We start from the raw sequence: 127,486 nt of genomic DNA, 5'->3' as shown, positions 1-127,486 counted from the left end.
CTCTGTGTACTCTGTATGGGTGCATTCACACTGAGGAATCCGCACGGAGAAGTTGCCGCAGATTCCGCCGCTCGCTTCTGCTTGCATCTCTGCCCATCCCATAGACTCCATTTTGTGGTCAGGCAGATTCCAGCAAGAGGCGGAATCCGCGGGAACTTCTCCACACAGATTCCTCAATGTGTACCCTAAATGAGTCCTGCAGCTCTGGCAAACAGCTTATCAGCAGAGATCTAAAATTATTGACCTATTCCGAGGATAGGCTATCAAAGAAAAAGTCCTGGAAAGCAGTTTAAATATTTTTGTCCTTGTTTGGTCTACTATGGGCAGGCATCGATTAGCTCTACGGTATTCACCATTTGCTGGCTTTACAATTAAAGGAAATTTGTAAACTGCTGGTTGCCTGCGAGCTGGTAGCACTGCTGGATACATATTAATAAGAACATTCTCAACATACTATTGTTGTCTGTGTCTTTTATTTATATTTATATAGCTGTGCCTCACTGTGCTGTATCCAGCCACCTTGCATAATCAGCGACACACACTGTGCATTCAGCACACCAAGGTGTGTAGGTGCTACGGCCCAGGGAACTTAAAGTGTCACTGTCGTGAAATTTTTTTTTGCAGAAATCAATAGTCCAGGCGATTTTAAGAAACTTTGTAATTGGGTTTATTATCCGAAAAATGCATTTTTATCATGAAAAAGCAGTTTGAAGCTCTCCCCCCTGTCTTCATTGTTCTCCTATGGAGAGAGCTAAAGAAAAGACCAAAACAGGACAACAAAGAGTTAATCTACAAATCCCTCACGGGATATCTCCTGTGACAGTCACCAGTGACCTGTCTGAGCTCGGATTACAGCTGTCACCCAGCTGTGCCTGTAATCCTCTGTTATCTGCTTTCTGCTGCTGGCTAACTCCCTCCTTCCTCCTCCCCCCTCCCCTCTCCCTAGAGCAGACAGAGTGTGACTCCTGCAACAAGTCACAATTTTCAGATTTTTCAGAGTGGATGAAAAAGAGGAAGGAGGGGGGGGACCTGGGAAAAGGCTTTTTACATGCAGATAATGGCAGATTTGGCTAATAAACCCAATTACAAAGTTTCTTAAAATCGCCTGGACTATTGATTTCTGCAAAAAAAAAAAAATACGACAGTGACTCTTTAAGGTCCCGCATGCTTGACACTTTTGACGGCCCAAATAAAGACTTTTTTTAATGAAAATATAGACATAGACAACAAAGGTATTTTCTGAATGCTTTTATTGATATCTATCCAGTAGTGCTGCTGGCTTGGTAAGTGGTCAGGGGGGTGACATTCATTTGAACCCCTTAACGACAGATGACGTTTAATTACGTCATCGCGCCCCTAGCGGGGTTCAGATGGGGGGGTTGCACCGTGACCCCACTCTGAACCACCACAATCCCAACTGCTATCTGCAGCCCAGGACCGCGGCTATTAGTGGGCGTGGCTGATCACTGGTCCCGCTAATTAAGACAAACATGACAGGAAACGTGACAACTGCATTAAAAGTCCTCCATTTGCCTTTCCTTGGGGTCTAGTGGATAGATCCCTTTATCTCATTGGCCCGGGACTCAGCATCGGAAAGACGCTGATCCCGGCTCGGTATTCTATTGATCTGGTCTGCAGCAGACCAGACCGATAGAGTACCGATCTCATTGATCGGTGCTGTATAATGCTTACTACACTGATCTCTATGAGAGATCAGTTTAGTTGTATTAAAAGTCCCCCAAGCAATCAAATAATATAATAGTTATAAAAGTTGCCTATCGTTGTAATCGTACCAACTTGAGGAACATAGATAACATGTCAGTTTTACCATAGAACGAATGACGTAAAGATAAAAACCACCCCACCACCCCAAATAAAATAAAAAAAATAGTGTTTTTTCTTTTCAATTTCACTGTGCATATAATTTTTTCTGTTTTTGCAGGGTATTTTATGCAAAAAATTAAGTCTGCTATTGCAAAGTAAAATTAATGGCGCAAAAAATAAGGACTAATGCGGGTCTGTAGGGGAAAAAATACAAGCGCTATGGCCTTTTAAACACTGGGAGAAAAAAACGAAAATTGGCTCTGTCATTAAGGAGTTAATAATTGTGTCTGGAAGTTGTTGGCCACTTGTTGTGCCATGTAGAATACCGATGTGGCAAAGGGGTCTTTCGCATTCACCATTGCCGGGTTGCAGCTGTTCCCACTACACTCCTAAATAGTAATTTGTTACAGTAGTGAAGACAGAATGATCAAGCTGCAGTCATTATATCCAATAACTTTCTCATTTACTAAAAATACTGGCTCCCTCTGTTTTTCTTAACTAACTCACAATATCCTGTAAATTATAATGAATTAAACGTGACACTTTCCCTTTAAACGTAATTACAGCCCAATGCTATTACCAGCTCAGACATTAGTGAGAGGATATTTTATTACTTACAAACTTTTCCAGGGCCTATCTGTCTTTCCCAGCTGGCGAGGTCCCAGGGGGAAGATTTATAGAGACAGAATTGTGAAATGATGGCGCAGACTACAAGCATGGGTGTAAATAGCAGGTGTGCAACTCATTAAATCCACCACTATACAGCTCATCAATTTATAGCAAAGCGCATTGTGCTGTACCGTGGGTGAAATGCCAGCTCCTCCGCGTGTGGGTGTTTGTTCCAACTCTAAATTGGTGTTGATGAACGACCGTTAATGAACACAAATTCATTTATAGACCCTTATGATACAGAAGCTCGGACACCCTTTCCTGACTGCAGAATAGTTGCATGTAGTATAAAGTGTGCCTCCCATTGCACTCTGATATACTAACTCCCATTTACAGTAGGCACCACAACTTTAGGAAGTGTTCCTGACGCTCACACAAAGCAGAGGCTACAGTCTGTATCTGTAAGAATATGAGTATCTTTATTCAGAGTACTGAGGAACAGGGGGTTTCAAGGGCTCATTCAGGTGGAGCTAGAAATGTCTGCCCTTTGATTCCTGCTACAATTGTCTCATGTATTTAGTTTTAATGTCATTAACTAGGGTCCTATTTGATAAAGCCATTTTCGTCAATTACCGATTAACGATAAATTATTGCAAATTAGAGCTGTGGGGAACGACCTGAAATTGTTCACCATAACACGCAGAACCATAGTCGCTTTTTTTTTTTTTTATTTCATAAATTTTTATTGATTTTACAAAAGTCAACACACCCGATAAAAAAACAATCCACAATTACTCTCTTAACCTAATCCCACCCAAGAACCTCTCCCAACTAAATCCCCAGACCCTTTTACAACAACTAAACAACCTGTGGAGTCACCCCACAGGCCAACTTAGCATTAACCCAAATCATGGGGTAACCTTCCTAGCACTCCATTAAACCACACCCTAACAAACAATAGTTACCCTAATCTATCTGCGTGAAGATGCCCCCCATACCCCCCCTCAACCCTGACCTGCCCCCCGAGCCAGGCCATCCGGACCATATCTTCACAAACTTATACCATAATTACTAACAACTTTAATAACCACTTAACAGTTTGGAACACCCTAGAGGACCCGCCCATCACGCTTTTTTCCCCCCACCCGCACCTGCCACCCCCCACCAACTAGGGGAGGGGTGACCAGCGCCCGCGAGAGGCACACTTCACGTCATAAACATTCCAGTGCCAGCACTCCACAGTACTACTGCGGAATACCACACTTTCTCCCAGCCAACCGTCCAACCATTAATTATGATCAGTACGATTAGCCAGGGCAATCAGTATGCCAACCACTCTTGCAGGTGTCACGCCAGGTCCAGGTCCACCCGGGGTCCATAAAGTAGAAGAAAAAAAAATCACATTCATCTCCCCATACAGTATATACATATACAAACGAACAAACGAATATATACCACAAATTCGGCTCAGCCCAAGCCCAGGAAGCACTCCGAGCAGGGACGAGCACGGGCAACCCCCTCACGCAGCCTCTTCAAAACGTTATCTCCATGTCGTTAGTTCTGATCGTTAGTACAGTCGCTCACTCCCAGAAAAAAATGAACAATGTGTACACTTAGCGAATATTTGGCGTATGATTAACAATGATTTTATGGTTAGCTTAAAAGATTCAATCAACAACACTTGAATGATGTTACAGGAGCTGTGACCACATATACTATATACCTGGTACAGGTATATAGTATATACTGATAGCAGGCATTCACTGAGCTCTCAGTGTGTCCAAAGGCCATTTGGACATTAGCATTTCAAAGGCCCAGAGTCCAGGAAGAAGCTAATTTACCAGTTGGTCACCATTCTCCATTCCCCCACTGTAAGGTATATGAGTGGTCTTAGGGTGGAGTCCATGGGATGGATTGGGACAAATCCTAGGGGATATAAACTATGTAACCCTCTAGGTCTCTCTCTCTTTCCTGCGGCCCTGGACGAACAAGCACTTAGGAACAGGTATAATATATGTGGGCCTTCTGTGTGTGTATATAGCAATATAAGTATAATAGCATCACAGTAGACTGTATATGTGTACATATAGATATTCTAGGTATAAGTGTGTGTTGCTATAGATATATATGCTGTTTATGCATGAGTTTCTATATGTACATGTACTAGTGGTCGGCTGCTGGATGTGGCTTTGTTAGTAAGTACAGATCCAGGATACGGTGTAGGATCTGGATATATGTTATACTGTATATACATACACAGCATTGGTCACATGGTGCTTGGTATCCAGGGGGGTAGGAAAGGAGGCAGCTGTGTGTGGTTGTGTTCTCTATGTAATGTATTGTATTTGTATATAATGTATAATGTCCTTGTCATCTTTATGTTATTAGTAAAGTAGTTTTATACATATCTGCGAGGGTTGTATGTTACTCCAGTGGTGAGAGAAGGACCGATGGGTGTGTGTATATACTATATATAATACAGAGTAAGCGGCCTATACAGGAAACAAAGGTACCAGACTAGGAGCGGACCAAAGGGACATACCAGAACCAGAATTAACCCTTTATCAAATGATATTTGGATCGTTGCCTGCATACACAGAAAACGATTAGTGCTTAAATTCAAATATTATAAAAAAAATTTGCACGATGATTGGCCCGTGTATCTAAGTCCACAGAGTGGTTTCTTATAGGTTTTAATGCAATAGTTATTTAGGGGGAGATTTATCAAAGTGGTGTAAAGTAGAATTGGCTAGGTTGCCCCTAGCAGCCATTTAGAATCCACCTTTAATTTTCCAAAGAATCAGTGAGGAAAGAAAAATGGAATCTGATTGGTTGCTAGGGGCAACCAAGACAATTCTATTTTGCACCAGTTTGATAAATCTCCACTGTGTTTTGGGATTCACAACCAAGGCTCCACTGACTCCTTTTTTGCATATTTAAATTTCTAGGGGGAATCAATGGAGACTCTTAATTGAGTACTTCATTGAATTTTTTTCTTGATCTCCCTGAGCTCAGTGATTGCTGTGTTTTGTTGGTCTATTTTTCATTGCCCCTGCTAGCCAGAATCCTGCTCCACACTGATGAGGGGCAAATACCTCAAAACAGCTGCCTGTGGATGGATGCCTAGCCTTGGTAAACCCTTGTCATGTTGCAGTGCTCGCAACAGAGTTAGACTTTGACACAAAAGGGGCCACCCTGGTGTTTTCCTATTTATGTTCCAGTACACGCAACTGAGTGGGACTTAAGAAGCTATCTATCAGGGTGGTTTGGTGATCTCCCCATCTGGAGGCACCCCTTGGCAACAGGCTTCCTTCTTGGGAGAGAGGGATATCTGGCTATTTCCGTGTTTTAAGACTTGCAACCGAGGCTCCACAGACTCCTTGTAGGGGGCATCAATGGAGACTCTTAATTGAGTACTTCATTGGAATTTTTTCACTGATCTCCCTGAGCTCAGTGATTGCTGTGTTTTGTTCCCCCTTAATTTTTATTGTTAAAAATTTCTCTGCAAGCGGCCATATTAGAGACACATACTCGCTTCCTGTATTGTCTATACAGACAGACTAGCAGGAGGGAATGCTTTATGGCAGCTGCAATTGTACAATTTCTACCATATCCTGATGGTTACAGCTGACTGTTCCAGTGTACACAGCAAAGGTGGCAAGTAATGGTGTGTTTACACAGAGAGATTTATCTGACATGCCTCGCTATGGACCTCATTTCAAGTCAATAGGGTCTATTGGGTTTTTATAGTATTTGTAATTAAACATATCAGGTTGTGTGTCATAGTGTTCATACAAATGCAAACAAAGCCTTAGCTCGATAAACATAGGGGGAAATTTATTCAGGGTTTTGCGCCTATTTTTAGGTGAATAATTGGATATTTCACCCGTTTTTTGTCTAAGTTCATTTTATGAACCAGTATTCGATGGGTGAATATTTTTTAGATGAGACCTTTTTTTTTAAATCTACCTGTTTTGAGTACTCAAAAGTACCCAAAGTACTTCTGAGTACCCAAAAGTTCATATAATTCGGGATTAGCGCCCAATTTATCATTTGCGACTCTTTTAGCATTTTTGCGACTTAGATACATTCACTATGGCAGTGCCACATTTTAATAAATTGGTCATAAGATATTGGAACAAAATATACACCAATCCCTATTAGAATAGTCACACACATTAGACTCCTTAGTAAATGTCTCCCATAGTTTTTTTTATAGATATCATTTTGTTAGCAATAGGTCCACAAATTTTTGTCATGTCATGCAGAGCCTTTTAGGGTATGTGACCTATACACTACACTACACTAGACGGCCCTGTGCCGTTTGTTTTGGCATTGCTCACATATATAGGATGGTATGCAGATTGTATGAAGATGAGTTATTAATTTCTATTGTAATTTTGTCTTTTATTGGAACTTTAGACTTTTTGTTTTAGGCCTCCAGGAGTTGCCCGTCATGGTTTAATATTCTAATATCAGGGTAGATCAGGGATGGAAACCCTGCAGCAATTGCAAAACTACAATTCCCATCTTGCAACAGCTGGAGGGATGCACATTCTCCTTACCTGCTTTTTCTTGAGATAGCTGCAGTGTCATTGCCACCCTAAAAAGCAGACTTGAGGGGTCTATCATGCTGGCTCCCTCCAGAAGGTAGAAAGCTAGTTCTCTAGTGCCACCTGGTGAAATTTAGCTATCCAGTAAGCCAATGCTTAAGGGAACCTTCACACATACAGTATTAGGCCATGTTCACACAACGTAAGTAAATTATTATTCATGGCTGTTATTGCCAATTTGCAACACGGCCGTGATTAATCCTTTACCCACATTGTGCTGCAGGCCACGGGAATCCCGTCTGGAGTGTATACACATAGTATACACTCCAGCTGGCATCTCTAGTGGCGCCACAAAAAACATGACATGTCAGTTTTCTGCAGCCGCAATTTAATGAATAGCGGCCGCAGAAGACCCGTTAGAGCACACAATGGAGCATGTGGCTCCAGCCGCACGCTCCATTGTTTGCAGCGGGGAATTCGGATACGTCCAGCAGCACCAGTGATACAATATGTGGGTCAGAGTGCTTGTCTTACCGGAGCGGACCTAGGTCCGTGTTAGGATATCCAAAAATGTAGAGGAGACAGCACATCCAAAGAAAATCTTCACTTTTAATCACACAAGTGCGCTTGTGTGATTAAAAGTGAAGATTTTCTTTGGATGTGCTGTCTCCTCTACATTTTTGGACAACTACAGTGAAGATCATCCAGATGGTACTGCAGTATCGGCCGGAATGATCTTCTCTGACACCGGTCGTTCAGTGACCCGGCCAGGTCACGGAACGGCCAGTGTCTTATGCTATGTGAACATGGCCTTACAGCAGATTTCACGCTGCGAGTTGCGGCTCAAAATCAGCTGCAATATGCTGTACTGTTAGCCGCCACCTACTTGTCTCACCACTGCAGGGCAAATACATTAACTGTCCGCTCTCCCGACTCCCAGACCTCCCGCTCAGCCAGTCAGTGGCTGTGGTGAAACAGCTCATTGATTGGCTGAACGGGACGTCAGGAAACCGAAGAAGTATCCGGGAGCACAGGCAGGTAATGTATTAACCCGGCAGCGGTGGGTTAAGTAGGCAGGGGCTACATTTTCACAGCGGAATGAAAATCTGCAGCGAGAATGTGGAGCCATAGAAAATTACAGTACAGAGTACCACAGCATCATATCTGCTGCAATACTGTACATGTAAAGGCATCCTAAAGGGGAACTCCAGGCAGCCTTGTTAAATAAAAACTACCCATGTTATTCCTGATAATCTTCATTTGGTTTTACTGTAGTCCTGCTCCTTTGATGCATTTTTCTGCCCTGTCCCCCTTACTGTTTCTCTTTCCGTGCACTACAGACTACGTTTCCCAGTAGTCTTTGCGGTGCACGCTCACAACATCCTGTTGGTGCCAACATTGCAAGAAGGTAGCTGTGATTTTCTAGTCCCGAAGAAGCCTTTTAATACAGTGGTTATCCAGGTTTTTTTTTCATTGTCTGTTTTCTTCCAAATACAGCTCCACTATGGGTATTGCAGCGTATTTTCATTAAAGTGAATAGAGCTGAGTTATAATACCACACAAAAGACAGATGTGGCGCTATGGATGTTTCTCCTTAGGAAGGCTGCCAAGCTGACGTAGTTAATGTAGTTTTAGCAACCAGACTGGCAAGCAGGACTCATCTCACTTATTTGGACAGGGATATCAGATGCCACATGGTTATACTCGGTACTGTAAAATCCAAAATATCATTATGCGTTACCTACGCTCCATTACAGTGTAGACAGTAACATATACCATGTGGGTGGATTAAGTGGCTGTCTGCTATCAAAGAAATTCAGGCACACAGAACAGGCCGCATCCTCATTCATCATAATAAGCACATGCACCCGCTGACTTCTGACTTCTCCTACATACCAGATCTCAGCCAATGGGAATTTCTGCAGCAGCTCCAGGTATCGCTCCAGGGCTGAGGGGCCCAATGCGCTGAATTCAGGAGATTGGAACATTTACAGATTTGCTTTTAGCTACCAGCAACATAACCATTTCATATGACAGATTGATTTTCACATTTTTAACAGTGACAACTTGTCACTACATAACAAATAAAATTGTAGAGTCAGGAAAAGCAGGTGTAAGTCAGGGATCAAGTGTAATAGGAAGTGTGTCAGAAAGGGAACAGGAGCAGTGCAATATGTCAGCTGTGGATCTAAGCATATATATTTAACAGAAATCGAATAAAAATAGGTCACTTTACTGACCTTATTTAACCCCTTAAGGACAGAGCCTGAAATGGCCTTAATGACAGAGACAAATTTTATGAATATGACCAGTGTCACTTTAGTCATTAATACCTTCGGGATGCTTTTACCTATCCGGCTGATTCTGAGATTGTTTTCTCGTGACATATTGTACTTTACATTTCTGGTAAATTGGAGTCGATACTCATAACAAATCTTTATGAAAAAAACCCAAATAATGTGAAAAAATGTGAAAAAATGCATTTTTCCAACTTTGAAACTTTTTTGCGTATACAGAAAGTGGTTATACCACATAAATTATATATTAAATAGCATTAGCAACATGTCTACTTTATGTTGGCGGCATTTATTAAACTATTTTTCATTTTTTTTACACAATAGGGAGCTTAAAACATTAGCAGCAAATTTCCAAATTTTCAGTCAAATTTCAAAATCAGATATTTTTAGGGACCTGTTCAGGTTTAAAGTGTATTTGAGGGGCCTGTATGTTAGAAAGCCCCACAAAGCACCCCATTTCAGAAACTGCACCCCCCAAACTCTGCAAAAGCACATCCAGAAAGTGTTTTAACCCTTTAGGGGAGTCACAGAAATAAAAGCTAAGTGTGTAAGGAATTTGAAAATTTTAATTTTCTGTGCAGAAATTTTATTGTAATCCAATATTTTTCATAATTATAAACCTATTACCAGAGAAATGCACCCCAATAATTATTGCCCCGTTTCTGCAGTTTATAGAAATACTCCATATGTGGCCCTATTGCGCTATTTGACGCAACCACAAGCCTCAGATATAAGGGAGCGCCTAGTGAATTTCAACGCCTCCGTTATATTTGGTCATTTTTAACTGTACCACTTCAGGTTGGCAGAGGCTCTGGGGTGTCAAAACCTAAAAAACACCCCTAAAGGGACACCATTCAGAAAACTACACCCCTCAAGGAATGTAACAAGGGGTGCGGTGAGCATCTGGACCCCACAGGTGCTTCACAGATTTTCCGAACAATATGGCGTGAAAAAAGAAAAATTTATTTTTTACACTAAAACGTTGTTCTAGCCTTCAATTTTTCATTTTCTTAAAGGGATAAGAGGCAAAAAAAGACAAAAAATGTGTAGCGCAGTTTCTCCCGAGTACAGAAATACCCCACATGTGGCGATAAAGTGCCAAGGGGCGCAGGACGAGCCTCCAAAGGGAAGGAGCGCCAATTGGCTTTTGGAAGCTGAATTTCACTGAAAAGGATTTCAAGGGCCATGTCGCATTTACAGAGCCCTCGTGCTGCCAAGACACTGGAAACCCCCCACAAGTGATTCCATTCTGGAAACTACACCCCTCAAGGAATCTAACAAGGGGGGCAGTGAGCATATGGACCCCACTGGTGACGGGCACAAATGTGGAACAATGTGACGTGAAAGGGAAAAATTTCATTTTTTCACTTTCATGGCACAAATGTGCCCGTCATCAAGGGGTCCATATCCTCTTTTCCCCCCCTGTTAGATTCCTTGAGGGGTGCAGTTTCCAGAATGGGGTCACTTGTGGGGGGTTTCCAGAGTTTTGGCACCATGAGGGCTCTGTAAATGCGACATGGCGTTCATCATCCATTCTAGCCAAATCCAACCTCCAAAATCCAAATGGCGCTCCTTCCCTTCGGAGGCTTGCCCTGCGCCCACATGGTGCTTTATGTCCACATGTGGGGTATTTACGGACTCGGGGGAAATTTCTCTACACATATTGTGTGTTTTTTTCTCTTTTAACCCCTTGTGAAAATGATAAATTCAAGGCTAAACCAACATTATAGTGTAAAAAATGTAATATTTCATTTTCACGCCACATTGTTCCACATTTGTGCCCGTCACCAGTGGGGTCCATATGCTCACTACACCCCTTGTTACATTCCTTGAGGGGTGTAGTTTCCATAATGGGGTCACTTGTGGGGGGTTTCAACTGTCTTGGCAACACAGAGGCCTTTTGAATGCAACATGGCCCCTCAAAATCCATTCCATCCAAATCCAGCCTTCAAAAACGAAATGGTGCTCCTTCCCTTCGGAGGCTTGCCCTGCACCCGCATGGTGCTTTATGTCCACATGTGGGGTATTTACGGACTCGGGGGAAATTGCGCTACACATTTTGTTTTTTTTCTCCTCTTTTAACCCCTTGTGAAAATGATATATTCAAGGCTAAACCAACATTATAGTGTAAAAAATGTAATATTTCATTTTCACGCCACATTGTTCCACATTTGTGTCCGTCACCAGTGGGGTCCATATGCTCACTACACGCCTTGTTACATTCCTTGAGGGGTGCAGTTTCCATAATGGGGTCACTTGTGGGGGGTTTCAACTGTCTTGGCAACACAGAGGCCTTTTGAATGCAACATGGCCCCTCAAAATCCATTCCATCCAAATCCAGCCTTCAAAAACGAAATGGTGCTCCTTCCCTTCGGAGGCTTACCCTGCACCAGCATGGTGCTTTATGTCCACATGTGGGGTATTTACGGACTCGGGGGAAATTGCGCTACACATTTTGTTTTTTTTCTCCTCTTTTAACCCCTTGTGAAAATGATATATTCAAGGCTAAACCAACATTATAGTGTAAAAAATGTAATATTTCATTTTCACGCCACATTGTTCCACATTTGTGTCCGTCACCAGTGGGGTCCATATGCTCACTACACCCCTTGTTACATTCCTTGAGGGGTGCAGTTTCCATAATGGGGTCACTTGTGGGGGGTTTCAACTGTCTTGGCAACACAGGGGCCTTTTGAATGCAACATGGCCCCTCGAAATCCATTCCATCCAAATCCAGCCTTCAAAAACCAAATGGCGCTTCTTCCCTTCGGAGGCTTACCCTGCACCCGCATGGCGCTTTATGTCCACATGTGGGGTATTTCCGTACTCAGGGGAAATTGCTCTACACATTAAATGTTTTTTTTTATCTTTTAACCCCTTGTGAAAATGAAAAAACATGACAAGATTAATAATTTAGAGTAAAAATTTTACAAAAATTACACTAAATGTTGGTCTAGCCTTGATTTTTTTCCATTTCCACAAGGGGTTAAAAAAGAAAATGAACACAAAACGTGTAGGGTAGTGTCCCCTGAGTACGAAAATACCCCACATGTGGGCATAATGTGCCATATGGGCACAGGGCAAGTCACCAAAGGGACAGAGCGCCATTTAGAGGCTGGAATGGAGGATGGAGGCCATATCGCAATTACAAAGCTCCTGTGCTGCCAGGACAGTAGAAACCCCCCACAAGTGACCACATTCTGGAAACTACACCCCATAAGGAATCTAACAAGGGGTGCAGTGAGCATATGGACCCCCCTGGTGACGGGCACTTACGTAGAACATGTGCCGAGAAAATAAAAAATACAATTTTTTTCACTTTCACGTCCCAAATGTGGCCGTCACCAGGGGGCCATATCCCCGCTGCCCCCCTTATTAGATTCCTTATGGGGTGTAGTTTCCAGAATGGGGTCACTTGTGGGGGGTTTCTACTGTCCTGGCCGCACAGAGGCTTTGTAATTGCATCATGGCATCCTCTAATGGGAATGGCGGCCATACCTACTTAGCTGGGGAAAAGGGACAATTCTAATTTATTTGGGGGTATTAGGCCAATTATTGGTTTATAAGGTTGGAAATGACAGGTGTCCATCAAACTCAACCTGTGTTGATCCAGAGGAAGGCAAAAAATCCTCGTGAGGCAGACGACAGTAGCCTCATCACAGGGGAAAAATTCCTTCCCGACTCCATAATAGCGACCAGAATAATCCCTGGATCAACGTGACCCCTGAAATAGGAATAAGGGACAGAATTTAGATAATGTAGAACCCCAGTGACGTGTGGTGCGCCTTGGAGCGATCCAGTATGTAGAGGCCGGGGTGATCAGGACAGGCGTCACACTGGAAAATGGTGTCCTTCCTGATCCCCCTGTTACCCCACACTCTGCACTTCTTCTGGCGTCTCCTGTTCTCCAGTGTGGGGGACGTCACCTGGAAAATGTTGTCCTGGTGCGATACGGGGTCCTTCATATCCAGAAGCGCTGGGTCCGCTCCATGGCTGCTAAATATTAGGGCGCTATTACTACTTCTGATATGTTCGGATCGTGCCGCAAGCTACAGGGCAGCGAGGGACCGGAAGAGGGGGTGCTGGTATAAAAGTTATCCCCGTACAGGTGGTGACCTTTATCCAGCAGTGGGAAGATCAGTTCCCGGACGATCTTCCCACTAACTTCGAGGATGGGGGGGGGAGGGGGCATCTGGGGGCTGGATTCGGGTGTCCCTTCCTACATACACTCTAAGGGTACATGCACACTGCGGAATCGCGACAGATAACCCTTCATGCATTCCACAGCTGGCACCCGCCGGCGGACTGATGCAGGCGCACGTCTCCGTCCGTGTCATAGACTCCATTCTATGCACGGGCGGATTCCGCTCTCCGTCCAACGTGTTCATTCTTTGGATGGACGACGGATTCCGCCCGTGCATAGATTGGAGTCTATGACACGGGTAGAGACATGCGCCCGCATTAGTCCGCCGGCGGGTGCCAGCTGCGGAATGCACAAAGGGTTATCCTTCGCCATTCCGCAGTTTGCACGTACCCGAAATCTTTAAGTGTACCCTGAGGTACGCTCACAGAGTGTGTAGAATTTCACACCATACCGTCATCTCTTATTGGGACGGTACTGGCGGAAAAGACGTGTCTGGGGGGCAGCGTACGCTACGCTACCCCCAGACACGTCACTGGATGATGAGGATGAATGGCGGAAAGAAGGATCCCCCCCATTCATCCTCACTGGCTGTTTCGGTGTCGGAGGTAATAATAACGTATCCCTCTGACGCCGAAAACACCCTGGGGGCCATCTTTATACGGGGATTGGTATATGGGGTATGTAGTGGTGTAGTGTCAAACTTTATTCAATGTAGTGTGGTGTAATGTAGTGTTTTTTACGTGTTTTTTTACAGTAAGTATAAAAAAAAAACCTACGCCAACAAAGGAGTTGCTGATAAATGCCGCACTTATGTGCGGCACTTATAAGCAGACCGTGGCAGTAGGATATAGAAAAAAAACACCCTACGCCAAAAAGGAGGAGTTGCTGATTAGCAGCGCACTTTCGTGCGATGCTGATCAACACTCAGCGGCGATAGGGTGCGGAAAATAGAAAAAAAAAAATTTGGAAAAAAAAAAAAACCTTTTTCTACATTCTGAATATCCCTGTAGCTGCTGATAAGTGTATTACACATATCAGCCGCTAGGGGGCAGCAGAGCGCAAAATCCGGAAAATGACGAGGCTGGAGCCGAAAATAGCCGAGAGAAGACGACGGGGACCGCCGGAAAGACCCGAAGACCGAACGGAATGACGGAGGATGCCGCGAACCCGGAAGACGCCGATCAGGAGCCCGGGACAGGTGAGTAATGTACAAATACCTGCTCTGGACCCCTCGGCTACCTAGCTGAGGGGTCCAGGGCAGGTATTTACTATATTGTGGGACTCTGATCGCCGTGCCACCGGCCCGATCGCCGTGAACGGCCGGCCATTCACGGCGATCGGGCCGGTGGCACGGCGATCACCATTACTTTTTACAGTAATGGCGGTCGGTGCCGTCCTCGGACAGCACCGACCGCCATTTTTTTCCGGGTCATCGGGTCACCGATGACCCGGAAAGGTTCCGATCGCCGCTATTGGCTGATCTGAATTGATCAGCCTATAGCGGCGATCGTAAGCACGGGGGGTGTTAACCACCCCCCGTGCCGTGAAGCTATGATGGCCTGCTATGATTTATAGCAGGCCATCTTCCCCGACCGCTGTGTGTGAACACGCAGCGATCGGGGAAACATCGGGCGTACCCATACGCCCGTTTGCGTTAAAGCCCAGGCAACGGGGGCGTATGGGTACGCCCGATGTCGTTAAGGGGTTAATTTCAACTGAATAATTATGTTAAAACTGATTATATAGAACACAATATTTAAAGGGCTAGTCCATATATAACATTTCCCGGAGGAAGACAAAAGTGTTTATAGTAGAGATGAGCGAACTGGGCTCGGGTTCGAGTCGATCCGAACCCGATCGTTCAACATTTGATTAGCAGTGGCTGCTGAACTTGGATAAAGCTCTAAGGTTGTCTGGAAAACATGGATACAGCCAATGACTATATCCATGTTTTCCACATAGCCTTAGGGCTTTATCCAACTTCAGCAGCCACCCCTCAGGTTCGCTCATCTCTAGTTTATAGCTTTTTTTTCTTCCTTTTTTTACTACCAGAAATAACACCACCATATTCTATATATACTTGTGGAATAGTGTTGGCAGCGAGCAGGAAATGAGCGCTAATAGCGCTCGTTTGCCCCTCATAGTCGCCTCATGGATTTTGAATCTGTAGCAGATCCACAGCAGATTTGATTTGCTTTAAATCTGTAACTGTACAAACCTGGGCCATCAAATCTGCTGCAGGTTTGATTTGATGGCGCAGATTAAACTGCAGCAGATTTGATGGCCTAGAATTGATTTGCTTTGAATCTGTAGCTTCAAATCTGCGCCATCAAATCTACTGCAGATCCTGTACGTGTGAACGCACCCTCAAAAGAATCTTTCAACCTGATTATGTTGTGCCCTACGAAAGCAGCATATGGGTGGTTTCACACGTAAAGGATCCACAGCGAGTTTGCAACAAAATCTGCTGCAGATCCTTCCCTGTCACTTTAAAAGAAAATCCATACTTGCAGCAGAATAGTCATCCCACTGCGAGTATGTAAAAGTCACCCCCCTTGTAGAGGATGTACCACCAGGTACATCCTCTTGATTAAATTCACCGATTCACCGATAGAAAGGCGCCCGTTTTTCAAACCGCGGCCTGGTTCCCGTGTACAGCGCCGTTCTACCCTCCCCTCTATGACACGGCTCCATTGATTCTAAAGGATCCGCGTCATAGAGGGGAGGGAATTCCCTGCCACTGAGGGCGGGCTGCCCGACCTCCAACGCTTCAGCACGGCCCAGTACCGCTGAATAGAACGGCGCCATCATGGAAAAGCCGGTGCAGCGGTCCATTTTTCGAACCGTGGCCCGGTTCCCGTGTACGGCGCTGTTCTATCGGTGTGTTAAATTCAAGAGGGTGTACCTAATGGTACATCCTCTTTAACCACCATGGTCCATTGCATACATTATAGGGTCAGTTGCTTTGGGGGCTCCTGACGATCAGCCAATCAGTGCGCTGCCCCACCGTAAGCACAATGATTGGCTGAAAGGGACGCCAGGAGCCCCTGAAGCAATCCAGAGCGGTAATGTATGCACCGAGCTGCGGGGGTTAAGGGGGCTGACTTTTACATACTCGCAGCGAGATGACCTCGCAGTGTGAAATCTGCTGCGGATCCGTTATGTGTGACAGGCACCATTTACAGCAGCCTGTCGCTTGTGCAGATACATTAAGTAATTTAGAAAATAACTTGATAAAGCAAGCAGCATGTGCCCAAATCTATCAGACCTGTATGCATCTACACAAGCAAGACTTCTGGACTGTATATCAATATTATGCTTCCCTGACACCATGGAACTCCCCATCTTTCCAGTGCCACTGCTACTCCAGTGTGCATGTACATGTACTGCTGCATCTAGTCAGTGGCTGTGTGTGTATAGTCAGGAGCAGACTGCTATAGCCAGTGACTGTCTGCAGTGCCACATGCACAGATTATGAGATAGTCACTGCAGCCCTTCGTAGGGGGCACCAGAGTGATAGGGTGCTAAAATTGTGGTAATTCAAAAGCGAGTACAGGTTTCTTTAAAGGGGTTATCCAGTGCTACAAAAACATGGCCACTTTCTTTCAGAGACAACACGACTCTTGTCTCAAGTTCAGGTGCGGTTTGCAATTAAGCTCCATTCATTTCAATGGAACTGAGCAGCAAAACCCCGGCCAAGCTGGAGACAAGAGTGGGGCTGTTTGTGGAACAAAGAAGACATGTTTTTGTAGCGCTTAAATACTTAAATACTTTTATTTCAACCCCTTATGGCATTCCTTGACTGTATAGTTTTCCAAGTATTGGAAACTCCCATTTTGATGCAGTCAGATGACTTTCCCTGCCACATGTAGTGCACTAACTAGATATTCCAGCTATATACATTTATACTGGAAACAAATATATTATAATGGTTTGAACTGCAACTGTGAGGCTACAGAACAGAATAGAAGCCTTGTAATCCATGTTAAATCCAACAAAATTAGAACTGGCATTACAGCGCCAGGTAGGAAGTAATAACACAGTTGTGTCCCGCTGGGTGCATGTAAGTTCAGCGCATTTAGATCAGCACAATGATATTTGCTTGAGACGCGAATCTGAAAAAAAAAATAGACAAATAACTTGACGTCCTTTTCATAGGAACAAGCTCTAAATAGACAAGATGACCTTTTCTAGTGTGCCAGATGTCCTGTCCATCCAGCTGTACATGCCCAGTGTGAATGCTGACATTTCTAAGATGTTGTCCAACTCATAAGAAACTGCATTTTCAAGACTTTATCTTCTCACTGCTCCTCTAATCCATAGAACTGTGAGGGTTTTTTTCACATAGGGTAATTATTTTTTTTTTTTTCTGAGGAAAACCATGTCATTTTTTATATTTCTCCATAAAAGTAGGAAAGCAATGAATGCTTGTGAAGATGCATGCAAATGATGCTCAACATTCAACTATAAAAAAAAATTAAATAAATAAAGGTGGGAAATTTATCAAGGACTTTGCACTTTTTTTAGGTAAATAATTCACCTATTTTAAGTTCTATTTATGAACCAGTATTTGACAGGCGAATAGTTTTAGATCCAATTTTTTTCTTATCTGCCTGTTTTGAATATTCACCCAGGCTTATGTCTGGTCAGTACCAGGTGAATACTTTTTCTGTGACTTTTTACTTAGATGCGTTCACTATGGCAGTGCTACAGTATTATAAATCAGACCCAAGATATTGAAACAAAATATACACCAATCCTCATTAGAAAAGTCACACACATTGGACTCCTTACTAAATGCCCATCTTAGTTCCTCTATGTCAAAGTAAAAGGAACTCAAACCTAGATAAAACTGCTAGGCTTACACTATTTTTGGGGGTCAACATATAGGAAAAACTAACTAATTCCTTACATTAAAGTATACTGCAGGAAACTCCCCCAAAGTACATGTGTAACATGTCCAAAAATATGCCACTGAACGACCAACCAACTAGTATTAACATCACTTTACATCACTTAACAGTAAAGCTTCCCTTATACCTTCAACAGCTGTCAAATATTCAGCTGACAGCTATTCCTCCTCAAATGTAAGTGTAGTGAATGCTCAGTCCGGCTCTCCTTCTATACTGGATGAGAGACCAGTGGGCCTTAGTGCTGCCCACTCATGAAAATCTATTCACACTGGGCAGAAATGATGGCCGACAACAATGTTGGAGACGTCAGAGGGAGTACTATGCATCAGCCATTGTTGCCTTCGGTGGTGGTGTTACAGTATGGGCAGGTCTGTCTAGTCAATACAAAACTGCCCTACACTATGTGAATGGTTCAGTCAGGGGCGTTGCTAGGGTCCTATAACATCCGGGGCAGGGGCCTTCTGAGTACCGTCATATGCGGATAGTGAAGGAGCCCAGTGCAGAGGCTAGTAACCCCAATGACCGCTCTATTAGCCCAGCTCTATTGCCTCCACTCACAATAACTGTGGCTAAGCAGCCACAGGCAGCCACCCGCCCTGAGCTCCTGTCAGGGTCACTGTCATCAGTAGTGATGCACACCACTGCTCCAGGCAGCTCCTTCATAGCTCCCCCTGTACACACAGCCTCTGGGAGGTCTGCCCTAACTCCTATCCTCTAGGCCAGTGTTTCCCAATCGTTTCAGCCTCGGGGAACTCCTACCAGATAACGTTCTACAAAATGCAAAAACCTCATTCAGTGACTCACAAGTGACATCTTCTTTGATCTGAGTTGTTCTCTTTCCCTTTTCCTCTCCATCCGGCCCAGACCACCATGATGATTTCTTCTAACTGCAATTCATCTCTTCAGAACCTGCCAGACAAACATATTAGGCTCCTTACTTTTTCTTCAACCCCCTTCCCTTTTCCTCTCCTATAGGCTCCCATACTGTAGTAATTCCACTGCTTGGTGTCAGTGAATAGGTAGGTAAGTGTGTTTCCCCCTGTATGTAGGATCCCCTAATGTGCCCCCATATAGTAGTAATGCCCAGTGTTGCACCCCATAGTAATAATGCTCCCTGCTGTGTTACCCCACATTGTAAAATGTCCTCTACTGTGTACCCTCATATAGTAATAATGCCCTCTGCTGTACACCCCCATAGTAATAATGTCTCCTGCTGTGCCCCCTATATAGTAATAATGCCTCCTGCTGTGTTACCCCACATTGTGAAATGTCCCCTACTGTGCACCCTTATATAGTAATAATGCTCCCAGCTGTGCACCCCTATAGTAATAATGCTCCCTGCTGTGCCCCCTATATATAGTAATTACAGTGGGGGGAAAAAAGTATTTACTCAGTCACCAATAGTGCAAGTTCTCCCACTTAAAAAGATGAGAGGCGTCTGTAATTTACATCATAGGTAGACCTCAACTATGAGAGACAAAATGAGAAAACAAATCCCGAAAATCACATTGTCTGATTTTGTAAGAATTTATTTGCAAATTATGGTGGAAAATAAATATTTGGTCACCTACAAACAATCAAGATTTCTGGCTCTCACAGACCTGTAACTTCTTCTTTAAGAGTCTCATCTTTCCTCCACTCATTACCTGTAGTAATGGCACCTGTTTAAACTTGTTATCAGTATATAAAGACACCTGTGCACACCCTCAAACGGTCAGACTCCAAACTCCACTATGGTGAAGACCAAAGAGCTGTCAAAGGACACCAGAAACAAAATTGTAGCCCTGCACCAGTCTGGGAAGACTGAATCTGCAAGAAGCAACCAGCTTGGAGTGAAGAAATCAACTGTGGGATCAATAATTAGAAAATGGAAGACATACAAGACCACTTATAATCTCCCTCGATCTGGGGCTCCACGCAAAATCTCACACCGTGGGGTCAAAATGATCACAAGAACGGTGAGCTAAAATCCCAGAACCACACGGGGGGACCTAGTGAATGAACTGCAGAGAGCTGGGACCAAGAGACTCAGATCCTGCAGTGCCAGACGTGTCCCACTGCTTAAGCCAGTACATGTCCGGGCCCGTCTGAAGTTTGCTAGAGAGCATTTGGATGATCCAGAAGAGTATTGGGAGAATGTCCTATGGTCTGATAAAAAGTGGAACTGTTTGGTAGAAACACAACTTGTCTTGTTTGGAGGAAAAAGAATACTGAGTTGCATCCATCAAACACCATAACTACTGTAAAGCATGGGGGTGGAAACATCATGCTTTGGGGCTGTTTCTCTGCAAAGGGGCCAGGACGACTGATCCGGGTACATGAACGAATGAATGGGGCCATGTATCGTGAGATTTTGAGTGCAAACCTCCTTCCATCAGCAAGGGCATTGAAGATGAAACGTGGCTGGGTCTTTCAACATGACAATGATCCAAAGCACACCGCCAGGGCAACGAAGGAGTGGCTTCGTAAGAAGCGTTTCAAGGTCCTGGAGTGGCCTAGCCAGTCTCCAGATCTCAACCCTATAGAAAACCTTTGGAGGGAGTTGAAAGTCCGTGTTGCCAAGCGACAGCCCGAAAACATCACTGCTCTAGAGGAGATCTGCATGGAGGAATGGGCCAACATACCAACAACAGTGTGTGCCAACCTTGTAAAAACTTACAGAAAACGTTTGACCTCTGTCATTGCCAACAAAGGATATATAACGAAGTATTGAGATGAAATTTTGTTACTGACCAAATACTTATTTTCCACCATAATTTGCAAATAAATTCTTACAAAATCAGACAATGTGATTTTCTGCATTTGTTTTCTCATTTTGTCTCCCATAGTTGAGGTCTACATATGGTGTCAATTACAGGCCTCTCTCATCTTTAAGTGGTGGAACTTGCACTATTGGTGACTGACTAATTACTTTTTTTCCCCACTGTATGCTTCCTGCTGTGTCCTCCATATAGTAATAATGCCTCCTGCTTTGCCCCATATAGTAATAATGCCTCCTGATGTGCCCCCTATATAGTAATAATGTGCCTGCTGTACCCTCCATATAGTAACAATGCCCCTTCTGCTGTGCCCCCTATATAGTAATGCACCTGTGCCATAGTAAAAGTCCCCCTCCTGCCTGTAATTAACTTGACTCGCTCCCTTGCCTCCCCTCCAGCCTCCCCCTTGTCTCCCCTTAAGCCTCCCCTCCAGTTTCCTCCTTGTCTCCCCTCCAGCCTCTCTCTTGTGCCTCCCCTCCAGTTTCCCCCTTGTCTCTACTCAAGCCTCCCCTCCGGTTTCCCCCTTGTCTCCCCTCCAGCCTCTCCCTTGTGCCTTCCGTCCGGTTTCCCCCTTGTGTCTCCCCTCCAGCCTTCCCCTTGTCTCCCCTCTGGTCTCCTCACCTCCACCTTGGACGCCGCTCCAGTAGCAGAGGCAGCCTCACATTCTGCCCACCCGACATAGCGCCTATACGTGATCCTCCAATCAAATCAGGGCAGAGCTGGAGCGTGGAGCCACTGCGCACGGCCGTGCTCCACGCATCCAATCAACGCGTGTGCTGTGACCGGCCACAGCGGCTCCACGCTCCCGCTCTGCCCTAATTTGATTGGAGGATCACGTATGGGCGCTATGTCGGGTGGGCAGAATGTGAGGCGGAGGGGCAGCCCCGGCAACCTGCGAGCCAGATGCGGCCATCAAAAGAGCCACATATGGCTCGCAAGATGCCGGGTCAAAAAAGATCCGAGGCGGCAGGCATTTTATTCAGGGCATGAGCCCCGAATAAAACTGCCTAGCGACGCCACTGAGTACAGTGACAAGCCTATACTACTTGCATAGCATCATTAATCAAGTCATTGGGCCTCTGCATGAACAGCACAGGCCTAATTTCATCTTCATTGGCAACAATGCTCCAGCTCATAGAGGTCACATCATTAAGGAACGGCAACTGGAGACCCCGAATGGAGGGGCCTGCACTTTCTCCAGACCTGATTCCCACAGAAAACCTATGGAATTAGCTGCCACATAGAGGCTCATAACTCTATACCCCAGAACCTCAATGACCTAAGGGCCGCCCTTCAAGAAAAGTGGGGTGCCATGCCTCAGCAGACAAGTGACAACCAGTACCCACCACTGTTGTTGGCTTTTCCTTCAATAACCTGTCTGAGATGATGAAATCACCATTGCATGCCTCTTCTTAAAGGTCCTACTTTCAAGACGTATTATAACTGGAACATGAGCTTTTTACATTTTACATAAAATTCACCTGAAATCCAAACATCCCTAACATTTTGTGAGTAGAGTATAATCAGTCCTCCGCACTGCATCGAGGAAAATCATTACATTGTGTCTAAAATTCCCCCAACCCACCATTTCGTAACATCAATGGAGACTTGAGGACAGGCATCAATGGGATATATGCCCTTGGGGTATTTTCTAGTATTATGGGTTGTACGCTGCTTTTATGAGTGAGGGTTAACCACTTCAAGACTGAGCCCATTGATGCACGGATGTCCGGGTTAATGCAATGTTCCTCCCCACCTTCTAAGAGCCATAGCACTTTTATTTATCCACCTACAGGGCAGGTTGGGGTGTCATTTTTTGCGCCATGATCTCTAGCTTTTATTAATATCATATTGGTGTAGCAGAAAAATTTTGATCGCTTTTTAATCATTTTTTTCTCTATATAATTTTTTTTTTATATCAGCAATCTTGGTGTTTCTTTTTTTTTTTCACCGTGCAGGAACAATAATGTAATATTTTAATAGATCGGACAATTCCACATGCTACGATATATTTATTTTTAAATATTTTTATTTTTATAATGGGCAAGGAGCCAAAGCATAGCATAGATCAGTGTTAACGGCGATGTATGCATACAGCCTGCCTGAGAGCTCGGGATCGCAGCTGCCTGTCATTAGGCTGGGCTCCCGGTACACTGATGTGCGCGGGGCCGCTCTCACTGCAGCGATCCCGCACACATCAAACCCCTCTCACGGTCAGGAAGTACATATATCTTCCTGCTGCACTGGGTGTGTGCAGCAGGATTGTATATCTACATATTGCTGACGTGAAGGTGTTAAGTAATGCATTCACTTTTATTGCTTTTTTTTCCTGGACATGGAAAGGCTACAAGGTGAGCTAAAGCTTGTGTGTCTGCTTGGAACCTGCTTAAATTAAAATTTATAGCATTGTCTACCTTGAATGATAGCAGCACAAATCCAGACACTTATAAGGGGGATATGCTTTAACAAGCTTTTACTGTTTAGGTAGTAAAAAAAAAAAGGATTCACGGGCCCCATAGCAAAAAATTACGCACAACACAAAGCACTGCACATCTATCTATCTGCTTTACTGCTGGTGCACTGATAACCCCTGACCTCTGCAAGGAGCTCTGCACATTTTCCTACTTGATTGCAGCTGGAGAACACAGGTCAGAGGTTATCAATAAAGATAAGCGAACCGGGTTCGGGTTCGAGTCGATCCGAACGTTCGGTATTTGATTAGCGGGGGCTGCTGAACTTGGATAAAGCTCTAAGGTTGTCTAGAAAACATGGATACAGCCAATAACTATATCCATGATTTCCACAAAGCCTTAGGGCTTTATCCAAGTTCAGCAGCCACCGCTAATCAAATGCCGAAAGTTCGGGTTCGGATCGACTCGCAGTTAAGAAGAGATCTCGGTCTTCTGCATGTTAACCCTTTTTTGTGTTGCAGCATGTAAACAAACATTGGGACACTTACACACTGCAGTACATAAGGGGTTGCTCTTACCTTCTCCCCCAGACCCCCCTCCTGTACGGGCCCATAGCAACTGCCTACCCTGCCTCTATGGTAGCTACGTCACTGCTAGCTACATTTGAGTATGCAGATCGCTGCCTAAAAAAAAACAGGCTAGGTATTGGCAGGCTGTCAGATTTACTATGTACACCAGGGGCCCGGTATAAGTTATAGGACAAAAGGAGAAGCTCGGGGCTGCAGTACATTTCCCTGTGCATGGGGTGTCAAAATCTGACAAAAACTGGTGTCATTTTCAACAAAAAACTTACATGACTATCCCCACCTTTTCAATATGGTTTGGACACTTTTTCACCTCCACCTAATGAATTTTGCTGGTGCAGCATGATACATTCAAAAACTCCTGCAGGTAAGCTGCCTCTTCTAAAGCAGGTGGTCGATAGAACTCCTGGGGGCACCATTGACTGCACTGTAATACACTTAAAATGCTGTCTACAGTGCTTCCTGGAATTTCGTAGACCACCCACTTGAGAAGAGGACAGTTTACCTGCAAGAGTTTTTCCATGTTTACTGCTGTGCTGTGAAAATCATACTTTAACCCTTAGACGACCCAGGGCGTATAGTTACGCCATGGAAGTCTGTCCCCAGACGACCTAGGGCGTAACTGTACGCCCTGGGTGTTTCTCACGCTATGAAGCGTGCTCCGGAGCGGAGCGCGCTTCATAGCAGGTGGGGGTCGGCTGCAATCAGCAGCCGGGACCTCACCGGCAATGACACGCTGCAGCGATCGCGCTGCCGCGTGTCATTAACTCCTTAAACGCCGCGATCGCGGCGCGACCGCGGCGTTTAAGTGTGAGTGACAGGGGGAGTCCCCTGTCACTTACCGATCGGGACCCCCGCAGTGTGACTGCGGGGGTCCCGATCGGTAAAACGGGCCGCCGGAGCTCTCTCACCTGCCTCCGTGCGGTCCGATCGGCGCTCTGGTCACTGAGCCTGCACAGGCAGGCTCAATGAGCAGAGCGCCGATAACACTGATCAATGCTATGCCTATGGCATAGCATTCATCAGTGTAAAAATCCAAGTACTGTATGTACAAGTCCCCCAAAGGGACTTCAAATGTGTAAAAAAAAAAAGTTAAAAACACTAACACACTACCCCAAAACCCCTCCCCCAATAAAAGTCTAAATCACCCCCCTTTCCCATTATATAAATAAAACATATAAAAATAAATAAATAGATAAACATATAATATACCGTAGCGTGCGTAATTGTCCGATCTATTAAAATATAACAAGCGTCATTGTGACCGGTAAACGGCGTACACGAAAAGAGGGAAAAAAGTGCGCGGATTACCGATTTTATGTTACATTAAATATATAAAAAAATTAATAAAAAGTGATCAAAACGTCCGATCTTCACAAATATGGTATTAATAAAAACTAGAGATCATGGCGGAAAAAATGACACCCCATACAGCCCCGTAGGTGAAAAAATAAAACCTTTATAAGCGTCACAATAGTCCCATTTTATTTATAATTAATTGCCAAAAAAAAGGATTTCATTTAAAAAAATATATATAACATTAGAGAATCTGTGTAACCTGCATATGGTTGTGTTCTGACTGACCTATAGAATAATAGTATCATGTCGCTTTTACCATATAGTGCATTACGTAGACACAGGAACCCCCCAAACGTTACCATATTGCATTCTTTTTTGCGATTTCACCAATTTATATCTTCATAAATAATATATTTGGAATTCCATCATACATGTTATGGTAAAATGAATGACGCCATTACAAAGTACAACTATTCCTGTAACAAATAAGCCCTTACATGGCTTGTAGATAGAAAACTGAGAGTGCTAGAGCTCTTAGAAGGGGAGGAGGGAAAAACGGAAACACTAAGATCAAAATTTGCGCGGTCCACTGGGTCATTTTGGGCCTGGTCCTCAAAGGGTTAAAAGTAAGCCAAGTTAAAAATGGTGTAAACGTAGACTAAACAGTACATGGAAATGTTCATAAGTTTTTAGAAGTATAGGGCAAAAGCAAAATGCAGCTAAAAAATAAAAAAGTTGAACATAAAAATAGCAGAAAATAAGGTTCAAACAACGGCATGTGAACACAGCCTAAAAAGAGGAGTCAGATTTTTAAATAGCCTATGTAACTCTAATACATCTAGCGCATTTAAAGCCCAGATTTTTCAATCAATTTTATCAATGTATATGATTATACTGATACTTTGTGTAGTTTAGGTTGAATTAATAATATTGGGGACCACAAACAGAAAATGTTTTCCAACACAGATGATAACTTAAAAGTGCACCTTAAGGGCCCTATTACATGGGACGATTATCGTGCGAAAAATTGCTATATCGTTTGTATTTAAATGAACGTTCTGTGTAATTGCAGTAATCGAAAAATCGTTCGTATGTAATTGATTTAGTTGTAGTTGATTTAGATCTGAACCTCAAATTATTGTTAATCGTTCGCTGTAATTCCACATTAGTGAAAAAATGCGGAACTTGAGTGAACTAATCGTTCAGTGTAATTGCACATTGTTCATTGTTTTGCTGGGAACAAAAGGAATAAACGATCATAGTAACGATCGCAATAACGATCGTAGTGTCAATCATAACTAACGACCATCGTTCTGTGTAATATCGTGAACGACTTCAGGTTAACGATAACCAATCTCGTTTGCGATCGTTTATTGTGTAATAGGACCCTAAGAGTCATGAAAATACATTTTTACATGTGAAAAGTTTTATCGATCAGGGTCTGAGTGTTCAGGGCCTGACCAGTCAGAGGGTGGGCAGGTGACCTCTCCCTGCTCTATGTCAGTGTGGAGAGAAGTGCCCCATAGACTTCCATTATGTGACAGTCTCCTTACATGACACAAAGCCGGGAAAGGACTGCGCTAAGCATGACTTCTCTAAGCTCATTCTACCAATCGGTCACAGTCTGAACACCCTCTCACCGGTCAAAAGGGTTTTTTGGTTTTTTTTGTGCCTCTTTCAAAGCAAAGGCCCCAATGCAAAAAAAAAAAAAAAAATACACAGGTGCCCTCTACTGCCAACAGATTCAACGTAGAGCACCTGTTTTATGTTTCTATAGTAATCCTCCAGTAGCCATGATCCTCCAGAGCCATGAAATGCAGTCTCTTCCCTTATCATATGCTGCTACACACAGGGTATATTGCAACCCCCAAAAATAATATGAAGACACTTTCATGGAGGATATGACAATGCATTCCAGTTGTAAAAGCCTAAGGGATGTTCAGCTCAGTGCTGCATAACAGAAGATAAGTACCTGACCCGAAAGACTGGGTGACAACAGGCCTATCAGTTATAGTATGCATGTACCATGGCCCCCTACGAATGGGTCCCAGTATAATATGTTTCTTTGGGTCGAGCTGCACTATAGAAAGGTTGGAAGCCGGTGACAAGGATACTGATAACTTACCACATACACTTTTTAAGGACAGAATTTTAGGTGTTGCTCTTATTTGACTGTCAAAAGTATGGAAGTAATGGGAGGAAGACATGACCATGAAAAGTAGAGGGAATGAATCATCAAATGATTAAACACTTGATATAGAAGCACAGATTCAACTGGGAAAGCAGGATGTAGACTTAAAGAGGTCTGGTTTATTTCTTCCTGTAACATAAGTAAACAGTCCTGACACAACAAACAGTGGGACTCGCCACTGATCTCCCCATGTCGGGGTAAAGGGACATCTACGCATAGTACTGCAAATTGGCTTTCTTCTTAGCTTGGACTTCCAAGATCCCTTCCATGTAATCTTCATGCGTCAGTTCAGTGGCTCCTCTGCGCAGAGCAATCATACCCTACAACAGAAGAGCACAGGTCAGAGACATGTAAGAGACAGAACCAAATCATCCAGAAACTGCTTCTCTTTTATTCCCAGACCATAACTGGTATCACAGCTTTATGTGAATGGGAAAGGGATGCAATACAAGAAACAGTCCATGAAAACAGGCAATGTTTCTGGGGAAAATAAATCAGACCCTATTTTCTTAACTCAGATGATTAAAAAGAAACTTGTATATACAGGAATATGTATATATCTGATTTTCTAATGTCTTTAGTTAAAATTTACCCTTCAGAGACAACATGCTTAAGGTGTGACCGTATTATCTGATAGAATTGACATAAGGATCTATTAACATTTCCTGTCCACAGGAACACAAAAAAGCTTTGCATGAGAGGTTTTGAATCAAGCACCATCATCTTCTGACATCCTGACTGCGACTTCCGCCCTCTCAGTGAAGGTGCAGCAGTGCTTGTAATGAGCTGCTCCTTCATACATTTTTCCTGTACAGCCATGGTCCCAGTCACCTACTGTGGGATGAACTACAGCACAGCCCCATTCATTTCAGTGCAACAGCGTTACAGTTCTCTGCATAGCAGCTGTTCAAAGAATAGGTCAAAGGGACTTGATTTTTTTTTGTTCTTGTAATCGGCAATCAAAGACACAGATCACAAGACAATGTTATGGCACATCCCTGCAAAATGCCATAACATTCTACATTGAGAATACTCTTTACAAGTGCCAGAACCATTGCATATAGCTCAATAATAATCTCAATTATTTAAAAACATACATTTGTAGCCTGTGTCCTTAATTGGTCTGAGAATAGTGTCAAGGAGATGTGGCCTATCACTTCCTGAGTCATAGCACAGATACATGTGCTGTGAGCAGTCCTGCCAGAGTGACAGATTCACTTAAACATCTGTCAGGAAATACTACAGGAGCAACATCTGTGGTTCTGAAGTGACAAGAAACCATATTGGCAAAGGAGTAACAGTCTACTAATCTACTACTAATTCTCCCAGGCAGACACCTCTCCAGATCCCTGTCAGTAGGTCCTTCCTTTCTGTCCTAGAGATGAAACAATGAGTGACCTCTGCAGCAAGGGTACTATAACAGGAAAATAGAATAAATAATAATATGCTGCAGAAGCATTAAGCATTGCTTACCCAGTTCTGAAACTACCAAACATCTATTTGTTTTGGGCTTAGTTCTGTATTTGGTGGTTGTACTTCCTGGTTGAGCAGATGCTCAATACTACAATTCCCAGAATGCTTTGTTTCCCCCTCAGGTCTTCATCACAGTCCTCCCACTATGCCTACTGCCCTTTCCAGCTATGGATTTTAGTGTAGAAATGCTATAAGATTTCCTGTCAAAAATACACAGCATTTGTACTGTGTGTGTGGCCATAACCCTAATTTCACCTTTTAACACCATGGCTAAATGCATATGGGATAACATCTAAGGCAAAGCTGTATAAAACTGATGCTAATATTACTCACGGGTGTGTAACAGTTTCTGACGGTTCTTAGTACAGAATATAAAGTACTATTTGGCACTAAGACACTTCCCTGTACTTCACTTCCCATCAGTGAATCCATTTAAACCTTTCCACCCTATAATGGCTGGGTACAGAGACCAATACGTTATCCTGAACTACACAGCAAATGCTGACACATTGCTTTTTATGTAAAGAGGTGGTAAATAAGAGTCTTTTTCCTAGCTGAAGTTATATGTTACAATACTCACTGCCTCCACACACACAGCTTTACATTGTGCCCCATTGAAGTCATCAGTACAGCGTGCAAGTTCCTCATAGTTTACATCAGTGCTGCAAGAGAAACAAAAGGTTTTAATGTCATTATTTAACCTGTTTTTAGATGTTATGGGCCAGAGCGTCACCAGTCGGCCCAAAAGGAAAAAAAAAAATCATATTTCAATTACTACTGTTCTACACAACCACTGAAATTCTGATCTATACCTAACGTTCATTTTGCGGGAATGAATTTGCATGATTCGGGCACGGGCTTCTTCATTGGGCATTGGGAATTCAATTTTCCTGTCGAGACGTCCTGAACGAAGGAGAGCAGGATCCAAGATGTCTACACGGTTTGTAGCAGCAATCACCTGTGCAACAATACATGAAACATTAAAATTCTGTAAACATGAGGACAGATATAAAGATGTAATATAGGAAGTACAAGCACAAGAGATGAATTTGTACCTTAACTTGGGTGTTGGGCTGAAAACCATCCAGCTGGTTTAAAAGCTCCAACATAGTCCTCTGCACTTCTCTGTCTCCAGCCTTTTCACTGTCGAACCTATAACACAAAGGGACAGAGTTCATCATATCACCAGCTTTGATTGGTATGAGGACAAGGTATAGGTATTCAAGGTACCAGATATATGTTACATGGGATTGTTTACTAAGGGCAGTACTAGTCTATATGTCCTTTTAGGATGTAGCCACCATAGCTTCCTCTATGATGTCCATTAGCACAAATAATGGGCCATGACTGTGCTAATTCTCTAGGCTATCTATTTATGGTTGGCATGGGCCTAAATTTCACCAATCTAAAGAATGAAGGGGCCAAAAGTGCTCATGTAGCTTCTGCACAGCAGCACCGCAGTTGGTGCCATTTGCTTGAATAGAGCAGAATACAGTTTCTTGCACAGCTGAAATACCAGGATGCCATTGTGCAGAAACAAAGTATTAAATCAGTGCTGTGGCCCCTTTATTATTAGAAACAGTGGGGTTCCCAGAGGTTGGATCCCTAATAATCATGAAATGATGGCATATTCTAACAAAATATGCCATAATTTTATACAATGGGAATACTTCTCTAACACAATGCTAAATACTACAACCAACCTTTTTGTACCAATGGCATCCAGTTCATCAATAAAAATAATAGATGGAGCTTTCTCCTTGGCCAAGGCAAAAGCATCCCGGACTAGCTTGGCTCCATCTCCGATAAACATCTGAACTAACTGGGGACCAGCTAGTTTCAAGAAAGTTGCCTGAAAAAAATTGCAAATGTCAATGACAACCCGCTTCTATCTTTCCACATTTTCAGACCATGTCCATGTGCTACCTACCTTAGTCTGGGCAGCACAAGCTCTTGCTAAGAGGGTCTTTCCTGTCCCTGGGGGTCCATACATGAGCACACCTTTAGGGGGCTGGATTCCTAAATTCTCGAACTTCTCCTTGTGGTTCATGGGTAAAACAATGGCCTCTACCAGCTGTGTCAGAAATATTTGGTGGTCATTACAGTGTTTGCATAACCACAAGCACCAATAAAGTCAATTGCTACTATCAATACCTCTTGAATTTGCTTGTCAAGACCACCAATATCACTGTATTGCTCGGTCGGCCTTTCATCCACCTCCATTGCCTTAACTCGTGAATCATATTCTGTAGGCAAGGTCTCCAGGATGAGATAGGAATCCTTATTCACCCCCTGAAAGAACAGAGAAAGCCTTGGTTATACCTATGTTGCCGCTCATCCTGCAAGAATATCAAAAGAAAAGAGAAGATGTTTCCTTCACTCACATGAGTTTCCAGGTGTCCACTTTACTACATACAGTAATATAAAGCCCCTTTTACCCCATTACTGCCTTGTATAGTCTCCAAATATGCAAAGTTTCCAGTATATACTATACACTTACACTAAGGTCCATTTCATTTCATTACCAAAGTACTGAACTCACCACAAGATCTCCAGGTTTTAGCTTTTCAGCATCCACCAAACCAATCACTGGCAAGAAGTACGTCTGGTGGAGAGAGAAAAACATAGTCAATAACTACTTTAAGGCCTATCGTATAGTGCTAAAATGTATTTGTGGCACAGCATGTTGTTGTTTCTTCCCCCCACAGGGCTTTAGGTAACACTAATGGACTATATCTATAACGAGGGGACATCCTCCATTTCTACAGGAAATTAAGGTTTCCACACCAGCATAGAAAGGGATTCTTTATTGTAAGAGCAGTGGGACTTGCTATGGTGAACTCCAGACAAGAGCTCAAAAGTGGCCTGGATGCATTGAAAAATATAATATTAGAAGTTCAAGGTACAAGTTTGACCGGGACCTAACATGACAGATGTGGAGTCAAAAAGGATTTTTTTCCCTTAAGATAAGGAAAATTGCCTTCTTCTGGATCAACACACAACTGCATGGATGTATGTTTTCTCAACCTTACAAACTATGTTACTATGCAACCAAGTTATAGATATGTTCCACATTTCTATGTTGTCTTTGTCACATTTTAACCTGCGTAACTATACTTAAAGAGGACCTGTCACCCCCGTGCCGGGGTGACAGCTCCCGACCCCTTGCTAGAGCCCCCTATACTTACCTGATCAGGCCGGGTCCCGCTTCTTGATCCAATCCGGTGACGGAGACTTCAGCGCCCGAGGCACGGCGCGCGCGCTCCTGAGATGAGTCTGACGCTCCATTCATTCTCTATGAGCGTCGGACTCATCTCAGAAGCGCGCGTCACCGGACCGAATCAAGAAGCGGGACCTGGCGCGATCAGGTAAGTATAGGGGGCTCTAGCAGGGGGTCAGGAGCCTGTCATCCCGACACAGGGGGGTGACAGGTTCCCTTTAAATGGGGTTTCCATGCAAAACTGATTGATGGCCTGTCTTCAGGATAAGTCATTATCGATTATAAGATTATCGATGTGTTGCAGACACAAGACATCCCTGCCTATCAGCTGTTTGGGTTAGCTGCAGTAAATATAGTGTATTAAGCAAACAGCCTAAGCTCAATACGTTCTGCAGTGTGCTTGCTGGGTTACTGCAACTTGATTTGTAGTAAATGAGAGTTCAGCTGTGGTAATAGCCACTAAATAATCTACAGATTGAGAACTCCAGCTCCGTACACTGTGTTTACATCTAGTTTCCATGGATTGTCCAAACAGCTTATTTGGACAATCTTAAATAATTTAAATAATTTAACTAGTACCACACCAAACGTCGATGTATATAGGCTCAACCTGACCATCCTTTTTTATAAACACCATCTTAAAATACAAAGATTATTATACTGTGCTGCCTAATGTCACACTATAGATACGACACCTGTCCAAAAACAGCAGCAAAAATTAAGATCTGATAACATTCAGGTACAGATGGAAGATAAGAGAAACTCTTCCTTTCCTTGCATTTTGCCAGAACATTTTCTGTGGGTCCCCCCTCTGCTGCAGGTACAGTGCTGATACCCTCTACCTTATCCTGCCCTAGATTAGGCTAGATCGCTGCTAGATCCCTAGTGTTTGCCTACCTTTAATCCAAATAATCTGCAGTGAAACAGCTGTACTCCTCTCTACCAAAGTGCATATTTATGGAATAAAGCTTTGATGAAAACTACTGGTAAGTGCCACAGTTTTTCATTCTTAGTACTGAGCTTGAGTGATGACAGCAGTGCCTGCTCTAATCCGCTGACTGTGTTTCTGATCAGTGGAGGTTGGGACTCCCCTCCAAACCTGATCATCAAAATGCATGGTCACAAATTGATACTGGTGAAATTATCATCACAACACTTTCCGATTCTAGTAGCGAGAGTCATCGGGCTAGGGCCATGTGATGTCTGAGAGGGTATAATTGTACAACCTGAGCAAACCAGCTACAGAGTGTCTAATACACAGATGAAGTGCCTGTCTTCTATGTTGTTACCTGTCGGGTAGATGTTTTTATTACTGCGCATTTTCCCTTTCTCTGTGAATCAAGATCAATGTTGGCTCCATCTTCTTCTTGGTCATTAGGATCCACATCTAGCAGCTGAGAAAAAAAAATCACTGTATTAGATTCACACAAAGCTGGCACATTGCAGCTTAATAAGCAGGGGTTACTAGTTCATTAACATCATACCTCAATAACATTGGACACCAGATAAGGGAGAGTCTTATTCACTTTGATTTTCTCACTGTTTTCTTTAATTTTGTCTTTCATGGCTTGTAACTCGTGTGTCACGCGCAGAACCTCGCTCTTCATGATCTGTAAAAGTAAACCAGTAGCAGGTCATATAGGGAGGAAGTGCCAGATTGCATAGTTAAGTCCACTAAAGAGGCTAAGAATGTAATTTAAAATAAACTCCAAGCAGGTGACTAACATACATTATAAAGTTATATAACTTTGTAACGTGTGTTAGTTAAGGGGGGAAAAAAAACGCCAGCGTTGCCCTTTAACACCACTGCTATCGCCATGTATAGGAATGTCTGAATTAGTAATATATTGCTATAATGCTATTGAGGCCAAATCGTGGACATCGATTACAAAAACAAAGTCCAAATTGCCTTCTTCAGTCATCTTGCATCCAACAAAAATACAGAAAGTGATCAAAAAGTCTGCTCACACAAAAACTATATAATAATAACTACAGATCACTGACAAGAAAAAAAACAAGCATCATACAGTTCTGAAGACTAAAATTACTATTTAATCACAGCTCATACTAAACAATATAAACTATCATTCCACTATAAGATATAGAGTATGGTAAGTGTAGGCCTTACCTTGATCTCGCTGTCCAGAAGTCGTGTTCTCTGGATAATCTCTTCTGTGGACATCTTGAGGACTTCTTGTCCCACCCCATCCTGCTGTAATGTAACAGATGGAAAGGGAACATCAGTCCTACAGCACAGCGTTACCTTATATACTAGAAACTTTCAGCTAAAGAAGAAATCTATGTAATAAATAGAGATGAGTGAACCGGGTTCGGGTTCGAGTCCATCCGAACCCGAACGTTCGTCATTTGATTAGCTGGGGCTGCTGAACTTGGATAAAGCTCTAAGGTTGTCTGGAAAACATGGATACAGCCAATGACTATATCCATGTTTTCCACATAGCCTTAGGGCTTTATCCAACTTCAGCAGCCACCTCTAATCAAATGCTGAACGCTCGGGTTCGGATCGACTCGAGCATGCTAGAGGTTCGCTCATCTCTAGTAATAAACTGTAGAATGCATCTCGGCTATTTCTGGTCAGGTTTGGAAGATTAACAAAAGTGAAAGGTGTTCCTGCAGCCCTGTTCATATGCTTAAAGCATTGTTGTGATTCGTAGTAACTATTCATATGTTATCAGACATTTCAAAAGTTCTCGAACACAGCTGAGACCCGCTGCCATCCTGAGATACAGCGGCATGCATCTCTCTCCGGCTCTCCAAATCAGCACGTCAAAAGTTACTACATACAACAGAGATATACACATTGCATTATAATGTACCTGCCCTGAGGCAGTACGCCCCAACCTGTTGGTTTCTACTACATATGTGCACCTTGTTTTGCCGCAGATCCAAGCAGTGACTGGCCTTCTATGCCACAGACTATAACCTGCGTGGAAATATTTGATGTGTGTGAACAGGGCTGCACGAACACCATTTACTTGCACCTAATCTGTCTAAAAACAGGGTTAAGCCCAACCCCGGGTCCTTTCATTCTGATTAAAGATATCCAGTGTAACAGGACAACTAGCTGTGGGACCCCCACCATTCATTAGAAGGGACGTCCTGTGTCCACAGAAGAGGTGCAGGTGCACCTGGCCGACCACTGCTTCATTCATTCTCTATGGGTCTGGCAATGATCCTAGGTCAAGCATGTGTTCATTCCAACTGGGGGACACTGAACCGCCTTTCTAATAATCAATGCTTGGATGCACACTGATCAATTACGTATCAGACAAGCCCTTTAACCTTCACATTAGGAAACATATTGGCACTCTCATATACTTGATCCATTGGCTGATGGTAAATAAATATATATTGGTTTACACCTACAGACTCTTCACACAGAAGCAAGGGCATTACAGTGTCTCTCTAGTAAAGAGCAGTGAGTGCACGTTGATTCCATTCACTGACAGCAAGCAGAGATCTGTGATTCTTTCATACTAACAGGTGACACTCATGGCGGCAGTCACTTATATTATATCACTATGGAGGGGACATGAGAGGTTACAACAAAGGGCTGATGGTGGTCTGCCAAGCAGAACACAGAAAATCCCCCACAATAAAGACAATACTGGACAAGCACAGGCAGCCTGAATGCGATCAGTGACTATGGGATCGGTCACTGTGGATCAGTGTAACTGTAGCAGCATGACTGCAGGCTGCCTGTGACTATCACACACTGGGCACAGGGCTGGCACTTATAGGAAGCCGCTCACCCAGTCCCAGAGCCGAAGAGAAGGGCGCACCAGTCATGGCGGCCCCTCTCACCCTTATACTCTCCTTCTTACCTCGGTTTCATCCCACACAGACGACATGTTTACTTCCCTTCACAGGCCGGGTGATTTCGCACTATCACCGCCGGAAGTAGAGGGATAGACGGTACTGAACACTCGACTTCCGGTGTAACCTGCAAAGTCCTCCACCGCCGTTCTGCTGTTGTGAGTGCCGTACAACGCCGGAAGTCACATGACCAGGCAGACAAATTGCTGACTGTTGTCTGCGGTGCCGCCATTTTGGGTAGTGGCAAAAGTGATTGATTGTGAAATAATGCGATTGTAGCCGCAGATGTATGAACAATGGCTCTGTGATAACGACACTCGGTTTATTTTTCTCTGTCTAGGCCTATAGTGCCGGACTAGAAGAGGGATTTCATTAAAAAATTGCCCAAAAAAACAACAAAAAAAATAGAGAGAAAAAAAATATATACATTACCACCAAAAACAGCGCCACTCTTGATCATGGTTTGTGCATGATCAAGTGTCCCTCTTTTGGAGGGAAGTCCCTATGTCCCTCTTTGCCCCTTACATGTCCCTCTTTTTGACCTAGGAACTAGATCTGCATTTAAAGGGGTACTTGGGCGAAAATCTTTGTCTTTCAAATCAACTGGTTTCAGAGAGTTATATAGATTTGTAATGTCTATCTAAAATCCTCAGTCTTCCAATACTCATCAGCTGCTGTATGTCCTGCAGGAAATGTGTTCTCTCCAGTCTGACACCATGCCCCTGTCCTCCTGACATGGACAGAGGTGGCAGCAGAGAGCACTGTGTCTGACTGGAAAGAAAGCGCTACTTCCTGTTGGACATACAGCGGCTGATAAGTACTGGAAGACATGAGATTTTTAAATAGAAATAAATTACCAATCTGTATAACTTTCTGACACTTTCTGATTTCAAAGAAAAAGATTTCCGCTGAAATACCCCTTTGATAAACCTTTTATGTTGCTCTAGAAAGTGTCTGGTTTGTTATTGTATAATAGACCCAACAGGCTCAGACTGGCCCACAGGGGAGCAGGGGAATCCCCCGGTGGGCCCTACCCCTTGGTGGGCCCCTGGCAGGAGGTGGGCCTCCCTGTCTGACTCTTTCTACTAGAGAATGAAAACATATTCCATGCTATACAAGCACAGACAAATATATTTAAGGTACCATGTGTCTTCTTGACCTAACAGCATCTAACAGTGTCAGCAGTTTGGAACACGCATTACAGCTGACAGAAGTCTCATAACAACAGGCAGGCAGGGGAGTGAGGGAAGATAATAAAGAAACTATACTTACCAGTCCCTGTGCCCCTGCACTGCTCTCTTTCCCACAGCCGCTGAAAGTCATTTTCAGTAATTTTCAACCAGATTCAGTTAGTGATTGGCTGAGCGGGCGATCCATCAGCCCAGTATGTGATTTTGCAGCTGGAGGAACTGCAGGAGGCCGGTGGCTATTGGATATCATTAAGGGAGATCTTCGGGGGCACAGGGACGGGTAACTATATTTTCTTTATTATGTTTCTGCACCCCCCTACCTACCTGAGATTTGTTAGTTTCATGGGACTTCTCCTTTCTAGAAACCTAAGTGGCACGTTATGCTGTTTGCATAAAGTGACTGACAAGTTACTGGTAGTGAGCTGGCATCACTGGTCACATACACAGCGCTGTGCAAAGTTGCTATACTAATGTGAAAGGTTTGGTGCTTGGTATATCTGGTGTAAGTAAGGTGGGCCCAAGAATTAAATTCCCAAGTGGGCCCAAGGTACTCCAGTCTGACACTAGCTGGGCCAGTGCTCCCCCTAAAATCCATAGGATAGGGGATAACAAGCTAAAAAATATTTCTTTTAAATTAACTGGTGTCAGAAAGTTATATAGATTTACTTCTATTAAAAACCCTCAAGTCTTCCAGCACTCTACTTATAAGCTGCTGTATGTCCTGCAGAAAGTGGTGTATTCTTTCCAGTGTGACACATTGCTCTATGCTGCCACCTCTGTCCATGTCAGGAACATACTTTGGACGGTTCCTGACATGGACAGAGGTGGCAGCAGAGATCACCGTGTCAGACTGGAAATAATATACCACTTCAAATTACAAATTACAAATTTCTGGTACCAGTTTTTTTTTTAATGATTTCTTTTTGTGGAGTATCCCATTAATACTGTGGACTATTTTACTTTTAAACAACTTTACACTGTGATCACTGATTTCCTATGAAAGCCTGGGAAATGTTTTACATGCCACCCATACTGCTTGTCTTTACTCTGTTGGATTTCCAGGTAGGGATATCCTTCTTCTCTATTATTTTCAGCAGCTTTATTTATAACTAGAAAATGTACCCGGCGCTGCCCGGGTATAAAGTGTCAGTGTGTTAATTAGATTTGTTCTAAGGTGCCCAGGAGGCCAAGCTAAAGGTATTGTTTCATCTGAGTTAATCAGTGGAATTAGTGTATACCTGTAGTGCATAGTTGGAGGGGTTCTGTATACCCACAATGTATAGTTTTTAGGGGTCTCGCATATCTGTAGTGCATAGTTGGGGGGGCTGCATACCTATAGTGTATAGTTGAGGGAGGTCCTGTATACCTGCAGTGTACAGTTGGTGAAGGTCCTGTATACCTGTACTGTATAGTTTGGGGGTCCTGTATACCTGTAGTATATAGTTGGTGCTGTATACCTGTAATGTATAGTTGGTGGAGGTCTTGTATACCTGTAGTTTATAGTTTGAGGGTCCTGAATACCTGTAGTGTATAATTGGTGGAGGTCTTGTATACCTGTAGTATATAGTTCGGGGGTCCTGTATACCTGTAGTAAATAGTTTGAGGGTCCTGTATAACTAAAGTATAGAGTTGGTGGAGGTCCTGTATACCTGTAGTGTATAGTTTGGGGTCCTATATACCTGTAGTATATAGCTGGTGGAGTTCCTGTATACCTGTAGTATATTTGGGGTCCTGTATACTTGTAGTATAGAGTTGGTGAAGGTGCTGTATACCTGTATTATAGAGTTGGTGTAGGTCCTGTATACCTGTAGTGTATGGTTTTGAGGTCCTGTATACCTGTAGTGTATAGTTTGGGGTCCTATATACCTGTAGTATATAGTTGGTGGAGTTCCTGTATACCTGTAGTGTATAGTTTTGGGGTCCTGTATACCTGTAGTGTATAGTTTGGGGTCCTGTATACCTGTAGTATATAGTTGGTGGAGGTCCTGTATACCTGAAGTATATAGTTGATGGAGGTCCTGTATACCTGTAGTATATAGTTTTGTGGAGCTCCCGTGCACTTGTAGTGTATAGTTTTGGGGTCCTGTATACCTGTAGTGTCCTGTATACCTGCAGGGTTGTATTTACCCGTATGGCAGTGTTATTCAGTCACAGTGTGTCGGTATTGGTCATGTCTGGTATGGGGGTGTTATCCAGTCACAGTATGGCGGTATTGGTCAGGTCTGGTATGACAGTGTTATCCAGCACAGTATAGCGGTATTGGTCAGGTCTGGTGTGGCGGTGTTATCCAGTCACAGTATGGCGGTATTGGTCAGGTCTGGTGTGGCAGTGTTATCCAGTCACAGTATGGCGGTATTGGTCAGGTCTGGTGTGGCGGTGTTACCCAGTCACAGTATGGCGGTATTGGTCAGGTCTGGTGTATGGAGGTGTTATCCAGTCACAGTATGGCGGTATTGGTCAGGTCTGGTATGGAGGTGTTATCCAGTCACAGTATGGCGGTATTGGTCAGGTCTGGCAGTGTTATCCAGTCACAGTATGGCGGTATTGGTCAGGTCTGGTGTAGCAGTGTTACCCAGTCACAGTTTGGTATACCTGTTGTGCCCTGTATATACATGTACTGTATGGATGGAGTAGGGGGTCCTGTATACATGTCCTGTATAGTTGGAGTAGGGGGTCCTGTATATACATGTACTGTATAGATGGAGTAGGGGGTCCTGTATACATGCACTGTATAGATGGAGTAGGAGGTCCTGTATACATGTACTGTATAGATGGAGTAGGGGGTCCTGTATACATGTACTGTATAGATGAAGTAGGGGGTCCTGTATATACATGTACTGTATAGATGCAGTAGGGGGTCCTGTATATACATGTACTGTATAGATGGAGTAGGGGGTCCTGTATACATGTACTGTATAGATGAAGTAGGGGGTCCTGTATATACATGTACTGTATAGATGGAGTAGGGGGCCCTGTATATACATGTACTGTATAGATGGAGTAGGGGGTCCTGTATATACATGTACAGTATAGATGCAGTAGGGGGTCCTGTATATACATGTACTGTATAGATGGAGTAGGGGGTCCTGTATATACATGTACTGTATAGATGGAGTAGGGGGTCTACCAGTTATTACTGTGGATGTTGTGAGGCAGCTTCCCTAGCAACCATTGCTCCCTGTGAAAATGAAAGCAGTAATCCTATTGGTTGCTAAGGCTCCAACTGCCGTGTCTGCTGCAGCTAATTATATCACCTGTGTTTGCAGTGAGGAGATTTTCCCATTCATCTCTATGGGGCGCCTCTCTTTCCCCTCCCCCTCCCCTCCTGTACATCTGGCGGGGACGGGACCTTCGCAATAACCTTCCCGGGCACCCAATGTATCTGTGTGCCAAATTTGGGGTCAAACGGTTCAGGCGTTTGGAAGTCTATAGAGGGCAGACAGACAGATAGACAGACAGACTTTGATTTTTATGATATAGATACTCCTTGGCAGCCCTTTCCACATACAATTACATCAGATTGTCAGCAGTCTCCTTCATGTAAACAAATCCGCCGTATATAACCGTATACCAGTGGATTCTAAACTGAGTGACCAGAAATGCTGGGAATTGTAGTGTACAGAGATGTCAGTGAACCACAAGTGTCCCTTCAAGAAGTTGGGAAGTATGGAGGAAGGGCGGACTGCAAAGCATTATGGGGAAGCTTGTTGTCATTTGTTTTCAGTCATCATCATCATCATCATAAACTTTACAGCAATGGAGCATCTTTATCATACGGCCACAGACAAAACATGGTCTGATTCACCCATAGCAACCAATCACAGTTCACCTTTCAAATCTTAACAAGCTCTTTAAAAATAAAGCCAAGCTTTGATTGGTTGATATGGGCAAGTTAAACTGTCTAAGTTGTACATGGCAACCAATCACAGTTCAGCTTTTATTTTGCCAGAGTAATTTGAAAAATGAAAGCTGAGCTGTGATTGGTTGCTATGGACCACATCAAACCATATTATTTAGTGTTCTTAGTGTGGCCTAACCATAAGCTGTTTGCTTGGTCAAAAGTGTGTTCAATGACCTCTGCAGTAAAGTGCATTGCCAGTCATTAATGGGTTAATGCTTCAGATGTGTTTACCTGCTGTAACCATGGCAACCGTGCACTGTGATGACAAGCGCTTATGTCATAATGAAGGTTCCATAAAGCAATGCACCGCACCCTGATCAGTGCCATCTTGGATGCGCCAGAGGACCTTGAGCTTGACTACTTTACTGCCCCCTACCCTTGATGTAATTTGGAGGTTCTAGCAGGGGAAGAGGGGTGGTCTGCTTTAGACTACCCCTTCATCGAGTCTACACCTAGAAGAGATACATCTGCCTGCCTAGCCATCAATAAGGTGACATATTTCAGCCAGATCTCTCTCAGATCCACTATTTTATATTTATAGTATGATATTACCCTCTAAGCCCAGAGGAGGGGCAACTCACTTGCCATGGCTCCCTCGAGGTTTCCCCCACAGGGGGTTTTTCCTCGCCTGAGTGCTGGAGAGTGACTCTTCGTAAGTAGGGGGTCTGCCATTTTCAGTGTCATGTAATTTTAAATAAAATTGGCACCCTTTGACACCTGATTACAATGTGTTGTGTCTTTATTGTGTGTTTTTGGTTGAACTTCTTATTCTTGGGAGTTGGGGATCCGTCAAGTATTGCAAAGTGATAGAGCTGGACCTCTGCCTGCTACACGATCTATCACTTGCACAATAATCGCAAGTAGGATGGAGCATGTATGTGCGTATCCCTGGATTAAAGGGGCACTCAAATATTGAAGAAAAAACATGCATTGCAAGGTTTATACCTATATCTGCAAGCAGGGCCGCTTTAACCAGAGGGCACATGGTGCACGTGCACCGGGCCCACTGGTTAAAGGGGCCCCCCCGAGCAGGCCGGCCGTTGCTATGTGCGACCAATGCGGTCGCACAGGGCTCCGGCCACCAGCCTGTCAGGTGGGAGCGCCATGGATGGGTAATCTACTTACCCCTCCATGGCGCCCCCTGCAGGGCCCCCCCGTCCGCCGCTGCCCCCGCCTGCCCGCTGCTGCTGCGGCGCTTCAGCGCTGCAGCAGCAGCGACACTGACAGAGAGAGAGCCATTGGCTCCCTCCCTGTCAGTCACTCTTGTGGCCGTACTTCCTGCGGTCACAAGAGGCCGCACTCTCCCTCTAGCGCCCGACGTCACTGGAGCGTCGGCGCGAGGGTAAGAGGAGTGCAGCCTCTTGTGACTGCAGGAAGTGCGGCCACAGGAGGGAAGAGAAGAGGAACGCGTGGACTTAGGTGAGTAACAGTTTGTTTTTTTCAATGTTGTATGGGAGGGGGAGCTATATACTATTGGGGAGCACAGGGGGCTATATACTATGGGGGGCAGAGGGGGCTATATACTATGGGGGAGAACGGGGGCTATATACTATGGGGGAGAACGGGGGCTATATACTATTGGGGAGCACAGGGGGCTATATACTATGGGGGGCAGAGGGGGCTATATACTACTGGGGAGCACAGGGGTCTATATACTATGGGGAGCACAGGGAAGCTATATACTATGGGGGAGCACAGGGGGCTATATAGTACTGGGGAGCACAGGGGGCTATATACTACTGGGGAGCACAGGGAAGCTATATACTATGGGGGAGCACAGGGAAGTTATATACTATGGGGGAGCACAGGGGGCTATATACTATGGGGGAGCACAGGGGACTATATACTATGGGGGAGCACAGGGGAGCTATATACTATGGGGGAGCACAGGGGAGCTATATACTATGGGGGAGCACAGGGAAGTTATATACTATGGGGGAGCACAGGGGGCTATATACTATGGGGGAGCACAGGGGAGCTATATACTATGGGGAAGCACAGGGGACTATATACTACTGGGGAGCACAGGGGTCTATATACTATGGGGAGCACAGGGGTCTATATACTATGGGGGAGCACAGGGGAGCTATATACTATGGGGGAGAACAGGGGAGCTATATACTACTGGGGAGCACAGGGGTCTATATACTATGGGGAGCACAGGGAAGCTATAAACTATGGGGGAGCACAGGGGAGCTATATACTACTGGGCAGCACAGGGGGCTATATACTATGGGGGAGCACAGGGGGCTATATACTATGGGGGAGCACAGGGGGCTATATACTACGGGGGAGCACAGGGGGCTATATACTACTGGGCAGCACAGGGGGCTATATACTATGGGGGAGCACAGGGGGCTATATACTATGGGGGAGCACAGGGGAGCTATATACTATTGGGGAGCACAGGGGGCTATATACTATTGGGGAGCACAGGGAGCTATATACTATTGGGGAGCACAGGGGTCTATATACTATGGGGGAGAGCACAGGGGGGCTATATATTATGGAGAGCACAGGGGGGCTATATACTATTGGGGAGAGCACAGGGGGCTATATACTATTGGGGGAGCACAGGGGGGCTATATACTATTGGGGGAGAGCACAGGGGGGCTATATACTATTGTGGGAGAGCATAGGGGTCTATATACTATTGGAGAGCACAGGGGGGCTATATACTATTGGGGGAGAGCACAGAGGGGCTATACACTATTGTGGGAGAGCACAGGGGGGCTATATACTATTGGGGGAGAGCACAGGGGGGCTATACACTATTGTGGGAGAGCACAGGGGGGGCTATATACTACTGGGGAGAGTGCACAGGGGGGCTATATACTAATGGGGGAGCGCACAGCAGGACTGTATATAACTAGAGGAGCACATGAGGGTCTATATACTACAGGGACACCTTAAAACTATGGAGGCACAGAGGGGTGTAACTATGTAGGGGTACAGAGGGTTGTAACTACTGTATAGGGGTACAAGGGACCTAACTACTGTATGTGTTGGAGCCTAAAATATTTGTCTGGCAGATTCTGGAGAGAAGATTCACAGCCAGGAGAAGACTTCAAGGTGGCCCAGGCTGGCTGGAGAGAAAAAGAAAAGGTGACAGACTCTGATCAGAGAAGACGCCCCCGGTGAGTCACTGGATGTAACTGCACTCTGTTATAGGGTTGTAGTGTTAGGGGTCATGATGTGGCGGTATTATGTAATGGTATCATTGGTGATATCTTTCTGTTTTGTTTAGTGCAGTTTTTATGTAATATGTAATCACTGTATGGTGGAAATAGTGTTATAAGGTAACTACTGTATGTATTGGGGCTCTTGATACAGTGTGGGGGCAAATTCAGTACATTATACAATGTGCCAAAAGGGAAGGGGGGGGCCACTCTTGAGGGCTGTGCACTGGGCCCACCAATGTATTAAAACGGCCCTGTCTGCAAGGCTGCAAGGACAAAAGGTAGCACATTATTGCAACATGGACACCACCATAAATATACATCATAGTGTATATACACAACCCAGTGGCTCTTGTGTGTGTGGGCAGCATCAGGGGCAAGGTAAAGTATTTCACCCTCACACACACATAAATCCAGGTGTGGTCTAGGTAGCTCCCCCCCTGCAAAATCCAGAGGATACACAATGGAAAGTGCAGCTCTGGCCACACTCTGCATTGTGTGCTATGGTGATTTGGGATGCGGGCGCACACAGATTTCACTGCATATTTTATGTAAAAAATAGGTGACAAAATGCAAGAGCTATGGCCTTTTAAACATGAGAAGGGTTTGCGCTACAAGGGCATGAGGACGGGTATGTATACTTTCGTTATTATATTCCCACACACCCCTGCCTGCCTGAGATTTGTTAGTTACATGGGACTTCTCCTTTCAAGATACTTATGTGGCACATTATGCTGTTTGCATAGAGTGACAAGTTACTAACAGTGAGCTAGCATCTCTGGTCACATACAGTGTCGGACTGGCCCACCGGAGGACCAGAGAATCCTCCGGTGGGCCCCCAGCTCAGAACTTGCAGTAACACTGACTGACATGTCATTTCCTCTGGCAGGCCCCAGGTATCCCAGTCCAACACTGGTCACATACACAGTGCTGTGCAAAGTCGCTATAGTAACGTGAAAGGTATGACGCTGGTTATATCTGGTGTAAGTAGTGAGGGCCCCTAGAATTAAATTCCCTGGTGGGCCCAAAGTACCCCAGTCCCACACTGAGACCCAAACAAGCACATTATTCCGTCGTGTGGTGCAAGTTGGATCCTAAAAATTGTTATATTCAGATGAATCATGTAACATTATGTCTCTTTTCACACATTATGTCACACATGCAGTTCATTCAGGCCCCATACACACATCTGTAGGTGCTATGGATCTGTTTTGGGGGACATGTTCCGTGCCACAAAAAATGATAAAGCCATTGTGCGTCCCTGTCAAAAAAATGATAAAGCCATTGTGCGTCCCTGTCACCTATATGAAAGTGGGTCCCTGCCAATGTGGACAGGAACTGAAACACATTTGTAATCCTGTCCACTTCTCTCTGTTCCTGGGCATGGCCATTGGTAGATGTGCAGTCAGTACAGTAGCACGCAGGAGTATTGGCTCCAAGCAGCAGGAAAGCAATGGCAGCAGGAGAGCAGAGAGATTGGTGAAGAGGGGGTCACATAATGGCAGGATGTGATAAAAACTAGAAGTTGAAACCCTCCATAGCAGAATGCAATGTACCATTAGTCATTCAACTTCTGTAGTTTAGGAGCATGTTCCATATAAATGGATGAGGCATATGGAAAAAATGTCACAAGTTTGTTCCCATTTTTTACATCTCCATGATGTAATTTTAAGTATTTAGTATAGTTTGTCATATGTCATATAAAGTGTACCTGTTATTATAAAATAATTTTGACGTGTCATAGAGACATGCCAAAAGTTTTGATCGGTCCAGGTCTAAGTGTTCAGACCGGTACCGATCAGGCAAACGAGTTGGGAGAAGACTGCGCTAAGCACAGTCCTTTCCTAGCTCTGTGTCTCTGAGTCGGGCTCAAGTGTTACTCCATGGAGTGCGGTCCTCTCCCCGTTCAGACTCAGATGGATCAATACTTTTGGCATGTCTCTATGAAATGTGAAAAGTTTTTATAATGACATTTTAAAAAGCATCTCTCTCCCTCTGTAGCACCCAATATGTCTATGTATTATATTAGCAGCTAGAGATGAGCAATTGGAATAGAGCATGTTCGAGTTGCGCTCATCTCTATTAGCAGCCTATTGATTTCAGTGGACTACATTTCTCCAAACGCCATACATTGTATGCATGTTTTCTAGGCAGCCTTAGGGCAGCATCCACCCATCCTGACGGCGAGACTAAAATGTTGAGTGTTTGCGTTCGGCGCATGGCTGAACAGGGACATTTTCTGATGGTCGCTCATCACTACTAATGGAGCAAACAAGTTGAATTTGATTGACAGCTGGAGAGGAGGGAGACCCACTGCGATCAGTAACTTTTGCCATGTCTTTTGAAATCTGCCTAAAGAAAGCACCATTGAAAAGTGTGGGTTCATGGCACTGCTCCTATTTACCAGCACATAGGGAAATTCCATCGATAGGATATGTTTATATACTAGGGATTGTTATAGATTTTAACTTTACTATGGAATTAATTGGAGGAAATCTGCAGCGTGGGAATATACCCGTTATCTAATTCATCACTACGGAGATGCCACCATTTTTAGTTGTACCAATGTTTATACGCCTCTGCCTATGAGATTATTGGCTCTGGCTCAAATGGAAATCTAAAAAATAGTTTCTATGTAAAACAGTTATGACACCGTCCACCTATCATCATGTTCCGTATCAGTGCTCACCCATGTCATCATTACTTTCTCCCTCCCTGCTCCTGCTTTATAAAGACAGGGAACTGTTCTCATCACATTTCAGCCATCCACCACAATGCCGCCCTCATTCCTGCTTTTTATAAGTGCCATCATAGGCTTGTGTGCAGGGAACCCCCTACAGGTATGTATGATGCCTATTAATCTCTATCATACAGTCATACTAGCCTGGTCTTTCTAATTTACCAGTATAAACTCACATATTGAGTTCTAGGAAATGGGTCTGGAGTGTGATTGTGAATCCAGCCTGAGGCTATGTGGGAACACAGTATTCTTGCTCAGTATTTTTCAACCAAAACCAGAAGTGGATTGAAAACACAGAAAGGCTCTGTTCACACACAGTTGAAAGTGTGTGGATGGCCACCATGGCAAATAAGAGACGTTATTTAAAAAAAAACGGCTGCTGTTTTTAAATAACCATAATTATTTGCTATTAAATGGGGCCGTCCACTAAATTTCAACAGCTTTTTTTTCTATGGTATTTTATCGTATCGTGTGTAGTGGACTGTAGTGGAGAGCAACAGATGCCATTTGTTTCAATGACATAAGGACTCTGTGCAATATACACTAATTTAATTGGAGATCCCTCTATTGAATCCTGTGAAAAAATGTTGTGCTGTGTTTAGCCGACTGATTTTGTGTTCACACTTCTTCATAGGCTCTATTCAGAGCTTCCATCCCAGAGCCTGACAAATCCTATTGATTTAAAGGGGGTCTGTCAGTTTTTCCGCCCATTTTACAGAAGTCTTAAGGGGACATAAAATGCTACATGCAATGTTTTTTTTCTCTTGTTATATTTATGAATTCTGTGATGGAGGTCCCATGTGGAGTCTCTGTGGCATGTGACCATCACCAAAATAAAAATGTACTGTAATGGTGAAACAGTGAAAGAAAAACGCAGTTTGGGCAATATGTGTTAGTACAGTGTTGAAATTGAGCTGTACTTTTATTTAGAGTCCTGCATGATAACAGCTCAGATTCTAGTATTATAGCTAGTATCACTTGTATACTGGACACAGTCTTTTCATTTTGTGGGCTTCCTTACATAAGAGGGATAGACAGTTTTGGAGAATCGTCCTATGGGTTATAACTTTCTTTTCTTTTTTTTTTCTCATTTGTTATAGCAGAATACACAGCTGATATCCAGTGGTTCAGGTCAGTCATACTTTCTTAGTAGACTCTTGGAATTGTCAGCAGAACTTTTTTTTTTATAACCTTCAGCCATGTTTTCTTTGCACAGATCATACAGATTCCAGCAATGATATATTCACCGATATTTTATCTTCAAATCATGGTATGTAACATCATAATGCTAATATCCATAGGAGGAATATCCATACCATGCAATGGGGACCAGGGAGAGTGTTCACTACTAGAGATGAGCGAACCTCGAGCATACTCGAGTCGATCCGAACCCGAACGTTCGGCATTTGATTAGCGGTGGCTGCTGAACTTGGATAAAGCCCTAAGGCTATGTGGAAATCATGGATATAGTCATTGGCTGTATCCATGTTTTCCAGACAACCTTAGCGCTGTATCCAACTTCAGCAGCTACCGCTCATCAAATACCGAACGTTCGGATTCTGATCGACTCAAACCCGAACCCGGTTCGCTCATCAATGTTCACTACTATGACTTACTTTCTGTCTATCCAGGTAGCTCTCGGTTTATGTTGCAAGGAGACATTGCTGTTAAAAGGAACAGAAATGCTGTCATCTGTAGAGGGAAATCTTGTCTCTGGTCAAAATCAGTAGACGGTTGGGTCCATGTGCCTTACACCCTGTCTAACAACTACAGTACGTACCTGTCTCTCGTCTTATGTCTATGAAGTCAGTATTCTGCAAATTGTTGCCCCAAGCTGTTGGGAGTTGTAGTTCTGCTGCAGCTGGGAAACCATAGGTTATACATCATTGTTATAAATGATTGTTCTGAATAAGTTATTAAGATGTATGGGTTGCAGCCTCAGAGGAGAAGATGCTCATCCAAGGTGCCATGGAGGAGATAGAGGTTCTTACGTGTGTACGATTCATTCCACGGCGCAGAGAACCAAGTTATTTGAGGATCCAACCCTATGATGGGTAAGTGTCTTGTTTAAAACATTTCCAGTATTGGTCTGTATGGACCTTTTGTCTAAAATGGAGGAGATGCTCCATGTAAAGGTTTTATAAAACTATGAATGTGGAAATATAACAATTTCTAAAACTTTCAAACTTCAAGTCTAATTTTGTGTCCTTGGTTTAGTCCCAGCGCTCTCTTTTCCTGAAAACATAATTAGCCTTAAAGGGAGGCATCTAATTGCTGATATGTCACTATAGTGCACAGGGTACTGAGGATGAAGGTAAGTCTCTTACCTTAACCCTCGGCGCCATTTCAGGATATAAGCAGTCAATTAATACGTTAATAAGGCATTTCAGAGCACTGGCCCTCCGGCCAGCTTACCCATCTTAACTAATAGTAGCAGAAAGAGGGAAAGCACTGCCCCATTATTTATAAGGAGGGCCAGTCTGGGTGGATTGGTGCACCCCCTTAGTGCACCAAAATGCCTAATTAGCATAATAAACTAACTACTAATATCCAGCACTGAGGATGAAGGTAAGAAACTTCTTTTCATCCTCAGCGTCCCATGCCCGATAGGCACTTATTAGCAGGTTATAGGCCTGCTGATGATTTCCCTTTAGGGTCTTAATATACTTTATATCTATGCCGAACCCTCTGCACGTGGGCTCTCTCAAACCCCATCAACAGATGATGTCGGTGGAGATAAAGGTTGGGTGTGATGGATTCTCAGTGCCTGACCCCTTTGTTTTCTGAGAGATAAACCACTGCCAAAGCTGTCTGGCTGCTGCTTACCCCTCCCCATATAGACCACAGGAAGATTTAGCTGTGCCCAATGAAATTTATTGCATAAAATGGTACTTTCAGCTTAAAATTATATTATTACCTAGACCTGCTGAAATAAGTAATCATTTACTTTGTACGTATAAAATTAATAATAACATACCCTGTGCCCCTCAAAGTGATTATGATGATTATTAATTATGAGACTTATTGTGCACCCCCATGAATAGGATCTCCCCCCCCCCCCCCCCCCCCCCCCCGATCTTAGGAACCTACTGAACATAGGTTAATCATTGAGGTAAGTGGGAGCCCTATAAAGCCATCTTCAAGCGACTTTGCACCCACAATCTAACCCCCCCCCCCCCAAACCGCTTGTACCTTCAGATAGCTGCTTTTAATCCAAGATCTGTCCTCGTGCCCAACGGCCCGGGCTTAGATTGTGTATGCATTAGGCTGGCACACCCTCTCTGTCCCTCGTCCCCACCCTCCTCATCATTAGGAATGCTCCAGGCAGATTGTCTCCTATTCATCAGCTGTGTGAATACTGAACATGGGCTGGATCGTTAAAGGAGAAGTTTAGCGAAAATTTTTCTTAAAGAATTGTATTGCCCCACAAAAGTTATACAAGTCACCATTATACTTTTATTACAGGAAATGCTTATAAAGTGCTTTTTTCCCTGCACTTACTACTGCATCAAGGCTTCACTTCCTAGATAAAATGGTGACGTCACGAACCGACTCCCAGAGCTGTGCGGGCTGTGACTGGAGAGGACGATGGCAGGGGGACACTGAGGGACACAGGGTACTGGAGGGACACTGAGCATCCCTCTGCCATCATCCTCTCCAGCAGCCACAGACCGCACAGCTCTGGGAGTCGTGACATCAATATTTTATCCAGGAAGTTAAAGTGCCACTGTCGTGATTTTTTTTTTTGCAGAAATCAATAGTCCAGGCGTTTTTAAGAAACTTTGTAATTGGGTTTATTATCCGAAAAATGCATTTTTATCATGAAAAAGCAGTTTGAAGCTCTCCCCCCTGTCTACATTGTTCTCCTATGGAGAGAGCTAAAGAAAAGACCAAAACAGGACAACAAAGAGTTAATCTACAAATCCCTCACGGGATATCTCCTGTGACAGTCACCAGTGACCTGTCTGAGCTCGGATTACAGCTGTCACCCAGCTCCGTGCCTGTAATCCTCTGTTATCTGCTTTCTGCTGCCGGCTAACTCCCTCCTTCCTCCTCCCCCCTCCCCTCTCCCTAGAGCAGACAGGGTACGTCTCCTGCAACAAGTCACAATTTTCAGATTTTTGAGAGTGGATGAAAAAGAGGAGGGAGGGGGGGACCTGGGAAAAGGCTTTTTACATGCAGATAATGGCAGATTTGGCTAATAAACCCAATTACAAAGTTTCTTAAAATCGCCTGGACTATTGATTTCTGCAAAAAAAAAAAAATACGACAGTGACTCTTTAAGCCTTGATGCGGTAGTAAGTGCAGGGAAAAAATACTTTATAAGCATTTCCCGTAATAAGTGTATATTGGTGATTTGTATAACTTTTGGGGGGCAGTACAATACTTTAATAAAAAGTTTCGCTGGACTTCTCCTTTAACCTCTTAAAGGGAACCAAAAATTGGCTATAAAGCTGAGGAAACGTGCTGGTAGATCAGCCAGCATGCTTCCTAACCATCCCCCTTTTCCCTCTGTCCCCTGTACATAGAGCCCGCAAAGTTAGTTTATTAGTCTCCCGGGCTCTATGCAAATTACCATGTAAGTAGTCACGGTGGGCAGGAGGCTTCTTCAAGTAGTCATGGTGGGCGGGTGTCTTCTTCAAGTAGTCCGTGTCCTGGGCCGGCTCCGGCGCTGTTATCACGCCCCTCTGGGCGTGTGTAGAAAGCGCCGCATGGTGACGTCATTAGGGGGGGGCCGGCATTGCACGTGTTTACTAAGCTGCGCATGCGCAGTGCAGCCGGAGAAGACGCTGCGGTACTGCACCTGCGCGGCGTAGTACAGCAGCGGCTTCACCCACAGTACTGCGCATGCGCAGCTTAGTAAAGACATCGGCCAGGCCAACGTGCAATGCCGGCCCCCCCTAATGACGTCACCATGCGGCGCTTTCTACACACGCCCAGAGGGGTGTGATAACCGGCAACAGGACACGGACTAAGACACCCGCCCACCATGACTATTTGAAGAAGCCGCCCGCCCACCGTGACTACTTACATGGTAATTTGCATAGAGCCCGGGAGACTAATAAACTAACTTTGCGGGCTCTATGTACAGGGGATGGAGGGGACAGGGGGATGGTTAGGAAGCATGCTGGCTGATCTACCAGCACATTTCCTTAGCTTTATAGACAATTTTTGTGTGATTGGTTCCCTTTAAGGACGGAGCCAATTTTCATTTTTGCGTTTTCATTTTTTCCTCCTTGTGTTTAAAAGGCCATAGCACTTGCATTTTTCCACCTAGAAACCCCCATGAGCCCTTATTTTTTGTACTTTGCAATGACAGGTGGAATTTTTTCATAAAGTACATTGCGAAACCAGGAAAAAATTCAATGTGTGGTGAAATTGAACAAAAAAAACGCATTTCTTTTATTTGGGGGGCATTTGTTTTTACGCCATTCGCCCTGGGGTAAAACTGACTTGTTATGCATGTTCCTCAAGTCGTTACGATTACAATGATATGTAACATGTATATATTTTTTTATATTATCTGTAAAAAATTCAAACCATTGTTAACAAATATACGTTCCTCGCTCCATTCCCAGGCTTATATCGCTTTTATCCTTTGGTCTATGGGGTTGTGTGAGGTGTCAATTTTTGCGCCATGATGTGTTCTTTCTATCGGTACCTTGATTGTGCATATACGACTTCTTGATCGCTTTTTATTAAATTTTTTCTGGATTTGATGCGACCAAAAATGCGCAATTTGCCATTTTAGGATTTTTTTTGTGCTTACGCCGTTTACCGTGCGAGATCAGGATTGTGATTAATTGATAGTTCGGGCAATTACACACGCGGCGATACCAAACATGTTTATTTATTTACTTTTATTTAAAACATGGGGGACTTCTAGTATATACACTTTGATCTCTCATTGAGATCTTTGCTTTATACTTATACAGCAAAGATCAATGAGATCGGCACTCGTTTGCTTTTGGCTGCTGCAGCTGAAAGCATCCGAGTGCCGAGCCGGGATCAGCGCCATTTTGGCGAAGACCCCGGCAGGTGAAGGATGTGTGGATCGCTCCTCCGGGACAAAGTCAGTTTTAAATTTGTTTTTTAGGACAATAACTGCATCACCTGCCTAACGGACCCAAGGACAGATCTTGGATTAAAGGGGTTATCCAGCGCTACAAAAACATGGCCACTTTTCCCCCCTACTGTTGTCTCCAGTTCAGGTGTGGTTTGCAATTAAGCTCCATTTACTTCAATGGAACTGAGTTTCAAAACCACACCCAAACTGGAGACAACAGTAGGGGGAAAGTGGCCAAGTTTTTGTAGCGCTGGATAACCCCTTTAAAAGCAGCTATTCGAAGGTACAAGTGTTTTGGGGGGTCAGATTGTGGGTACAGAGGTGCTTTAAGTAACCTCTTACTAGGGGCTTCCTATGGTCACGCTTATTCATTTTGAGGTGTTTATTCTGTATAGGTGAAGACTTTGCAAGGAGGTACATGCAAATGTTCAGATGTTGTGTACAAAATTCATTACATTTCTCGAAAAAAAAAACAAAAACTATGAATTAATTAGCATGAAAATTCCTGTAAATGCTGGATATTTACCTAGATTGAATGATTGATTGTAAGATGTCGAGGTGGGAGGGTTGTGACAATTCCATGTCATTGTATTTAGAATCATTCTTTAAGCAGTCGTACTGTGAGCGACAGGCCGAGGGAAGTTAATGAATCAATTATCACTTGATAATAAACACAAAAGTAATTTATTTTATAACCTTGAATGAGCATTTAGTCTGTAGATGCAGAAAAGCTCACTACCATTCAAAGTAATGGTCTGGGTAATTGTAATGTTTTCTCCAAAGTGAACCACAGGCATGTAAATCAGCCATCATTATGGTGCCATTATCACCCTATAAACCCTATCCCCATCTGGGCTGCAGCTGTTTTCTACTGATAGTGGAGTCTGGATATTAAAACAAAAGAAAATATATGTGCTGGCAGTGACCTATATAGAATAGATGGGCTGCAATATGGCACCTCCTGAGGTCCGGCACAACACCACCCCTTTTGGAGCTGACTATGGGTCCTAGCACTTATCATTTGTTTATTAGTTGGAAACAGCTTTCAGATCAAGTTAACAAAAAGAGGTTACAAGCAGAACCCCATCTGATGACTCTACATGCTTTTCTAAAGCATATATGTAAACTCCTTGGGTCTGGGCAATAATACATGTAAGGAGCTCTGCTTGACAAACAATAAAAAGGCCGCAATGCTTGCAAGAGTATTACAGTTTGTTCAATCAGCTCATAGTGGGGCTGTCAGTGGTTAGAATTCTATAGATATGATATTGATGCTTTGTTAAATTGGTGGGGAGGGGGGCTTTGCCACAGTTATGAGCAGCTCACAGAATGACTCTACAAAGCCATGTTGTGTGCATACAGCCTGAGCAAATTAAAAACAAGAGACAGCTTGTTACTAGCGCGGACAATGGTGATTTGGTCAATATACAAAGAATCCTTCTCTGTGATCAGGGTCAGCACTTGGCCTTTCATGCCACACGCTTTATTAACCACTTTCATAACAGTAAATTGGAGGGAATCAATGGCTGTGACGTCATTTTAATCTTCTTATTAAAGAGATGAAATGCTGGAGATGGCTGGTTTACTTGTCAGTCCACATCATACAGTTTCATTTTTCACGTCAGATTTTATGATGATGATGTTCTACTGTATAATTATACAGGGGTATAGCTGGGATGGGCTGGCAGTATCAGGGAACTATCCTCCTGACATGTTTCTTTCTGGCATATACCAGAATTCCTCAGGGGAGGACATAAACCAAAGGAAGGTATAAAACTATTGGTCTGAGTAGCATGGAAAGCTTGTTGTCATATTACTGACTACCAACCTTATTACCATACTTATCCCTATCATATCATCCAGAATCCTGCACATTTCTGTTGCAGGCCTACCCCCTCCTTAGCCCTTATGCAAACTCAGTGGTCTCATCTGTGAAACCTGTTGCTGAAATGAAGTGATTAAATTGTATGCAGAAAAAATATGTAAAATTGTGAACTCATAAAAAAAAATTATAGTAATGTATTCAATAATATTACAGTATGCATTATCTGTAGGGTTAAGTGATGATAATGTTTCTCTGTCATCTTAAATAGGTGCTGGTCCTATGTTGGGCGTGTAGGGGGTGCACAAGACCTATCCCTCATGAAGTCAGGGTGTCTGCACTGGGGTATAATACAGCATGAACTGCTTCACTCACTGGGTTTCCAACATGAGCAGTGTCGCAGTGACAGAGACAAATATATCCGCATTAACTGGGGAAACATCAGCCAAGGTATGACAGGCAGTACAATATTATCCCATGCATGTCCTTATATTCCAGTACTACTGCTGAAGGGTTAAATCAGACACACAAGTAACATTTTGTCCACAGGTGAAATATATTTTGGCCTAATCAGAGTAGTCCATCTCTATGGCCAATACACATAGGAGTAAAGTCAGACAAGATGCTGGCTGATTTCAACAGGACCAGCCAACTGCCTGATGCATATGACAGTATTAAGGCAAAGGAATTGGACTTGTAGAATTTCAATACCTTATCAAAGTTTCCCTACAGTAGTCTGTCCCCCTCTCCCACTGAGAGCCCACATGTGTTTGACCAAATCAAGCATGCATGTGCATGGGGAAGACTGAAGGAATAGCTGTGGGCTAAACAGATATCCATCCAATTAGTATTGAAAGTGTATGGCTACCTTTAGTATTACTACTGAGCAAGCCTACACCCACAGAAGAACTGGCGTTACTTCTCTAAGACGTTTGGCACAACCTCCCTGCTGAGCTCCTTCAAAACTGTGACCAAGCTGATGCTGTTTAGAAGGCAAAAGGTCATAACATAAAAAATTGATCTGATTAATGCTGCGTTTACACGGAACGATTATCGTGCAAATTCGCACGATAATGATCGAATTCGAACGATAATAGTACATGTAAACGCTGAAAACGATCAAATGACGAACGAGAAATCCTTCATTTTGATCTTACAACATGTTCTAAAATCGTTGTTCGGCGTTCGCAAAAACTTCGCAGATCGTAACCAATGTGTGAGATAGGCTTAAGCGATCGCAAAACGATCGCAAAAGAATTTCCGTACGATATATTGTACCGTCTAAACGCTGATTGTTATGGAAAAAAAATCGTTACTCCGACATTGTTAATCGTACGATCGGGCCAATTATCGTTTCGTGTTAACGCAGCATTAGATTTTTCTTGTGTGGTCACTTTGCATTTTGTTAATTGATACAAATAAACTGTTAACTCTTCAATTTTCAAAAGGATTCTTACTTTATTGCATTTTTCCACCCCTACAACATTTGTACAGTACTGTGTTTTAACTGGAGGAGGAATACATGGAAACATAGAAGCAGCAGAAAAAGACCACTGGGTCTATCTAGTCTGCCCTTTTAGTATTTCCCTTCTTATTATCTCAGGAATGATATATGTTTATCTAGGCTTTGAAAAACATAGCCCCTTTTTTTCCAGAAACAGCACCACTTTTGTCATTAGTTTGGGTGTGGTTTTGAGGCTCAGCTCCATTGAAGTGAATGGAGTAGACTTCCAGTACCACGCACAACCTGTGGACAGGAGTGAGGCTGTTTTTGCAAGAGAGTAGCTGTGCTTTTCTAATCCTGGATAACCCCTTTAAGGTGACCACTACATGGATTTCATCAAAAAGCAATGACACTTACTCTATGTGGTGTTTAGTAGGTTCTGATGTCTCTTTATCACAGTGGAAAATATGATGTCTTATAGAACATACATAAGACATTGGACAATCTTAGTGTACTAGATGCTTCTGACAGTTCCAAAGTCACATTTAATGTAATCTATTCCTCATAACATCTCTGCAATGAGCCCAAACTATTGCATCTTGGTAATCATGCAGTGATAAATTATACATAGGCTTTTTCTTATCTTTCATTATTGTCACTTCTTCTACTACGAATAATTTCCTTCATGTCCTGTTCTTCCATATTTTTTAGACAAAGAACGCAATTTCTACAAAATGACCACCCAAAACCTAGGAGTACCTTATGACTACCTGTCTGTTCTTCACTATGGCAAGTAAGTTGGTTAGGTCTGATAAGTTTAAAACTAGTTTTATATATGAAAAGGTCAATGAACACAGTACTTTCCTAGGCTGCCAGGTGGATGTAAAATCATGCTTACTGTAAAGCACATTATTTATTGTCTTCCATGTGTCAATCTGTACTTGTTATAGGTTTGCCTTTGCAAGTGATTCTGGGAAACCTACCCTTGAACCGACTGGCAACCCCCATGCTCTGATTGGTCAGCGTGTTGGGCTAAGTTCTTTGGATGTTACCAAGATTAACAAGCTCTATGAATGCAGTTAAGTTGTGGATTAAGACTTGTAATAGTGTTAGAGAATGTATCCTCTAGAATCATTGAGCATCCCTGGCTGAGTGACTTGTATTGACATAGTGACCACAAGAGGAGTAAATGTACTGTTGAGGGCCATTGATTTTTGCAGGATGTGATTTATCATTTTGTCAGTGCAAGTGGGTATACAAAATACAGCTCTTTGATTTGTGGTAGACCTGTCAATGTCTTTTCCTTCAAGACCAGGAAGCATGTGTCTAGCCAGATCTCTGAAGGGGCTGCACTCAAGTCTCCTGGTCTTCTTCTCAGTGTCACTACATCAGCATGGTCCCTAAGTTCCCCTGCCCTCTTATGCTTCCTATCAATGACACAAGATTTGTATTTAGAAATAGACATACAGGCCACATAGTGCATGAACGGCCACATTTACACAGTGTATTGAACTGTAGTTCTTTGATTATTTGTGTAATTTAGGAACCAAAGCCTTTGCAGGTCAGAACCTAAATGCCTTTTTCTGTTATTGTAGATATCTGTAGTTACCTGCTGCCAGATGCACATGGTATAATTTCATGGGAGTCCAAGAAGAATCTAAACATTACAACTTGTGTGTGGGTAATCCGGGTTCCAGAGGACAAGGTACTGGTGTATGTGTGTGTGTGTGTGTGTGTTTGTGTGTGTGTGTATATATATATATATATATATATATATATATATATATATATATATAATGCAGTGACTGTGCAGTACAAGTGAATGAATACATGTCATCCCTAGACTTCCCTTCCATGTAGGTTTTCCTGCAGTTTGAGTCATTCAGCATTCAGTCCTCCATAGACTGTGCTCAGGCCTCTGTTACTGTATATGATGGAATCAGCAAAGAGGCTCCCATTCTTATCAACAAAGCATGTGGGATCATTCCTCCACCTGCCCAAATTTCCTCTGGAAGATTCACAAAGATAAAATTGACCACTTCAAGGATTGGAAGCAGATTTAAGGCAATATACAGTTCAAGTGAGTACATGAAAGTATTGAAACTTGCTTTTCATTGTTTTATTCTGTAAATGCATCTAAAATGAAAAATTAAGCAACTTTGTAATAGTTCTTAAATAAAAATGACCTACAATTTAGTATTTTTGTACAGCTCCCGTGCAGACTATGCATCTCCATAGTAACAGACAGCAAACAAACTGTGTAGTCTGATCCTGCAGTCATATTTTATCTACACAAATGTACATTATCACAACGTAGGGCACAAATGAAGGATTGTATGAGACTGCAAGCTGCAGGATTACACTAGCCAGAAGATGACTTGCTATCTGTTATCATAAAATGCTTAATGTGCATAGGAGATGTAGAATCACAATGTTAGGAAATTTGTAAAGAAGTATTCCCTGTTGTATTATAACTCTAATAATGTGCTCAGCCTGGTGCGTAAAAACTATACTTACCTCCTCACTCCTGCTGCTGTTCTATGCAGTGCACAGGCTGACCCCAAACAGAACAAGGGCTGTGGAATGGGACCCGCTCAGGGAGAACATCAGCGGCAGGATTGAGGAGGTAAGTACCAGGCTGAGCAAATTTTTAGAATAATAATAATAATAATACAACTCTGAATATCCTTTTAATTAAAGCGACTGTGTCCTCACAATCTGTCTCCCCCAAACCACTTGTACCTTCAGATAGCTGCTTTTAATCCAAGATCTGTCGTGGGGTCCGTTCGGCAGGTGATGCAGTTATTGTCTTAAAAACAGATACCCATAGGTGACTTTAGAGTGGTATCTAAACCTTCATCGATTGTGACTAAAGCTCAGTATCAATAGTCCAACCGACTCCAATCCATATATCCAATCTGTATATAGTATGTAATTATATATATGTGTGTCACAGTCTGCATGTTTTTTTTTATTTTTTTTATTTCCCGAGAACTTTAGTGGAGGACAGGGACCGCCATCATGGTTGGGCTCACCCTAGAAAGGAAGTGGATCACCCCAAAACGAACATCCCCACTATTGTGTGTAGCATTGAAATGTGTCTTTTATCTGTAAATATTTAGTTCAACTGTTGCTTTCACACTGTACTTTTTCTAAACTTCATTGGGAAATGGTCAGAAAAAGAAATGGTGGGAACACTGTTATTAAGGACCTGCAGTTTCTTGTGCAGATCCACAGCTTATGAAGAGATTGTCACTATGCTATAATGTTACAGGACCTAGGGTTGCTTCTGTGTTATGTGGCAGCTGGTAACTTTATTCCATTTTTATATTATAGTAAACTGTGGGGAATCCTTGGTCAGTACAACCGGAAACTTTTCAACACCACATTTTCCTTCTCAATACCCTAACTCAGTTAACTGTGTGTGGGTCCTATCTGCACCTGCAGGGAACAAGGTGAGTCACAGGTTGATATCATTCAGTGATTTTCTGTAACTTTTAGGCTATGTTCACACTACGTAAAACTATGGCCGTTGTTGCCGATGGCAACAACGGCCATAGTTTTTGCGGGGTGGAACAATGCCTTAGTTTCAATGGGATCCCGGCCGGAGCATATACACATCGTATACGCTCCGGCCGGGATCCTGTGCGGCCCCGCAAATAACTGACATGCCAGTTTTCTGCGGCCACAATTCAATGAATTGCTGCTGTAGGAAACCCTATCAGTTCACACTATGAAGCGATCGGCTCCGGCCGCTCGCTCCATAGTGTGCAGGGGGAAGCTCTGATGCGGGCGCGCACTGATGCGCCCGCATCAGAGCTCTGCGGCCGGACAGATCATCCAGCCGGTACTTAAGTATCGGCCACGATGATTTGGGCAGAGACTGGCCGTTCCGTGACCCAGCCGGGACATAGCCTTAAGGTGCTCCGGGGATGAAAAAAAGGGGTAATTTCTGTTTAGTCCATACCTTATATGTATCCTATTAAAAATAAAAAAATCCTTAAAAAAACACCCTTTCCTCTTGTGTCCTTTAAGAGTTAAGTAAACCTGTTATTTTTTGCAGATCACACTCCATGTTTCCCCATTTAGTTTGGAACCATCGCCAGGTTGCTCCTATGACTATTTCCTTCTGCGTGATGGACGGAGACAAACCAAGAAATGTGGTCACCTTCCGAAGCTGGATTTTGTATCTTCTAGCCATTATCTTGTTGTACATTTTCACAGTGACTCCTCTGTCCAGGCACATGGCTTCTTTGCTACCTATTCATTCTGTAAGTAGATGCTGTAATGCAAGGGTATAGAGCAGACTCATATGAAGGGTCACCAGTATATACAGCCAGTTCAAGACATAAAGCCTGCTAAATCATGACACTTAAAAATATATGTATAAAAAAAACAACAACACCTGGATGGGGCAGATTTTACTATGGGGTTACCAAGCCATGCCCTGAAAAAAGGGAAAGAGCATTCATTATGTTTGCATACCTTTTTTGGTAGGCGTTCTATGTAGGTTCAGACTATACAGGGTTTATTTGTAATTTGTTCCCAAAATGACACATCTGAATAAGTAATGTGCTTTTTGCATAAAAATGGGTTACCACCCAAACAGACGTCCAATGTAATAGAATAAACGGTTAGGCCCAGAAGTATTTAGACATTTAGGGTACGTTCACACTTACCGGATCCGCAGCTGATTTTCCGCTGCGGATCCGCAGCAGATTTCATTGAAATAACTGAACACAGCATCAAATCTGCACCATCCAATCTGCTGCAGATCTGCTGCAGATCTGCTGTAGATCCTGTAGGTCTGACCGCACCCTTAGGGTACAAACCCACACACCGTATATGCAGCAGATACGCAACAAATACACAGCAGATTTGATGGTTTAGATTTGTTGCTGTGTTCAGTTATTTAGATCTAATCTGCTGCATATTTGTTGCGTATTTGCTGCGTATCGCAGCAGTAAATACGCTGCGTATACGGTGTGTGGGTTTATACCCTTAGGGTGCGTTCACACCTACAGGATCTGCAGCAGATCTGCAGCAGATTTGATGCTGTGTTCAGTTATTTAAATGAAATCTGCTGCAGAAAATCAGCTGCAGATCCTGTAGGTGTGAACGCACCATTAAACAGTTTTAATCACATAGGGGGACATTTATCAAACTAATTGTGCCTGTTTTTAGTCTACTATATCCAGTTTGCGCTCAAAATAAATCTAATTTGAATTTATGAAGCTTTTTTAGACAAGACTATCCAAATTAGATGCGACTTTTTGAATTAGATTTTTTGTTGTTAATTAGATCGAAAGTGCGCCAGAATTCTTTTTTAGCTAAATTTATTAACTGCTCAATTTTTAAAAAAGTCGCATATATTGGCGCATCGCTACGTCTGCTCCAAATCAGGTGAATTTATTAGACTAATTAAAAGACCATTATTTTTAAGACACATTTACTATGCTATTAGACAATTTACATAAATTTGACTAAACACTTTAGACTGAAAATTATGCCAAAACATCTTTGACAAAATCGTGTTTTTAGATTTGTTAGTAAATATCCCCCATATTGTACACCACTACAATTGATGAAAGACAAAGTCATGTGATTGAAGTAGAGACATTCACCTTTAATTTAAATTAAAGATTAAAGATTAATTTAAATTAAAGATTCCCGCTGTCTGCCCGCTCCGTGCAGCAGGCGGATACAGCGGGAGGACCGCCTGGAAAACTGGGATACAGCCTATGGCTATGGCTGTATCCCAGTTTTCCAGGCGGTCCTCCCGCTGGATCCGCCCGCTGCACGGAGCGGGCAGACAGCGGGAATCATTACCGAGGGTTCGGGTTCGTACGAACCCGAACCAATCTTGGTTCGTACCATCCCTACTAATAAGACGTTTTGGTGCACTGGTGGCAAGACTACCACCAACAGTGCACTAATGCAGCCCACTCTGCTGATATTCGTTAGAAGGGGCAAGCTGTCCGGGACGGATCAGTGCACTGAGGGTGGTAGTATTTAAAGGCCTAATTAGCACAGGTAATAATCTGCTAATATCATGAAAACAGTGCTGAGGATGAAGGTAAGAAATGTACCTTCAGCCTTAGCGCCACAAGCACTTCAGGGACATATCAGCAGGTTACATGCTTTCAACCTGCTGATAGTTTCCCTTTAATGTGTCATGAAATAAAGAGGTAACAGGTCACACTGGACCCCAAAATTGCTTATCAATTATTCAACTAGATTTGCATTTCAAGGGAAATACATAGTGCCTGAAAAGAGCGCCCCTTTAACAGTGACTTCCCTTTAAGAGAAACTTTAACCCTGGATACCCTCCCTTTAAGAGCAACTTTGGTACAGTCCCTTGAAGTGGCGACTTTGGTGCCAACGCTTTGAGTGACCTATATACTGTCCCTTTAAGACCAGCTTAAGTACTATCCCTTTAAAAGAGACTTTGGTACCATCCTTTGAAGAGCAACTTTAGTGCTGTCCCTTTAAGAGTGACTTTGACCCCGGCCCTTTAAGAAAAACTTTATTACTGTCCCTTTAACCCTTAGAGCAGTGATTTCCAACGGCACACTTTTTATACTTAATTTCCCGGGGCACACCACCAACCAAAATGGCACAAAATGACACTAAAACAGTACATATTATACATATAGTTAATAATATAGATTCTAAATGTATTTATACTCACTCAGTGTGAAACCTGGGCCTGTTTTCTTCTCCCCCCTGTGCTTCTCTCCTGTGCTTTTCTCCACCATACTTCTCCCCCTACTTCTCTCCTGTGCTTCTCTCCACCATACTTCTCCCCCCTGCTTCTTTCATGTGCTTCTCTCCACCATACTTCTCCCCCCTTCTTCTCTCCTGTGCTTCTCTCCACCATACTTCTCCCCCCTGCTTCTCTCCACCATACTTCTCTCCTGTGCTTCTCTCCACCATACTTCTCCCCCCTGCTTCTCTCCTGTGCTTCTCTCCCCCATGCTTCTCTCCACCATACTTCTCCCCCCTGCTTCTCTCCACCATACTTCTCCCCCCTTCTTCTCTCCTGTGCTTCTCTCCACCATACGTCTCCCCCCTGCTTCTCTCCTATGCTTCTCTCCCCCATGCTTCTCTCCTGTGCTTCTTTCCACCATACTTCTCCCCCCTGCTTCTCTCCACCATACTTCTCCCCCCTGCTTCTCTCCTATGCTTCTCTCCCCCATGCTTCTCTCCTGTGATTCTCTCCACCATACTTCTCCCCCCTGCTTCTCTCCCCCATGCTTCTCTCCTGTGCTTCTCTCCACCATACTTCTCTCCCCCTGCTTCTCTCCTGTGCTTCTCTCCCCCGTGCTTCTCTCCTGTGCTTCTCTCCACCATACTTCTCTCCCCCCTGTTTCTCTCCACCAAACTTCTCTCCACCAAACTTCTCTCCCTTCTGTTTCTCTCCCCCATCCCCATGTTTCTCTCTCCCCCCTGCTTCTCTCCCCTGTATCTCCCCCATCCCCAGGTTTCTCTTCCCCATTGTTTTCTCCTGTTTCACAGGGGCACCATAGTTTGGGGAACTTTCCCGCGGCACACCCGACCATGTGTCGCGGCACACTAGTGTGCCACGGCACACTGGTTGAAATCACTGCCTTAGAGGACAGAGCCAATTAAAATTTTTGCTTTTTCGTCTTTTACTCCTTGTGCTTAAAAGGCCATAGCACTTGCATTTTTTCACCTAGAAACCCACATGAGCCCTTATTTTTTGCGCCACTAATTGCACTTTGCAATGACAGGCTGACTTTTTTCATTAAGTACACTGCAAAACCAGAAAAAAATTCAATGTGTGGTGAAATTGAGAAAAACAAAACAAAACGCATTTTTTTTATTTGGAGGCTATTTTTTTACGCCGTTAGCCCTGGGGTAAAACTGACTTGTTATATATGTTCCTCAAGTCGTTATGATTACAACGATATATAACATGTATAACTTTTATATTATCTGATGGCTTGTAAAAAATTCAAACCATTGTTAACAAATATATGTTCCTTAAAATCACTCCATTCCCAGGCTTATAGCGCTTTTATCCTTTGGTCTGTGGGGCTGTGTGCGGTGTCATTTTTTGCGCCATGATGTTTAATTTCTATCAGTACCTTGATTGCACATATGCAACTTTTTCATTGCTTTTTATTACAATTTTTCTGGATTTGATGCTAACAAAAATTAGCAATTTTGCACTTTGGGATTTTTTGGCGCTTACGCCGTTTACCGTGTGAGATCAGGAATGTGATTAATTAATAGTTTGGGCGATTACGCACGCAGCGATACCAAACATGTTTATTTATTTATTTTTATAACATGTGAAAAGAGGGGTGATTCACACTTTTATTAGGGGAGGTTTTTTTTTATTATTAATGACACTTTTTTTTTCTTTTACACTTATACTAGAAGCCCCCCTGGGGGACTTCTAGTATATGCACACTGATCTCTCATTGAGATCTATGCTGTATACTAATACAGCATAGATCAATGAGATAAGCTATGGATTGCTTCCGGCTGCTGCAGCCGGAAGCAATCGAGTGCCGAGCCGGGATCAGCGTCATTATGGCGCAGACCCCGGCCCGATCCGGATGTGTGGATCGCTGCTCCGGGACAACGTCCCAGAGGGCGATCCACCCCACTAGACACCAGAAAACGGCTGCATAAGGTAATCGGATGAGTTGTCATCTTTGACAGCTGCATCCAATTACCTAATTAGCGGGCACGGCGATTGTACCATGCCAGCTAATAGCCCCGGGCTATATGCGGCACCTGGGACCGCGGCACCCGGGCCACGCGGCTACGCTCTGAACACCCGTAGGTGGCCCTGGACTTACAGGTACGTCCAGGGTCACCTAGGGGTTAAGAGTGACTTATGTAACATCCCTTTAAGAGTGACTTGTGTACTGTCCCTTTAAGAGTGACTTTGTTACTGTCTTTTTAAGAACTACTTTGGTACTGTGCTTTTAAGAATGACTTATGTAATGCCCCTTTAAGAGCAACTTTGGTACCTCCCTTTTAAGAGCAAGTTTGGTACCTCTGCTATTTCACTGACTCAGCTCTGCTGTATCATGCAGGTATCGGCTCTGCTACATCACTGACATAGATCTGTTACTTTCCTGACTCAGCTCTGCTGTTTCATGCAGGTATCATCTCTGCTACTTTACTGACTCAGCTCTGCTACGTAGTGCGGATATTGGCTCTGCTACATGGCTGGCTCAGCTCTGCTATGTAGTGTGGGTATCTGCTACTTTACTGATTCAGCTCTGCTACTTTACTGACTGAGCTCTGCTACTTTACTGACTCAGCTCTGCTGTATCATGTGGGTATCGGCTCTGCTACTTTACTGACTCAGCCCTGCTGTATTATGCGGGTATAGGCTCTGCTACTTTACTGATTCAGCTCTGCTACTTTACTTACTCAGCTCTGCTACGTAGTGCGGGTATCGGCTCTGCTACATAGCTGACTCAGCTTTGCTACGTCATGCTGGTATCGGCTCTGCTACATGGCTGGCTCAGCTCTGCTACGTAGTGTGGGTATCGGCTCTGCTACATGGCTGGCTCATCTCTGCTACGTAGTGCGGGTATCAGTTTTGCTACATGCTGCTGGCTCAGCTATGCTACGTAGTGCAGGTATCGGCTCTGCTACATGGCTGACTCAGCTCTGCTACGTAGTGGGGGTGTCGGCTCTGCTACATGGCTGGCTCTGTTCTGCTATGTAGTGCGGGTATTGGCTCTGCTACATGGCTGGCTCAGTTCTGCTACATAGTGTGGGTATTGGCTCTGCTACATGACTGGCTCAGCTCTGCTACTTTACTAACTGAACTCTGCTACTTATAATGGTAAAGATCATTGCTTGGTTACCATGACAATCTTACTCATGTAAGTGAGACAAAATCGCTGAGGACCTTCCATCTTCTACATCTGCTATTGACCAATAGTGGACATGTGACTGTGTGGATGTATCAGGAATTGACTGAGAAAACCTTAGAATTTCTATTGGCTGCTATATTTCAGCTATTTGCATATGTGTTGTGATTGGCTGTTAGCGTTTACATTGTGGCCATTATTTCCTATGGGCCATTATTTCCTATGGGCCATTATTTCCTATGAGAAATTAGGGGTCTTTAAACGTAAATTTCTTAAAAACGTCAAATCCGATCGAAACGAAAAATAGATAGCACACCTCTCCTCACCTTTGAGGGCTTCGTAACACAGTTTGAACAGAATGCGTGCGCAAATTGGTTCGGCCTGTATTAATCGCAGAAGAATAGCTGGAAGAAGAAGCGAAAGAAGAAGAAAAAGCGGAAGAAGAATACGGATTACAATATAATTAATATAATTACCTTAAAGACTGTGAAAATGGGGTATTATGTGAGATTTTTGTTCAACCTCTATACATAGATAAATGTCTCCACTTTAGTCACATTTTGGCGTTTTTTGTTTCACAGCCTTTGTGGTGGTGTAAAGAGGGTTAATGACCAGAATTTTGTCACTGTCCAAATATTTCTGGACCCACTGTAGTTATGTTATATGAGTGGGATGGGGGGGGGGGGTCACATTTCTATTGAGAATGTTCCCTTTTCATATTTGCATTGAATATGAGCAAAGTAATTTAGTATTGTTCATTCCATAGTTGTAATAACTCTGCACTATTTAATTTCCTCCTTTGATCACAGAAGAACATTAATCTCCTGCTGTTAAATAATCTCTAATGACAGATGATTGTATTGTGGAATATTGCCAGTCAGACTATTTTAACCTAAAAATGGTCCCGTCACGTACATATTTCAGAAAGATCAGACATTAATAATACAAGCCAGGTAGGGTTTCTAATTCAAGAGCATGATTGTTAACACATGTACCATTACATCAGCTTAAAAGTGAGCTCCTTCATAACACAGCTGGGATATTGTACAATGCCTGGGCATTAAGGAAGGGGGGGCTATAGGCGACAAAGAAATAGCTGGCAGAACTGCTGAGGTGATAGATAATTGAGGAATATGTAAAATCATCATTATAAATTAGAGGGTAGTGGTGGCAATGTAATGGGCGCATTTATGCTGACCTGCATATTCTAAAATCTTTAGCACAGTTATCGCTTAGGGATTGTAGCTGCAAGCAACAACCCGTAAACACACAAAAAAACAAAATGTATATAGGTCAGTGTCTCGAAAATCTCTTTAAAGAGACCCTGTCAGCTCTATATCATGCTTAGAGCTGCAGACATGGGCAGACATCTGATAGGGGGATAAAGCAAATGATACCAGTCTCATAGCTGATGGCTGTTTGCAAAGTTATAAAATCATTGGGGAGATCTCACAAGATCAGCGTATCTGCTCACCAGTCTTACCTAAATGTGGCAGACAAAAATCATGGTAAATTGTGTGCAGGAGGATGCCACATCCTCTCCAGCCTTGTTGTGCCCCCTGTCCGCCCATCAGGCAAACAGCAAAGTTGCAAATTTTTGCGGAAACCAGCTGGTTAGTACATACATGTCTTCTCCTTCCCCACCTCTCCCTGCTCTGCATGATTGATATACAGGGTTAAGCTTCCAGCTCTGAGCAGTGTACATCCATTATGCAGAGCAGGGTGGAGTAGTGGAGTAAGGAAGCGTGCATGCTACAGCTCAGCCCAGCCTCTATGACATTTAGGGTTGGAAGGAACATGTGATTTCATTACTTTGTAAACAGCCATCAGCATAAGATATAGGTATTTGTTTTAACTCCCTATTAGCTATGTGCCTAAGTCTGCAGCATTAAAGGGGTTATCCAGCGCTACAAAAACATGGCCACTTTTGCCCCTCTCTTGTCTCCAGATTGGGTGGGGTTTCAAACTCAGTTTTATTGAAGTAAATGGAGCTTAATTGCAAACAACACCTGAACTGGAGATGAGAGGGGGAAAAGTAGCCATGTTTTTGTAGCGCTAAATAACCCCTTTAAAGGACAACTCCCGCGGGACCCCAAAAAAAAAAAAAACACAGACACACACAGACACCATACTCACCATCTCTCCGGTGACGATCGCCACTCGATTCGCCCGCCGTCCGCCTCTCCGTCGCCGCCGTCCGCCATCCAGCGATGTCTCCAACTTCCGGGTCCAGGGGATGGAAAAGGCTGCCGGTGCTCAGCCAATCAGGGCTGAGCAAGCTGGAAGCCATGTGATGCGCTCCAGCCAATGAAAAGGCTGCTGGTGCGCATGTGCACCAGCAGCCTTTTCATCCCCATTCACTTTGCATGAAGACGCCGAGGAGGAAGAAGACCCGGACCGCCCCTCGGCTCTGACGTCGTCGTCACCAGATGCCGCCCCGGAGAAGAGGACCGTGACGATCGTAATAGGTAATGTATACATTCCTTAACTTCCGGGGTGGGGGGTCGGGGGTCCGAAAGTGGGGGAAGGGGGCCAGGCCGGGTATTTAACCACATTACAAAGTTATATAACTTTGTAATGTGTGTTAAATGAGCAAAAAAAAATTTTTGTGGGAGTTGTCCTTTAAGCATGATACACAGCTGACAATAACATTAAGCATTGCGGACTATAATCCCAGCCAAATTCCCTCTATGTTTACAACACACAGGGCCATTTGGTGCCATCTTGTATTGCTATGTCTGTTCAATTTTGCAGTGTTGGGTGAAGTGTTGGCACCTCATAAATACTCTAAATTAAAAATAGAATTTGGCATGGTGTCACAACTACTGGAAGACCTTAACATCCAAGGGACTTTTACAGCCGCCTTTGGTATGTGACTGCACATACACTAGGAGAGCACCAAGCCTAAAAATAGTGATCCATAGATCATTATGAGGAATGCATTGTCAGGATAGGGCTTTATTAGGACGCAGTGGATTATAAGTATATCATGGACCATCTGCTATCCGATTCTGCCTATAAACCAATATGGGCTAGAGCTAGACAGTCGTCTTTAAGGATAGGATGCATATATCTGGAGCAGCATGCGTCCCAGGGCATCACCAAGGCAATGGGTCTTGGTTAAGGGATTTATATACAAGGCTAGGGCAGCAATATACATATTTTCCCCAGGTGGAGGAAGGTACCTAGTTGCGTTTGCATGCATAGATTAGCTATAGACTTACACATACATATGGATTAGCGTGTATCTTTCCGCCACTCGTACTTTAGTTTATGTGGGGCTTCATACATAGAGGTTCAGATAGACAGAATGACTATTCAGGATTCAGGGCAGTACCAGTGGTCTAATGGTCAGAAGGGATCCATGTGTCGGTTAAACTTGCAAATTTTAAGACCAGACAGCCATCTAAGGTTTATGGAGTTGATTTACCATAGCGTGGATGGTAATGGGTCTAGGACATAATACCTGAGGGGCCAGATCACCTTCAGTCCACTCTGGGAGAATTACCCACAATCAACTTCTCGGGGGAAAAATGTACAAAGGGTTGTTTAGATATTCTGCCCATGTAGAGATTGCTCTTAGTTGTATCCATCTGGAGCATGTATACATTGTGTATTATTGCATGCATTGCTTCTCGTTTCATCAGTTATTTAACTTGTGTGTTGCAGCTCCATTTTCACCAAGACACCAGAATGATGTTCCATCCAAATCAGCTTCAAAATTCTAGATAATCATCAGTGATTCCTCTGCTGGACAGCAGGTGGCGCTATAGAAACTCATTGCACAAATATATCCCCATGGACTATCACAGTGCTTGGCTTACCACGTCAGTGCAAGAAAACAGATGTTATAAATAATCTTATCTGCACTGCAAGTTTACCAATAGCTATAATAAAACCTACTGCTTGGGCAACAAAACATGCATGTAGAAGTGAATGCTTGGGACTAATAATGCTTAATAATAAATGGATAGATGATACTTTTTGCATAGATAGATATTTAGTATTTTTGCTAGTGAATAGGCCTGCTGTTTATTCTAATTCTGTGCTTGCTGTAATGGATATCAGCTCTTTATTCATAAACTTCCAGGTGGGCTTGTACCTATATATAGGTTTTCATCTAAACAAGCAGAGATGCAGTGTAAAGAGACACAGAGAAATGTGAACCTGACCCTGCCATTCAATTTCACTCTAACTTAAGATGCCCATATACTTTATAGTAAAGTATCCTTTCGTTCTCATGGGAGATAAGACCCCCCCAGCAATGAGCAGTAATTTGTGGAAAAGTGCACAGTAAATCTTCAGTTCCCCTATAGCGCCACCACAGGGAAAATAAAACATTACACATTTTCATTAAAATCATTGGCCTGTCTGAGTACTACATACTGAGTCCTAAAGAAAAGTGAGACATAGGTGGCAATGGGAATTACATATGAATGTGCAGGACCATATCTACTGAGCAAAGTTTACGGAGAGATGTCATTAGACTTTCTTAATATGTAAAGGCTATTATATGTGACTCTGTAATCATGTGCTGCACGAACAATTTCTAAATCATTTGTGTGGCCCTTTGCTTTATTCAGCTGTCAGCCACATATTCCTTAAAGGGGTTATCCAGCGCTACACAAACATGGCCACTTTCCCCCTACTGTTGTCTCCAGTCTGGGTGGGGTTTTGAAACTCAGTTCCATTGAAGTAAATGGAGCTTAATTGGAAACTGCACCTGAACTGGAGACAACAGTAGGGGGAAAAGTGGCCATGTTTTTGTAGCGCTGGATAACCCCTTTAAAGTGCAGCTGACAGCCAGTGATTTTTAGGCAAGCCAAAACAGTCCAGTCCCGGTTTTGCCAATTATTGGTCTCAGACACATAGCAACCAATTGCAGATCAGTTTTCATCTCTCAAAATAAGCTGTGATTGGTTGAAGAAAATCAGACAAATTGATAAATCTGGACCATAGAGTCCAAAAGAGGTAGCACTTCCTCGGCACTACAACAAGTGTGACCATACACAGATGATGCTATTACAAGACCTCATATGATCCGATTAGTAGGTCAGCAAAAGATTAGAGGAGATAAGTATTGTTTTTATTGGTCAAAAGCTGTGTATAGCAGCAGAAACTTTGTAAAGCAATGTTGTTTAAGCACTAGTGACACCAGTAGTGGATTACAATAGGTCCGTTTCGGGCGGTAGCCCGGGGCCCTGAGCTCCTGGGGGGCCTATGGCCATCGAAACAGACTCATACTTTTGGTGGTTTATTATCTCCTGGCTACAGTTCTACCATGATTTGCAAAAAAAATGCTGCTTTTCTACATCAATTTTGCACAAATCAAGGCATCCTGACATTATCTATCCTGCACTATGAACACCACGCTAGTGCTGCCATAGATACAGTAGGATTGGGGGACCCAGGCTTGGTGAACAGCCCAGGGGCCTATGGTAAAGTTAATCCGCCCCTGAGTGACACAGCTATAATACAGCTTATAACTTAGGATCAGATAAGTGATTCAATTTATTTACATGGTTTCTCAACTATTTATTTAACTAAAGCCAAGGAAATGCCCACACCATGACCTGTTCCATTGGGTTGAAACTTTATTGTCTTGTGGGGAAACACCCTTCAAGTGAACAGATAAAAAAAATAAAATAATGAATAAATGGTCATATTTTACAAGAGGGGAAAGACCATACAGAGACACCAAAACAAGACAAGTCATACTGTATATACAGAGGGAGGTAGGTTCATGGAAAATAAGATCCCCTTCAGAGAAAGAGATGCAGATACATGTAACATCCTCACAGTAATACTCGTGAAGGCATGAAAACATTGTCCTCAAACCCTATGGGGAAAAGGAATAACATAGAAAAGAGCAAACAGGTTCTCTCCATTTTAGATTTCCAATGGATGTGGCCGGAAATGAATTCACTAGAATACACAGCACCAACTATTCCATTTTAGGTTTAGGTTCTTGGTTGCTCCACACATTGGCCATAGATATCCACAAATAAAATAATAACAAATCCTTTCATCTCTATGAGACAGCACGAAGAAGAGATATAACCCTCAAAATACATAAAGTTTTCAACAAGTTATACCAACAAGTTATACCATTTCAGGATGGTGTGCCATACAGGTAATGTTACCTTCAAGATAGTGTGCCATTCAGATTATGTTGCCTGAAAAGACGGTGAGCCATACAGGACATTTTGCCTTTCAGGATGGCATGCACCATGTGTCATGTTGCATCGCAGGATGGAGTGGCATGCAAGTGGTCATGTTGGCTCTCAGAATAGTGTACAATACAGTTCATGACATCTCTCAGGACAGTGTGCCATCCAGGTCATGTTGCTTCTCGATATTGTGCGCCATACAGGTCATGCTGGTTCATACCATGCTGTGATATGTGGTTCATGCTGGGTCTCGCTGTGGAGGGCCATACTGGTCCTACTAGGACTTGTGTACAGCTACAAAAAACCTCCACCACAAATATATAACATGAATTTTCTTAGACTCGGGAAGTAATGGTTACAAAATGTCAAATGTTTTCTCTTCAGTACATATGATTTTAAACTGCCTTAAAGTAAAGTATAAAATAGACTTAAAAAATCATGAAAAACTAGCCCTGCATATACATTTCGCAAGCTTTTCTGCCCTTTTTTCATGTAAAATGTCATGTGTGAGGGATGCTACTCAGCAATGGTGCCAATATTACCACTTAGCCCTAGACCATGTCTAGTGACCAACCAATACTGCCCATAGAAACATTTGCTGAACAGCTACTTTTGCCCACTGGTCCTGAAATACAGGTCAATATTCTGTGGATTCCATCCGGTTCCAACTTTAATTTTTCTCACACAAAACCAGGTTTCACAGAAGATCGGCGACAGTTAGGACAACCACGAGAACCATTGGTTTGGAGACACCTAGGATGACAGATAAAAAACAATGAGAAACAAAGAAACTCACCACTTACTGGATTTGTGTTCACTGTGGACAAGTGTGGTTAACCAAGTTGGATGAGATTTTGGACACAGTGGCGGACCTGCAGTCTCTGTGGAGCTCATTGTTAGGGCCATAACCTGCTGCATTGCTACCAAGGATGAGTTAAAGCTACCCTGTACCCACAATCCACCCCCCCCCCCAACTTACTTGTACCTTGGGGTAGCTGCTTTTAATCTAAAATATGTTCTGGGGTCCATTCGGCAGGCGATGCAGTTATTGCCCTAAAAAACAACTTTTAAACTTGCAGCCCTGTGTCAAATTGGCATGGCCTAGAGTGTCCATGCCCTAGGCCTGCACCGCCTCTCCGTCCCTCCTCCCTGCCCTCTTCACCATTAGGAATGCCCCAGGCAGGGTTTCTCCTATTCATCACTCATCTGAACACTGCACATGTTTCTTAATGATCCAGCACATGTGCAGTGTTCAGACAAGTGATGAGGAGGGGAAATCCTGCCTGGGGCATTCCTAATGATGAGGATGGCAGGGAGGAGGGACGGAAAGGCGGAGCGGGCCTAGGGCACTGGCACTCTAGGCCACGTCACATTGACACAAGGCTGCAAGTTTAAAAGTTGTTTTTTAGGACAATAACTGCATCACCTGCCAAACAGACCCCAGGACAGATCTTGGATTAAAAGCAGCTATCCAACGGTGCAAGTGGTTTGGGGGGGGAAAGGGGGGGCAGATTATGGGTTTTTGTGAGTCGCTTTAAAAAATTGTCTAAAGGGCCATAGAAATTGTGTGGGAACAAAACAACCAATAGGCCCTGGAAGTTAAAACACAAGACCACAATGATGGGGGTGGTTGTTCTCTGTTATCAACTCCCCTTTTTTTACTGTACAACTCTGGCTCTCAAGCAGATGGATCTCTGTAAGAGTCAGTCCATCCAGGTTATTAGCTGTTCTGGGTACCAAAAATGTTTTCTGTTACAATTTGCATTTAGAATAATTGTTACCCAAGCACACATTTTATTCCCATACCGGAGGTGGAAGACATGTGAACAGGGCAATGCCTGAAGCTGGCAATTCTTTTCTCCAATGGACTCCCCGCACATTCCACAATACAGTTCCATTTCCTCCACACACTCATGGAATCGGACAACATGCGCTCGCAGTTCCCGCTGTTGCTGTCTTGTACGATAGATGATTTCACTCAGACAGTGAATCTTCAAGAGGGAGAGCTATAAAAAATAGGCATTATATAAGTAATGGGTCAGTAAGACGGACTCAGGGCTGTGGCAGCAGTCATGCGTGATGGGAGGATGTGTTACAGCTTTTGCATTGGGGCCCATTAAAGCTACGCATCTGTATATACAGAATCAACAGTCGATGAACTTGGTGGTATTTTTACAATTGACTATTAGGAAGAAGATGGTAGTGATCTATTGACCAAAAACTATGTAGAGCAACGTCAATTCTGTGTGAAGCTGGATCCACTCTGTATTTCAGCAGTACAGCAAGGATACCAGCAAAAAAAAAGTAGGCTGATATATACTGTGTCATACTGTACTTCTATTTTGTGGGAATCAAAGTACAGCAGATCACTGGTTTGGTTAATCAAAATTAAAGTATATGTTTGCGGAATGGACCAAACCAGGGGCGTAACTACCACTGTAGCTGCTATGGGGCCCGCCACATCAGAGGGCGCTGTAGCCCACTCCTGTAATACACTAGGCCCCCTGAGCTGTCATCATTTGCAGCACCAGGTGGCTGAGCCGGACACCTGAGCTGTGCAAATGTCCCTTTAACTGAAAGCACCCCTGACTAGCGCTTGCAGTTATGACTACATTTGATGGCTTAGTAGTCAGTCGGGAAAGGGGGGGGGGGAATCAAAAGTTTGCTATGGGGCCCAGTCACTTCTAGTTACGCCCCTGGACCGAACCTAACTACTAGTGAACTATGTTGGGTCCATTAAACTCTGGGCCTGCTGTGAGTTTGCCATGGTATACCTTTCTTTCCTGGGATCCAGAAGAATACCTCCAATGCAATGTAAACCCAATCTGAGATAGTCACTGCTGTACAAGTAAGTATGTGTTTTTTCTTTTCCGTACAATATGCAACAACTATCAACAGAGTATTAGAAGGTAACTTGGCACCAGAAAATGGAAAATAACATTCATGGCTCTTGGCACAGCTGCAGAGCAGCAGACATACGTTTCATATTAAACTTACTATCTAATGGAGGAAGTCTCAGTACAGAGACCTCCACCCAGTACAAGACTGCATCAGGGTACAATAGGATACATAAAAGTGGGAGATGACAAACTATAATTCATAATATACTTAGCCACCCATCAGTGCATTTGATATTAGCGAGCTGTTAATTTTCTGGCATTCTATGAATGGAGTATATAGTAGGATGACAGGACATAATATTAGATGGTTATGGACACGGGCTGGGGAAATTCTCGCTATTAATCCTAATAGACTTGCTCACCTTATTGCCTATTTCTTCTGCCAACTCCTGGGCTTTCTGGAGTCCGTCCAGCGCCTGCAGATTAAACACATGTCAGGCAGAGAACCAGGAGTAAACATTTATTATTGTGTAACTACTGAATCCACAGATGACCTGATTATAGACAGAACAGATGCAACACATAGCGAAGAGCATGACTCCTACCCAACCAACACAGCCCCCCTTACACATAGCATAGCATTGCAACATACTTTTACAGACACTGTCTCCACAAACAGAGTGAATGGGATTTCCCAGCTCATACATGTAGTATGCTTATCTATGACTCACTGGCTACAATAATTAAAAGCCTTAGGCAAGCATACGGACGCCCCTTACATACACAAGGAGTGTTCAGCAAATGCCCTATTTGAACACGTAAATTGCCTACTACAGAATAAATCAGGGCCATGTGTAATGTTTTTTTTATAGCGAAAATAGTAATAACCAACAGAATTGTGATTGGCCTGCATCTGTATTGCCATTTCATGCACTTTGGAGTCAGACTTTGGAGTCTGCTATAATTTATGCTAATTTATTATATAGATTACAATCAATATGTTTGACAGGGGCCTCGTCCCCCATTCTAAGCCTTGTCCACTTTTGTCAAAAAGTAGTAAAAATGTGTAAAATTTGAAAAGAAATGGCGAATAATCTGCACAATCATACTTGCAACTTTTTCCCTACAAAAAATTGGTGCAGAGCGCATGAAGGGAATTTAACATGCTATTGTGAGTTTAAAAGGCGGGAGGCACAAAATAAGACTCTATCCTCTTTATGGTTGTCCACTATACAGTTATTATGTCATATTTTTTTATGAATACACTAATGTGGACATCTAATGCACTGGGGGTAGTACTTTAACGTTACTCCTTGGAGCACCAATTTGCCTGCCTGCTGCCTCCTCACAAATATTCATCTGGTCCCTGCACTGATAAATGGCTTTGAGTTACAGAGAACTAAATGAATATATATGAAGAGGCAGCCAGCAGGCAGATGGATGAAGTACCACCCCCAGTGCACTGAATGTCCTCATTAGACAAGCATTCTTAGGGTCCTATAACACTGCCTGATCATAAAGTGTAAATGAGTGCCGATCTCCTAGATTGGCGCATTTTTACTGAGCAATTACATGGCCCGACTATCAGGCAGCAGTGTTAGCAATGTCCTGGCAGCCCTTGCCTTTAGTGTAAAATAATAAATTATTTACTAACCTTACCAAGGTCCCTGGTGTCCTCAGGCCTTCCCCGATCGCTGCAGCTGCAGCTCTGCCTTCTGTTCCAGTCTCTGCACTCTGCATCAGGCCATTCATCCAATCACTGGCCAAGACAGGACTGCGGCCAGAGATTGGCTGAGCAGCCGGTGTCAGTGCAGAGACCAGAACAGAAGGTAGAGCTGCAGCTAGAGACACAAGGGAAGGCCTGAGGACAACAGGGACCGCGGTAAGGTAAGTAAATAATTTATTATTTTATACTACAAACATTATGTTTGTAATGTGGGGTCGTTTTATTACATCAGTTATTAGATTAAAAGTTATTTTTTAAGTCGTTGCTCCCCTATCTATGATTTTTTTTTGTTACAAACATCAGCGGTTGGCCACAAATCGTTACTACATGTAGCGATGCGCACCCAACGATTTTAGGTCTGGACCTGAAGAAATAATCAGCCAATGATCATTTCATCGGCTGATCGTTCTCTCTATTACACGGAGCGATAATCGGCCGAATCAGCCTAATTCAACCGAGTATCGCTCCGTGTAATAGGGCCCTAAGTCTATGTCACCTGCCCCATAGACGCATATCTGCAGGTTAGATTTTTCTAGCTTCCTTTTAATATGTTCCCTCTCTTCATTTTAGAGACATAATAACAGATCTGTCGACGGCAGCTTGTTCATAGTTTCTAGGTAGCAACAAGAGATTATGATGTACTTGACTGCAATGTCTTCTTATCTACTTCCATTTACTACAGCACCTTGTCCATTTCTTTTTGGTGCAGCCAACACTTGGCAACTCCCAGTAATACTTGAGTTTGACCCAGCCGGTTTCCGATCTCTGTCATGATGCTCATGGATGAGTCGTAACGAGGAATTGCTTTCTACAAAAAAGAATCAAAAACAGCAATAAGCCATTTCGGCAGGTCTTCATTAAGACAGTGGAGATCATTTTAGATGGGTTGTCTCATACACATAATATTTTTGTGAGATTCCGCGGCTAGAAACACATTCTAATATTCCATGGAGGCCATGCAGATGAATTACCATCCATGTAATATATAAATATCTCAAGTCCACCAAAAGTCTGGCCCATTGAGGGAGGTTCTGGACACTGACACACCCTTATATGATATCCATATATATATTTTAATCTCCGCTCTACATTAAACTCTTCTAGACTACATATAAGAAAACACTCACTTCAATGTCGCCATGACTCCTGTGGATGTCAGCAAAGCACAGAAGACAAAGTGCTTGTAGTGGTCGGTCCCCATGTTGCAGTGCTATCTTCATAGACTCCTAGAACACAAAAAAACTTTTTAAAAGCCTGTTACCTTTCAAAACATAGGGGAACCTAGAACTACATGAGAGGGAGTTTGTGTATGGCTGCCTTAACTTCTAAAAACAGGAATTATGTTATTTCTTAGGAAAAACAGAGGGAAATGACTTCAGTCTCCTGATTGGCATTTCAGTGCTCCCCTTAGCTTTGTTGACAGGGAATCCTACGTATTCTGTGATTTAAAGAGACTCAGTAGGTTTATGGTGTCCTATTTAAGAATGATGTATCCCTTACATTGTTCTGTGCAGCTAATTCAGAGATATCCTCCTGAATAACATGGACAATAAGTAGTCCTCTTCATTATGTGCATGAGCCAAGTAGTCCTTGATATTCATGAGAAGCAGAAAACTCCGCCCACCAGCTGCTGATTGGCAGTTATCTATCCATGCTGTGTATACGTAGTCAGAAGTCAATCAGTAGCTGGAGGGCAGGGGTAGGGGTGTTGCAAGAATCCTATTCTCCTACATATTGGGAGAATGGCTAAGCAAAATGATGTAAGCAATACACCGATCTGGTCATTATTTCTGTCACTAGTTTATGCTGCCTTCATTTAAAGCAGAGCAAACCTAGTGACAGTTTAAAGGCTATGGACACCTTTGCACTGATTTTTCATTATTCAGTTGCTTTCTGAATGCAAACAGTCTCTAGTCCTCATTACACTTTTCCTACCATTTAGCTGATAAGATAAAACAATCTCAGTATTAGACATAGCAGGAAAGGGGAGGTGGTAAACAGGGAGGAAAGAAACCCTGGAGGACACCTCAGAAAGGCTGGAGAGATAGAGGACATCAGAAATAATGCAGTCTGCAGGGGGAATCATATCAGCTGTATACAACTGTATAGAGAAAATAGAGCTCATACAGCAAGATTTAGGCTTTAGAAGGATAAATAATGTTTAACAAAGACCTGTGGTAATAGGTACAAAGCAAGAATAAGAAATGCCTATTCAAAAGGTGGCCATAGCTTTAATTTATATTAGAAAAAACTCATTGCTTGCTACTGGGGTGCCACAGCTATACAGAACATGTACAGCACCACTTTTTATTGCATTTACAACTTCACTGTTTTTATTAAACAGGTTACAATTGTGCAATTCCACGCCCACCATAAAACATCTGAATAGCTTAGAAATGACAATCAGCAATATGATTACCATTCATACGTTCTTCTGTTTCATACCTCACAACACTCCATTGCATCTGTTAAGCGGCCAAGTTTACGGTATGCAACAGCCATGTGGTATTGGCTCATGGCTCGATATTTGAGACTCCAGCCTTTCCCATAGTCATTGACCAGTTCAGCTGCTTTACATGGAAAGAAGAGGGCCTTTTCAAAATCCTGCAGAAGAAACTCCAGACAATGAAAGATCTTGTACCAATACTAATGTTTATAGTTTTTGGACATTATTATTTTAATGCAGCAATAAATAGCAAAATATCCAACCCCAAACTTCCTTGTGACACTGCAATGGCTTTAACATTCTTCTGAGTTTTTTCGAGCAAAATTCAAATGGCCCCTACACCCCATTATCTTGGTCCAATGGCATCTAATGATTCATAGGCTGCTAATAGTTTTCTACCCTCACCTCCTCATAATAAACTCATGTTAATGGCTTATACCTGAGTAACACTATAGACTAGACATGTTCAATTTCTAATTTACAGTGGTCTGGATGGTGTATATAGCTATAGTATACATGTTAAAAAATATTATACAGTATATATACATTATGACTCAATACATTTACATAATAGCTATTTAAATACCTGCAAGACCACTGCTTTTAAAGCAGAGTGGTGGTCGGTAACCTAGACAATAGGCTGTCAACAATGGGAGGGTAAGAGCAGCATATCAGGAGAAGGCAAGTTTGCTAAATGAGTGTGTTTGCAAAAATATTTAAATTAACAAGCCGTACATGTATAACTATAATAGTGGAGATGGGAATGGGTGGGAATATATTATATTAGTGGAGATGGTAACATCCCTTTAAACTGGCCATGCACTAGTGATTTTAGGCAGACAAACATGCCTATTTAGACCACTAAAAACCTACAGTTAGGTTCCTTACATAAATTAACACTGGTCAAGGGTGACAAACTCATAAATCAACCAAAAAAAAGCATATAGACCAAAATACTGTAAATAATTTTCAATCATATGTCATCTTTATTAAATGCTTCCCAAATCACCCATAAAAAAAACATATATACATTAGACAATTAAAACCAAGCAAAAAACAAAAAGTGGAGGGGCTATTCAAAAAATTCATGTAACATTACATTCATCATGTCAGGCTATTTCACAATTCATATATGTAATATATAAATGTTGTATGACCCGTAATTCATCACCATAATAAATATAAAGTGCTAACGCATACTCTCCCAAATCCCCAATTTTCTAGGGGTTGGACATATGAGGAAGTCCTCCACTCTGTCCCAGCATGTCTGCCCTTACCGAATCTATACCAGCAAATGCTCGACAACAATGCATGTTTAGACCACTGGCTGATGACTTTTGGTGGCACTTAGTGACATGAAAGAGCAAGACAGACACCACCTAAGGCAGATATCTTTGTAAAGTACATTGGAATTTTTTGACCATTTGTGGATTGCAGTTAGTGCGATGATTGGACACATTAATGTTGATAGACAAGCTCTTGTTTGGGTGCACTAACTATTATGCCTTCAGCAACCTTCACTGTTTTTACCCTGGGTCACAGGACAAGGTAGAGAAATATTTAACAATACATTTTGTACACCAAATATTTGTTCACCATAGGCCATTCAAAATCACTAGTGTAAGCCTGACACTGAACACAGTGTCTAAAGAATATGTTAAAATGTATGTCAGATTTACAACTTTAACTGTACAATAAAAAAGAGAGATAGAGAGTGAGTAGAATGCTAAAGTTTAGTACTGTACTTTATAGAGATCTCTCACTCTAGTCATGTATAGTCTTTAGTCTATGGGACAGAGGATCTCTTAAAGCGACTCTGTAGCCACAATCTGACCCCCGCAACCCCCCCCCCCCCAAAACCGCTTGTACCTTTGGATAGTTGCCTTTAATCCAAGATCTGTCCTGGGGTCCGTTCGGCAGGTGATGCAGTTATTGTCCTAAAAAACAACTTTTAAACTGGCAGCCCTGTGCCCAACAGCCGGGGCTTAGATTGTGTATGCATTAGGCTGGCACAACCTCTCTGTCCCTCCTCCCCGCCCTCCTCATCATTAGGAATGCTCCAGGCAGATTGCTTCCTATTTCCCACCTGTGTCAGCACGGCACATGGGCCGGATCGTTAAGGCACCTGTGCAATGTTCAGACAGGAGGAAACGTTCCAGTGGCATCCCTAATGATGAAGAGGGTGGGGAGGAGGGACGGAGGGGTGGTGCAAAGTTAGGGCACAGATACTCCCGTTGGGCACGGGGCTGCAAGTTTAAAAGTAGTATTTTAGGACAATAACTGCATCACCTGCCGAACGGACCCCAGGACAGATCTTGGATTAAAACCAGCTATCCGAAGGTACAAGTGGTTTGGGGGGGGTCAGATTGTGGGTACAGAGTCGCGTTAAAAGCTCATACCATTTCTGAAGGTGGATGGTCCCATCTCTGTCTTGCCTTATATATTATTGGCACAATATTGTATTTACTCCCCAGAATAATGTTACCTATGTAACTCTAGCCTTAAATGGAACCTGTAACTTAGATGACGCTGTTCTATTTGTGGGGTTATGACTTAAGAATAGGTCCAAAGATTATAATCAGCTTTGTTCTGGTGCATTTTAGCACAACTGTAGTGAAACCCTAGGTCACTGCCTTAGGGAGAATCAGTCACTGGGTGGATCCGCTTCAGCTTTCCATACCTGACTCGCATTGATTGATAGGTCCCTCCCAATGTACAAATAGGATTAGACCTGTAAATTGTAGTGCGCTTGGCTGAAGAAGCCTATGGGTTCTCTCCCAGTGGACACTTAGAGCCCAGTGATAAAATGCATGAGCCTTAATCCTCATCATCACACCTTGATTTTATGGACAAGTTCCCTTTATTTAGGTTAAAGGTGGGTGCCATTGCATGCAAGAAGCTGGTCTCATTCACAAGTATTGGGTTTCTAACCTTGAGCTGCGTGTAAAGACCTCCAAGACTGCAGCAGACTCTGCACTCCAACATCTTGTCATCATTGTTATGGGCATATCTTAGAGCTTTCTCAAAGCATTCCAGGGCCTTCTGGAACACGCTGAGGCCGAAGTAGGCATTCCCCAGGCTTAGAGACACCTGTCCATTAAGTTGCAAACTGACAGATGTTCCCTGCATGTTCAGACAGGTCTTGCAGTAGGAAATGGTCTTCTGGAACTCACACAATTTCTCATTGCTACGGGCCAGGTTAAGATAACTCTCTGTCAAGAAGTCTGGGTCCTCCAGTTCGCGGGCTGTGTCGATCTGGATCACTGCAAACTAAATAAAGACAAGTATATGATATTATTCAGTAACATATTGCATATTAGGCTACTACTGTCATGCACAAAAACATATAAAAAATTAACTTTAACCAGCATAGGGAATGAATAGGGAGTGCACAGCAGGAGGTGTCAAAAATATCTCTATCTGTGTATTTGTTATCTATTTCTTTCCTTATCATGCCCAATTTATATAATGTCTCTGTTGGTAACATTTTGGTGGTTTATTGGTAACTTTTTTTTAATCTCTTTTTATTGCATTTTGCCTGGTGACCTTAACAGCAATTAACAGCAGCTCTGATATTTTTCTTATTTATAGTGTTCACTATACCGGATCAATGATGTAATATTTTTTTTGTTATGAAATGTCGATACGTATTGCTAACGGGGATACGTGTCGATACGTATTGCTAAGTAGGGGATGGATGAATAATAGAGCTACTCACCTATCCATGCTGCAGGGCCGATGTCAGTGACCTGTGAACCCAGGCAAGTGCTGCTGGGTACTGTGCCTAGCGCACTGACAGAGCAAGAAGCCATTGGCTCCCATTGGGTGTCTGTAGTTTTTGCTGTTTTACTGCCACTGAGTAAATTGCACTGAATAGAGGCCACTAAAGCTCAGTCGCCTATTGGTCCACTGAAACCTGGAGCCAGCCTTGTGTCTATCTATCTACTGTATATATGATCTATCTATCTACTCACTCTATCTGTCTGTCTATCTATATCTATTTATCTCATTTGTATCTATTATCTAACCTATTTACCTATTATCTAATCCACAGGTGTCAAACTGTGGGCCTTCAAGCTGTTACCAACCTACCTAAGTTTCTGTCTCCTATTTATTTATATATATATCTCCCTATAAATAAACCAAAGTCCGCAGCACACCATGAAGTTCAAATCCAATCCAACAGTGATTTATTTAAAGGGGTTGGTCACTTTATAGTAAAATAGTTGAGTATACAGCTTAAGGCTATGTTCACACTACGTATATTTGAAGCTGTATGTTTAAGGCTGTATAGCAACCAAAACAAGGAGTGGATTGAAAACACAGAAAGGCTCTGTTCACATAATGTTGTAATTGAGTGGATGGCCGTCATTTAATGCCAAATATGTGCTGTTATTTTAAAACAACGGCTGTTGTATTGAAATAATGGAAGTTATTTACCGTTATATGGCGGCCATCCACTAAATTTTAACATTGTGTGAACAGCCTTTCTGTGTTTTCAATCCACTCCTGGTTTTGGTTGCTATGAGGACCTGACATGAGGACCAAATACAGCCTCAAATATACATAGTGTGAACCCAGCTTAGTAAGTATACTCACTGTGAACTCACTGACAGCAGCTCCCTGTGTACCTCATAGAGCTAAAATCAGACTCCCCTCCTCCAGGCTGTGCTGCCCTGATCTGTGGTGAGTCTGTCTATAAGTTGGCCGACATAGAGGACCATGGGACCATGGTCACATGGGGCATGAGCGGGGGCATGGTCACATGCTCCTCCATGTCAGCCATCTTATGGACAGCCTTATCACAGCCTGGAGGGGAGTCTGATTTTAGCTCTATGAGGTACACAGGGAGCTGCTGTCAGTAAGTGCTGTACACTAAATAATTTTACTATAAAGTTGCTAATCGCCAAAGATAAAACATCTTACAATGGCGCAACAATTAAACAGGTTGTGGTATTTATACCTATGCAAGTATCCTATCGCTTCCCTTTAGCAACATTTAGTCACAGTTAGCGACCTATTAGACAAATCGATTCGTCTTTTCCACCGATTAACAATAAACAATTACAAATAAGCGCTTATGGGAACAAGCAGAAACATGAAGCACAATAAGAAAACAATTATCGTTGGTTATGATCACAATTATGATCATAATTATGTTTATTCGTATACTTTAGTAGAGGAATGATCTTAATCACAAACAAAGAATGTGTCCATATACCAAAAGTTTTGCAAAAATTAGCAATGATTTTATTGTCAGCTCAAAAGTTGCGATAAATGACATATTAACAAAATTTCGTTAGTCGTTTAATCGTTGCCTACATACACACATAAAAGATTATTGCTTAACCCCTTCGTGCTGCAGCTAGTTTGGGCCTTAATGACTAAGCTTTTACTTTATGCGGTTATAGCTCCGTAATGCTTTAACGTATGTTATGAGATTTTCAGGACATGTTGCACTTTATGGCAAAATGGCAAAAATTTGGCAAAATTTGGTCACTATCATGTGTGGGTTTTTTTTAATATCAAAATATCATGAAATAAAATTAAAATGATCATTTATTTTCTTTTTTTAAAATTAAACTTATGCCGTTCAGTGTGCGTGAAGAATAACATAATAAATGTGTTTAATGGGTCACTATGGTTACAGCGATACCAATTTTTTGTTTTTTAACAATAACCCTTTTAGCATGTTTTATCTTTGAATAAATCACTGTTGGTTTGGATTTGAACTCAATGGTGTCCTGAGAACTTTGGCTTATTGATTGTTGGCTTATTGCGCTGGCACTCAACAAAATTGCATTGGATTACAGATATGCTGCTTTCTTGTGAATGTTTATCTACTATCTATCAGTCTGTCTGTCTTCTATCTATCATCTATATATCTGTCATGCTTCCATCTCATGTCAAGCAGCGCTACAAACACAAGATCCTGCACAACAGCAAAGTGGCCATGTTTAGTTGTGGCAACATCACCATGACAACCACAGACACTGTATGTAGTCACTGACTACATACAGAGCTGGTCAGAGCACATCACATCTGCGGCTACCTGTGTGATCTCTAGGCTCTTATTATGTAGTGTTCTTAGTGCCCTTACTCATACCTCCCAACTTTTTGGATGGCCAAAGAGGGACACTTGTGGTTCAGTCTAGGAAAATTTTACAGACATTTCTTTTCAGTTCAAGGATGCAATCACACACACCGGATCTGCTGCAGATTGATGCATTTACTTAGGCTCCGTTAACAAGGAGAAAAACTGTCGCAATTCCGCCAGCCTCCGTGTCATACTGGTAGTCTATGCGAGGCTTGCGCGCCTCCTCTCTCCGCGCTGAAGAAATAACATGTCCATTCTTTAGCGCACAGAGAGGAGGTGCGTGAGCCTCCCATAGACTACCAGTATGACACGGAGGCTGGCGGGATTCGCGGAATTCCGACAGTTTTACTCCGTGTGAACGAAGCCTAAATGTATAAATGCATCCTTAGGTCTTATTCACACATCAGTAACCCTGTATGTAATTTTGGACCAGATTATGAATGTGTTATAGTAACTGTCCGCATTTGCAGGGAGCCACTGTCAGATAGGTGGCACGGATCACAAAATGGCTTAATTGCTTTTTGTAGCATGGATTGTGCCCCCAGAACGGATCCGTAACACCTATGAACTGCATGTGTGAAATGATGTGTGAAAGCGGACATAATGTCACATGATTCATCTGGATATAAGAATTTTTAAGATCCAACTTGCACCACATGATGGAATAATATGTAAGTTTGGGTTTATTATACAGTAAGAAACCAAACACTTTCTATAGCAACATAAACATTTTATTAATTTCTAGGTCAAATAGAGGGACATATGGACTAGGCTCAAAAGTAGGGACTGTCCCTCCAAAAAAGGGACACTTGGGAGGTATGCACTAACTATGAGCTGCTTGCTTGGTCACAAGTGTGCATAATGACCTCTGCAGTAAGGGTCCTATTACACTGAGCGATTTTTAACGATTAACGACTAACGATAAACGATCGCAAACGACATTGTTTATTGTTAACCTGAAATCGTTTACCATATTACACAGAACAATAATCGTTAGTTACGATCGTTACTATGATCGTTATTGCGATCGTAATTGCGGTCGTTTACTCCTTCTGATCTTAGAAAAACAATGAACAATGTGCTATTACACTGAACGATTAGTGAAAATTCACAGAACTTGAGCGAACGAACGTGGAATTACAGGGAATGCTTTTCGAACGATTAACGATAATTTTAGGTTCAGATCTAAATAAACGATCAACGACACACGAACGATTTTTCGATCGTTGCCTGCAATTACACAGAACGATTATCCTTTAAATTCGAACGATTTAACGATTTTTCGCACGATAATCGTCCCATGTAATAGGGCCCTTAGGTACATCGCCAGTTATTAAAGGGCTAACACATTAAATCACTGTGGGAACCTGTAGTAACCATAGCAACCATGAACTCTGGGGATAATCGCTTAAGTCATAAAGAAGATTCTGTAAAAGAAAGGCACGCTACCTGGATCAGTGCCATCTTGTGTCAGAGGACCTTGAGCTTGACTAAGGTACTCTCCTACCCTTCATGTAATTTGGAGGTTCTAGCAGGGAAAAGGTGGTTGTCTGCTTTAGACTACCCCTTTAACACCGGGTCTCCACCTTCTTATAGGATGGACCTGGATCTGTAAGGGAGGAGTGATACTTTTGCCCAGTCAATAATAAGGTGACAGATATTGCAACTACATCTCTCTCACATCCAGTGTAGTCAACGCCGGACTGGGATTGAAATTCAGCCCTGGCATTGGAGGGCTTAGAGGCCCATTTGCTGTCAGCACCTAAAAACTCTTGATATATCTCTCATCAGCACATCAGCTCATATCAGCAGTGACAGCCGGCTCAGCCAATCATTGAATGGGATGGGACAACAGTGTGTCCAATGATTGGCTGAGTGGGCTATTACTGCTAAAACAAGCTTGTCTTGGATGTGGACCCAGAGACACACCAAGAGGACGACACAGGAGTCACATGATGAGGAAGCACAAAATGAAAAGCTTTCAAGGGCCGGAGCACCCCTTTAATATTTTTATTTTTACAATTTTTAGTGCTTTAATTCAGCATAAACCCCACAGAGACATATTCATAAAAATACCTATAGCATATGATATATGGATATATGCATATATGCATATGGACCTGAAAATGTTTTAGAAAAAGTGATAGTATTTTACTGAGATTCAAATGGATCAGGGGAATAGATTCCATTCACTTCTATACTTCAGTGCCCCAGCTGTTTGGAGATATCACACCTTTATGTTGCGCTTACACGTAACGATTATCGTGCGAATTTGCGCGATAACGATCGAATTCGAGCGATATTAAATGCAGCGAACGATCAAACGACGAGCGAGAAATCGTTACTTTTGATCTTTGAACATGTTCTCAAATCGTCGTTGATCGTTCGCAATAAAATTCGCAGACCGTTCCGTGTGAACAGTTGTTCGCCGATTTAACCAATGTGTGAGATAGGCTTAAGCGATTGCAAAACGATCGCAAAACGAATCTTCTGTACGATATATTGTACCGTCTAAACGCTGATCGTTAGGGAAAAAAATCGTTACTCAGACATCGTTAATCGTACGATCGGGCCAATTATTGTTTCGTGTAAATGCAGCACATTCTGTGAGTATTTATGCTATAAATTATTGGTTGAACTCTTAGCTTACACTTATTGTGGTATCCATTGTAGACCCTCAGAAAGTGTAATCCTGCTTTCCTAGGTGCCTGAATGTCAAAATTGCCTATTTAGGCAGTAGAGATTTTTTACTTTTAGTCTAAGCAAATTGTACATACATGATGGAGTACAAGTCTTATGGAGCTATACATACTCTCTATATAGACACTGTTAGCAGGTGTGTGAGTTACCTAGCTTTCCTGGGTTTCTGAAAGGCTTATGTGCCAGGGGCAAGGGGGATTTATCTAGGTAGATTTAATGTTTAGTTATCTCCATTTCAAGTCTGTACTGTGTTACCCAGCTTTCCTGGGACCTTGAAAGGTAAGTTTGCCTAACTAGTAGGGTTTTGCTGTTTTAGCACAACTGGGTAGAATTGTCAATTACAGCTTTCCATGGATTCCTACCCAGGCTTCCCTGGCTCTAGGATAACAAATCTGAATAGTTATTCTATAATATGAGAATTGGGGACCTAGGCAGATATAGCGGCCTGTGTAAAGAAACACTAGTCTTACTCACTAAGTCCTCCTGAATATTTTGAGCCATTTCCCACTCTTAAAGCTGGCAGCATTTCCAAGTTACAAGTTTTTCTAAAAGCCAGTCTATATCCAAGATGGCACTGGCCGGAAACTACATATCTCAGCATGCATTGCACTCCAGTGCCAATTGCCAAGTATCCACCTCATTTTGTAGCATCTGCCCATCACTGACTCAATCTGCTTCTGCTTTGCACTGTAAACAAAATATCTATCTATCTATCTATCTATCTATCTATCTATCTATCTATCTATCTAGATAGGAAGATTAGAAATAGAGAGAGATAACACAACTTAGTTTTTCCCCCCTAAACTGCTCAGGAGGCTGTCACTGTTCTGTTGTTTCCCTGCCCCTTGGCCAGGTGCTCACTGGTGTGATGTCAGAGGTGGGTGGGGTTACAGATGAAGTGTTACAGCTTTTTTGGCAACAGAAGAGACAAATCATGTGACTTTGGTCTCAGAAGGGAGGGGGAGGACAGAGGAGTGGAGACAAGGAAGTGAGGATTTTCCGCAGCTTCAGGATGTAAGTCAGAATATGCTGCAGACAAATAGCCCAATTTATGTAATAGAAACCTATTTCAAACAAGCCTAGATTATGGGTGGGGATTGAGCAAGGTTAAATCTTTCTTAAAGGGGTATTCCGGGAAAAATTAACATTTCCCCTATCCACAGGATAGGGGAAAATTAGGAGATTGCGGGGTTCGACCTCTAAACCCCTTGCCAATCTCCTTATTGGACCCCGCTGGCTCTGTTATGAATTGAGCCCCATGTCGGCACACGACCTGCGGCTCTATTCATTCCTATGGAGCCGCAGAGAGAGCCGAGTATGCCGGAAGAGCGCTGTACTTGGCTTTCAGTCACTCCATAGGAATAAATAGCGAGTCGTGTGCCGATCCAAGGCTCTATTCATAGCAGAGACGGTGGGGTCCGATACGGAGATTGGCGGAAGGTCCAGGAGTCGGATCCCCTGCGATCTCCTACATTTCCCCTATCCTGTGGTTACTTTTTCCCAGAATACCCCTTTAAGTTGATAAATTGATCATGTAAAACACCCAGCATGCATCAGTTACATATTGTATGTATCTATCATGTAGGTCTGCAGTCACCATTGTGGCTCCACAGTATTGTAACTCAGCTTTTCCAGCAGCCTGAACAGAAAGTCTGTTGTACTGTAAATGGGGGAAAGTAATACTATATATCTAGGCATACTTGGAAATCATCAGTAAGGCTGGCCTTCCCTGTTTGTAGTCACTTTCCTCTCTGGTTAGTAGAAGAGAGTTGTCAATGTAGGAACCTCCTACATCCGACCCCGTATGTAGTACCACCAAACAAATGTTTGCGGTGTTGGTAGCATTAGATAGGGCCGGGCAGTTTCTAGATCATTTTGGCAACAGGGTGAATCTTGATAAAAGCGCTCAATTCACTCAATTCAGCCCTGGAGAAGGAAGGGGGGCTTTTATCAGGATTCGGGTTATTAGGAAGAAGTAGTGTGTGTATTATGGCATAGATCGGTGTTGCATACAGGGACTCACAGGTGACGTTTTCCTTTTCCTCTCCAACCGGACCACAATGATGATTTCTTGCAGCTACAATTCGTCTCTTCAGAACCTGCCAGACAAACATCTCAGGCTCCGCACTTATCCAGCAACTTCCTTCCCTTTTCCCTCCTATAGGCTCCTAAACTATAGTAATTCTGCTGCTTGGTGCAGTAAAGTCTGCAAGGTGTGACCTCCATTACACTGACATACAGGATGCTGGGAGAGCTGTGTGACCTCCATTAAACACTGACATACAGGATACTGGGAAAGCTGTGTGACCTCCATTACACACTGACATACAGGATGCTGGGAGAGTTGGATGACCTCCATTATACTGACATACAGGATACTGGGAAAGCTGTGTGACCTCCATTACACACTGACATACAGGATGCTGGGAAAGCTGGGTGACCTCCATTACACTAACATATAGGATACTGGGGAAGCTGTGTGACCTCCATTACACTGACATACAGGATGCTATTAGAGCTGGGTGACCGCCATTACACTGACATACAGGATGCTGGGAAAGCTGGGTGACCTCCATTACACTGACATACAGGATGCTGGGAAAGCTGTGTAATCTCCATTATACTGGCATACTGAATACTGGGAAAGCTGTGTGACCTCCATTACACTGGCATACAGGATACTGGGAAAGCTGTGTGACCTCCATTATACACTGACATACAGGATGCTGGGAAAGCTGAGTGACCTCCATTGTACTGACATACAGGATGCTGGGAAAGCTGTGTGACCTCCATTACACTGACATACAGGATGCTGGGAGAGCTGTGTGACCTCCATTATGCTGACATATAGGATGCTGGGAAAGCTGGGTGACCACCCCCTGTAATCCCCCCTGTGCTGTCCCCATTGTCATACCCCTCCCCTCCTTGTGCTGTCACCATAAAAAAAATCCCCCCTGTGCTCCCCCCCATAGTAATAATCTCCCCTACTCCCCCTGCATTGCCAAACACACACACACACACACACACGAAAAAAAACAAAAAAAACAATATACTCACCTTATTCTGGCATAGGGGTCCCTCTCTCCTCTTCTCTTCTTCTCCAGCCTGCGAGGAGCAGGCTGCTGCCCCTGCACACATCTCTCTCCAGCAAACGCAGTGATATGACGTCATTGCGCTCCTGGAGGGAGAAGATGTCTGCAGGTACAGAGTGCTCGGCTGGGTTGGAGCGGTCCGGGGGCGGAGCTATGGGCAGTTCGGAGACGGAGGTCTGGGCGGTCTGGGGGCGGAGCTACGGGTGGTCGGGCGGAGGGCAGTCTTGCCAGGTGATGGGGTAGAAAGGCAGGTGATGGGGTGAGCGGGCGGGCGTCTGGGGGTGCGCGCAGCTAAGTGGAGTCCGGGGGGTGCCACCAGCGCCCACTAGCTGTCGGCGCCCCGTGCGGTCGCCCGGCCCACCCGCATCTAGAAACGGCCCTGGGATACGGGATAACTTAAAGGCTTTGTTCACACAGTAAAATAATTCCAAAATACGCCCATAATTTTGAGTGAAAAATATGCTTTTTGCAATGTAATAATGTGTTCTCTTAAAGTCTATAATGGATTACTTGTCAGCACACACAAAAAACTGAAAAACAGCCGTAATTGAGAATAAGCATAAAAATAATGAACATGCCATGTCATTTACTACTGTTTTTTTTTTTTAATCAGTAAATACATGGTTTTATTTTGATGGCCATGAAACTTTAAAAAAACAGCCGTATTTCTAATAGATTAATTGCAAAAATGAATTGCACCTCGCAAATCATTAATTAGGTATGACGGACACGAAACCACGAACAACATGGAAACCCAAATTTATAGCTGTCTGTTGGGGTTTTTTGTAGCAGTAGTAGTCAAAAAGTAGTACATTTTTGAGCAAAACAAGTGATTGTGCAATAATTTGGGGTAGAACGATGATAAATCCCCCCATAAATATCTGAGAAGATCACGCTTAAGTCACGTCTGTTGCCATGCAACACGGCTGGGCCTTATTGATAAAAAATAACAGAGAAAAATTTATGTTAGGCTGGGTTCACACTACATTTTTACAAAAAAACTGATGGAAAAACGGATGCATTTGTGTGCATCTATTTTTACCTGTTTTTCCATTATAAAAAAACTGATCAAAACGCATTATTTTTTTTTAATGTACACAAAAATAAGGTCAGCTACGTTTTGTGTTAAAAAAAACAAACATGTGGTTTGATCCGTTTTTTTTTTTTTTTTTTATGGAAGTCAATGGAAAAACGGATCAAAACAGATTGCAAAAACGTAGTGTGAACCCAGCCTTACACTTAGCAACCAACTCCAGTGCAGATTGTGTTTTTCTACTTAACCCCTTAAGGACAGAGCCTGAAATGGCCTTAAGGACAGAGACAAATTTTATGAATATGACCTGTGTCACTTTAGTCATTAATAACTTCGGGATGCTTTTACCTATCCGGCTGATTCTGAGATTGTTTTCTCGTGACATATTGTACTTTACATTTCTGGTAAATTGGAGTCAATACTTATAACGAATCTTTATGAAAAAACCCAAAATAGCGTGAAAAATTGTGAAAAAATGCATTTTTCCAACTTTGAAACCTTCCAGCTTATACAGAAAATGGTTATGCCACATAAATTATATATTAAATAGCATTAGCAACATGTCTACTTTATGGTGGCAGCATTTATTAAACTATATTTCATTTTTTTTAGACAATAGGAAGCTTAAATCATTAGCAGCAATTTTCCAAATTTTCTGTAAAATTTCAAAATGAGATATTTTCAGGGACCTGTTCAGGTTCAAAGTGTATTTGAGGGGCCTGTATGTTAGAAAGCCCCACAAAGCACCCCATTTCAGAAACTGCACCCCCCAAACTCTGCAAAAGCACATCCAGAAAGTGTTTTAACCCTTTAGGGGAGTCACAGAAATAAAAGCTAAGTGTGTAAGAAATTTGAAAATTTTTATTTTCTGTGCAGAGATTTTATTGTAATCCAATATCTTTCATAATTTTAAACCTATTACCAGAGAAATGCACCCCAATATTGATTGCTCCGTTTCTGCAGTTTATAGAAATACCCCATATGTGGCCGTATTGCACTATTTGACGCAACCACAAGCCTCAGATATAAGGGAGCGCCCAGTGAATTTCAACGCCTCCGTTATATTTGGTTATTTTTGACCGTACCACTTCAGGTTGGCAGAGGCTCTGGGGTGCCAAAACATTAAAAACACCCCTAAAGGGACACCATTTAGAAAACTACACCCCTCAAGGAATGTAACAAGGGGTGCGGTGAGCATTTGGACCCCAAAGGTGCTTCACAGATTTTCAGAACAATGTGGTGTAAAAAAGGAAAAATTCTATTTTTTACACTAAAATGTTGTTCTAGCCTTCATTTTTCATTTTTACAAGGGGATAAAAGAAAAAAAAAAACACCAAACGTGTAGCGCAGTTTCTCCCGAGTACAGAAATACCCCACATGTGGACATAAAGTGCCAAGCGGGCGCAGGACGAGCCTCCAAAGGGAAGGAGCGCCAATTGTCCTTTGCAAGCTGGATTTTACTGGAATGGATTTCAAGGGTCATGTCGCATTTACAGACCCCTCGTGCTGCCAAGACACTGGAAACCCCCCACAAGTGACCCCATTTTGGAAACTACACCCCTCAAGGAATCTAACAAGGGGTGCAGTGAGCATATGGACCCCACTGGTGACTGGCACAAATGTGGAACAATGTGACGTGAAAGGGAAAATTTTCATTTTTTCACATTCTCGGCACAAATGTGGCCGTCATCAAGGGGTCCATATCCTCACTGCACCTCTTGATAGATTCCTTGAGGGGTGTAGTTTCCAGAATGGGGTCACTTGTGGGGGGTTTCCAGTGTTTTGGCAGCACGAGGGCTCTGTAAATGCGACATGGCGTTCATCATCCATTCTGGCCAAATCCAGCCTCCAAAATCCAAATGGCGCTCCTTTCCTTCGGAGGCTTGCCCTGCACCCACATGGCGCTTTATGTCCACATGTGGGGTATTTACGGACTCGGGGGGAAATTGCTCTACACATTTTGTGTGTTTTTTTCTCTTTTAACCCCTTGTGAAAATGAAAAATTTAAGGCTAAACCAACATTATAGTGTAAAAAATGTAATATTTCATTTTCACGCCATATTGTTCCACATTTGTGCCCGTCACCAGTGGGGTCCATATGCTCACTACACCCCTTGTTACATTCCCTGAGGGGTGTAGTTTCCATAATGGGGTCAATTGTGGGGGGGTTCAACTGTCTTGGCAACACAGGGGCCTTTTAAATGCAACAAGGCCCTTGGAATCCATTCCAGCCAAATCCAGCCTTCAAAAACCAAATGGCGCTCCTTCCTTTTGGAGGCTTACCCTGCACCCACATGGCGCTTTATGTCCACATGTGGGGTATTTCCGGAAATTGCGCTACACATTTAGTGTTTTTTTTTATCTTTTAACCCCTTGTGAAAATGAAAAAATCAAGACAAGATCAATGATTTAGTGTAAAAATTAAACATTTTTTACACTAAATGTTGGTCTAGCCTTGATTTTTTCCTTTTCCACAAGGGGTTAAAAAAGAAAGTGAACACAAAACGTGTAGGGTAGTTTCCCCTGAGTACGAAAATACCCCACATGTGGACATAATGTGCTATATGGGCACAGGGCAAGCCACCAAAGGGACAGAGCGCCATTTAGAGGCTAGAATGGAGGATGGAGGCCATGTCGCATTTACAAATGTGCTGCCAGGACAGTAGAAACCCCCAACAAGTGACCCCATTATGGAAACTAAACCCCATAAGGAATCCAACAAGGGGTGCAGTGAGGATATGGACCCCACTGGTGATGGGCACATATGTGGAACATGTGCCGTGAAAATAAAAAATATTTTTTTTTTATTTTCACGCCACAAATGTGGCCGTCACCAGGGGGCCATATCCCCGCTGCCCCCCTTGTTAGATTCCTTATGGGGTGTAGTTTCCAGAATGGGGTCACTTGTGGGGGGTTTCTACTGTCCTGGCCGCAGAGAGGCTTTGTAATTGCATCATGGCATCCTCTAATGGGAATGGCGGCCATACCTATTTAGCTGGGGAAAAGGGACAATTCTAATTTATTTGGGGGTATTAGGCCAATTATTAGTTTATAAGGTTGAAAATGACAGGTGTCCATCAAATTCAACCTGTGTTGATCCAGAGGAAGGCAAAAAACCCTCGTGAGGCAGACGACAGTAGCCTCATCACAGGGGAAAAAATCCTTCCCGACTCCATAATGGCGATCAGTATAATCCCTGGATCAACGTGACCCCTGAAATAGGAATAAGGGACAGAATTTAGATAATGTAGAACCCCAGTGACGTGTGGTGCGCCTTGAAGCGATCCAGTATGCAGAGGCCGGGGCGATCAGGACAGGCGTCACATTGGAAAATGGTGTCCTTCCTGATCCCCCTGTTACCCCACACTCTGCACTTCTTCTGGGGTCTCCTGTTTTCCAGTGTGGGGGACGTCACCTGGAAAATGTTTCCCTGGTGCGATACGGGGTCCTTCATATCCAGAAGCGCTGGGTCCGCTCCATGGCTGCTAAATATTAGGGCTTTATTACTGCTTCTGATATGTTCGGATCGTGCCGCAAGCTACAGTAGCTCGGGCAGCGAGAGACCAGAGGAGGGGGTGCTGGTATAAAAGTTATCCCCGTACGGGTGGTAACCTTTATCCAGCAGTGGGAAGATCAGTTCCCGGACGATCTCCCCACTAACTCTGAGGACGGGAGGGGGGGAGTGGGTTCATCTGGGGCTGGATTCGGGTGTCCCTTCCTTCATACACTGTAATGGTACATGTACACTGCGGAATGGCGAAGGATAACCCTTTGTGCATTCCGCAGCTGGCACCCGCCGGCGGACTGATGCAAGCGCGCGTCTCCGCTCGTGTCACACTCCATTCTATGCACGGGCGGAATCCGCCCCCTGTCCAAAGAATGAACGTGTTCATTCTTTGGACGGACAACGAAATCCGCCCTTGCATAGAATAGAGTCTATGACACGGGCGGAGACGCACGCCTGCATCAGTCCGCCGGCGGGTGCCAGCTGTGGAATGCACAAAGGGTTATCCTTCGCCATTCCGCAGTGTGCATGTACCCTAAATCTGTAAGTGTACCCTGAGGTACTGTCACAGAGTTTGTAGAATTTCACGCCATACCGTGATCTCTTATTGGGACGGTACTGGCGGAAAAGACGTGTCTGGGGGGCAGCGTACGCTACGCTACCCCCAGACACGTCACTTGATGATGATGATGATGATGAATGGAGGAAAGAAGGATCCCCCCATTCATTCTCACTGGCTGTTTCGGTGTTGGAGGCAATAATAGCATATGCGTCCGAAGCCGAAAACACCCTGGGGGCCATCTTTATACGGGGACTAGTATATGGGGTATGTAAATGTTTATTGTAAAACTTTATTTCATGTAGTGTAGTGTAATGTAGTGTTTTTTAAGTTTTTTTGACAGTAAGAAAATAATATCCCTACGCCAAGAAAGGAGCTGCTGATAAATGCCGCACTTACGTGCGGCACTTATCAGCAGACAGTGGCGGTAGGATATAGGGGGGGAAAACGCTCCTACGCCAAAAAGGAGGAGTTGCTGATCAGTGGCGCACTTACGTGCGATGCTGATCAGTACTCAGCGGCGTTAGGGCGCAAAAAAAGTAAAAAAAAAAAAAATTGGGGGGAAAAAAAAAATCTTTTTAACCCAAAGCAACTGATCAGTGAATGATATTCACTGATAAGCCGCTAGGGGGCAGTAGAGAGAAGATTGCCGGAGATTACCGAGGCCCGCCGAAAACGAAGACCCGAGTGTTTCCGAAGATTTCCGACGCTGGACGAACGAACCCGGAAGCGACGCGAAGAAGATGCGAGGACGGCGCGGACCGCAGATCTTCACTCCGGACGGCCAGATCAGGTGAGTATGGTACACCTGCACCACACACACCTGTTCTGCACCTCTCAGCTACCTAGCTGGGGGGTGCAGAACACGGCAAAACTCTTTTTTACAGTATGATCGCCGTGATGGGCCGGCCGGTACTGGCCGGCCTATCACGGCGATCGTGGGGGTGGCATCCGCGCCATCTTTGTTGGGGACACTAATGGCGATTGGTGCTATCTCGGACAGCACCAATTGCCATTGCTTTCCGGGCCACCGGGTCACCGATGACCCGGAAAGCTGTTTTCAGCTGCTATATGCTGATCTGTAGTGATCAGCATAAAGCAGCGATCGTCGGCACGGGAGGGGTTAATCACCCCCCGTGCCGACGAGCAGAGATGGCCTGCTATACATTATAGCAGGCCATCTTCCCCGACCGCTGTGTGTGAACACACAGCGATCGGGGAAACATCGGGCGTACCTATACGCCCGTTTGCGTTAAAGCCCACCCTGCGGGGGCGTATAGGTACGCCCGATGTCGTTAAGGGGTTAAAGAAAAAAAAGAAAGCTGTCATCTGGTTACTATGGGCAACAAAGCCTTTTTTTAATCATAGTTTTGATAAGTGCGGCCTAACTGTAGCGTCATGGTAATGTGAGCTAATGTGATAATAAGTATTGAGCGGTCTTGGTCACAGTCCACTAACATATGACGGAGATATGAGGGCTTCTTTATGAGGTGGTAATGGCAGTAACACAATAATGCTGTCACTTTCTTCATTAACTCATCTCAGTCAATATAAAGCAGCATTAGCGAATGACTGACAACCACATCACCTACTGTCTGGGGTGTGTGACAAGTAAAAACCCAATGGGACTCTCTCCCCTCTGCTCTTCGCCCTAGGAATTGAGCCCCTGGCAATTAAGATTAGATCTGGTGATAAAGTAAAGGGGTCCGGGGCGAGGAGTAAAGGGGACAGGATATCCCTTTATGCAGATGATCTTCTTTTTTTTTGAGTGATCTACTGATTGCAGTTCCACGCATAATGAATTTAGTCCACGAGCTGGATAGTTACTCTGGCCTATTAATAAATTGGGAAAAATCCACCCTGATGTCCCTTAACCAGGATTTGGTCCTTTCCTTACCCCCACTGTTTAATTTGGAGAAGGGGAAAAGTTTTACATACTTGGGGATACAGGTATCAAGAAATTTACGTCAGTTCAATGAATTAAACACCAAAAACGTAGTGAAGCATATAGAAAAGAAAGTGTCTGTGTGGTGTAACTTAAGGATCTCCAAGATAGATAGAATTACATTAATAAAGACAATTCTTATGCCTAAACTCCTCTATATATTCAATGCCACCCCAGTGGGAGTGGGGAAAAAGTACCTTAAAAGGATAAAAGTGGCATGGAATGCACTGATATGGGGAAGGAAAAGGGTACGGATGAAATTGGAGGATTTATGTGTGCCAATGGTAAGAGGAGGATTGGGTGTCCCCAACGTAGAAAAATATTTGTTAGCTGCGGAATGTTTTTGGTTGGCTGGTTGGCTAGATGGAAACAAGATTATTTATGTAGTTATTTGAGTGAGAAGTTGGGGGAGGGGGAGTGGGATGTTTTTCAGATTTTGGAGAGTGGACTTTTGGAAGGGAAAGAATGGAAAAAGATGGGAATGATAAAATCTTTAAGTGGGACTTGGATAAAATTAAAGAAGGAACTTAAGAGAAATAGATTGATGGAGTTTGCTCCGCTGTGGCTAAATGAAGGGTTTAGTGTAATGGGTAGATCAGGGGTAGTAAAAGCCTTTCTAGAAGCAGGAGTAAGAACAGTCAAGGATGTAATGGACGGAGGAGATATTAAAAGTTGGGCCACAATGAGAGAGCAATACAACTTGGACGAGAGACATTGGTACGAATATACGAAGTATAGAGCTGTAATCCGTGAGAACCTAAGAAGGAATCAGGGTAATATCTGTGAACCGGGCACGGTAATTAGGAAATTTAGGAATGGGGTAATATGTAAAAAGGAGATGAAACTGTTATATTCTTACTTTATGATGGAGTACATATGATGTGGTCATGTCAGGCTCTAAGCAAATACTGGAACTCGGTTCATAAGAAAATTATGGATAAGGTAGAGATTAAATTCGAATTAGATCCAGTTTTGGCCATTTTAGGAGATCCCTTGTCGGCACCATGTAGAAAGAGTAGTAGAAGAATAATTCAGAGACTGTTATTCTACGCTAGGCTGGTGTTGGTGAGAAAATGGTTAGCACCTGAGATTCCAAATATTAAAAATTGGGAGAATTGTGTAGAGATTTTCGAAAAATGTCAGTAACTTTTATCGTTTTTTTCTTACCTCGACAGGGGGTGTGGGGGGGGGGAGGGAAGGTTGGGTAAGGGAGGTAGGGTGGGGGAGAGGGTGGGTGGGTCGGAGAAGGGGGGGTATGGGTATTTTCTATATTGTATACTAAACATGTGTCTATTGAAGCCTGTTGTGGGTTAAAAAAAAATTTTATGACTATGTAAAGTTTTTTATATGTATATGTGGAATTGTCATGTACTTTTTTGTATGTTATGGTCTAGTTTTTTTGTGTAATAAAGTTTAAAGCTAAAAAACAAAACAAAAAAAAAAAACGCATTGTGACAGGAGGGGGGCAGGAGACTCCTTTAAAGCTTTTTATGTAATGAGGCTTTTCCATTTTTCATAATGACAGAGAAGACGCTTATATCACGTTCACGGTGATGTACGCTGCATACAAATGGTGCACTGCTATGTTCATATCACATATTCATTAGCTTGTATGTATCCTGGAAAAGTTCCCAATGTATATGCTAACCTTGGCCATAAGGCTCCATTGGCCTGAAAAAGGCTAAAAGAATGTCCATTTGGCTTTCACCAGTGCAGGAAACATATGGAATTGTGTAGTAGACTATGTTATTCCACACAACTGAATCCAGTTAGGGTAAATTCACACAGGCGTCTCGCATAAGAAATCCGCAGCTAATCCGCAATACACGTATTAATAATAATAAGAATAATATGTGTATTGCGGATTAGCTGCGGATTTCTTGTGCGAGACGCCCGTGTGAATTTACCCTAAAAGAATATATGCCATGCAGTAAAGGTTGGTTTTTTACTTTTGGACTATTTAACATACATGTCAAACATTCTAATAATAAATGTGGAACAGCTTGTCTAAAGGTGCTAAAAATGTGTCAAGGTGCTAAAAAAAGAAAAAAGAAAGCATACTCACCTGCCCAATCCAATATCACTACCATTACAACAGCTACTGCTCCTCATCCCTCATCTCTGCTTCCTAGTTACTGTGACATGTAGACCCAGCCAGAACTGCCTGCTCAGTCAGTCACTGGCCAAGGCGAGTCATTGCTGTGTCAGTAATTACCTAAACAATCAGTTGACACATCACAGGAAGCAGCAGTGAATGGCAGGAACTGTGAGCAGTTAGAACAGCAGCGTCAGGGGATTGGGCCAAAAACATTTTTATTTTCTTAGCCCCCGAACTTTTTAATTTTTTTTATGGGGTTTGAATACCCACTGCAAATGTGGGGCTACACAGTGACATTTGGGTATGTGCAAGGCCCACTAATATAACAGAGTGAACACACAACCTCAGTGTTTCCTTACTGTGGAAGTCAGAGGTGAAAATTGGAAGAATTTTGACCATGTCAAAAACTGCATTAAAGACTAAAGTTCTCCATGAAACTCTATCCTTAATGGCATTATACCTTAATTAAAAGTTATCCCCTATCAATAGGATAGGAGATAACTAGCTGATTGGAGGGGGGGGGGGTTCAACCACTAAGTTCAGCAAGGTACAGAAGCAGCATAGTAGAGAAATTGACTGACGGCCATACACGCGTAGGGCATTCTGTTCCTTCTGGGGGACATTTCAGTCGAGTTCTTGTGACGGTGGTTAGACCCAGTGGCGTAGCTACCAGGGTCGCAGCGGTCGCCGCTGCGACCCGGCCCGCTACAAGGGGGGGGCCCGCGAGGGCCCCCCTTGCCACTGCACTGCTCCCCCCTTAAATTACTCTTGTGACTGCAAGCATTGTTTTGCTTGCGGTCACAAGAACAAGCTCGTCCGGGCCCCCGGGGGTGTCCCGTCCTATCCCCGGCAGCGCCACGCATCAGTGAGCTCCCTGTGCCGCCTGGGGCCCTGACTTCCGGCACAGGAAGCGTACGTCAGAGACGCTTCCTGTCCCGGAAGTCCCAGCCCCGGTGTACAGGGAGCTCACTGATGCGCGGTAGCCGTGCATCAGCCGGAGCGTGAAGAAGGAGAGGATCGCTGGGGGAGCGGGTTGTCAGGTGAGTTTGTGTGTTTGTTTGTTTTTTTATTCTGCTAAGCATAGAGGAAAGGGGGGGCATCTATAAGGGATGGGAGAGGGGGGCATCTATAAGGGGGGGAGAAGAGGGGGGCATCTATAATGGGGGGAGAGGGGGGCATCTATAAGGGGGGGAGAAGAGGGGGGCATATATAATGGGGGAGAAGAGGGGGGCATCTATAATGGGGGGAAGGGGGGGCATCTATAATGGGGGGGAGAGGGGGGCATCTATAATGGGGGGAGATGGGGGGCATCTTTGGGGGGGAGAAGAGGGTGGCATTTATAATGGGGGGAGAGGGGGCATCTATAAGGGGGGGGGAGAGGGGGGCATCTATAAGACATGGGAGAGGGGGGCAACTATAAGGGGAGGAGAGGAAAGGGGGCCATTTATAAGGGGGGTGCAACATGCAGTGGGGGCCATCTATATACTATAAGGGGGGGTCACATAGTGTCAGGGCTACCCACTAAATGAGGGTGTAAAGGGGCCAATACAGATGTGCAGTGTGTATAGAGATGAGGATGGTGACAGAGTGAGGAGCCTAATATGTTTGTCTGGCAGATTCTGTGGATTCGTGGCTCGGGGAAGTTTTCATGACGGCCCAGGGCAGATGGAGAAGAAAATGAAAAGGGAAGAACTCTGATCAGAGAAATGTCCCCTGTGAGTAACCTGATATATCTGCACTGTAATTTATATGGTGTACAAAACCTGTGTGGAGCTGCGGCCCCCTCTATATAACTGTAGTATGAGGTGATAGTGATCTGTGTACAGTGGATTTAGTAGCAGTGGTGGTGTTAGTCAGTATGTGGCGGTGTTAGTCAGTATGTGGCGGTGTTAGTCAGTATGTGGAGGTGTTAAGTCGGTATGTGGCGGTGTTAGTCAGTATGTGGTAATATTTGTTACGTGTTATCCGATACTGTGTTTTATTGGTCTTAGTATACAGGATTTGGTCAGTAACAATATGGTGGTGATGGTAGTGGTTGTGGTGTGGCGTGTATATTTGCCTTGTATACTGGTATCATTGGCAATATTGGTCTCAGTATACAGTAACAATATGGCGGTGTATGGTGATTATATTTTCTTTTCCTATATGCTGGTGTTATTGGTAATATCTGTCTTTGAGTGTATATATATATATATATATATATATATACACATATATACACACACACACATACACCTACCAGTAGCATCACTTGGTCGTGAAAGGGGGGGGGGGCCCAGGTTGACCTCTCGCACCAGGGCCCAGGAGACATTAGCTACGCCCCTGGTTAGACCCCTCCAATCAGCTAGTTTTTCTCCATCCTAGGTGGAGAGGAGTGCAGTTACATTGCAGAGGTACAAGTACAAACTGTTTAGATGTCAATTGCTATTAATAGAGGCCTTTAAAGAGTTCACTGACCATCATGAGTGTGACCTGCAGATAGTAACAGGTCCAGGTTCCAAGTCCATGTCATACTCTCTCACCAGACCAAAGCTGTAACTGTATGTCATAGGTCAGGAAAGGGTTACGTTGCATGAACAAAATATACCAGGGCTCAAAGGTGCAGAATACTGAAATTTTGTGTCCTGGTAAATACATGTATATGTGAAGGAAATGGCCCATAGTCAGTAGTTGACTCCATTTGGGCCATTTAAGTGAATGGGGCTGTGCCAATATGTACATATACACTAACGTTCAAAAGTTTGGGGTCACATTGAAATGTCCTTATTTTTGAAGGAAAAGCACTGTACTTTTCAATGAAGATAACTTTAAACTAGTCCTAACTTTAAACAAATACACTCTATACATTGCTAATGTGGTAAATGACTATTCTAGCTGCAAATGTCTGGTTTTTGGTGCAATATCTACATAGGTGTTTAGAGGCCCATTTCCAGCAACTATCACTCCAGTGTTCTAATGGTACAATGTGTTTGCTCATTGGCTCAGAAGGCTAATTGATGATTAGAAAACCCTTGTGCAATCATGTTCACACATCTGAAAACAGTCTAGCTCGTTACAGAAGCTACAAAACCGACCTTCCTTTGAGCAGATTGTGTTTCTGGAGCATCACATTTGTGGGGTCAATTAAACGCTCAAAATGGCCAGAAAAAGAGAACTTTCTTGTACTTAGAAATGAAGGCTATTCCATGCGAGAAATTGCTAAGAAATTGAAGATTTCCTACAAGGGTGTGTACTACTCCCTTCAGAGGACAGCACAAACAGGCTCTAACCAGAGTAGAAAAAGAAGTGGGAGGCTGTGTTGCACAACTAAGCAAGAAGATAAGCACATTAGAGTCTCTAGTTTGAGAAACAGACGCCTCACAGGTCCCCAACTGGCATCTTCATTAAATAGTACCCGCAAAACACCAGCGTCAACATCTACAGTGAAGAGGCGGCTGCGGAATTTTGGGCTTCAGGGCAGAGTGGCAAAGAAAAAGCCATATCTGAGACTGGCCAATAAAAGAAAAAGATTAAGATGGGCAAAAGAACACAGACATTGGACAGAGGAAGACTGGAAAAAAGTGTTGTGGACGGATGAATCCAAGTTTGAGGTGTTTGGATCACAAAGAAGAATGTTTGTGAGACGCAGAACAAATGAAAAGATGCTGGAAGAATGCCTGACGCCATCTGTTAAGCATGGTGGAGGTAATGTGATGGTCTGGGGTTGCTTTGGTGCTGGTAAGGTAGGAGATTTGTACAGGGTAAAAGGGATTCTGAATAAGGAAGGCTATCACTCAATTTTGCAACGCCATGCCATACCCAGTGGACAGCGCTTGATTGGAGCCAATTTCATCCTACAACAGGACAATGACCCTAAACACACCTCCAAATTGTGCAAGAACTATTTACAGCAGAAGCAGGCAGCTGGCATTCTACCGGTAATGGAGTGGCCAGCGCAGTCACCAGATCTGAACCCCATTGAGCTGTTGTGGGAGCAGCTTGACCATATGGTACGCCAGAAGTGCCCATCCAACCAATCCAACTTGTGGGAGCTGCTTCTAGAAGCGTGGGGTGCAATTTCTCCAGCTTACCTCAACAGATTAATAGCTAGAATGCCAAAGGTGTGCAATGCTGGAATTGCTGCAAAAGGAGGATTCTTTGACGAAAGCAAAGTTTGATGTAAAAACAATGTTATTTCACATACAAATCATTATTTCTAACCTTGTCAATGTCTTGACTCTATTTTCTATTCATTTCACAACGCATGGTGGTGAATAAGTGTGACTTTTCATGGAAAACACTAAATTGTTTGGGTGACCCCAAACTTTTGAACGGTAGTGGTGTATACTGTATACTTTATGATAGATACTTGTAAACATAAAGGCAAATTGTAAAATGGAGGATGCTGCATCCTCCCTTGTTAGTTCTTTGGGTGGACAGCGGATTTTGTTTGAGAATATCAATAAGTCTATGGAACAGGGGGACTCCGCTTGAAAGTTCCATGCGTATTCCGTAGTGTGCACATACCCTTATACAGGGTATACTCTAGGGGTTCTACTAAAGCCAAAGTGCAACTGTAGTATCACATAGTGCCCACTGAATTCAGTGGGTGACTGTTCACCAGCCTGTGCCAACTCCTCAACAGTAAGTGCTGCTTTTTGCAGTGTTTCTACTCTGGATTAAAAGAGGAAGGGTCACCCTATATGTCATCTAGACACCCTAATAGATCATGAAAAGAGGCTGACATGGAAACACCATATAAGGATAGCTTCACACGTACCGTATGGCAGCGGATTTGATGGTGCGGATCCGCAGCAGATTTGATCTAAATCTAAACTGAACACATCAAATCTGTGCCATCAAATCTGCTGCAGATCTGCACATGTGAACAAATCCCTAAGAAAGGAATGATAGTCAGGACTATGCTAGGTTTAGTACTATTTACATAAGAGAGTCCACAGTGAATACTAATAAAAGGCCAAAAGTCATTGTGTAGGCAAATACCCCAGCTGTGAGGATGTGATAGGCTGAGGATAGGCACCTGCTGTTTTATTGACTGTGGATAGGCAGTTTTTTACAAACAGCTATAAAAACGCAGCTGTGCTTCCCACCTACAACATCCTCTGAGTTGTTGATGACTGTGGACATGCATTCCCTTCTCTCACCTGTCTTCCATGGTCGTTTTGTATAACTTATTGTATTTTTTTTTTTTTTTGGCAATGCATTTTAGGGGGCTGATTTATCAGAAGAGACTAGTCTATAGACTCAAATGCATTTTTTGCATAATAAATGTAATTGTATAATACCCGATGATAAACCTCTTTTATAGAATCCATTAGAGGATTGCATAAATAGCAGTTTTCTAATATACTATCAGAAAGACACTTTACAGTTAGCAGGCCTTACTTTACATATTATAATTGCTTTTATAGAATGTCCTTTTCATTATAAGAGCATTCCTAGAATGTCATTCAGATGTGTCATAAGTGTCAAATAGGTGGGTGCCCGTTAGTTCCAATATGTATCAAGTGGAAGTAAAATCAATGGGAGTCAAGGAAACCTCCAAATGGGAACATGCTCTCCAGTCACCAAAGAAACCCTGTTGCTCTGTAGATTATAGGGGAAGAAAGGGGGTGGGGGGGTCTCAGCTACCCTACCCCCTCCATTCTGACACATCACATGAGAGGTGTCACATTTTTAGTATTACATGCTGATTGAGATCTAAAGGCTTTAGTACATAGAATGATTATCTGGCAAATAAAGGAGATATCACCCCGTGTAATGGTGTGTATACACAGAGAGATTTATCTAACAGATCTTTGAAGCCAAAGCCAGGAACAGACTATAAACAGGGATCAGGTCATAAAGGAAAGACTGGAATCTATCCTCTTTTTAAATCCATTCCTGGCTTTGGCTTCCAAAATCTGTCAGATAAATCTCTCTGTGTAAACCCACCCTTATAGAGACAGTGATCATCCAATAAGTGAGCAAACATTCGCCCGTTGCCTTTTAAAAAGTTTAAAAACCATCAGCTGCGCACCACTCAGTCTAATAGTTGATGAATGTACCACAGCTGATTAAAGCAAGGGCTACATGGTGATCACTAGAGATTCATGAGTCGTGTAATAGGCTTGGTAAGCGAGCGCCGATCTAGCAGATTGGCGCTGGCTTACCCTGCATGTCAGGCCATCTACAGCCTTATCAAAAGTGACTACTGTTTGTAGTAGCTCTCCATTTGGAAGTCAGGGGACTCCCGATTTAATCTTAATACACTATATCAATAAGGGTTCCCTTTTCGGGAGTGGAGGATGTATCACTTTATATTAAAGTGTCACTGTCATTATAACTTTCAAATTGTAAAGCAACAGTAGATGTGATATAAAGCAAGTTTGCAATTTACATTCATTCATTATTTATTTTTTTTTAGTTATCATGCTTTACAACAAGGCGATACTTACTTGTATCCAGGTCCAGACTCCTGAAGGCAGATTTTTAGTCTTGTACAGGTAGTCTCTCCTGTACAGAGAGTCACGGCTCAATGCGTCTGTAAATCACATGACTGTCTTCTCTGTGAGTGCACAGATGACCTGGGAAACACTGGACTTCCTGTGTTTAGACTCTTTATAAAAATAGTCAGAACACAGGAAGTGCCTTGCTTTTCATGATAACAAAAAAAAAAAAAAAAGAATGTAAATTGCAAACTTGCTTTATATCACTGTTATCTTAGGTTTCGAAAGTTCTAATGACAGTGACACTATAAAGCATATTTGACAAGCATATGTGAAGTAGAGCTGGGTAATAATCCCACCGGAACCTGTGAAATTGAGCACTTTGTGCACACTGTATTAAAGAGAACTCAAAAATCCTGTGTGGGCAGAGGGTAGGGGAACACATAATAAAGAATTATACTTACCCATCCCCATGCCCCTGCAGCTCCCACTCCTACAATGCACAACTCGGCTGAGGAATGCCCACCCAGCCAGTCACTAACTGGGTCAGTAGCTGTACTGCAGGCCATGCATGTTGTGGGACTGTGTATGCATGAGGCCTTATGGAGATATACTGTACATTTTAGGGAAATAAAAAAGGAATTGTCCAGTATTAGAAAATATGCCTGTTTCTTCCAGAAGCAGCACCACAACAGTACACTTGTTATGTCTGGTCTTGCAGCTCATTCCCATTCATGTAAATAGATTTGAGTTACAATATAACACGTTTCTGGTATAACACCTAGGTTTGTTTGCAGTTTTGGGTGAAAATGTTCTTACGCATTATTGGAGGCTGCTGATCAGGACAAATTCAGATGCTGATAATGCATCTACTAAAATATAGCTGTATTACAGCTGCAATACTTGGGAGTCCAACCTCCGGGAGTCCAATAGAACCACACAGGTCCATGGTAAAGAACGATTATTTATCTAGGGCCTGTAAGAGTCAATTCTCTAGGTGCAAATTTGAATGTTCCAAATTTAGATTTTTTTCTGCTATAGATATTCAGAGCTCTAGAAGATGCCGCCTGATATGATTGTCAGCTGGAGCACTAACAGGTGCTTAACGGCTTCAGGACACAGCAATTGCTTTTTAGGTTAGGGTTACATGTGACCAGAGACCACCCCATTGCACTGCCTGGTCACATGACTCCATTACTTATACAAGTGAATGGAGTCGCCTTCTGACTCACAACCAACATAGCACAACACAGTGGTTTCGGGTCACACCACTAGGAATCTTCATGTAGCCGCCGCTCTATTCCCCACCTTTTCTGTTGCTGTAGCTATATTAGTGCTTGTTTATTCGAGGGACTAGTTGCACTTGTTAATAACACAATCCTAGAGGACATATATTATATTGAAATTTTTATATATTTTAGATGATTTTCAAAAGAATGGCAATCACACAGTTTGGGGTTTTTTCTTTATAATATATTCACCATTTAGTATAAATGACATTTTAACTTTATTGTGTAGGTCAGTAAAATAAGAATATTTTTTATTTTATGGTTTAGTATTTTTGCACAATAATGCACACTTTAGCTGAATGAGGGCTTGTTCTTTGTAGGATGAGTTGACATTTCTTTGGTACTAGTGGGGTTAAAAGACTGGAATCAGTATCAACGCCTGGCCATTTTAAAATAATCTCATGTATAGTATACAGCTGTCACCGGCTGCTGATCACAGCGCATTGCACATACAGTGGATTGTGTAAAGTCCTTGGTGCTTGCACCTTATACACGCAGCATACGTTGTCAGTTAGAAATCATTTTTATTTATATAGCCCCAACATATTCTGCAGCACCTTAAAGGGGAACTTAAAGGGGAGACAAATCTAACCTGCTGATATGTCCTTACTGCACAGGAGACACCGAGGAGGAAGATGTCTCTTACTTTCATCCTCGGCGCCATTCCGGTGCAGTTAGGAGTTTGCTCTACAGTCTGTTGAGACCTTTCGGAGCCCTGAGGCACCCGTTAGTAGCACTGCCTGCCCCCTTAGTGTCGATCCGTCCCGGCCCTTTCTAGTGATAATGAATGGATGGGTGGGTGGGCCGGATCGGGGATATGGGGGCGGGCAGTGCTCCTAACAGGTGCTCTGGTACTCCTAACAGTTTCACAGGACCATGGAGCAAAAGACTAACTGCACTGGAACGGCACCAAGGAGAAAGGTAGGAGTCATCCCTTCACCCTGCACAATAGGGAACAGGTTTGTCTAACTTGTTGATAGTTCCTTTTAAATTTCATAGGGTAAATACATTAAGAAAATCCAACATTATGGAGTAATAAACTAATGATCAATTTATAAGAGATAACAGGTGGTGACTAGAGATGAGCGAACCTCGAGCATGCTCGAGTTCATCCGAACCCGATCGTTCGGTATTTGATTAGTGGCGGGTGCTGAAGTTGGATAAAGCTCTAAAGTTTTCTGGAAAACATGGATACAGCCAATGACTATATCCATGTTTTCCCACATAGCCTTAGGGCTTTATCCAACTTCAGCAGCCACCGCTAGTTTGGATGAACTCGAACATGCTCGAGGTTCGCTCATCCCTAGTGGTGACACAAAAAGTCCAGTAGTCCAGCCATCTTTTATTGTCACTAGCCAGTGTTTCTGTATTCACATATATCAAGTGGATGAGGGTATTAGGGCTGCTATATTCTGAATAGTCTGGAGAGGGGAGAGTTTGGGGAGCAAAATACGCTATCAAATCCAATGTAAAGCATGGTGCCCACTGCGGTCTTCTACGCTATACATTAGCAACCTGTTCTTGGCAGGTTGCCAACAGATAACACTGTGGGAATCTAGCTTTAGCTAAGAGCTATACTAACCAAGATAAAAATGTATGAGAGCAACAATAAGATATTGGTTGTTTCTGAGCAGAGAAGGGGGGAAGAATCCGGAGATTGTTTTCAGGTACAGGTGTCGTGAATGCGTATGAGATTAGATATAGCTAGCTATGACAGTGCCTTTGAATGTAATAGAAATATCGGGGGAGATTTATCAAACGTAGTGTAAAGTGAAATTGGCTCAATTGCCCCTAGCAACCAGATTCCACCTTTAATTTTCCAAAGAGTCTGTGAGGAATGAAAGGTGAAATCTGATTGGTTGCTAGGGGCAACTGAGACAATTTCAATTTACACCATGTTTGATGAATCTCCCCCATCAGGTTTAGGTTAGTACATGGCATAATTGAGACATTCAGTTCTGAAAAATTCAGAGAACGTGATGTTAAAGACAGCTGACAGTCACAAGTGTGTAGTAGTAGTAGTAGTAGTGCGGGGGTGATGTGACCTCTGACCTGTGGCACTCCAGCTGTTTTGAAAGTATAACTCCCTGCATGTGGTAGTGAACTCCCAGCATGAAGTAGTCGTTTTGCAACAGCTGGAGGGTAACAGGTCGGAGATCACTGTGTTAGACTGATACTTTCATTATTTGAATATAATCGTTATTTAAATTATGTAATAATGATGACACTACCGCTTCTTACATAAGACCCATTCATGCTGCATACCAGAGATGAAACGTTCTTTCTTCTACTTACAGGGGAAGTTATTTTGGTTGCACTCTGAACTTTACAAAGTAATGTACAGGGTGGTATTTGCCGCTAGGCACCTGTGGTCTGGTGCCTAGGGCGGCACCCTGTAGGGGGCGGCACCTTCAGAGGAAGGGAAAAAAAAGAAATAGTAAGTGGGATCGTCAGTGGGAGTGGGTGGGGCCAGCATCGAGGGGGCGGAGCCACAATCACGGTCGGGAGATGGTGTGGAGCGCTCCCTGCTGTCAGCTCCTTGCTTCAGCTCACAACTTCCCTGCTCCACTACTGAAGCAAGGAGCTGTGAGAGCTGCCCCCTGCTGCCTTGGATGAGAAGATGGAGCACCCCCTCCTGCCTGGCCTGAAGGAGACCACCACCACCACCATCGGCATCACCTGGGTAAGGAAAATGGGGGTGGTGATCGCGGGTGTAAGGGGGAGGGCCAAAGATGTGGGGGCGGGCCTCATGGGGCTAAGGGCATTCACTAGGCCATGAGCAGAATCTGGATCCCCTACCTCCTCTCTGTATACTCAGGTCACAAAACTAGCAGAATTGTCTGCTGTGGAATGCCGCCAGCCTCCCTGACATAATGGGAGTCTATGGGAGGCTTGGGCTGCTGCTCTCACAGCGTCTCTTACATGTTCATTCTTCAGAGGGCAGCAGCCTGAGCCTCCCATAGACTCCCATTATGTCAGGGAGGCTGGCGGCATTCCGCGGCGGACAATTCTGCTAGTTTTGCTACATGTGAACGTAGCCTTACAACATCTTGTAGTCAGTATGATGGAGGTTGCCCAGCTTTCCCAGCATCTTTTAGTCAGTATAATGGAGGTTACACAGCTTTCCTTGCATCGTATACTCAGTATAATGGAGGTCACCTAGTTTTCCAGCATCTTGTATAGTAGTCAGTATAATGGCGGTCACCCAGCTTTACCAGCATCTTGTAGTCAGTATGATGGAGGTCACACAGCTTTCCTAGCATCTTATACTCAGTATGATGTGGTCACCCAGCTTTCCAGCATCTTGTAGTCAGTATAATAGAGGTCACCCAGCTTTCCAGCATCTTGTAGTCAGTATAATGGAGGTCACCCAGCTTTCCCAGCATCTTGTATAGTAGTCAGTATAATGGAGGTGACCCAGCTTCCCAGCATCTTGTATAGTAGTCAGTATGATGGAGGTCACCCAGCTTTCCCAGCATCTTGAAGTCAGTATGATGGAGGTCACCCAGCTTTCCCAGCATCTTGTAGTCAGTATTATGAAGGTCCCCCAGCTTTTCTTGCATCTTATACTCAGTATGATGGAGATCACTCAGCTTTCCCAATATCTTATACTCAGTATAATGGAGGTCACCCAGCTTTCCTAGGGGTATTGGCACCTCAGTATAAGCAGAGGCTGGGGAGCTGAAGAGTAGGCACAGTTGGGAACCTGGGATACCACTCTCTATACTGGGGTAATATACTAGGGACACTAATACTGGTGTATGTAATTCTCCCTCCGTATTGTCCTAATTGTAAGGTCTATACAATAAGGACAATATAAGGACTATTCTGCAACCCCCCCCCCCCCCTCAAAAAACCCCACACCCTCAATGTTTGTTTGTTAGTAACAGTATGGCGGTAATATGTATGGTGGTAATATTTTCCTTTATGCTAGTGTTATTGGTAATATCTGTCTTGGGGTGTGTGTGTATATATATATATATATATATATATATATACCAGTAGCATCACTCGGTCGTGAAAGGGGGCCAAGTTGACCTCTCGCATCAGGGCCCAGGAGACATTAGCTACGCCCCTGCGGGGGGGTCAGCACTCAAAGGTGCCTAGGACAGCATGTACTCCAAATACAGGCCTGGTAATGTACTCAACATGTTCATGAAGTGAGTGCAACAAAAACTGTAGAGAGATCAAGATATGCATCTGCGCTCAAACTATTGTTCAGCTTTTTGGTATACTGCTTCTGGATGTACAGTTATTACTTGAATTCCAATCATAGCTATTCTATAGTTACATGTGTAGAACTAGTCTCTCTCTATAGTTGTCCCCACCATCCAATACCACGGGAGCAGGGGCGTAGCTAATGTCTCCTGGGCCCTGATGCGAGAGGTCAACTTGCCCCCCCCCCTTTCACGACCGAGTGATGCTACTGGTATATATACATATATATATATATATATATATATATATATATATATATATACACCCCCCAAGACAGATATTACCAATAACACTAGCATAAAGGAAAATATTATCACCATACATATTACCGCCATACTGTTACTAACAAAATCCTGTATACTGAGACCAATATTGCCAATATTACCAGTATATAAGAAGGAAATATTACAACCACACCACTACCATCACCACCATATTGTTACTGACCAAATCCTGTATACTGAGACCAATAAATCATAGTACCAGATAACAAGTAACAAATAATTCCACCACATACTGACTAACACTATCACTGCTACTGACAAATACCACCACATACTAACACCACCGCATACTGACTAAAACCACCGCTGCTACTGAATAACATCCACTGTACACAGATCAACATCACCTCATCCAGTCATATAGAGGTGGATGCAGCTCTAAACAGGTTCTAAACAGACATATTAGGCTCCTCACACTGACACCATCCTCATCACTATACACACTGCACATCTGTAATGGCCGCTTTGCACCCTCATTTAGTGGGTAGGCTGAGTGTGTTGTTCCCCTTTTATAGATGGCTCCCTCTCCCCCCTCCCCCCTCCCCTTATAGATGGCCCCCTCTCCCCCCCTTATAGATGGCCCCCCTCTCTTCCCTCCATTATAGATGGCCCCCTCTCCCCCCCTTATAGATGGCCCCCTCTCCCCCTCCCTTATAGATGGCCCCCTCTTCCCCCCCTTATAGATGGCCCCCTCTCCCCCCTCCCTTATAGATGGCCCCCTCTCCCCCCTCCCTTATAGATGGCCCCCTCTCCCCCCTCATAGATGGCCCCCTCCCCTATAAATGCCCCCCTCTCACTCTCTCCCTTATGGATGGCAGTTTCTCCCCCCTTATAGATGCCGTCTCCCCTTATAGATGTGCCCTTCTCCCCCCCCTTATAGATACCCTCTGCCCTTATAGATGGCCCCCCTTCTTCCCTCCAAGGAAAGCTGATAAAAAAAAACACACACACAACTCACCTGCCACCCGCTCCCCTGTCGATCCTCTCTCTTAATGGTCTGGCCACCCGGCTGATGTGCGGCTGCCGGGGTTGTCCCGTCCTATCCCCGGCAGCGCGCGCATCAGTGAACTCACTGTGCGCCAGGGCTGGGACTTCCGGTACAGAGAGCGCGCTGCCGGGGATAGGACTTCAGTGAACTCACTGTGCGCCAGGGCTTGGACTTCCGGTACACTGATGCGCACGCTGCCGGGGATAGGACAGGACACCCCCGTCAGCCGCACATCAGCCAGGGCCAGCGCGCGCCTGCTCTTGTGACCGCAAGCAAAACAATGCTTGCGCTCACAAGAGTGTTTTATGGGGAAACAGTACAGTGGCAAGGAGGGGCCCTCTGGTAGCTACGCCACTGCACGGGAGCAAGTATGGGTGGTATTTACTCTTCCTCAATTAGTGGTAAACTGTAAATGTCATAGATACCATAGAGGCAAACAAAACAGGACCTATGAAGGAAAGCGTCCGAAATAACATAACCCCATACTACTGTGTAATAGAAAGCTGAACCAGGCTCCTTTTCCACAAGATCTTCATATTGCAAATAAGAGGATAGTAAAGTGGTCCAAAAGCTACATATCCATTTGATTCTTCTAGAGATGAGGGCAACTCGAGCATGCGGGAGTCCGATCATGCAGCATTTGAATACTGGGGGCTGAAGAAGTTGGATGCAGCCATAGGGAGTCCTGGAAAACATGGATACAGTCATAGGCTGGCTCCATGTTCTCCCAGACTTTCTAGGACTGTATCCATCTTCTTCAGTTATTAGTATTAAAATGCCACATGACCAGACTCCAGCATGCTTGAGTTCTTCTGCTATGTACTAAGGATCAAAAAGCCCCAGGCTCTTCAAGTATGAAGATTCAGTGGTGACATGCTCCAGTGCCAGTATCGTTTTATGGTCCATTCTCTTCTATGTTTGCCCCTGCCATTTGGTTCCACTAGAGATGTGTAAAAGGACCAATAACCACTAGACTGTATAGTATGGTGACATGGACCAACACTTATGCCATTTTGTGGCCCACTCTCCTCTATGTTTGCCCCTGACAATATCTTTAAACTGGTGAAGAAGGTTTACTTTCAGCCATCAACACTAAAAATTTTCAGATTTGACCAACCAGACTGATAATGTGCATCTGTAACAAGACATTAGTTCTCAAAATGAATTCAACCTTTATCAGAATCACCTAAAATGGATTCCAATTAGTATCCTCTGACATGCCCAATTCCAGACCCTACCACTGCCATGAATGAGTGAGTCTTGGCACTTGAGCTGAGGGATGCCAAGAATCATATCAATAGTCTTCTTCTCCAGTATTTCCCTACATAGAATAGGAATGGCTGCATTTCACTACAATTAGAGCCTCCTTACTTTAGTAGAATATATTGCATGCAAGAACATTGTATTCATCAGAACATTGTATCCATATCCTAAAGTCTACGGCAATGCTTGCATAAAAAGCCAATTTAGGTCAATGCATAGTTACCTTCAACATGTCTTTATACCTTCCCATCTCAGAATGAGCTGTTATCAGGCATCCAAGGACGCGAAACCTGCCAGTGGCATCAGTAGTCTTCTCCAAAACTTTAGTCCAAACCTGTAAGGCCTTTTCTGTCTGGTTAGACTGGTATAGCTGAAGTCCTTTTTGGATCTGCTGTTTAGTTTGGTCCTGACCCATTCCCACGCCCAGTAGTTTCATAAAATCTTACGCACCCAAATACAATGAGCTGCCACAATAAATCCAGATGAAAGGCTGAAGCTACAGAAACCAGTGGTCCATAGTTTCCCAAGAGATTGAGCTTCCTGTATAAGAAGGTGAATTGACAGGTGTTAAACCCAACCAGGAGATTTACTGAAGGGAACTTGTGATCCTGACTTGCAACTGAACAAGCATAAGAACTGTGATAAGATAACATAGAGGTACCTAGCTTGTCAGTGTAAATGCATACGCCTTGGTTGTGCGAGACTCCCAGATTTAGCCCCAGCCCCCACTGCTGGGCACAGCTGTCCCTGCCAATCTCAGGCTTGTCTCTTCAAAGGAATGCCAGTACTAGTGACTCAAGGTCAGAGAGGGAGCTTGCACCAGAAGCCCACCCTCTACCCATTAACAGAAACATGCAGTAAGATCCAAATTTAAAATGCCTTGTATCCCACCACCACACTGTGTTTAACTGCACCTCATACTACCCCTCCCAAGGAGAGAACAGGCCATATAAAAATATCCTCAAGACAGACAAATGATTAACTGGAGACGCAACAAGAATTTCATGGGCTAAGATGACAGTGACCATACTCCCTTCTTCCCAGGCTATTAACTATCCGCCGTAACAGCCTGCTACATATTTCTGCACACAACAATTAGATGGAGTAATGTGGCCCCTTGTGATAAATGTTACCGCCGATATATAAGTACTTGTCTATAGCAAAACATTCCACAAGTAAAGACAATTTCTATTCAAACACTATACAAGGATGCCAACTTCATCCCCATAGAATGGACATAAAATACTACGTATAATTCTCTCGTTTGGTAACACTGACTAAGGGGAGCATGGATGTAACAGCCCCTACAAGTGCCGGAAATAGCACCAAAGGCAGCTGGCCCCAGAAGCCATTCTAAAATCTTCACCTACTTGAGGTCAAAAGCAACACTGTTTTCCTTCAAAAATGTCCTCTTATAAATACAGCACTGCCTATGTCAGCAGATGCAACCTGTAGATCGTACCAGAGATGGCTGCTGGATCACAAGCTCTGTGCAAGGAGATTTTCAGAGACAAAACTTGTCCTAAATCTGAAGAGGTTTAAAAAGCTTTAGAGTGCTGTGACGTGTATACTGACACCAGTGAGGCACAGAGTCCTTATTGGTTTATACCATAGACCAGTGCTTCTCAAACTGTGAGGCGGGCCTCACCAGTGAGGCGCCCCCTAGTTGTTGGTGAGGCCCAGCTGGGAAGCCAGTTTTCACAAAAGTAACTATGATCTGCACAGTCCTCCAAAATCTCCATTTTAGCAACATTATTAATTTATTTTGTACTTGCTTTATTAGCATACAGAGCTTGGGAGATGAGTGAAAGGTAGCCCTAGCATTGTTTTCAGCTTTCAAATGGACTTTCACCACAGATAGTGAGGCCCAGGCATCCTCTTGGTCAGTCTGGTGAGGCCCAGGCATTCCCTTGGTCTGTTGGGTGAGGCTCCAGTAGAAAAAGTTTGAGAAGCACTGCCATAGACTTATATATGCTTGGAGGGGCGCCATGCTACCCTAGATGCTTTCAAAGTCACAAGGAGATAAAGTATGGACCTATAACAGGCTGTAGGCAAAGTATTAGTATGGCTATATCTACACTAAAGCTAGGGATATTAGGCTTCCAGGTGGAATTTATGGAAAACATGAAAGATTCACGCTCCAATGATGAGTACTGAAGCATTGAACATTTCATTCAAAAGTTTAGAGGTGGTCACAATAAGTTCACTTGTAAAGGTTAGGGCGCATTTTAGATCCTAAAATTTCACCTGCAAGCCAAATCTTCCAAACTTTTTGTGAGTAGTGTATATGAGCCCTCCACTAATTGTCAGAAGATGCATTAAAAGGGTCTTCTCGCCAAACGTTATAAATGCCCTATCCACAGTGCAGGCCATAAATAGCTAATTGAGAGGGTGCAAACACTGTACAGGAGCTGAGGAATCAGTTCCGTAATTATTTGCAGTGGTGGCGTTTGATTACTGTAGAGCAGATAAATGGTAGTTGTGTTGCAGTAACCCAGCGCCACCACTATAAACAATGTACGGAGCCAAGGCTTCCAACTCCAGGGCTGTGCCAGCTGATTGGGGAGGTGTCAGCACCCTGTCAATCAATAGTTTTTGGCTACCTTTAAGGTATATAGGAGATATACAGTGAAACCTTTTTCAGATGACCACCCAAAATTGTTCTCAAAGATGGCTAGTGTGTATATAACAGATGGTGGAACTCAAAATCCGCCACATGACATGTGGTCTGGATAGTAGGTAGTCTTTTGGAGAGTAGTCACGGTACCATGTAACACAGCAATATGGTACAAGTTGAGGAAACACCTTTTGACCACAGCAACTTTTTTTTTCTTGAACAAATTAATGCAACTAATAACCATCTGAATGGCTGTTTCTGCAGCAAGCAAAAGAGTTTAGCAAGGTTCCCAGGACAATAGCAGAAATCTTCCATTTGTGATTAGTGTACCAGGTCCTTGAAAACACGAATAAAAAAAAAAAATCTAAAGACAAACAGACATGAACCTTCAAAAAAGCAGTAGTGTCCTAAAGCAGTAGACTACATTTCAACTACACTCAATTCACAAAGGTCAAGGAAACATAAAGCAGGTCAAAAATCTACACCAGCGTTTCCCAACCGGGGTGCCGTGGCACACTGGTGTGCCGGGAGAACCCGCCAGGGGTGCAGCTGGATCCCCGTGGGAAATGTGCGCTGTCACTTTAAGCATCCCGAGAAGCTTCGGCCGCGCAGCTTCTCGGGATGCACAGATCACTTTGATGTTCCGCCCGCACAGTGAGCGGGCGGAACATTAAAGCGAGCATAATGTAGGAGCAGGAAGTGTCAGCATCCTGCTCCTACATTCCCTCCCATAGGCTGCCGGCACTTCATACCAGCAGCCTATGGGAGGCCGGGACGTGACCTCTCCGGCAGGCGTGATGATATGACGTCATCACGCCTGCCGGACGTCCCGACCCTGCTGCTCGCAAGATGAGGAAGAGGAGAGCTTCTGCCTGCAGCCACAGCGCGGATTAAGTGAGTAGGATGTTTGTTTTTTTTAGGGACAGAGCAGGGGGTATTATTAGTATATGGGGGCACCTCTGGGGGCATTATTAGTTCATGGGGGCACCTCTGGGGGCATTATTAGTTCATGGGGCACCTCTGGGGGCATTATTAGCTCATGGGGGCACCTCTGGGGGCATTATTCGTATATGGGGGCACCTCTGGGGGCATTATAAGTCCATGGGGGCACTTCTGGGAGCATTATTAGTATATGGGGCACCTCTGGGGGCATTATTAGCTCATGGGGGCACCTCTGGGGACATTATTAGCTCATGGGGGCACCTCTGGGGGCATTATGAGTATATGGGGGCACCTCTGGGGGCATTATTAGCTCATGGGGGCACCTCTGGGGGCATTATTAGTTCATGGGGGAACCTCTGGGGGCATTATTAGCTCATGGGGGAACCTCTGGGGGCATTATTAGTTCATGGGGGGCACCTCTGGGGGCATTAGTTTATGGGGGAACCTCTGGGGGCATTATTAGCTTATGGGGGCACAGCAGGGGGGCATTATTAGCTCATGGGGGCCACCTCTGGGGGCATTATTAGTTCATGGGGGAAACTCTGGGGGCATTATTAGCTCATGGGGGCACAGCAGGGGATCCTACATACAGGGGCATCCCACATTCCTACTCGCTTTACTGCACATAACACCAAACAGCGCAGTTACTTTGGGAGCCTACAGGAGGGAGAAAGGAAAGGAAGCTGCTAGAAATGTGCGGAGCCTAAATTGTTTGTCTCGCAGGTTCTTAAGAGATGAAACGTATCTGGAAGGAATCATCATGGAGGACTGGACTGGATGGAGAGGAAAAGGGAAAGTGACGCCTCAGATCAAAGAAGACGTCACCTGTGAGTCACTTTATGACCGATTTCTTATTTTGTAGAACATTATTTAGTAGGGGTGCCCCGAGGTAATTTTTTTTTTCCAAGGGGTGCCCCGAGGTGGAAAAGGTTGGGAAGCACTGATCTACACGTATGACATATACAACACCGACTAATGTCCTACTATATCTTACCAGTTATTCCAGAAGAAAGCTGAGATGACCAGCTAATCTGTGATCATACAGAATGGAAATGACTGTAACATTAACAAGGATAGGAATCCTACACATAATTGAAGCCGCTATATTAAGTTCTAAGACTTCATTAAAGGGGTTACCCTGTTTATAAACTCCTTTTCATATAGAGAACTCCACGCTAATACACTGCTCAAAAAAAAAAAAGGGAACACTTAACCCTTAGAGGACCGGGCCAATTAAAATTTTTGCATTTTCGTTTTTTCCTCCTTGTGCTTAAGAGGCCATAGCACTTGCATTTTTTCACCTAGAAACCCACATGAGCCCTTAATTGTACTTTGCAATGACAGGCTGAATTGAAAAAAAAAAAAACACATTTCTTTTATTTGGAGGGTATTTTTTTTTACACCGTTTGCCCTGGGGTAAAACTGACTTGTTATCCATGTTCCTCAAGTTGTTAAGATTACAATGATATGTAACATGTATAACTTTTATATTATAGAAATATGTAGAAGACGGCACTTCTGTGGCGGTGGTGCTCGAGGTGAGAAAAATGTTCAGATATTAGGAACACCCCTAAGCTGATGAAGGCCATGCTTGGCCGAAACGCGTCCTTGTACCATATGTTTGCTACACTACAATAAAGAAGCATAATTTACTTGGTGAGTGCCGGGCTCTTCCTAACTTTTATATTATGTGATGGCTTGTAAAAAATTCAAACCATTGTTAACAAAAAATATGTTCCTTAAAGTGTCCTATGGAGAGAGAAAGTAAAAGCAGCAAAACAGGACAACAAAGAGTTAATTTACATTCACATCGCAGGCTCTCTCCTCTGACAGTCACCAAAAGACCTCTCTGACCTCTAATTAGGGCTCTGAATAGCTCCCAACTGCTGAGCAATTATTTGTTCTCGGCTCTCAGCTGCCCGCTAATCTCGCTCCTTCCCCCTCCTCCCTCCCCTCTTCATAGACCAGACAGATCCGACTGCTGAAAAAACAGTCAAGATTTCCTGATTCTTAGGAGTGGATGACAGAAAGGAGAGGAGGGGGGGACCTGGGAAAAGGCTTTTTACATGCAGATAATGGCATATTTGGCTAATAAACTCAATAACAAAATTTCTTAAAATCGTCTGGACTATTTAACGACAGTGACTCTTTAACCCTTTAACCCCTTAACGACAAAGGGCGTATATTTATGCCTATTGCCGGTAAGGACGTTCAGAGCGGGGCCGCGCGGCGTACCGCTCTGAACCACGGCGGTCCCGGGTGCCGCTTGTAGCCCGGGACCGCAGGTATTAGCGGGCACGGTCCGATCGCCATGCCCGCTAATACAATAATCAGATGCAGCTGTCAAACATGACAGCTGCATCCGATTACCGGATTCAGACGTTCCCTGGTGTCTAGTGGAGGAGATCGCTCCTCCGGGATGTTATCCCGGAGGAGCGATCTCCGTAACTGATGGCGCCGCCCCCGACTCGGCACTCGTTTGTTTCCGGCTGCAGCAGCCGAAAGCAAACGAGTGCCGAACTAATTGATCTTTGCTGTATATCTTTACAGCAAAGATCTCAATGAGAGATCAAAGTGTATATACTAGAAGTCCCCCAGAGGGGCTTCTAGTATTTGTGTAAAAAAATAAAAATAAAGTGTTGTTGTCAATAAAAAGCCCCCTCCCCTAATAAAAGTCTGAATCACCCCCCTTTTCCCAGGTTATAAATAAAAGTAAATAAATAAATAAATAAACATGTTTGCTATCGCCGCATGCGTAATCGCCCGAACTATTAATTAATCACATTCCTGATCTTGTACGGTAAATGGCGTCAGCGCAAAAAAATCCCAAAGTGCAAAATTGCGCATTTTTGGTCGCATCAAATCCAGAAAAATTGTAATAAAAAGCGATCAAAAAGTCGTATATGTGCAATCAAGGTACCAATAGAAAGAACACATCGTGGCGCAAAAAATTACACCTGACACAGCCCCATAGACCAAAGGATAAAAGCGATATAAGCCTGGGAATGGAGCGGTTTTAAGTGACATATATTTGTTGACAATGGTTTGAATTTTTTACAGGCCATCAGATAAAAGAAAAGTTATACATGTTACATATCGTTTTAATCGTAACGACTTGAGGAACATGCATAACAAGTCAGTTTTACCCCAGGGCGAATGGCGTAAAAACACATTTCCCCCAAATAAACAAAATGCGGTTTTTTTTTTTTCAATTTCACCACACTTTGAATTTTTTTCTGGTTTCGCAGTGTACTTTATAAAAAAATTCAGCCTGTCATTGCAAAGTACAATTAGTGACGCAAAAAATAAGGGCTCATGTGGGTTTCTAGGTGGAAAAATGCAAGTACTATGGCCTTTTATGTACAAGGAGGAAAAAACGAAAACACAAAAATCGAAATTGGCTCTGTCTTTAAGGGTTAAGGACAGGGCCACTTTTCGTTTTTGCGTTTTCGTTTTTTCCTCCTTGTGTTTAAAAGGCCATAGTACTTGCATTTTTCCACCTAGAAACCCACATGAGCCCTTATTTTTTGCGTCACTAATTGTTCTTTGCAATGACAGGCTGAATTTTTGCATAAAGTATACTGCGAAATCAGAAAAAACTTCAAAGTGTGGTAAAATTGAAAAAGAAAAAACCCATTTCTTTTATTTGGGGGGATTGTGTTTTTACGCCATTCGCCCTGGGGTAAAACTGACTTGTTATGCATGTTCCTCAAGTCGTTACGATTACAATGATATGTAACATGTATAACTTTTATTGTATCTGATGGCCTGTAAAAAATTCAAACCATTGTTAACAAATATACGTTCCCTAAAATCGCTCCATTCCCAGGCTTATAACGCTTTTATCCTTTGGTCTATGGGGCTGTGTCAGGTGTGATTTTTTGCGCCATGATGTGTTCTTTCTATCGGTACCTTGATTGCGCATATACGACTTTTTGATCGCTTTTTATAAAAAATTTTCTGGATTTGATGCGACCAAAAATGCGCAATTTTGCACTTTGGAATTTTTTGGCGCTTACGCCGTTTACCGTGCAAGATCAGGAATGTGATTAATTAATAGTTCTGGTGATTACGCACGCGGCGATAGCAAACATGTTTATTTATTTATTTACTTTTATTTAAAACCTGGGAAAAGGGGGGTGATTCAAACTTTTACTTTTTTTTACACATATACTAGAAGCCCCCCTGAGGAACTTCTAGTATATACTCTTTGATCTCTCATTGAGATCTTTGCTGTATAGTTATAAAGCAAAGATCAAGAGATCGGCACTCGCTTGCTTTCGGCTGCTGCAGCCGAAAACAAACGAGTGCCGAGCCGGGGACGGCGCCATCTTGGAGCGGTCCCCGGCCGGCAGCAGGTACAGAGATCGCTCCTCTGGGACAATGTCCCAGAGGAGCGATCTCACCCACTAAACTCCAGGGAAATGCTGCATCCAGTAATCGGATGCAGTTGTCATGTCTGACAGCTGCATCTGATTACTGTATTAGTGGGCACGGCGATCCGACCGTGCCCGCTAATACCGGCGGTCCCGGGCTACAAGGGGCACCCGGAACGGCGGCGGTTCATAGCGGGGTCGACGCGCAGCCCAGCTTTGAACACCTCTTACGGGCGCATGACGTACGGGTACGTCATGCGTCCTTAAGAGGTTAAAATCGCTCCATTCCCATGCTTATAGCATTTTTTATCTTTTATCCTTTGGTCTATGGGGCTGTGTTAGGTGTAATTTTTTTGTGCCATGATGTGTTCTTTCTATCGGTACCTTGATTGCGCATATGCGACTTTTTGATCGCTTTTTAATACAATATTTCTGGATTTGATGCAACCAAAAATGCGCAATTTTGCACTTTGGGATTTTTTTGCGCTTACACCGTTTACCGTGCGAGATCAGGAATGTGATTAATTAATAGTTTGAGTGATTACGCACGTGGCGATACCAAACATGTTTATTTATTTTTATTTATAACATGGAAAAAGGGGGGTTATTCAAACTTTTATTAGGGGAGGGGGCTTTTTATTAACAACAACTTTCTTTTACACTTATACTAGAAGCCCCCTTCGGGGGACTTCTAGCATAAGCACACTGATCTCTCATTGAGATCTATTCTGTATAGTTATCAATGAGCTGCTGCAGCCGGGAGCAATCGAGTGCCGAGCTGGGATCAGTGCTATTACGGTGCAGACCCAGGCCCGAGCCGGACTTGTGGATCGCTCCTCCGGGACACCCGGGACCTCGGCGGTTCAGAGCGCGGCCCTGCTCTAAACACCCGTAGGCGGCCCTGGACGTACCTGTACGCCCATTGTTGTCTAGGGGTTAAAGAGGTCTGGCGAAAATTTTTATTAAAGTATTGTATTGCCCCCTAAAAGTTATACAAATGCCCAATATACACTTATTACTGGAAATGCTTATAAAGTGCTTATTCCCTGCACTTAATACTGCATCAAGGCTTTACTTCCTGGATAAAATGGTGATGTCACGACCTGACTCCCAGAGCTGTGCAGCTGTGGCTGCTGGAGAGGATGATGGCAGGGGGACACTGAGGGACAAAGGGCACTGGAGGGACACTGAGCATCCCTCTGCCATCATCCTCTCCAGCAGCCACAGCCCTCACAGCTCTGGGAGTCGGGTTGTGACATCACCATTTTATCCAGGAAGGGAAGCCTTAATGCAGTAGTAAGTGCAGGGAAAAAAGCACTTTATGTGCATTTTCCGTAATAAGTGTATATTGGGGATTTGTATAACTTTTGGGGGCCATCGAATACTTAAATCAAACTTTTCGCTGGACTTCTACTTTGAACAATATACGGTAGCTCCAAGTAAATCAAACCTCTGTGAAATCAAACTGTTCATGTAGGAAGCAACACTGATTGACAATTAATTTCACATGCTGTTGTGCACATGGAATAGACAACAGGTGGGAATTATTGGCAATTAGCAAGGCCCACTCAATAAAGGATAGTTTCTGCGGGAGGGGAGCACAGACCACTTCTCAGTACCTATGCTTTCTGGCTGATGTTTTGGTCACTTTTGAATGTTGGTGGTGCTTTCACACTCGTGGTAGCATGAGAGGGACTCTACAACCCACACAGGTGGCTCAGGTAGTGCAGCTTACCCAGGATGGCACATCAATGCAATCTGTGGCAAGGTTTGGTGTGTCTTGTCAGCGTAGTGTCCAGAGACTGAAAGCGCTACCAGGAGACAGGCCAGTACACCAGGAGATGTGGAGGAGGCAGTAGGAGGGCAACAACCCAGCAGCAGGACTGCTACCTCTACCTTTGTGCAAGGAGGTACAGGAGGACAACTGCCAGAGCCCTGCAAAATAATCTCCAGCACGTCACAAATGTGCATATGTCTGCACAAACAGTTAGAAACCGACTCGATGAGGATGAGGCGCCCTGTGCTCTTCACAGATGAAAGCAGGTTCACACTGAGCACGTGACATGAGTCTGGAGATGCCGTGAAAAGCGATCAGCTGCCTGCAACATCCTTCAGCATGACCGGTTTGGCAGTCAGTTATGGTGTGGGGTGGCAGCTTGCCAGAGGTAGCCTGACTGCCATTAGGTACCGAGCTTCTCAGACCCCTTGTGAGACCGTATGCTGGTATGGTTGGCCCTGGGTTCCTCCTAATGGAGGACAATGCCAGACCTCATATGGCTGGAGTGTGTCAGCAGTTCCTGCAAGATGAAGGCATTGAAGCTATGGACCGGCCCGCCTGTTCCACAGACCTGAATCTGACTGAGCACATCTGGGACATCATGTCTCGCTCCATCTACCATCATATTGCACCACAGACTGTCCAGGAGTTGGCGTATGCTTTAGTCCAGATCTGGGAGGAAATCCCTCAGGAGACCATCCGCCACCTCATCAGAAGCATGCCCAGGTGTTGAAGGAAGGTCATACAGGCACGTGGAGGCCCCACACAATACTGAGCCTCATTTTAACTCCTCAAGTTGGATTAGCCTGTAGTGTTTTCCCACTTTAATTTTGTGTCTCCAAATCCAGGCCTCCATTAGTTAATACATTTAATTCCCATTGATGATTTTTGTTATATTGTGTTGTCAGCACCTTCATCTTTTGTACAGAACAAATTATTCACTGAGAATATTTCATACATTCAGATCTAGGATGTTTTGAGTGTTGCCTTTATTTTTTTGAGCAGAATATATCACAGGCAGCGCTTACTACACGATTGCGCCGATACATTGGTACCCTGTCAAAATTAAACGCTGACTAGAGAGGAGCAGATTTCAAGCACTACGGTATTTACCGGTAATTGAATCCAATGGTAATCAAATGCTGTACGTTCGGGTTTGAACCCGAGAGTACTTGAGATTTGCTCATCTCTACTGCCAACACATCAGTGCATTGACTTGCACAAACCTAATTAATTTCTACAGTCCAAACATAGTCCGCTGGTTACTGTACAGGTTATGATGTGGCTACAATTTTGTCAAATAGCTGACACATAAGTGCCTTGGATATTGCAATGCTTACAAAGACCCTCTCTCTTTGTAGAGCACCTGGACCGGGCAGTGCGGATACTGCAGAGTAGTCAAAAGATGTTCACTCACCTCCGCGATGCAGACCCGCCGCTGGAACCGGGGAGGTGAGTGGACGTCTTTTCCCTTGGCCACCTCGTCCCCGGTCCCAGGGCAAAAGTGCCCCCACACTGGAGTGAGTGGAGCTGAGTGAGTATTGTCTCAGACTAACTTCTGGGAGCTCCAACAATTGCAAAAAGTTAAGCAGCAAAGCCCATGCTTGGTCACCCATCCATTCACTCACTATGGTACTGCTGGAGACCAAATACAGTGTTCAGCTACTATCTGAAACACCCTGCCTAAGTATTTTGGATACATGCATTTTAAAGTAGCTGTGTAAAAATATGCACTGTGATTTACAAGGCATTTATCTTATTGAAGAGTGGATTTACAAGTGGATTTCATGTGTATTTTAGTGTGGAACATGGGTGCATGCTATTAATCAATTTTGTTGGACATGTCAAATCTTTGTGCGGATGGTGGTATCTGCCTGAGCATAGAATGGAGCCTTTGAGATGGGCGGAGCTTCAAGCGGTGGCATGTGGTGGAATCCACAGTGCGCACATACCCTTACCCGGTTTCTTGATATGCCCTCCAGACCCTAAAATATGATGGGTTATAGTCAGGGAATAGTCAAATTGGGTATGAACCTTAATTTTAACTTTAATAATGGGAGTAAAAATCAGGTGATGGGTAGGATTATACAGGCAAGCGGGTGTGAAAGTTTTACATTAAGTGGCATGTATTTCTAATATACTTCCCAAGTAAATCATTAATTTTCTACCCATTTAACTGAATTATCAGAAACTATAAACCCACATATCTCAGCAATGGGAGGCTCTGTAAAAAGAAATGTGGCACCAGGACGATTTTTTTTGAGTTGACTACAGATCCTCTGTAAAAAGGTATAATCATCTATGTTTTCCCAGACTCTTAAAGGGAACATGTCAGCTCCTGGGCCATACCTAAGGTGCTGACAGTGTGCTGTAGCTGGCAGCAGCCAGTGAGCATGGTGCCTTTTTGGTAATTTTCCGTGCAGCGGATTATGTACAATCTTATGTGACAGAGCAGTTGTTCGTGCCACACTTGACATGCATCCTCCTCCCTCTTCATGAATAATCAATGCCCCCTGATGGAAAAAGATGTCTTTTTTCTCATTATTGTATCATTTTTAAGTTTATGTTCACACACAGTATTTTTGCTCAGTATTTTGCAACCAAAACCAGAATTGGATTGAAACCACAGAAAGGCTATGTTCACACAATGTTGAAATTGAGTGGATGGCTGCCATTTAATAGCAAATACTGTTATTTTAAAACAATATCCAATATTTGCCATTAAATAACGGCCATCCACACAATTTCAACAGTGTGAGAAGATAACCTG

At 43.5% G+C, this 127,486-nt stretch overlaps 3 protein-coding genes across 4 annotated transcripts; 1 reads left to right on the top strand and 2 right to left on the bottom strand.

Annotated features, from left to right (window-relative positions):
• Window positions 1-27,683: 27,683 nt before the first annotated feature.
• PSMC3 (proteasome 26S subunit, ATPase 3) lies at window positions 27,684-36,248 on the bottom strand. The gene is made up of 12 exons (XM_069965840.1): window positions 36,123-36,248; window positions 34,406-34,489; window positions 33,762-33,887; window positions 33,567-33,671; window positions 31,600-31,662; window positions 31,212-31,349; window positions 30,988-31,131; window positions 30,761-30,909; window positions 30,113-30,209; window positions 29,870-30,015; window positions 29,638-29,719; window positions 27,684-27,904 (listed from the first exon to the last, which is right to left on the bottom strand). The coding sequence occupies exons 1-12, from the start codon at window positions 36,147-36,149 to the stop codon at window positions 27,794-27,796; spliced, it is 1,272 nt and encodes a 423-aa protein (XP_069821941.1). The 5' UTR covers window positions 36,150-36,248; the 3' UTR covers window positions 27,684-27,793.
• An 11,980-nt stretch (window positions 36,249-48,228) lies between these two features.
• Window positions 48,229-70,181, top strand: LOC138789650 (embryonic protein UVS.2-like). 2 transcript variants are annotated; one of them, XR_011362749.1, is made up of 13 exons: window positions 48,229-48,255; window positions 48,341-48,394; window positions 48,756-48,896; window positions 49,061-49,178; window positions 55,285-55,463; window positions 57,169-57,250; window positions 57,408-57,535; window positions 58,053-58,162; window positions 58,318-58,537; window positions 59,794-59,912; window positions 60,521-60,728; window positions 67,133-67,276; window positions 69,993-70,181. XR_011362749.1 is itself a non-coding variant. In XM_069968407.1 (12 exons), the coding sequence occupies exons 3-12, from the start codon at window positions 48,770-48,772 to the stop codon at window positions 70,049-70,051; spliced, it is 1,350 nt and encodes a 449-aa protein (XP_069824508.1). In that variant the 5' UTR covers window positions 48,229-48,255; window positions 48,341-48,394; window positions 48,756-48,769; the 3' UTR covers window positions 70,052-70,181. The 2 variants fall into 2 exon arrangements, 1 of the variants encoding a protein (XP_069824508.1); XM_069968407.1 differs by lacking the exon at window positions 67,133-67,276.
• A 1,731-nt stretch (window positions 70,182-71,912) lies between these two features.
• Window positions 71,913-115,608, bottom strand: RAPSN (receptor associated protein of the synapse). Its single transcript, XM_069968406.1, has 8 exons — window positions 115,228-115,608; window positions 82,437-82,775; window positions 79,505-79,663; window positions 78,187-78,285; window positions 77,745-77,867; window positions 75,756-75,809; window positions 74,300-74,499; window positions 71,913-73,246 (listed from the first exon to the last, which is right to left on the bottom strand). The coding sequence occupies exons 1-8, from the start codon at window positions 115,438-115,440 to the stop codon at window positions 73,174-73,176; spliced, it is 1,260 nt and encodes a 419-aa protein (XP_069824507.1). The 5' UTR covers window positions 115,441-115,608; the 3' UTR covers window positions 71,913-73,173.
• Between the last annotated feature and the right edge of the window lie 11,878 nt (window positions 115,609-127,486).

Source organism: Dendropsophus ebraccatus, chromosome 4 (assembly GCF_027789765.1).
Source record: "Dendropsophus ebraccatus isolate aDenEbr1 chromosome 4, aDenEbr1.pat, whole genome shotgun sequence".
Taxonomy (NCBI): Eukaryota; Metazoa; Chordata; class Amphibia; order Anura; family Hylidae; genus Dendropsophus; species Dendropsophus ebraccatus.
This window is presented reverse-complemented; position numbering and strand designations above follow the sequence as displayed.

What these genes read in the sequence shown, in the direction of transcription:
- PSMC3 (XM_069965840.1), bottom strand. Translation starts at nt 36,149, where the DNA reads ATGTCGTCTGTGTGGGATGAAACCGAG. An exon ending in TAAAAACATCTACCCGACAG is followed by an intron (nt 31,663 to 33,566) that starts GTAACAACATAG and finishes TCTCTCCACCAG; the next exon opens with ACGTACTTCTTGCCAGTGAT. An exon ending in AAGCTGTGTGTGTGGAGGCA is followed by an intron (nt 27,905 to 29,637) that starts GTGAGTATTGTA and finishes CTTCTGTTGTAG; the next exon opens with GGTATGATTGCTCTGCGCAG.
- LOC138789650 (XM_069968407.1), top strand. Translation starts at nt 48,770, where the DNA reads ATGTTGCAAGGAGACATTGCTGTTAAAAGGAACAGAAATGCTGTCATC. An exon ending in AGGATCCAACCCTATGATGG is followed by an intron (nt 49,179 to 55,284) that starts GTAAGTGTCTTG and finishes CATCTTAAATAG; the next exon opens with GTGCTGGTCCTATGTTGGGC. An exon ending in CTGGGGAAACATCAGCCAAG is followed by an intron (nt 55,464 to 57,168) that starts GTATGACAGGCA and finishes CATATTTTTTAG; the next exon opens with ACAAAGAACGCAATTTCTAC.
- RAPSN (XM_069968406.1), bottom strand. Translation starts at nt 115,440, where the DNA reads ATGAAACTACTGGGCGTGGGAATGGGTCAGGACCAAACTAAACAGCAG. An exon ending in CAGAAGAAATAGGCAATAAG is followed by an intron (nt 74,500 to 75,755) that starts GTGAGCAAGTCT and finishes TATTTTTTATAG; the next exon opens with CTCTCCCTCTTGAAGATTCA. An exon ending in TCACATGTCTTCCACCTCCG is followed by an intron (nt 73,247 to 74,299) that starts GTATGGGAATAA and finishes CTGTCATCCTAG; the next exon opens with GTGTCTCCAAACCAATGGTT.